Below are 143,548 nucleotides of genomic sequence, written 5' to 3'. Positions count from 1 at the left end.
CCGTCTAGCACCTGGTTGCCACTCAGCAAATGTTAGTTCTTTCCTCTCTGGGGGCTCAGTTTGCTCAACTATAAAATAGGAGCATTGATCTAGTCCAAGGGTTGGCACACAGCCTATTTTTGCAAATTTTGCAAATATAAAACATTAGGGGTTTGGGGTGCAGGGTCGAAACTCCACATGTAACTTTTGGCTCCCCAGAAAGTAACTTCTAATAGGATTGGAGGCCTTGGTGATAATATAAACAGTGATTCACACATATTTGTGTGTTCTACGCATTATACCCTGTATTCTCACAATAAAGGAAGCTAGAGAAAAGAAAATGTTACTAGGGAAATCATAAGAGAAATTAAATCTACAGTACTGTGCTGTAAAAAAAAAAAAAAAAAAAAAAAAAAATCTACGTCTAAGTGGACCCGTGCAGTTCAAATCCATGTTGTTCAAGGTCAGCTGTACGGTTTTGTTGGCCCACGACCACGCCCCTTCTTTACATACTGTCTGGCAGCTTCCCTGCTACAAAGATTGAGGTGAGCAGTCTCAACAGAGACCTTATGGCTACAAAGCCTAAAATATTTGCTATCTGACCGTTGACATAAAATGTTTACTGATCTCCTCCAGTGCATTGCAGACTTTTATTAGCTGATGGAGGGGACATTTTTAGTTGCCTCTCATTGCACATCGGGTTTTCAGAGAAGCAGGCTCTGAGATGGAGCTGAATGTGCAGGACATTCTTTAGGGCGTGCACTTGGGGAAGGTGGGGAAGGAAGAAGAAGTCGATCTGCAATGCCAGGCTTGATGACAGCCAGCTGACCCCATAGAGAAATAAGATGGCCTTTGGGGGTTGTCCCAAGTTGGGCTGAGGTGTTCAAGCCTTTAAACCCTATGGCAGTCAGTTGTTGGGTGTGGGCTGCCCCGGGAAGGGGATGCGTGGCCTTGGGCGAGGTGGCTCTCTGCAGCTGAATCAGTCCTTAAAGAGGCTGACCGCTGAGGTCAAGGCCTTTATTGAAAGAGTATATTGAAGGGGAGGCAACAGATTCCAGAGTCCTCACTACCCCATGGCCGTTCTTGACCTCTTCCTTGCTGACAGAACTCTGGTTTTGTTTGGGGCAGCAACATGACCAGCCCCTGGGATGCTTCCTGACTTTATTAAGACTCTCATGCCTCTCCTCTTCTCCTGTACCACATATTTACTTTTTTCAGCCTCCTTCACAGCCAGCAGTGGTTTACCTGAGTCTAGTTCTGGCCAATAGAGGATAAGGGGAAGTTTGCAGGGACAGGGCAGTGTGGTTCTGAGAAAGATCGTTTGTTTTCTAATTAAAAGGGACAGGCATGAGAGTAGGAAGAGTTGGCTGCTAGTCCCTCTCCACTTTCTTCCTGCCCCAAATGCAGGCATTTATGCTTTGATCTATGGCAGCCATCTTGAGGCCATGAGGCAACATACATGAGTTCATCAAAAGATGAACACACTAAGAATGGCAAAAAAAAAAAAAAAATCCTTGGTGTCATTATTGAGACATTGAATTGGGCCTGGAACACTCTACCTCCAACCCTCTTGTTAAGTGGGATAATAGTTATTGTATAAAGTACTGCAAATCTAGGCTTTGGAGTCAGGCAGAACAAGGCTGAATTCCATGTACCTCTAAGCTGTGTGACTTTGGGCAAGTCTCCCTCCTCCACCTGGGCGTTAGGTTTTTCATTCCCAGTCTGTAAGATGGGATAAGAATAACACTTCCCTTGTAGAGCTGCTGTGAATCCTCAAATATCTCGGCATATTTGAAGTGAACTATATGGGAAATAGGAAAGCTCAGAAGGATTCTATGATAACTGAGCTAAAGAGAGGAATGACAAATATAGTAAAAGGCATCATTACCAATGAGGATCACCAAATTCGTAGAAATAAGTTAGTTAGCAGCTTGAGGCAGTTAGCTCTACAAGATTTTTCTTGCCTTTTAAATATATAATATATAATACAGATATGCATATAAAGCTATATATTACTATGCACACACACTATGAGTTAGATATAGTCTAGTACTTACTGTCCAAAGCATTGCAAACTGATAGGGCAAGGAATTGTTTTGTCATATGAAACCCTACACAAAACTTCAATATGTAAAACAGAAAACTAATAGTATTCTAGTTAAAACTAAATTGGGGGTTTGTACTACCCCCTTATACTCACCTCCCTCTGGACACTTCCACAGACCTTTAGAACTCTAAGGAACCCTATTTTCAAACCCTTAGAATGGGTAGTATATCTGTTACCTACTGCTACCATAATGCTGTCTAACAACCCCAAATTTCAATGCATATAACAATCAGGGTTTGTTGCTCACTCCTCTGAGCTAGTTGGCTGGGCAGTTCTGCTGATCTTGGTTGGGCTCACTCAGATACGTGGGGATGGCTGATGGCTGGTTGATCTGGGATGGCCTACACTTGGGCAGTTGGGGTCACTAAGCTTTGCTCTCATCCTTCAGGGGTGGCAGACATGCAAGAGGGAGATCAAGTCTAGCCATGCAAGTACATTTCCCACCTCTGGTTTACATCATATTTACTAACATCTCTTTGACCAAAGCAAATTACGTGGCTAAGCCCAGAGTCAGAGTGGGAGGGTGCTTCAAAGTCACATGGTGACAGGTATAAGGAGAGATGAAAAACTATGGCTTTAAAAAAATAATATAGGGGCACCTAGGTAGCTTAGTCAGTTAAGCGTCCTGACTCTTGAATTTTGGCTCAGGTCGTGATCTCAGGTCCTGGGATCAAGCCCTGCATCACGCTCTGTGCCCAGTGTGGAGTCTGCTTGAGATTCTCCCTCTCCTGCCCCTCCCCCTGCTTGCAAGCTTGCTTGCTTGCTTGCTCTTTCTCTCTAATAAATGATATCTTTTTTTTAAAAGATTTTATTTATTAGAGAGAATGAGAGAGAGAGCACATGAGAGGGCGGAGGGTCAGAGGGAGAAGCAGACTCCTTGCCAAGCAGGGAGCCCAATGTGGGACTCGATCCAGGGACTCCAGGATTATGACCTGAGCCGAAGGCAGTCGCTTAACCAACTGAGCCACCAGGCGCCCCTCTAATAAATGAAATCTTAAATAATGTAACACATGTGGTCTCTGAGAATCCTCCTGATTTTAAACACATGACCTTGAAAGCTCCATAGAAACTCCACCTTAAGAAGATAGCTTTTTCTATTTCACAGGTTGGGCCACATAGTTTTGGGGGTTATTTCTTAGGACTTGTGCTGCAAAAAGTACAAGCTCTCAGATGCTCAGGCCAGCTAGCTGTTGGTCAGTTCCCCCATTTGTATGGCTACAAATATGACCTATCTGCCATCTATATCTCTAAGTTTAAGCATAAGACTAGAAGCATTGCACTAGGAGGATCAAAGAGCTTATGACCCCAACTGAAATTGCCTAGAGTGGAGAGGGGGTGACTCATAGTTCGGGAACATGGGAAGACTATCAAACATCCATGAAATCAGCCATATAAAATCGTGGAACTTAAGTCACAGTTCGACTTGTTCTATGATGCATAAATTTCACCAAGATGAAAAGGAAAACCCCAAGGATGCTTGTATAACTAACTGAGGCTGACACAGCAATTATGCCCTGTTGGTGTGGGGCTTGGTTTACTTTCTTGCCCCCAAGAACTTCTTTGTGTGGCACCCACACAGCTTTGTGCCCTTGAGTACATGTGTTCTCACTCTGCTTCAAATACTTGATTTCCTAGTCCTGCTCACATGTGGTTTCTTTCCTGGGAACTGCTACCACTTCAGAGTTTGTCCAAACAAAAGTCTATCTTTACCTCATCAGTCTTTTAAGGGAACTGTCTCCCTCTGTGCATTTATGCATCTTATTTTTATTCCTGCCTTTCATTCTCTCTCCTTTCACCGGGATTAAAATTCCCAGGAGGGTTGGCTTGACGTTAAGGGAGTTTCGAGAGAAACCGTGGTTCCTTAGCATAAATGATGTTTCAGAACCATGGACAGAGCACCTCCCACTCTGTAGATATGGTATGCCTACAAGGCAGCCTGTAGAGAACACTTAATTTTCCTCTATGTAGGGCACCATTTCATCAAAAGTTGGTTCAGTGGTTAACAGCTTGAGTCTGGGGTTAGAATGTCTGAGTGTAATTCTGCCATCCGTCCCATTACTAACGGCTTGACTCAGCTGTAGTTTCTCATCAGTAAAATAGAAATCACTGAAAGTGTCTAACACCTAGAGTTGTCAGGATTACATGGCATGGTATATTGAATTATTGACCCTGATTCTTCATCCCTACTGGTTTGCATGCTATGTAACTTGGCAGTTAATTCTGCAAGAGTCAAGAGTCAAAGCCTACCTCTTGACCTCGGGCTTGGCCACATGGCTTGTTCCGCCTATAGGATGTTTGCAGATGTGATGTAAACAGTGACCACAAATATGCTTGGAAATGCTCTCTTGTGCTTCTGTCATTACTATGAGCAAGCTTCCCACAGGCAGTTGCTGCCTCTCTAGCTTGGGCCCTGGAATAAGCATATGGGAACACATTTGAACTTAACTTTCAGTCTGAAGCCTGGAGTCCCATCTGTCCCTGCCAAGTTTCAGCCCACACCCAAACCCATGAGAATAAATGGTTGCTGTATTGAATCACTGAGTTTTGGGGCTATTTGCTATGCAGCATTGTTGAGGCAGTAGCCAACCAGTACAAGTAGAACAATGCATGTAAAACACTTAAAACAGTGCCTGTGCAAAGTAAGTGCACCATTCCTTTTGGCTCTCAAGGTCATTGTCAGGAGGAGATGTGAAGATCAGTGGTACATTACTAAGATCTGGCTGTCTGACCCTGGGCAAGTCATTTAACCACACTGGTCCTCACTTTGCTTGTGTACAAACTGAAGCTAGGAATACCCTTCTGAGTATGTCTGAAATCCTCAAAAGGGACATGAACCTAACACAGTATTGGAAACTATGGATTGGTCAACAATGAAGGCAATGTGATCAGGTGCTTCTAACATCTCCCACGTGTTAGCAACAACATTCAGATTCCGTCTGAAGACACACTAGTACCAATGGGGGCAACAGCCATGAAATCAACAAGCTACCAGCTTTAAACTAATTTGTCAACACTACACTTCCTACAGATTTGATGCTAATTCCCATGTACAGAGTCAGGTCTCATCAGAGACCTCACACATGTTGTATAATTTAGCATCAGGAGAAGATTGAAGTAGCTCCCACCAATTTCTTGTGATAGCTGGGGGAAAAAATGCTTCCAGGGGCATTCTTTTGGAGTAAGGAGCTTGCTTTTGCAGGTCCCCTTGAAAAGGTGTCTAAGTTACTAAGAACAGAGACACAATGATAATTACACATCTACAAAAGATTAGCAAGCTATCCGCCAACTGGGAAAGGGAATGAGATAAGTGCTGATGTATTTTGATGGTGGGCATGAGGTAGGCTGGAGGAACAAAACACAAAGCGTGAAATCAGGTCAGGGAGTAGGAATTGGAGGGGGAGGATAGAGGAAACAAACAGTGGTGTTCGTGGAAGGTGGTAGGAATTGGGTCTCAATATGCCTGGGTGCAAGCGTATGTGGAATTTACACAAAGATTTCTTCAATAGGATGCAAGAAGTACAAACTGAAACAGAAGAACCAAGAAGTTGGGCTTTGTTAAAATGAACAATTCTTCCTCTTCAGAGATAATGTTAGGAAAATGAAAAGGAAAGCCACAGACTTGCAGTAAAGCCCTTATACCTCGAATATATAAAGAATGCTTCTAATTCATTGATAAGAAGGCAGCACATTTTTAAAGGGCAGAATATTTTTATTTTAAATTCTAGTATAATTAACACATAGTGTTACATTAGTTACAGATATACAATATAGTGATTCAGCAAGTTCATACAATACTCCATGCTCATTAGGACAAATGTACTCTTAATTCACTTCACCTATATCAACCATCTCCCCTCCTTCCCTCTGGCAAAAACCAGTTCTCTATAGTTAGGGGCCTGTTTTTTGTTTTTTTGTTGTCTGTTTTTGTTAAGTTCCACATGAGTGAAATCCTATTATATTTGTCTTTCTCTGATTTATTTTACTTAGCATCATATCTTCTAGATCCATCCATGTTGTTGCAAATGGCAAGATCTTACTCTTTTTTTATCGGTAATATTTTAGTGTGTATGTATGTGTATATACACCACATCTTCTTTATCCATTCTTTTGTGAATGGTCATTTGGGTTGCTTTCCTATCTTGGCTATTGTAAATAATGCTGCAATAAACACAGGGGTGCGTATATCTTTTTGAATTAGTGTTTTCATTTTCTTTGGGTAAATACCCAGTAGTGGAATTACTAGATTATATGGTAATTCTATTTTTAATTTTTTGAGGAGCCTCCATACTCTTTTCCACAGTGCCTGCACCAGTTTGCATTCCCACCAACAGTGTTCAAGCATTCCTTTTTCTCCACGTCCTCATCAAAACTTGTTGTTTCTTGTGTTTTTTATTTTTAGCCATTCTGACACATGTGAGAATGTTTCATTGTGGTTTTGATTTCCATTTCCCTGATGATTAGTGGTGTTGAACATCTTTTTTGTGTGTCTGTTGGCCATCTGTAGGTCTTCCTTGGAGAAGTATCTGTTCATGTCTTCTGTCCATTTTTAATTGGATTGTTTTTTGGTGTTGAGTTGTAGAAGTTCTTTATATATTTTGCATAATAACCCCTTCTCAGATATATCATTTGCAAATATCTTCTATTTAGTAGGTTGTCATTTTATTTTGTTGATGGTTTTCCTTGTTGTGCAGAAGCTTTTTATTTTGATGTAGTCCCAATCGTTTATTTTGTTTCCCTTGCCTTAAGAGACCTATCTAGAAAAATGTTTCTGTGGCCAATGTCAGAGAAATTATTGCCTGTGCTCCCTTCTAGGGTTTTTATGGTTTCAGATCACACATTTAGGTCTTTAATCTGTTTTGAGTTTATTCTTGTGTATTGAGTAAGAAAGTGGTCCAGTTTCATTCTTCTGCATGTAACTGACCAATTTCCGCAACACCATTTGTTGAAGAGACTGCCCTTTACCCATTGCGTATTCTTGCCTCCTCTGTCAAAGATTAATTGACCATTTATTTAATTGTGGGTTTATTTCTGGGCTAACTATTCTGTTTCATTGATCTATGTGACTATTTTTGTGCCAGTGCCATACCGTTTTGATTACTACAGCTTTGTAGTATATCTTGAAATCTGGGATTGTGATACGTCCAGTTTTGTTCTTCTTTTTCAAGATTGCTTTGGCTATTGGACATCTTTGTGGTTCCATATAAATTTTAGGATTATTCTAGTTCTGTGAAAAATGCTGTTAGTATTTTGATAGGAATTGCATTAAATCTGTAGATTGCTTTGGGTGGTATGAACATTTTAACAATATTCTCGCAATCCATGAACATGGAATATCTTTCCATTTGTTTGTGTCATCTTCAATTTCTTTCATCAGTGTGTTATAGTTTTCAGAGTACAGGTCTTTCACCTCCTTGGTTAAGTTTGTTCCTAGGTATTTTATTCTTTTTGGTGCAATTGTAAATGGGATTGTTTTCTTAATTTCCTTTTCTGCTACTTCATTATTAGTATATAGAAATGCAACAGATTTCTGTGTATTGACTTTGTATACTGCAACTTTACTGAATTCATTTCAGTTCTAGTAGTTTTTTTGCTGGAGTTATGTGTATATAGTAACATATTGTCTGCAAATAGTGAAAGTTTTACTTCTTCCTTACCAATTTGGATGTCTTTTATTTCTTGTATGATTTCTGTGGCGAAAAGTTCCAGTACTATGTTGAGTAAAAGTGGTGAGAGTGAACCTCCTTGTCTTGTTCCTCATCTTAGGGGAAAGGTTCTCCGTTTTTCACCATTGAGTATCTGGATTTTTCATATATGGCCTTTATTATGTTGAGGTATGTTTTCTCTAAACTTGCTTTGTTGAAGGTTTTTATCATGAAATGTTGTACCTTATCAACTGCTTTTTTCTGCATCTGTTAAAACGATCCTATGATCTTTATCCTTTCTCTTGTTGATGTGATGTATCATGTTGATTGATTTGTGAATATTGAACCACACTTGCATCCTAAGAATAAATCCCACTTGATTGTGGTGAATTTTTTTTTTTAATGTATTTTTGTATTTGGTTTGCTAATATTTTTCGGGATTCTTGTATCTATGTTCATCAGAGATATTGGCCTGTAGTGTTTTTGTTTGTTTGTTTTTGTAGTATATCTGGGTTTTGGTATCAGGGTAATGCTGGCCTCCTAGAATGAATTTGGAAGCTTTCCTTCCTCTTCTATTTTGGGACTAGTTTGAGAAGAATAGGTATTAAGACTTTAAATATTTGGAATTCACCTGTGAAGCCATTTGGTCTTGGACTTTTGTTTGGGAGGGTTTTTTTTTTTCTCATCCAGTTTCATTACTAGTAATCATCTGTTCAAACTGTCTATTAATGATTCATTTTGAGGCCATATGTTTCTAGAACTTTCTTCTAGGTTGTCCAACTTGTTGGCATATAATTTTTCATAATACTATAATCCTTTGTATTTCTCTGGTGTTGGTTATTTCTCTGCTTTAATTTCTGATTTTGAGTCCTTTTTTTGGAGTCTGGCTAGAGGTTTATCAATTTTGTTGATTTTTTTTCAAAGAATAAGCTCCTGGTTTCATTGATCTGTTCTATTGGTCTTTTAGTTTCTATTTCATTTATTTCTAATTTACTCTTTATTATTTCCTTCTACTGGTTTTGGGTTTTGTTCTTTTTTTTTCTAGCTTCTTTAGAAGGTATAAGATTAGATGTTTACTTGAGATGTTTCTTGATTCTTGAGTTAGGCCTGTATTGCTCTCATCTTCCCTCTGAGAACAGCTTTTGCTGCATCCCAAAGATTTTGGTCCATGGTGTTTTCATTTTCTTTGGTCTCCATGTATTTTTTTTTTTTTTTAATTTCCTCCTCGATTTCTTGGTTGACCCATTCACTGTTTAGTAGCATGTTATTTAGCCTTCATGTATTTGTGTTCTTTCCTGATTTTTTCTTGTGGTTGATTTCTAGTTTTATAGTGTTGTGGTCAGAAAAGATGCATGGTATAATTTTCACCATTTTGAATTTGCTGAAACTTGTTTTGTGGCCTAACAGGTGATCTGTTCTGGAGAATGTTCCATGTGCATTTGAAAAGAATGTGTATTCCACTGTTTGGGGATGAGATGTTCTGAGTATACCTATTAGATTCATCAGGTCCAATATGTCATTCAAAGCCACTGTTTGCTTGTTAATTTTCTGTTTGGGTTATCCATTTATGTAAGTGGGGTGTCAAAGTCCCCTACTATTATCGTATTTCTATCAATTTTTTCCTTTATGTTTGTTAATAGCTGCATTATGTATTTGGGTGCTCCCATGTTGGGTGCATAAATATTTACAATTGTTATATCTTCTCGTTGGATTGTTCCCTTTATGAGTATGTAGTGTCCTTCTTTGTCTCTTGTTACAGTCTTTGTTTTAAAGTCTGTTTTTTCTGGGGTGCCTAGGTGGCACAGTTGGTTGAAGATCCAACTCTTGGTTTCAGCTCGGGTCATGATCGTAGGGTCATGAGATTGAGCTCCAAGTCAGGCTACACGTTTAACACAGAGTTTGCATAGGACTCCCTCTCTCTCACCCTCTGCCCCTACCCCCCTCAAATAAACAAATCTTTTTTAAAAAAATTCTATTTTGTCTGATAAAAGTATTGCTACCCCAGCTTTCTTTTCACTTCCATTTGCATAATCAATATTTTTTCATCCCCTCACTTTCAATCTGCATGTGTCTTTAGGTCTGAAATGAGTTTATTGTAGGTAGCATATAGATGGATCTTTTTTATCCATTCCGTCACCATGAGTCTTTTGATTGGAGTGTCCATTTATATTCAAAGTAATATTCATGTACTTATTGCCATCTTATTTTATGGTTGTTTTTATTGTTCTCGGTTTCTTCTCTTGCTCTCTTGTGGTTTAATGGCTTTTTTTAGTAATATGCTTAGATTCCTTTCTCTTTATTTTTTTGTATATCTATTACAGGTTTTTAATTGGTTACCATTAGGTTTATATATAATATCCTATGTATAGGAGTCTATATTAAGTTGATGGTTACTTAAGTTTGAACCCATTCTAAAAGCACTAAATTTTTACTCCTCCCCCTCCTGCCCCCACAACACACATGTTTTAGGTATATGGTGTCCTATTTTACATCCTTTTTTTGGTGAATCTCTTGACTGATTTTTATAGATATATTTAATTTTCATGATTTTTGTGCTTCCTACTTTTCTTACTCCTGCTTTTGGTCTTTCCTTTCCACTCAGAGTCCCCTTTAACATTTCTTGAAGGCCGGTTTAGTGCTGATGAATTCCTTTCACTTTTGTTTGGGGAAACTCTATCTCTCCTTCTATTCTGAATGATAGCATAGCTGGATAGAGTATTCTTGGTTGCAGGTTTTTTTCCTTTGAGCACTTTGAATATATCATGGCACTCTCTTCTGGCCTGCAAAGTTTCTGCTGAAATATCGGTTGATAGCCTTATGGGGTTTCTCTTTATATGTAACTGTTTTCTTTTCTCTTGCTGCTTTTAAAATTCTTTATCACTACTTTTTGCCATTTTAATTATTATGTCTTGGAGTGGACATCCTTGGGTTGATTTTGTTGGGGGATTTTTGAGCCTCCTTGGTCTGGATGTCTGTTTCCTTCCTTGGATTTGGGAAGTTTTCAGCTATTTTTTATTCAAATTTTCTGCCCCCTTTTCTCTTTCTTCTCCTTCTGGGATCTCTATAATGAGAATGTTATTAGACTTAATGGTGTCACTGAGTTCCCTTAACCTATTTTCATTTTTTATCCTTATTTCGTTTTCCTTTTCAGCTTGCTTGCTTTCCATTACTGTTTTCCAGCTCACTAATCTGTTCTTCTGATTCTTCTACTCTACTATTTATTCCCTCTAGTGTATTTTTAATTTCAGTTACTGAGTTAATCTGATTCTTTTGTATATTTTCTGTCTTTTTTTGTTGAGGGTCTCCCTGAGATCCTCCACTCTTAAGTCCAGTGAATATCTTTAGGACCATTACTTTATATTCTCTATCAGGCATATTGATTATCTCTGTTTGATTTAGCTCTATTGCTGTGATTTTTGTCCTGTTCTTTCATTTGGGACTTATACCTCTGTCTCCTCATTTTGTCTAACTGTTGGTGTCTGTTTCTATGTGTTAGGCAAGTCAGCTCTGTCTCCTGCTCTTGAAAATAATGGCCTTATGAGGAAGAGGTCCTGTAGCAAAAAAAGGGCACAGTATTTGAATAAACACTTCAAAGAAAATATAGAGCTAGTAAGTACATGAAAAGATGTGCAACACCATTCACCATTAGAGATGAAAATTCAAACCACAGTGAGATGCCACTCACATGTACTAGAATATCTAAAAACAAAAAGACAGGCAATACCAAGGGTTGGTGAGAATGTGAGCAATTGAACTCTCATACACTGCTGGTAGAAATACAAAATGGGCTGGCCTTTCTGGAAAACAGTTTGGCAGTTTTTTTGTTTTTGTTTTTATACAGTTAAACATATTTGTGACCCAGCAGCAGTTCCACTCTTAGGCATTTACTCAAGAAAATGAAAACTTATGTCAGCACAAAGACTTGTATGCCAACTTTACTGATAATAACCCCAAACTGGAAAGAAGCCAAACTGCTATCAGTTGGTGAATTGGTTAAAAAAAAAAAAAAAAAGATGTGGTATGTCCATACAATGGAATACTACTCAGCAATGGAAAGGAACAAACTACTGATACTGATCATGCAACAATTTGGATAAATCACAAAAGCATTGTTAGCTGAAAGAAGAGAGACTTGTACGATTCCATTTATATGAAATTCTGGAAAATTATAAGGATAGAAAGCAAACCAGTGGTTGCCAGGGGCCAAGGGGGAGAGCACAGTGGAAGGAGGGAATTAACTGCGAAGGGCATGAAAGAACTTTTTGAAGAAATGGTTATGTTCTATAGCATTATAGTAATGGTAGTCCTATGATTATATCATGAGTATTAAAATTCGTCAACTCATACCTGAAATTGGCAAATTTTGTCATATATAAAATATGTTTCAATAAAGCTGACCAAAAAGCAAAAGAAAACACTGAGCTCATGGTAAAAGAAATATTAATATTGACAACAATAATTAAATCGCTTCAATGGGTCAGATACTCAGCATATATTTGTCTCCTTTTCTAGACTAGATAGCAGATGCTCAAAGACATGAAGCAACATTCCTAATGCCACACATCAGGGAAGTAAGTGGCAGGGCTGGGACTTGAACCTGCAAAGGTAAAGGCACAGCCTATAAACTTTCAGCAGGAGTCCTCATCTGGGTTCTGAGACCAACCAGCCTGCCATCCTATGGTTTAGAAATTGGATGAATTGCTGGAGAAAGATGCAGCCCTAACACCTGAGGGGCTTCTGGTTTCTCCTCAGGAATTAGCTAACAATTACCAAACCCATGCATTTAATGAGGTGGAAAGTGGCCTATGATAATAATAATTAGCACTTGAACATTGCTCTTTAACATTAGCTTGCTTTAAAGGCATGTTTATTAAACACTTTGCACAGCCCTAGGAGGCAAGAGAAGGATGGGGTGGCTGGCTTTCCAGAAAAGCCAACTGAGGCGAGGAAGTGGGTATGGTATCTCCCAGGTCAGGCTCCTGTCAGCCTCCCGTCAGGAAACAATGACCTCAGTTCATTCAACCCATCAACATACAGAGAAAGGGCACATGGTGGGTGAAACCTCTCTGATTCATAGCTTTGACATCAGGGAAAGTAGGTGTGAAATACCTTTGCCTTTGGACAAAGCCTTTCTCCTCTTTGGGCCTTGTTCCCCCAGTGGGTTGGTGTGTGTGATTCCAAGTCCTGCATATGCCCTTAGTCTTCTCAATCCAGGGATGATTGAATCCTTGGGGGATTGCCCAGTTCAGCACACTGGTTTTGCAGTGGTCTTTCTGAAGCAAAGTTTAGTTCCATGATGAGGGAGGGCAGAATGAATGGATTTGAAATGAAGGAGGAGTCCCTGAAAATGCCACTCTGTGGTTCAGTCCTTGTAGGATAGCCTAGATCTGAGGGAGGGCTGGATATATTTGTTGAGTGTGTTGGATAAATAGAACTCACTGGTGAGTGAGTAAGGGGGTGGTGATGAGTAGATTGTGAGCCAATAATTTCGTGAATAAGCAAATGAATGAATTGATGGGTGATGGGGCATACTTTCCTGTTTCTTTGCATGCCTTGTAATTTTTTGTGGACAGCATTTTGAGTATTATAATGTGGTAACTCTGGAAATCAGATTTTCCCCCCACCCCCTTCCCCAAGGTTTGCACTTTTTGATGGTTGGGGGCTGCAACTGTCTGTTTAGGGACTTTTCCAACCATCCCGGTCTGCCCCCACCCTGCAAAGATGGTATTCCTTGTCATGTGTGGTCACTGAAGTGTCCGCTCTGTTATCTCCATGGTCAGTCAGAGATCTGAGTCCTGTCACTTCCTTAAAATGCAGAAATCCAGTCCTTAAATTGTTTTCTTCATTAAGCACGCCCTGGTTGTTGGAAGTCTTGGATTAGATTTCAAAGCTTTGACTTTGTTCAGAGTTGATTTTTTGTCAGTCTTTGCAAGTTAATGGTTGTTTCAGTGAAGAGTCTGATTCTTTGAGTGGCCTACTCCATGATTTTTTGTGATGCCAGTGGGATCTAGAATTCCCACTTCATCAGTTCCCAGCCCCCCATTGCCTCCCCCCAGCCCCCACCAATGCCAACTTGGCAGTTATGTAATACCACACTGGTGTATTTTTCTTAGAGTAGAGAATGAGTTCTCTGGACAGGTCTCTAGTAAAAGTGCAAAAATTAGGGATATGAGAGCCCTATGTTTCAAGAAAATAAAAGGGGAGAGTATATTTCTTTATGGAGAAGGGGAATATTCCTTTGTGTTCAGTATGTGGACTTACTGTATACTTAACTCATTTATGGTACTCGACTGGCTCCCCCAGGCATTCGAATTTGAGACCTTCTACCAAAGCTGGTCTCATGATTTTTTACTTGGAAGAATGGAAAAAGGAAGATTTTCGTGTGTTCTCACTGAGCCGATGTCAGCTGGAACCTGCTCCAGAAGTGAGCTGCAGATAGGGACTGGGGATGTATCAAAGGAGCTCCTCCGTGAAGGCCATTATTGTGGCATTAATCCCCAAAGAGCCTCCTAGCGACTCCCTCCTTCCCTCCCTCCCCTGCCAACCTGCCCTCCATTTCACCCTTTGTCACAGAGTCCCTCAGAGGCACCCAATTTTGCTTCCTAGGAATTCATTCTGTGGCATAAATCATGTCAGACAGGCTCCTGAAAGTGAGGCAGATTGCAGAGCGGAGAAAAACGGCTTTCGGATCAGGGCTCCTGCTCTGGCAGTAAGGGGACTGCTCCTGTTTCTTGAGCACCTACTGTATGCTTTAAAAAAAACGTAAGCTCAGCCCCTCCTCCCAGCAGCTCTGTGAGAGCGGTACCATTATTCCTACCTTACAGAAGGGAACACAGAGACTCCAAGAGTTTCATCCTCAGCGGGGGTGAGACATGAGCCCAGAAAGGGAATCGTATGTCCATGGTGCCACACCCTTGTTTGCTCACTTCGGCTTTCAGTCGTGGCTGGTGTGGACAGTTCTGTTGGGGGGGGGCCTCCCTTCACGTCCTTGTTCCCGTCTTGCCTCAAGCATGCACCACACACCTTACTTTTGGTCCTGGGCCTCTCCAGTGCCATGAACTCCTGCTGCATCTCATGTGGGCCCATACAAGGGAGTTTGAACCCCCACTGACGACCCCTGACCAGTGAAGGTGGAGAGCTGATGGGCAGATGCTCCCAGCTCCATTCAGTGCATGGTTTGGGAGGCATTCTGTTAACTCTTCAGGAGGTCCTGGTGGGATAGCCGCTTCCCTTCCCTGCCGTGGCCTCCAGCTGAGACCTTCATAAGATACCAAACATCGGCCTTTTCTTCTTGTCTCATCTTTCTTGCTCCCAGGAGTTGCCTCTTGATTAAATGGCCTGTGCACAAATCCTTGGCCCAGGCTCTGCTTTCAGGAGACACCACCCACCCCCCAAGCAAAGGCAAGCAACATGGATTTCTTAAATCAAGAATCATCCCAAAGATGGATGTTGGGGTTCTAACTGGTGAATGTAGGAAGTGTAGGTATACAATTATAAGGCAGAGTTTTCTATAAACTGCCAGACCAGACATGCCCACAAGGGGGTTGTCTGTCGTCTTCAAGGCAGTCCTTGTGACAAGTGTCCCATTTGACATTGATGAGAGACGTTCATCTACTTTGGGGCTAGTTTATAAGCTACACAGGGGGAAACAGTCCCGTGACCATGCTGTTATGGTAGGTTTTCGGTCTGACAAGACACCTCTCGGCTTCATCACGTTCATGGAGGTTGCTGTAACAGAACATCACAGACTGAGGGGCTTAAACAAGACCTTTATTTCTCATGGTCTGGAGGCTGGGAAGGACACTCTTCCTGCCTTCTTGCTGGGTCCTCACATAGTGGAGGGAGGGAGAGGGGTAGAGCGACCTCAGTCTTGTGTCTTTTCCTCCTTTTATAAGGGCATGAATACCATCGTGACTTAATCTAATCCTGATTCCATCCAAAGGCTCCACATCCTGATACCATCACACTGGAGATGAGGATGATGCATTTTGGGAGGACCCATTCAGTCCCTAGCAGTCCTTGGTCCCTCAGGCTAGCCAGGGAGAGATGCTTCTCTGAGTTATTACAAATTGAATCCCTCATTTGTGAAATCTTCCACACCACCATTAATAACATCCTGACAATAAAGAGTACAATACCCTTGTTCTTTGCTTCCCCTATACATATGGTCCTGTGCCCAGTACAGCAAGCCCCGTGGTTATAGTTCACGATAACCTCCGTTTTAGAGATGAAGATACTAAAGCTCAGAGATGTTGAGCAGCTAGCCCCAGGTCACACAGCTGAGTCCAAGTGTGAGTTAGGTTTGTCTAATGCCAGAGGAGCTCTGTACCCCCACTCCTCACCCGCTTTACTGAATGAATGAACAAACGAACGAATGAATGAACGAATGAATGAATAGCTCCCTTTTTTTGATATTACACCAGGGTTTGTCAACCTTGGCGCTACTAACCTTTTTGGGCAGATCCTTGTGTCGTGGCAGGAGCTGCTCGTGCTTTCTGGGATATTGAGTGGCATCCCCAGACTTTACCCAGTACATGCCAGTAGCACCTCTCCCTCCCCCAGTTGTGACAACCCAAAATATCTCCAGACATTGTTAAATATCCCCTGGGGTGCAAGATCGCCCCTGATGAGAACCCCGCTATTAGAGACATCAGATTTGGTTTTGATTAAAGATAGGATTCCGTTGCCCTAATTTGGAAACCACTAGATTAGATGATTTAATTTCCTACTTTAGGTCCCAAGGGATCTACACAGTCCCTGAAACTACACAAAACTCTGAGTGCGTGGGAATAGGTGCGTGCTCACATTCTTCTAGGGAGGTAATGCATGGTTTGCATGAGATTTTTATGGTGGTCTGAAAACCGCCTTCTGCAGTCCCTTCCCAGTCTGATGATTGGACCTTTGGGGTCTTAAGCCCCTCTTTCTCTTTTCTTCTGCCCCCTACTCCAATGTCCCTTCTCCACTGTCCTAATAAAAGGGCCTTGGCTCATCTTCTCCAGCACAGTTTCTCCTGGGGAAGAAGCTGTCACCTTGCCTCCGTGGGCTGGGGGGAGTGACAGTGAAGGGAGGAGGAAAGAATTTCTAGAGAATCACTGAGCTGTGGAGTAAGAGATTATTGCTTAGCAGTTGCCATGGGGATCTATAAATCAGCCTCGCTGCTTAGAACCCAGCGACGTCTGGCACACCACCTCCCTGCCTGCTTCCCCGCCCCACCCCGAGGGTCCTCAGCCCCAGAAAGGCCAACCCTTCCCATGGCTTATTTTCCTCTCTCACCTCTTGTGCTACAGCCTGTCTTCTCTCCATTGCCTTGCCTTCCTTCTCGGCTTGGGGCTCATTTCTCCTCCTAGGATGCAGGGTAATGGTTAAATTTATGGACTCTGAAGCTAGACTGCCCGAGTTCAAAGTCCAGTTCCATCATTTCCCAGCTGTGGGACTTTGGGCAAATTATTTACCTTCCCCGAGCCTCCATTCCTTGATGGTAAAATGGGGATACTGAGTCTCTGCCTCCCAGAGAGCATTGGTGATTCAGTACATTATGCATGTGAAGCTCCTACCTTAGTAGATATATAATTAGCACTCCAGCATATAATTTGTCCTCAATAAATATTAGTTACTCTCATGAGGAGTTTCTCATTTCCCTTATCGGCCATTGTCTGGGCAGGTGGATCCTTCTACCCATTCCTTGCAAAGTTTGTGGGCACTGAGGTTGGGGGATAGTGTTAAATGGGATCTTTCATTCTTTCATTGGCTCAATATTTGCTTATTACCTAGTTTGTGTTGGGGTCCATGGAAATTCAGAGGTAAAGACATGGTTTCTGCCCTAATAGAGCTCATGCCCTGGTGAGAAGAGCGAGGTAGAGATAGAGATCGATCCCAAATTACTCAAGTGATCACAACAATGGCCATGTCTAAAGCTGTGATCAAGATTAGAGGAAGAGCTGAATTTGGTCTTCGTAGTCCGGGGAGGCTGCCTGGAGGAGGAAGTGCCTGAGCCAAGTCCTAAGGAGGCGAAGATATTAACCAGATAAAGGCTTTCCCGGAAGAGGGGACAGTACGAATAAAGGACAAGCATTAACACAGTGTGTGTCTGTGTGCTGTGAGCAGTGGTGTGCTGGTAAATACTTAACAACGGGCTGTCCCCACCCCCCAGAAAGACAACTCTGCCTGATTTGTAGCAGTCGCCAATTTCCATGGTATAAATACCCTCACCACAGCCAATTTCAAGCTACCAGCGCGACATCACTGAACACGAATTTGAGAAAAGATGTGCACACTTGTTTCTCAAGAGCCAGTAGGAGTGGGCTGGGCTGAGCCATCGGCTTTGGGGATTCAAGCAGGGGGTCAGTAATTAATTCAGTATTACTGCAGATAAGATTCAGGGCAGCTAAGGGGATAACAACTCAAGTCTGCTTTGGCGGATGACTTGTGGCTTTTCTCTGAGTATCCTTTAGTATTCCTTAATTCGCTTACTCAGCCCCACACACATTTTCTTAGCACTTACTACGTGCCAGGTACTGAGCTAGTTCGAGGTGTACAGAGATCCCAATGCATGAAAAGCTCCGGGATGCGTGGATGATAGCAACGATCCTTTGTAGGCTTCGGCTGTGGTGATGCCCAGAGTGGGGCCAGTGGTCATCAGTAAGACCACCATAAGCGCACCTTTGCCTCACCCCGCCCTCCCCCCCCTCCCCCCCGGAGCTCCCATCTTTGGGAAAATCTGACTCAGAAAGTCTGACCTAAGGCCTGGTGGACATTCTGAGCTTCCAAAGCCCAGGTAACTGATTACACGTTGGGTGCTAACTCAGGTCACAGAATTTGGCCCCAAGGTTGCCTTCCCCTTCCTGGTACCCCTCCCCCCCCCATTTAGGACACACAGGAATCTGGTCCCCACTGAGATGGACCCTCTCACTTCTGGTTGACTGTTCGTTCCCCATAATTGTGGAGCAAATGACTCCAGAATACACAAAAATCCTCTCGTTACCCCGCATTCCATTCCATAAGGACTGTTCATTCCAATTAGCCGTCAGAGGCCCGAAGCAGAGATGCGAGGCCCTGCTCCGATCAATCCCCACCTTTGTTGGAAATTGGATTTAAGGCAGCCGGGGCGGGGGGAGGGGGTGGAGTGGGGGGATAAATATTTTATCATTTCTTCCTCCTCGATGTTCTGCCAGTTCTCATTTCCATGTTTCTCCCCCTGCACGCCGGCAGATTGCAGACTGTAAATTTGAGGGGAAATGGTAAACGCACAAACATGATAAATAAACATGTTGCTTTTGCGAGGACAGATATTATCATCTGGATTTATAGCTTTCCTCGCCTGCACGTTTTATTGCATTTTGGGAAAAGCCGAGCGAGGTTTCCGTGTTACATTGATCAACTTTCTGCCCTTCGCCCCTGTCACCCCCCTCCCACCCCCCACTGAGTCACTGAAATATCAACCTGGACCGGGGACACAATTTCTCTCCCAGGAAGGGAATGCATCTTGACAGGTGTTTTCTTTGGGGACTGTTATTTATAACTGCAACAGCGATCATGCTGCTGGGCACTGTGGTCTACTCCCTCCCCTTCCTCAATTCTCAAAAATGGAACATATTTTTGTTTTCCTGATGGGGAAAAAGTGGCAAATCAGTGATTTAAATCTCTTCTCTGTTCCTCTGTCTCTCTGCCTGTGTCTCTCTCTCTGCCTCTCCATAGTCTACCCTCTCCGTCTTCCACCTTCTGGTGGATGGGCTCTGGATCGTGCCCAGGTTCGAATCCAAGTGTTGCCACCAATTTCTGTGTCATGTGAGCAAATTACTGACCTTCTCTTACAGGGAGAATTGCAGGAGGTATTTCTGTGCCTGTCTCCACCTTCCCTCTCCCGGTCTCAGCCCAACTAGATGGTGAAGGCTTGGGGCCAGGGAGCTGTATCAGCTTGCCATCTTTTTCTCCCACCCTCACCTGCTCCTCAGGCCCCACGTTCTCCATCTGTCATGGGACCTCCACCCAGGAGCTGCCTGGGCACAACCTTGGTGGCCCCGCTCACCACATCCAGCCTGTCCCCCGGTCCTGTGGATTCCTCTGCATGCCTCTCTGTGCTTCCCCCACCCCTCCTATGTTGGAGTGTCCCCAGAGTGCCAGGCACTGACCACTGTCCCCTCCCAGGGTCCCGACAGCGGTGTCTTTCCGGGGACTCCTGGCCTGGCGCCCCCTTCCCCCTCTCAGTACTTACTGTAACAGCTAAGGGACGGGGCAGTGGAGCCCGTCCTGCAGTTCTGTTGCTAAGGAAACCACTTCCTTGGTTACCGGCCTGGGTAGCATTTGTCTCACTGTGTCTGCCTCCTGCAGAGTCGCCCCCACTCTCCGGGAAGATGATGAGACAGGAGAGGACAACCGGGCTGGGGGGCGAGCAAGAGACAGGGAGACAGAGATCAAGAGATGGAGAGGTGCTGGCACAGAGCAGAAATCAAGGAAGAGAGAAGGATGGGGGGGTTGAGAACAAGACAGAAGAGGCTTAATGAACAACTGGAAGAAATAAAAGCAGAAAGAGGGAAATGGAGCCCAGGAGGCATGTGGAGAAAAATGGAGAGAAACCAATGAGAGAGAGAAGGGGTCTGGGCCTCTGGGAGGAGCTGGGTCCTTGTGGGACATGCTCCCCGTATTCCCTCTGCACCCCCCCACCCCTGCATCCCCTCTGCGCCACCCCACCCCTGCATCCCCTCTACACCACCCCTGCATCCCCTCTGCGCCACCCCACCCCTGCATCCCCTCTGCGCCACCCCACCCCTGCATCCCCTCTACACCACCCCTGCATCCACTCTGCGCACCACCCCCCCCCCCCCCCCCCGCACCAGGCAACCCCTGGAATCCCCAGCTCTCTCCCCTCCACAGATGCAAGGGCGCGCGTGTGTGTGTGTGCATGGAAGCACTTTCTGGAGAAGGCCCGGTTCTGCTGTGACCTCTGTGGGGCTTGGGCCAGTTCCGGCCAGTCTCAGGCACTGGTGTGCGTTGCTCCCATGCGTTAGGGTCGTCAGTAACCCCCGGGGTTTGGCTGGGACCCACCTAGGGCCTTTGCCTTCTCGCCCCGCCATCCCATCCTCAAAAGCTTTCTGCCACTTACAGGTATCTGGTCGGTACTTGGTAAAACGTAAGCTGTGCAGGAACGGGGATTTTTGTCTGTTCTGTTCCTCTTTAAGTCTCTAGAAGCTAGAGCAGGGCCAGGCACACAGTGGATGCCCAGTAAATATCTGTGGAAGGAATGAGCCCCTGGGCCCTTCTGGGTCTGAAGTACAGATTTGTATTGAGAGGGTTGCTGAAGTTGCGGTGAAGACGGGCAGAGACTGGCTAGAGAAGAGGCTGCTAAACTGTCCATCTCGCCACCCCCCTGCCCTGCAGTGTGCTCTGTGGTGGAGAGGAGGACACGGTACAGGATCTGTGAGATCTGGGGAGGAGCGTCCAGCAAAGCGTGGGTCTGGATGATCCCTGGCTTCCCTCCCTTCTGGTCAGGGAGGGAGAGATCGTAGAAAAGGTCAAAGAAATTGGCATAGGGCTTCAGGGCTCCATTTGGGACCAGAGTCAAGGCTCGATCTGAGGTTGGATGAGGGCCCAGAGGGACCAAGGTAAAGACTCCTCCAGGGCCAGGACTGAGGCTCAGTCTCCAACCAGAATCAGAGTTGTGGCAGATTCAGGCTCAGTCCAGACACACCATCAGCACTGGTTTGGGGGCAGGTCAGGATTTAGCCCATGACCTCGTTTGGAGTGTCACCAATGACCTGGGTCGGGACTCAGTATGGGTAGGGCCAAGGTTCGATGTGGTGCTGGAATCGGGCATCAGTATGAGACAGGATCATGGATCAGTAGGTGTTCAGAACTAGGGCTCAGCTGTCCAACAAGATCAAGACTGTAGGATTGGGGCTCAGTCTGTGACCAGGTCAGCCTGGGTTGGAGCATTCAGCCTGGGGCTGGTGAGTCCTCAGAGAATTTCTGAAGCCAACACCAAGACTCAGAAGAGAAAGACCCTTCCCTTAGTCCTGGAGCAACCTCACACTCTTCTCCCCCCCCCTCCCCCCCCGCCCTTTCTGAGCTCTTCCCTCCCCCTTCCTACTTCAGAGAACCCAGGGCTGGGGCCAGGTAGGCTGCCTCCCCCACTCCTCCAGAGCTCTCCCCCCTGCTGGGGAGAAGTCTCTGCCTCCCCAGCTCTGCTTACCACCTCCCTCCCCGTTTCTGTCCACAAGGCAGTATATAAACCCTCGTTCCTCCCAGAAGGCTTTGCTTCTTCTCCCTTGTGCCTTCACTGGTTTTTCTCCGCACACACAAGTGCACAGCACCGCACACTCGCTCACACACACAGGACACCCCTCCTAGATCCCCTCTTCCATACCTACGCAGCCCTCCCCCCCCCCCCCCCCGCCCCGCACACACGCACACTTACCGAGGACAAAGGGCGGAGGCAGGAAACACCCCTCCACAACAGGCCCCTTCTCTGGCCCGGGGCTCCCACACTCTGGCCCGTTCCCCCCTCTACACGCGCTCAAGTCCACACATGGGAGCCTGCACTCACAGCTTAGAAATGGGGCGGTCACTGCGTCAACATGGGGGACAGTCTCGAGACCCAGAAGGGCAGGTGACCACAATTTTACACACACACACAACCCCCCCCTTACTTCCCAGGCACAGAAGCAACCACCAGCCCCAGAACAATTGTCTTACATCAAAAAAAGAGAAAAGCCCGTTTGTGAACTCGCCTTATACAACACTCTACCCTGTGGTAGAATAATCAACAAAACTCGCTTTTAATGATGGTGTTGACCTGAGGAATCTTCAGACAGAGGTTTGTGGCCCGAGGTGACCACCCGCAGAGTGGGCCCAGGTCTTGGACCCGGGGTCTCCCAGAGAGCACGGACATCCACGTGGGAGGGGAGGCCACGCCCTCTACTGCTTCTTGAAAGACTAGAAATTAGCTGGGGGCCAGAAACATGGTACAAAATACATTCAGGGCCCCCTGGCTGGGCCCTGGGGGGGGGGCTAAATCCCACAGATGAGGGGGTCAGGGAGAAGAACCACAGGCCCAATCCCTAAGCCCTTCTTCTCTTTGCATGGCCAGGTGCCAAGGAGCAGAATGTATTCGTTATATTCCTCTTAAAAAAATATATCTCTTTGCACTCGCCTTCTCCAGTCTCTCGGGTATTTGGGAACGAGCATTTGCCTGCACCCCAAGCCTTCAGAGGGGCTGACTGGGGGGTTGCTCCAGACAGAATAGCAAAGATCTGGGACCTATGGCTTTTGCATCTACGTGGTAGGGGAAGGCGCAGCTGTGGGCTGGAGGTGAAACCACTGGTAATCCGAGGTGGTGCAGGGGGGAAAGATGGGATCCTGAATTAGTGCTTTCTAAGACCGATGACTAGCAACCCAGGTCCTTGAGAATCCTTTGGTTTGATGTCTTACCACCAAGGGAAGAGTGTTTCTATGGAAATGGAAGAACCATCCTCTTCCTTAAAGAACCATCTCCAGGAAGCTGGCCCCATGGGACTATGACCAAGGGGAAGTCTGGGAAGGTAGTGGGGGTCTCTGTGAGTCAAGGTCCCACCTGATTTTGGGGCACTCCTGGCTCTCTAACCTGGATAGTAAAGGACCCCCTGGTAAGGGTCAGAGGGCAGTGTAGGATAAGTGGGCCCCACCGTGGAGAGATGCCCCTGGGGCCGTCAGTCTTACTCAAGGTTCTGCATGTGGTGTGTGGCCATCCTGGGGTTAACTGCTGGCGCCTGAGGAACCCTGGAAGCGGGATCAAAGATGCCAAGGTCCCCTCCTGGCTGCAGCGGGGGGGAAGAAAAGGGCAGCATTCTGGCCCTTGAGGTGGTCCGGCAACCAAATTGTTTCTCAGGAGCTGGGGCCCACGTTGGGGCACCCGTTCACCTCCTGGGAGCACCACGGCCTCCGTAGCCCACCGGGCATGTCAGAGACCCTTCTTCCAGCAGAAGGGGCCTGGGTCCATGATGTGCCCCTGCTTCGCCGGGGGTGGAGGAGAAAAGGGGAGGCCGTGAGTGCTCAGCCCAGAAGGGAAGAGCATCCAGGACCACTTTCTCCTTCAACAGTCCCTTTAGCGCTCGAATCAAGATCCTTGTCTTCTGCAATGGGGCACCCACGTCTCGGGGACACCGTGAGCCCTCCCTCCCACAGGTGGGACCCCCAAGGGGGTGGGGTCAGGCGCACAGGAGACAGGAAAGGGTCCATGTGGCTGGAGCGCCCCCAAACCGGCGGCCCCCTCCACCTCCAAGGGGGGCTGGGAGTAGGGTGGGGAGTGCCCAGATGGTCTCTTGCCTTGAGCTTCCTTTGTCATGCAGGAAACTCACTGAGGGCCACCAGCAGCCATTGGGATTGTCCCCAAACCAGAGAGGACAGGCGGGTGGGGGGTCCCCAGGGCGTCTCGAGACCCCCCGGCTGGGTGGGGACTCCCGGCTCCCCCCACCCGACGCATCATCTGGGGTAGTAGTCATCGGGGACGCCCGTGAGGTTCCTCCCCTTGAGGGCCGCGTCCACCATCTTGATGTAGGCAGAGATGACCTTGTGCATGTCGGCCGTGTAGGGGTCGTACTCGAGCTTGCGCAGCCCTGAGCGCTTGAAGTTGCCGTCCTTCTGGCCCTCCACGCACAGCAGCCGGTCCTCCCTGACGGCCACGCCCAGCAGGCTGACCATGCGGCCTAGCTGGACGAAGAGCTCCTGCTTCAGGTCCTCGAAGTGCACCACCAGCACCTTCTTGCCGAACTTGAGCCAGTCCAGCGTGTGAGTGGCCCACCACGGGGCGTAGTTCCTCACGAACTCCGGCCACTCTGGGGGAGAAGAGGCGGGGCCCAGTCAGAGAGAGGAGGGGCTCAAAGGATCAGGGTCAGACGGCGGTGGCCGTGATCAAGTTAGTTACAGCGACACCCTTCGCTCCTTCAGATCCCCAGACTGGCCTGGTCCCTCCCACCTCCATGCTGTCGCTTGCCGCCTAGAACGTTCTCAGCCTTTCCTTCTCTTTGGGGAGAACAGTAACCCCCTGCTGGGTGCTTACCGCAGGCCCGGCCCAGCCTTCTCCATAAATGCGTGTTACTCTATTTTTATATACATTTGTATTAGTATCACTAGTAACTCGTACTAGTATCACTAGTATAACTAGTAAATGCCTCACGACAACCCTGTGAGACAGGTTATCAGCCTTCGTTTAAGAGAGAAGTGAGGCACAGAGAGGTCAAGTAACTTGCTCAAGGTACACAGCTACTAATTGGCAGAGCCAGGATTTGAAACCAAACAGCCTGGTTTTGAAGTCTGGGCTTTTAACTATCAAGTTATGCTGTGTAGTCCTAGCTATCCTGTTTAGTAATGGTATCTACTCTCAGGGTGCTAATAGGACCTTTGTATAGAGAAGTGGATAAAAGCATATGAGGTTTGGATGGGGGGAATGAGGTCACTGAGTGAAGGGCATTAAGGAGGGCACTTGATGTAATGAGTACTGGGTGTTATATGCAACTGATGACTCCCTAAATTCTACCCCGAAATTAATAATACACTATGTGGTAACTAACTTGCATTTAAAAAAAAACAAAAATAAATAAAAGGGACTTGCCCAGAAACAAACAAAAAAGCATATGAGGGTTTTAGCATGGCGCCCCGCACCCAGTAGGTGCTCAGTAAATGTTGCCTATTACTCTTCCTGCCATTATTCTGTTCTGAGATGGGACATCGTCTTCCTGGACTCCCCAGGCTCAGGCGGGTGCAGTCTCTGGGCTTCACTGCCCCCTCCACACCCCCCACATGTTGTCTGTCTCTCCAATAGCCTGGGCTGGGGTATAGTTTAAGTCGGATTATCTATACTGTCATCCTTGCCTTACTGTTCTACTTTTTTTTATTACGGTTTGGGTTTTTTTGTTGTTTTTTTTCTTTTGCAGTTTATTACCTTGCTGTGGTAATCTGGCAGGGGGGACTGCCACCAGCCTGGGGAAGGTGTGTTAGGATGGTCTGACTTGAAGGCAGGCTACAACAGAATGTGGGTGATTGCTTGGGGAGCCCCAGAGAGAACCTCAAAGAGCCACCAGCCAGCCCTGGAGCTGCTGAAAGGGGCAGAACGAGAAGCCAGGTAACTGCGGGGGTGGGGGGGTGTCACGGAGGACGTCGGGAAGGGAGAAGGGGATCCTGAGCCCCACTGGACAGTCACAGGGCAGGTGCTCCGAAACCCTGAAGCCAGACCCACTGCTTCTCACAGTGGCAACACCACCCTGCACCCTCCAGAGGGATCTGCTTATTGAACGAGGGTCTTGTGAGTCTCCCAAGCGAGGCTGGGGGAGCCCAGTTCGTTCTTAGTAACTCAATCCTCCTCCTTTGCTGGGTGATGGGTACCTACGATCTCATTTAATCCTAAAGACTACCCGGAAAGGAAAGGGCTACTGTTGACTTGTATCACCAGTGAGGAAATGGGAGGCTCAGAGAGGGGAAGTGACTGGCCCAAGGGCACACAGCCAGGCAGCACCATCCAGACCAGGCCTGTCTGAGGTCAGGTCCTGATCTTTCCCAGGCACCAGCAGCCTCAGCCCCACTTCCTCCCCCTGCCTTACCCCCAGCAGGGGCTCAATAAATGGCTGTTGAACTAAATTGGAATTCCCCACCGCCCAACTATGACATGATAAAGGGCTCCTATTTCTTTGCAAAACACATCAGACCCTGTGGTGAGGCTCCTTCTCCCCCCGCACCCCTGTGGAACACCACTGCTGCTAGGGAAACACGGACACTGGGGACAAGGATATCTTTTATCTTTACGATAGTTGATTTACAAGGTATCTGGCTAATTGGGCCCACACTGTTGTAATGGGTTAAGACCAGATGTATCTGAGTGATTAGAAAAACATAGAGCATGTACATAATCTGTTGTAATTTTTTTTCTCTTTTTTTTTTTTTTTAGAATCTGCCCCCTCCTGAGTCCCCTGCCGCATCCCTGCTGGTTGAGCACTCTTATGGCAGAGGCCCAGGTGGATGAAGGCGGGACTCTATTGCCCAGGAGCACGCAGGTCGGATTTCTAGGCTTGGCCACTTTTGACCAACCATCTCAAGTATTTGCTGGAGGGGGGCTGCACAGTGGTCCTCAAGGAAGAGGGAGGACCTGTCTGCATGGTGGTTGGGGTCCTGCAGAGGGTGGCCCCAGCCTTGGGTGCAGATGGGCTGGAGATGGCACGGCCCCCTTGCCGATGGCAGATCGCCCTGGGATGGGAGCCTATGGGGCCTGAGCACCTGCTGTGTGTCTGTCACTTTACGTTTTCTGCTCCCAAGAAGCCTGGAGAGTGGGGATTACTAGCCCCATTTTATACACGGGGAGGTTGGGGGGGGGGGGAGAAAAGGAGGCTGCTCCAGGCCATACCTTGGTTGCCCGAGACAGGATTCGAACCCTGTTTATCCAGACTGAGCCTGGCTCCCGCCCTCCTACAAGCCCTTCCAGAGCTCCTGTTCGGATCAGCTCCTTCAGGTGTCATCTAAGACTCGGGGTCTGTGCACAGCCCACTTTGGAGGCAGACTGGCAGCATTCACAACCCTCTTCCTCTCTACGTTAGCTGTGACAGTGTGGGGACCTCAGTCGGTCTCCTTGCGGCTCAGTTTACCCATCCGCAAAACAACTGTGCTAAGACCTGCATCCTGCATGTACAGATGGAATGGAAGCACAGGGCCAAGGACCGCGGGCCTGGGAACCAGGAGGTCCTCCCTCAATGCCGACTGCCGTCACGAGGACTGTTGATGTGGGTGCCCTGGCGTCACCAAGATGCACCCCCTCCTGTCCCATCAGCTGGGTCAGAGCTTCCCGCCAACAACACTCGAGCGCCCCAGGCTGCTTCAGCAACAGCTGTTTGCCTACCCCCCGGATTCCTCCCTGGGGGCTCCTGAACTACTTCATCGGAAAGAAGAAAATTAAAAACAAAAGCCCTGATGAGTACAGGATCCCCTTCACCGTGGGTCACGAAGGCACGCTGAGCCCCGGGTCACGGTGCCGCCAAACTGTCACCCGGAGCACCTAGCAGGGTCCCGCCGGCCCCTCTGCGCTCCCTCCTCTTGTCTGGAGGAACCGGGGCCTGATGAATAGCCTAACTGCGCTTAATTCCCCGCAGAATCATTAAACACAGTCTGTTTCATTAAACAGATCCAGGACAATTCACCTTGTGTAATCATATCACATAAAACTTTGCTTTGGACCCACTCCAGGGAGATTGTAAAATTAACATTATGGAACCAAAAATGGGGGGGGGGCAGGAGGGTTGCCAGGGCCTTTCCCCAGCTCTACGTGGGAAGGGGGCACCGGCAGGGTGGGGTGGATGTGCTCAGCAGTTGGGGGAACTCTATTCTTGGGGGGGGGACCCTCACATACTAAAGCAGTGATGCTCAAACCTTCAAGTGCACGGGAAGCTTCTGGGGGTGGGGATAGAGATCTTGTTCAAATGCAGATTCCCATTCATGGAGCCTGAGGGCTCAGGCTTTTCTAAGACGTCTTCCGGGTGGGGTCAAGGCTCTGCTGCAGAGACCCCACTCTGAGCAGCAAAGGTTTAAAGTGGTGGTTCTTAAATTGGAGGGTGCGTCAGAAACATCTGGAGGGATTGGGAAAACACAGCTTGCCAGGCCCCCTCCCAGAGTTTCTGACTCAGCAAGTTGGGGTGGGGCCAGAGAATCTGCATTTCTAACCAGTTTCCCAGGGCTACTGCTGCGGCTGGTGCGGGTACCCTAAAGCCAGGGTCTCCGACTCCAGTGCCTACAGGGACCAGATGGGAAAGCAGAGCGCAAAGAAAGAAATGGGTTCTTTGGGGAAGGCTCCCGGAGCCCTGAAGACCTGGGTCAGCCTGGGAGGGGATGCAGGAAGAAGGCTCCCCATCCCCAACTACTGTGGGGGACCCCAGGCCCCCGCCAGCAGATGTGCGTGCTGGAACCTCCGCTCTCCCTTGCCCTGCAGCCCCGTGGTTCCACCTGTCCTGACTCCTCCCTAATCTGCGGTTTGAAAGCTCCCAGTTGCCCTGAAGATTAGAACTGCCTGAACTTGAGACCAGGTGCCAAGCCAGTCAGAAGCTGCGAACTCATCACAAAGTCACCCCCAGGTTAAGAGACGGCCTAGGAGCAGATGCCTGGGATTGAATCCCAGTTCAGTCAAGCCTGGGGTGGGGAAGGCTTAGCCATGTGATTGCTCCCTTCCTGGGATGGTTTTCTCACCTGTGCAATGGAATGCCACCTGGATGGACAGCCTTTCTTACCTCCTCTGGGCATTAGGTTTAAATGACCTAATGAATGCTAAGTGCTCAGAGCTTCCCAAATGAGGCCCCTCCCTTATCCCTGGGGGCAGCAGGATGCCTGGGAGGCAGAGAGCTGGATTCTACTCCCTCCCCTAAGGTCCTGAATGACCTTGGCAGGTCCCCGCCTCTCTCTGGGCCTCAGTTTCCCTGTTAATCAATAGAGGATCAATCAGTGGTTTTTGGTCCTACCTGCACTCTAGAAGCAGCAGGGAGCTTTAAAAAAAAAAATACAGATGCCCAGATTCCACTCCAGCAATGGTCCTGGTATGGTCGGGGCCCTGGGATTTGCCCACACTCCTCCAGGGATGTGTGGCTGCCGTGCGGCTGGGCTGACGACCCTTGGGCTTGGTCCCCCAGGTCCTTTCCAGCTGGGCAGGGAAGGTCTCTGCTCAGGCCAGGCCTCTGCCAAGTGCACCTGCAGACTTCTCAGCCTGGCCCTGAGGAGTGTTCATTTTCAACTGTTCCCAGAAGAGGTTTTTGATTTATTTGTGGAACAATAGAACAAATGTCACCACCTGTCTAAGCTTCCACCCTCGGAGATGGGGAGTGAAGCAAGGGGAGGGTCAGAGGACCCCCTTGACTGAACTGGGAACCCAGGGCACAGTTGGCCAGACAGGTGCAAGGGTTTTAAGGAATGACGTCATTAACCGCTGGATTGCCGCATTAACACCATGCTGCCAAGCGCAGGACCTCTTTGCGGGGGGGGAGCTTTAGAGCAGCTTTAGGAGGGGTGAAGTAGAAAGCACTCCTCAAGGCTGAGGCTGGAGCAGCCTGATTCCTGGAGGCTAAGGTGGAGGGAGCTCACATTTACGGAGCCCGTCCTAGACTGAGTGATCCCATTGTTCCATCGACATATTGTCCCATCCATTATCACAGTGGTTAAGGGCTTGGGCTCAGGAGCAAAACTGTCTGGGGTCAAACCCCAGGTCCACTACCTCCTGGAAAAGCCTCTTCACCTCCCTGAACTTAGCTTGTCCCGTCTCTAAAACAGGGTTAATTATGGGTTTTAAAGACTCTCCTTACAGTGATGGAGATGTGGGTGATATTGGATATGGGATTTTGAGAGCCAGAGGAGTTAAAGATACTCAAGATGCTAGAGGTTGGGTCTGACTTCAAAGCTCTCACCATTATCGTGGGCCACCGGCTCTGGAGTGAGACCTTCAGTCACACAGCCGTCATCTACTAAGTGCCAGAGGTGAATCTCAAACCCCAATCATATTAAGATTCACTGCTGGGGGGCCAACATGGTCACTTCCCAGCTGTGTGACCTGGCACAAGTCACTTAACATCTCTGAGCCGCACAACCCGGAGTTGTTAGCAGTGGTTCTAGGGGCTCCTAAGTGACCTCATGACCATGGGCTGGATTCTTGTCTCCTGACTCCCAGGAAAGGGCTCTTGAAACCATTTCCATCCATCCCGTATCAATTACATGAGGATCTTCATCTCCATAATGAGTCACGTTTACTGTTTTTAAGGGGTTAAAATTCTTAGAGCCCCACCATTGTTACCCCCATTTTATAGAAGGGACAAGCCTAAGTTCAGGGAGGTAGTGATGGAGCTAGGGTTTGAACCCAGGGAGTCTTGCTCTGGAGCCGAGGCCCTTGACGGCTGGGCTGACATCACCCGTCTCCCAGCAGGTGCTGCTCGGGGGGCGGTGGGCCATGGGGAGCCCTTCTGGGTCCCTCGCAGCAGACGGCCCTGGCTGCACCCCCCCCACCCCAGCCGTACCTTTGCCCTTCCAGTGGGCATGCGCAGCAAAGCCGATGTGACCGCCGTACTTGCGGTTGAACTCCGCCATGAGCGCCTTGTAGGGGTTGCGGATGAGCAGGATGGCGGCATCGAAGGCCTCGATCTCCTTCTGGCCGCTCTCGTGCGTCTTGATGCATATGGTCCTGCCGCTGCGCCAGTGATCCCGCTCGCCTTTGAACCCTGCCACCGTCAAGGAGGGGGGCAGGGCGGTGAGCCCAGGGACGTGAGTCCCGCCCAGTCCCCCAGGCCACCTCAGGAATCCTCCCATCTTCGCTCGTTTCCTGCCATAGTTACTGAGCACCTGCTCTGTGCCGGGCGCTGTGCTGACGTTTGGGAATAAAATCTGCAAAAATATTCATGGGTCTTGCTGTCTTTGGGAGCCAGATAATGCAGATCACGACATCCACGAACGCAGTGAGCCAGCAAGCTGCAGAGGAGGCAGCAATTTAATGCCCAGGTGCCCCAAGAAGCACCTGACAGGGACACACTGGGGGAGTCCTCTTTGGGTGGCATCTCCATCCCCGGGGAATGGCCGTATGACTCGCTCTGGCCAGTGGAAGGAGGACAGAAGTACGTGTCTATCGCAGTCCCAAGGTGCATCACATGTTTGTTCCTGTGTGCTTCTGCCATCAGTGTGAGGAGGCGCTAGAAGGCTGCTGCTCCCAGGTGGTGAGAGACTCACGGAATAGACATGGGCACAACCCGCAGGCGGGTGCTGAGCAGCCCCAACAGCCTAGCCCAGATCACTGACCTAGGGAGGCGGCATCCAGAAAGGTTTCCTGCAGGGAGAGCGGCTTAAGCTGACATGTGAAGGAGAAGGAGGAATTTACTAGCCCAAGAGAGGATGGGAAAGGTGCTGGGAACAGCACATGCGAAGGTCCTGGGGTGGGTCAGAAGAAATGTCTCACTGCATGACTTCTGAGAGCAGAAAAGAGGGGAGTGTGAAGCCGGATGGGATTGTAGTGGTTGCGATGGAGAGCTCAGTACTAAGACCACAAAGATTAGGCAGCCCTGAAAAAGGATTTAAGCAAAAGAAGGCGGGACATGATCAGATTTTCCTTTCAAAAGCTGAGGAACTGAGAAAAGTTGTGGGTTGTTGGAGAATGTTTCTCTGGCGCTAACTGTGTGCTGGACGCTGGTCTGAGCCTTTTATTAGTTAGGCAACTCCATGCTCTCAATGATCCTAGGAGAGATTTTATAGATAAGGAAACTGAGGCACAGGGAGATCAAAGAATTTGCCCAAGCTCTAGAGCGAGCAAGATGCAGAGCTGAGATTCAAACCCAAGCCATCCAGGCACCTGAGACTGAGTTCTTGGGCCTCCTGCTCTCCCAGGAGCTAAGGCAATTGGATGGCATCTTGAAAGCCAAGTAGAAATGTTCTCAGACGAGGCCTTCAAGATAACGGCTGTGTTTCCAACTCCGTGTTATTTCTTTGGGCCTCTGTTTCCTCATCTATAAAACAGAACCATGCCGCTTCTCTTTCACAGAGCTGTTTGAGAAAATCAGTGAGGCACAGAGGACGACTTCAATCAATGGCAGCTCAATGAGAACAAGTCTTGGGGGGCCATGATGGGCCGAGAAGCCACCCTACCTCCCCTTTTCTCCCCTTGCCCCACGTACAAAGGTTTCTGAGGCTTTTAAGGTGGATTCAAATGAGGCCAGCATGGTACCTACTCCTGTTCCTGGAGATCGGGTTTCAGGAAAGGTACATCCCCCACCCACCCCACCCCCACCGCCGGGGTCACAAGGAATGGAATGTCATTTCCCGAGCCAGAGTCCATCCTGGGACTTGCCAAGTGAGGCTGCAGGAAGTACACTGGCCCCTGCCCACAAGGAAATAATCACCCAAAGCCTTTGAGGCCCATGGACCAATTGTCATGGGACAATGAGGAGTGGGGTCTGGGAGCCTGAGAGCTGAGCCTGGGACACAGATGTTGACCCACAAGGTGGCACTGGAGCCGATTTCAAGGTACATAGTCATGCATGCCATCGGTAAAGAGCCTCGTGACGCAGACAAGGACCTTCCCATCTAGAATTATATTTTATCTTTGCCAAAATGTATTTCAGCACGAGCACAGCAAGAGAAAAACATGCGTGGGGATTACACAAGAACACATACAAGTTTTCAGAGAAGAAAGATAAATAGAAACCTGGCGGAGTGGTCGCACTAGTTTAAATCAGCTCTCCTGCTTTGTGAGACCTAGATCCCATTTCTCTCTTGTTACGTGATGGAGTCAACCTAGCACCATGTTTACCAAGATACAAAGACTATGTACATCGGAAAAGACCTGCTCTAGATTCCAGATGTGGTTCGCCTAAGAAGTTAGTCTGTAAGGTGCACTGGAAAAGCCGGGAGGTGGAGACAAATCCATTTAGCACAATGCCTCCCAGAGAGAGGATTTCTGTGTCTGGGAAGGAGCCTTTAAGAAGCCGCGTGGGATCCGCTTGCCTGAGAAACTAGGGTTGCTCCATGGTCCTCCAGGGAGGGCCCTCTAGGTGATTACGGAGCAAGGAGGGATGCAAGCCGGGGGCCAGAGCGGAATTGCTGAACTCCACCACCAGGAGGCCCCCTCTCCGCTCTCCCTGATGCAGGACCAGCTCCTCCATTGCCTCAGTGTGGTATATTTCAATCCCATTCCTTTGAGGGTTCCCCACAATAGCAGCTCATCTGGGGCACCCACGGGACCTCAGAGGGATTGAGGAGCCAGGCAACGGTCCAAGGCTTTGGAGAAATGAACTTGGGGGTTTAGGGCCACAGAGAGAATAAGCTATGTATTCTCCTTTCCCCCTTCCCAGCCCCCGCCCCCAATTATGACAGTTGCCTGTGCATTTTGCCGTTAAGGAAGCCATCGTGGAGAAGGGCAGGAAAGGCCCCCCACCCTGGCTCTGCACATGGGTACCCGGGAGGCTGCTGGTCCTCCAGGGATTATGGGCTCTATTTTGAGGCAGTCCTCAGGAATTCTTGTCCTGGGTCAGCCGGGCCAAGGGCCTGCCTCATGGATACCCTGCGGCATCTGTGGGCCCCCAGGAGCAGAGAAGGGCCCTGCCAACTCTGGGCAGTCATCCCAGCCCCTCCTGCCTCTGCATTCTTTCAGGCCACAGAGCTGGAGCCTGCACTCGGGGGCAGTGGGGTCCCTGAGATGGGGAGGGGGACAGAGAGGGGAGAGGAGGCCTAGAGAGAGGGAGGAGGAAGGGGAGAAGTAGACACAGAAACAAAATAAGAAAAAGATCAGAGAGACACAAGGAAGGAAAAAGGAGGAGACAGAGCAAGACCAAGAAAGAGAGATGGACAGAGGGACACAGACATCAAGAAAATCATGTTTGGCAGATGACCAGCCTCTCTGGGTAATGGGAAGAGGAGGCAGAACTCAAGTGGTACAGACACTTGGATTCCAGGAGGGGAGAATCCATCTACCCACCCACCCACCCACTCATGCTCTCCCTCCATCCCTCCTTCACTCAGCAGTCCCTAAGGGGGGCAGGCTGTTGCCAGGATGAGAGAAGAGAGGGATGCAGAGAAAGTGCCAAGCAGCCCATCAGACCTAGGAGGGCTCAGGGGCTCACCCACCCAATGCAAGCTTGTTACAGAGGATGAAATCGAGGTTTCAAGCCGGGGTGGGGGTTATTGAGCTAGTTAGTGGCAGGGACGAGGGAGGAAACTCAAAAATCCTCCAATCAGCAGGAGTCCCTGGATCATCAGCTCATTCTACAGAAACCACCCCCCTCCGGGCCCATCACCAAGGCCCCTCACTTCCAATCAATGGGCTCCTAATGTCCTTCCCACTGTCCCCTTGTCCCCCACTGCTGTCCCTGCAGCTGAACATCCTATCCAAGCTCTGTGGCCAGAGGGGTATTTCACACATGCCCATCTCAGCACACCACTCCTCGGCCTGAAATCCCTCCATACCCCACTCCCTGCCGGGCCTGTGACCCCAGGGGAGTGTGCATTCAGGGCCCTTGCCTACCCAGTCCTGGCTGTCCCTCCTGCATCACGCTCCCAGCCCTCACCTCTCCCACCGTCCAATGCCACCAAACTGGGACATTGACCGATCCCACTGTTTCCTCCTGCTGCTGCCTCCGTCTCTGCCTACCCCCATGGCTTCTGCCTGGGACTCCCTCCGCTCCTCTTGGGGGAGTCCTGTCCACTTTTGCACACCCCTGCCCAAGCCCGAATCACAAAATATATAAAGCACCCACCCCAGAGCTGGGCCCATTGCAGACATTCAATAAACACCCACGATGCTTAGTATTATTAACAGCGACATGACGTATTCATAATAATAAGGACCACGATGAAGGAGGGCGCTGGGTACAAGGAAGATAAGACAGGAGGACACGTGGGTCTGCCAGAGATACTGCAGAGGGGATGTGACCTGCGGCTTGGGGAGCAGGTTTCCAGGCAGAAGAGCTAGGACGGGGTGGGGGCGGGGACTGACGTCCCAGGGCGAGGAAAGCCGCCGGCACACGGCTAGCATGCTTTCAAACTATGAAGACCTCCTCCTACCTGGAGTCCGATGCGCTAAAGGGGCAGCAGATCGGCCAGCCAGTGGGGGCAAATCCTGCCCCCATGCTCCACCCCCCCGGGTTTGAGGGCTTCCTTAAGCTAAGTATCTCTCAGCTGCAAAGGTGATGTGGGGAGGGACTTGGGGTTAGCAGGACGGACTGATGCTATTTTAACACCGTAGCTTCACACACATTGTCTTATATTTTTTTTTCAAAACCACTGTGCATTCACTATTGACATCCCCATATTATAAATGGGGAAACTGAACCTCAGAGAAGTAAAGAAATCTTGCCCAAGGTCCCATACCTGATAAGTGACAGAGTTCAGTCTGAAGATTCAAGCCCCTGACTCCCTCTTAAGATTCAGTTTCCCTTTGTCTGAAGTTATGAGGTTGAGTTAGATCAGAGGTGCTAATACCTGGCACATAGCCCGCCATTCCCCCTTCTACTCCCTCAACAGGCATCACTACTAGATTAAGGCACTTCGTTTCTGAAAGACAAGAGAACCTCAGAATCCTTCTTAACACATCAACCTAAAACAGGGGTTCACTGGAACAGACACGTGAGATGAAACCACTTTGCATCCCTGGATTGATGATCCTGAAGGACCCATATATTTGTAACATTGTAGAGTTCCATGAATAGGGTTCCTGCCTCAGCCCCAGGAAGGTTAGGACGTGGGCCAGCCATGGGATGCTTCCTGAGTCTGCTTCTCCCTGCCACTCTCCAGGACAAGCCAGAGAGATTCCAGACCCTGCCTGGGTTCCTCCCAGCAACCCCCATAAAGGCAGCACGACGTAGTGTTTAAAAGCATAGATACTGCTGACAGCCAAGCCTGGGTTCAAATCCTGGTATAAGAGTGACAAACCCTCAGCTTGGGGCCTCGAACATAGTACGTGCTCAATAAATGACGGCTTAAGCCCAAACTAAAAATTCATCAGCATACAAAAAGTCGGGATTCTAAGGCAGACCCTACCCCTTGCTAACTCCATCCTTCAACCTGCCCCTTTCCATCCTTCTTGACCTTCCTCCCTCCTGCTTCTCACCCTCAGACGGATGCCCCCCTGGCTCTCCCTGAGCTGGGATTCAGGGATGTCAACACCAGCTGCGCCTGGCCAGTGCCTGGCCCCCAGACCGTACTAGTCCCAGCCTACATCGACAGCACACTTACTCTGGGCTAAGCGGATTACACGTAGCAACTCGTTACCTTTCACAATGACCTCACCAGGTACATACTGTGATCTCTGATTTGCGCATGATGACGCAAGATCAGAGACGTGCAGAAACTTGCTCAAAGTCACACAGCCGGGAAGGGGGTCTTCATCTGGTTTGCAGACACAAACACCCACAGCCACGGGCTGCCCCACATATAGACAAAACCTCTCACAAACAGAGCTGCTTCCCTGATATTCCCCTCTGCCAGACCTGGGAGGGGGCCTCACATCCAATGGGCATTACACGCACGGTTTTCAGTTCCCCAGTAAGAACCCCCAGGGCCTTCTTGCCTGGGTGATGGGAATTATAAGAATGCGGGCTTTGAAACTGGGATACCCTAGGGTAGAATCCCTCACCAGCCCGTTGAAAACAATCTGTGTGACTTGGAGTAAGTTACCTCTTCTCTCCAAGCCTCGGTTTTTGCATCTGGGAAATGGTACCACATCCTATGTCCCAGGGTTACTATGCAGAGCTAACTAAAACTGGAGCACCTAGCAGAGCTCTTGGCATCCAGTAGGTGGGCCAAGGAAGTCTGTCTGTGGCCATCTGAACCTACACGAAGCTCCCGGCATACAGTTGGCGCTGCATAAATGCCTGCTGGGAGACCACGCTTAGGAAGTGCGTCCGGAGCACGGCAGTGCTCGGTAAAAATCCGTGAGCAGAATGAAAATAAAGCACCCGCACGACAGATACCCCTGGCTTCCGGGTAGATAAGACACCTGATGCGTAGTAGGTGCTCAGTAAATGTCCCCCCAGATGAACCTAGTTTTGTCCCTCTGTATACAGCATAGAGTTGCTGGTCACGCAACGTCTGTGGGGAGGGACCTGCCTAGAGTAGGCGCTCAAGACAGGTTTGTGGCGCCCTAACCAGACAGAAGGTGGCACGCACATAGTAGGTGCTTGATCCACGCCCGTTACTGAACAGATGCGGCTCAGCGACGTTTGTGGGGTGTATGCGGAGGCAGGGTACCAAGCACACAGTGGGTCTCGGCAACCACGCCCGGGCGAGCTGAGCGGCACACAGTAGGTACTCGAGAAGGGTCTTCCCCTGCCCTCCCGGTGGGTCCTCTCCGCTCCCCACTGGCCTCCTCACCTTTGTTGTAGAGAGAACCGTCAAAGTAGTAGCTGCCCGTGTAGAAGCCGGTGGCCAGCTCGATGAGGTGGCGAGCCCATGTGTTGCCGGCGCCGGGGAAGCTGGCCAGAGCGATGAGCTGCTTGGACTTGGCTGGGAGGAACCTTCTGTCCATGCAGCGGTTGTCTGCAAAAGGCAGGACACAGTCAGGGGCGGGGGCGGACGGAGCCGGACCAGGAAGGACCAGGTGTGAGTCTCGCCCCCCGCCCCTTCCCAGCCAGGCGGCCCAGGGTGACTTCCTCATGGTTAAAAGGAGGAAAACGGTTCTCGTCACAGGGTTGACATGAGGGCTGGGAGCGGGGAACAGCCCTTCTCCCCCGGGAGCGGGAGGGAAGGAAGAGCGTGTGGGGGGCAGGCAGTCTGGTGGGCTCAGGGGCAGGGGAACCGTGGCAGGGGAGAGGACAGGTCTGCTGTCCCTTTGTGGTAACTAAGGATCAAGGTCGTTGGCCCAGAGTGAGGAAGCAGGGCTGGAACCCCCAATCTAGGATTCTCTCCCCTCCCTCTTCCGTTGCAGAGTCCCCTAGGCTGGGTCTTCCATCAGGTTCTCTTGCATCTTGAGGGTTCCTCACGCCTGGGTCCCCATCTCCTCCCTGACCCCCCCTTCTCTCTCACCCAGCTGGCTCCATCACATCTGCATTCACACATGAAAAAAATCACGCCATCATTACAAAAATCTCTTTCGAGGAACCACTCTCTGTCCTCACCCCATTCCCATCCCACCTCCAACTGAGCTGTCCACACTCGCCATTCTACCTTCTCCTCCTCCTTGCTCCCAGGGGCGCCACTCTGGGCTCCGCCTCGCTCACGCACAGAGCCAGTCCCGCTGGAGGCACCAGTCAGCGCTCCTTGCAGCCTCTGACAGCACCCCCCATCCTGCCCTTCGCAGAATTCCTCCCAGGGTGGTCTTTCCTGTCCTGCAGGACCCGCCGTTACCAAGATCTTACTGTGAGCCACACTCATGTCTGGTGACAGCCCATCAAGGGAAACGTCTGAGTTCCTAAATTGAAATTCCAATTCTGCCACCTATCTGCCGGGTGCCCTGGGAAAAATGATGGGTCTGAGCCTCAGTTTCCTCGCCTATAAAATGGGACTACTGGCAACAGTGGTACCCTCGGGAGGGTCGCGGGAGGGAGGGTGTGTTAACACGGGGCTCACACACTAGAAGTGCCGATCGACCACACCTCCTCATGCTATGACTTCCAGCCAGGGGGCCCCAGCTCCCCCCACCGCCCCCCAGCCCGGTTCAATCTGTTCAGAGCAGACTTTGGGAAAAATAAATCCGGTCTTTGTCTCTGTTGAAGCCAAGCAGGTATCTGGGAATGGTTTTCCTGGAAACACACTGCAGAAAAAGCCTCAGTATGTAACTTTCTTGTCTTATGTTTTCATAGGGGTACAGATTATCTAGTTGTCTTTGCATAATACCCTTAAAAGTCTGTGCATTCCACGCTATGTAAATGTTACTTAAAAAAATCATTAGCAGGGCTCCTGGGTGGCTCAGTCGGTTAAGTGTCTGCCTTCGGCTCAGGTCATGATTCCAGGGTCCTGGGATCGAGCCCCACGTCCCCCCACGCCCACCCTGCTCAGTGGGGAGCCTGCTTTTCCCTCTCCCTCTGCCTGCCGCTCACTCCCCGGCTTGTGCGTGTGCTCGCACTCTGTCAAATAAATAAAATCTTTAAGAAAAAAATCAAATAGCAAAATTCAAAAAATTTTTTAAAAAATCAAAAATAGCAAATATTGAATTATAATTAAGGATATGTACACTGACATGTAAAATGGTTGCAACTTACAGTTGACCCTCAAACAACCTGGGTTTGAACTGGGCAAGATTTTTTATAAATCTAGTACCCTACCATAAATGTGTTTTCCTTAAGATTTTCTTAATAACATTTTTCTTTTCTCCAGCTTACTTATTGGGATACAGTGTATAACATAGGTAACATACAAAATGAAGGTTAACTGACCATTTGGGGTTATCAGTATGGCTTCTGATCAACAGCAGGCTGTTAGGAGTTAAATTTCTGGGGAGTCCAAAGTTAGATGTGGGGATACCTGGCTGGCTCAGTTGGAAGAGCATGCAACTCTTGATCTCCAGCTTGTGAGTTTGAGCCTCACGCTGAGCATAGAGATTACTTAAAAATAAATAAAATTTTTTAAAAAAGTGTGGATTTTTCAACAGCGCTGGGGGGGTCATCACCCCTAACGCCCGTGTCCTTCAAGGGTCAACGGTGCTTTGAAATGCGTGAAAAAAAATAAGAAGGATCTAGGGATGGTGAAATGGAGAGATAGATGATCAAGTCAATATAACAAAATGTTGGCAAACGTAAAGTCTACGGGATGCATTATGGTCATTCACAGTGTGATTCCAGTTTTTTCCTGGAGGTTTGACATTTTTTTCCCCATCACAAAATGTTGGGAGGGAGAAAAAAAAAAACAACAAACCTGGCCCCTCAATTTCTCCAGAAAACAGCATTCTCGATTCAAATGCTGCCTGGGAGGCCAAGACCCACTCCAAGGTAAAGGCTGTTGTTTTCAGCCCTAAAAAAGAAGGTTTGTTTATTTCAGCCCTAAAAAGAAAAGCTCCGAAAATCAAAGCAGGACCGTGTGGGGCTTTGGAATCAGACAGAGCTGGGTCTTACTCCAAGGCTCTTCCCTCTCGGAGACCGTTTCCTCTTGGAAAATGGGGCTAATCACCTTACAGGAGGAAACGGAGAGTACGTGGGAAGCATTTTCAAAGTATACTGAGAAGGTGTGGTTCAGAGCACAGCCCAGGATCCAGACCCCACCTGGGTCTGAAGCCCAGCTCTGCCCCGTCCTAGCTGTGCCACTCGGGCCCAGCTACCCAACCTCTCTGTGCCAAGTTGTAAGATCATCATTTGGGAGCTTTTGTAAATGTTAGAACATTTGTGTTTAGAATTTTTGAACATTTGTAAAATAGGAATAATAGCGGCACCTAGGTCATTGTGAGGACTGAATGAATGAATTCAGTCTCAAGGGCTTAGACGGCGCCTGGCACACAGTAGGTGTTCGAGAATTCCATTCCCGGCAGGAATGTCAGGGTTTAGCACGTAGCAAATGCAGGATAAATGGCAGCCGTGATGGACCAGGCTCTTGGCAACCTAATAAACCACGGGCCTCTCGAACCTCGCCCGTGTGAGGGACTGCACGCCTGACGTGGAAAAACTGAAGAACAGTTTGGCCTGGGGACGTGGCCCAGGGAATGAGCAAAGCCATCAATTAGGGGCTCTTTATCTGCTTTTGAAAAGGCTCCAATGTCTGTTCCATCCACATCAAAGCCATTCACGGTCACGGAATAATTAATCTGTGCATGACTCTCCCTTAGGCTAGGGCAACACGGTTCTGCACAGAGTAACCAACACTTCTAAAAGCTAACAAATGTTCATCCCTCCTCGCTGGACTATAAACAAAGCCAAGAGCCGCACTTACTAGATTCCTGCTCACTGGGCTCTTAGCAGGACTTTAAGTGCCACAGAAGGAACCACGGGCGGTTACCACTGATACCCCCATCACACCAAATAGGGGACGAGCTCTTGATGGGGCTGCCAGTAGCTCTTTTGACACTTTTGTACCCATCAGAAAAAGGCACCCTCCCCTTCCTCTGGGCAGAGGCACTGCTATCCAGAGTGCGGAGCGTGGGCTGGCTTTCGGGCACCACTTTTCCTACAGGTTTTGACTGTGCAGTGCCCAACCTGCCCAACCGTACACGGAGGCCCGGTTCCTGGGAGATGAAGAGGAGGTCTAGCCCAATCGTGTTTTATTGCGTCTCCAGGCTTCAGGGGGTAGGGATGATGTTTCCCTGACTGTAGGCTTATTGTGGGCTTTACATCATTCAGTGAGCTGAGGTGGGGCACAAGACGAGCACATAGTAGGTGGTCCACATATTCAGATACTGGGGTAACCCTTCAGGGGTTTCCTTCGGATGGAGTGTCCCAGCAAAGCACCTCTCTAAGCGCCACCCACCCTTCATGATGCTTCGGTCAGAGGAAATGGCTTTCAGCTAGAAATTTTATAAGCAGTGTGACCTCAGGCAAGGCCCTTAACCGTTCCGTGTCAGTTTCCCCGCCTGTAAAGCGGCCGTGATAATTATTCCCACCTCCCAGGAGAGCTGAGGGGCTTCAGTGAGAAAGTGTGAACTAAGAACTCAACACGGACTCCGGCACCAAGAACGTCCTCGAAAGACCCTCAGCACTGCCACCACCACGGGCCGGCAGCCCCAAGAGACGGGAGAGGAGCCAAGCGGGCAGCAGAGGTCCCACCAGCAAAGGGAGGAGGACAGAAGATGGAGAAAGAGAAGATTTTTATAAATAAATGGACAGAATCCTAGAATTGAAAGGGCTCCTGGAGGTCAACAATCTACCGCTGCATTTTGCAGATGGGGAAACTGAGGCTCAGAAAGGGGAAGAGACTTGCCTGGGATCCTGCTGCAGCTCTGGGTTGGTCACCCGGCTCCCCCACTCCCAGCCCAGCTGACATCACACTCAATCTCACCACCTTCACGATGAGAGAAGAGCCACCAAGGTGGGGGCTCAGTAGGAGGGACAGAGATGAGGGTCTCCGGAACCCAACACCCCTTGCCTGGGGCCCTTGCCTCTGTTGTTGTCCCTGAGCCAGGCCAAGTTCCCCAGCCCTGCCCTTGCCCCCTGCCCTGCTCAGCCCGAGCGGGATGGGATGGGTTGGGCTGGCCGGGGCCCCTCTGGGAAGGAAGCCACTAGAGAGCCTCCGGGGGAGGGTTCCGCTGGGGGAGCCCTGGCTTACCTTGGACCTGTGTCTGGTACACGATGAAGTAACGGGGAGTCCCACAGCTCTCAAACTCCTCTGCGCTGCACTTTTGGGCACAGAGCTGCTCGTCCTCCCTCTCGTGGAGGGGGAACCGCGTGGTGGGGAACCCGCAGTGGCAGGCGGTGCCCGCGAGGGCGGCCAGTGGGTACTCCTGCAGGGGAGACGGGAAGAATGTCCCGAAATCCCTGGACTGCCCCGACTCCGCATGCAGAGGAGGGCTGGTGTTCCAAACGTCCCTTCTCCACCGCTCTCCCCAGCCTGAGGGTCCCCCAACTTCACTTTGATGGGTCTGCCCCATTTGCGCACCTCCCATGCTATCGTTTCTTTCCAGCTTAATTAAGGTATAACTGACAAATGAAACCGGCACTTCGGTACATTTCCACGCTCCAGACTCTAGACGCAAATACTACAGAAACAAAACAATGTAATTACTTTCTAAGGAGACCCTGCCAAGACGCTGAGCCCCGGTGGGCTCTGCTCTTCCTGCAAAGGGGAGATTAGTGGAGGGTTGAGAGGTGTTAAAGACACCTGAGCACGGAGACGGAGCTTTTTCCTGGAGGGCTGGAAAGGAGACTGAAAAGAAACTGCTTTTCTCACCGTCCTGCGCCCTGCCACCGGAAATCCCCGGGTCTCAGAGTGACACGAAGCCCACGCTTTGGGAAAAGCTGTCTGAGCCGGTTCTTTTATTTTATTTTATTTTTTTTTAATTTTTTTATTGTTGAGCCGGTTCTTTTAAGCCAAAGAGGATATGGATCCCCACATTAGCTACGCTCTTCGCTCTTCGTGGGCACAGCTGCTCCTATCTGCTTTATTCTGCAGAGCAGCTAAGCCGGAGCAAGGTGGGACTCAGGTTCGGAAGGCAGGGGGCTGTCCTTTGTCCGCTTCGCCTCTACTCCAGACCCGAAGCCCTGAATCCTCCCCGATAGGAATAAGCTAGTAATAAACCAAGATCACACCGCGGTGGCCAATCCAGCGAATTTTGCACAAAAGTTTGGTTTCTTCCTAACACATATTAAAAAGGAACTTTACCTCTTAGCTGAAGAGCAGAGACAGAGAAATGCTGATACGCAGGTGGGTCTGCGTGGGCCATGACTGATGGCATTTCTAACAGGTGATACATATCGAGCCTCCGCTGATAGCCTAAATCTGCTACCCTCCACCCTGTGGCCCAGGCAGCTCTATACCCCCGCCCACGTAATCCCCTCAATTTTTCTCCTATGACCCCTAAGGAGATCAGAAGAAACTGGAAGAGGGAGTTTTGCAGAGGGGCCTTCCTGTCCACCCACACACCCTCGCTTCCCTCCGGTCCTATGTACAGTATGACCCTTTGTTACGCTGCTTTGCCCGGGACTTCATTGTCTCACGTGTTTGCGTCCCACCTGCAGCTGATCTGCCGGCTCCAGGGTCATCAAGGACTGAGAAATGTCCACGGAGGGGATGCCGTGGGGGAGGGGCATTCCCGCCCGGGAGAGAAAGCTGGATCAAAAGCTGGTCAAACCTCCTCAACTTAAGAACTTCCTCCCTGACCTTCCAGGATGCCTCTTAGGAGCAGAGTAAGTGCTCAGGAAATGCTTGGTGACTTGAAGTTGCCTGGCTGCCCTTGAATGGCTCTGGCAGCCTCTCTAGGGTAGCTCCGAAATTCAGTGGGCAGGCCCAGGTGTCAGCCCTACTTGCTTGTGTTATGAGCTCGGGCAAGTGACTTCACCTGTTTGGGCATTGGTTTTGTCATCTGTGACATAGGGCGGAAAATCCTCAACTCCAAGCCTTCAGGTGAGAGGTAAACTGAGACCCGTGGTGCAGAGGACTGCATGGAGGACGTGCTCAGTAAGCAACAGCCTCTCAGCAGTCCCGCGAGGTGCTTCGTGCATCGGGAGACTCGATGAGGGTTGAGCCAAGCAGAGCAGGTGGGGCATTTGGGAGTTGGGGGGCAGGCTTGAGCATCCGGCAGGGGCCACAAGGCAGGCCCCCAGCAAGTGCCAGCATCTTTGAGGACGGACTCTACATCTGGTTGACCCTGCATCCCCAGCACTGAGCATGGGGGCCTGGCACAAAGTAGTTTCTCGGTAAATATTAGCCAAGCAAATGAATGAAATGGGCAACCACGTTTTTGTGGTGGGGAAGGGGTTGTTCTTTGGCCCCTCATGTAATGAGCTCATCTTGAAAGAAGGCTAGAGCTCCTCGGACATCACTGAGTGCCAACGATATGCCTAGCCCTGCTCTGGGTATTGGGAGGGCACCAATGTTCAAGGCACAGCCCCTACTCTTGTGGAGTTCACTGTCTGGTCAGGGAGGAAGGATCTCAGGCTGAGAAATGACCCACAGGTCATCTAGTCCAACTTCAATCCAACGCCCGAAGTTCTGGATGCCACACCTGCCCTGACTCTACTTGCATGCCTCCAGTGACGGGGAGCTCACTCTGTCCCAAAGTGGGGTTGCCCTTGCCTTTCCCTGACAATCTTCTACTCACGCTTGTGGGCCCAAGTTAGAACGTTACCCTCATTCCTGAGCATTCCTGACAATTAGAACAAACCCACCTCCTCAGAGGGAAAGAAATCGACCCCAAGTAACTTCTACCCCTTAGATCCACATGAAACCGTCGTGTCCCTCTCCCGTGTCACAGATCACAGAGATGACCCCCTCGTCCTGGCTGGGCTGCTGCCAAGCCCCCCCCCTTCCTGCAGCTGTTCCACACTGCCCCTCCCTGGAGTTCTGTGAGCAGGACCCCGGGCTCACCTTCTCGGTGCAGAGGTCCACGCACTTGTCCACGGACATGTTTGGCATAGCGGCTGTCACGGGCAAGGCCAGGGAGAGGTTGTCAGGCCTGCGGAAGCAGCCTCGGAAGACCGCGCTCCCATCTGGAGAGCCGGAGGGAAAAGCAGGAGTCAGATCTCAGCTGGAGAACCACCTTCTGAAGAAAGCACTTTTATTTGTTTTTTTAAACAATTTTATTTATTTATTTGAGAGAGAGAGAGAGAGAGAGTGCGTGTGCGCACCAGCTGGGGGGAGGGGCAGAGGCAGAGGGAGAAGCAGACTCCCCGCCGAGCAGGGACCCCGATGCAGGACTCTCCCAGGACCCTGGGATCATGACCTGAGCTGAAGGCAGACACTTAGCCACTGAGCCACCCAGGTGCCCCAGAAAGAGCTTTTAAATGAAAGCCCAGAGAAGGCAAGAGTCTTGCCCAAGGTCACACGGTGAACCAAAGTGGAGACTAATCAACTGAAAAATTCCAAGTGCTCTCCTCAGCCCTGGCATCTTTGTCGACAGCCCAGGTCACTGAGATGTTCTTGCGGGGCCACATTGTTCCCTTTTCTTTGCCAGCCTCCCTGGGCCTTGCCTCCTCATGGTCAACAATGGTTACTCCCCATTCAGGGACGTGACAGATGTCATGGAGGATTTTCACAATCGCATCAGGAGATGGCCGTTTGAGGATCGAGGGAAGCGAGGTACCCAGGGCTGTCCTGTCCCTCCTCACAGCACCAGGGTGCCCCTCCCTCCCACCCTCCTGGGCGTTAGGGGAAAAATCCTGGGCCTCAGGAGTCTCCACCCACCAGTGCTGAGCACCTACAGGCTACAAGGGACTGATCTGCGGGAAGGACTGCCTTGAAGATAACCAAATCGGGGAAACCCCCCAGGCACACACAACAGGAAATCTGTGGAGGCCACAGCAGTCACCCCAAAACCCTACTCAGAGATACTGCCTTGGGTCAGGTTTCCTAGAAGCAGCACCTGAGACGGTGTTTTATTGAGGTGCACTCTCAGGAGGGGACGGGGGGAAGCAGGACAGGGCTGGCAGGAGCTAAGCAAGCGTGTGACCTCGGCTGGGTCTCACCCCGAGCATGGGGGATGAGCTCTACCACAGTCGGTCCCGCTGTAAGGAATGGGGTCCGGGCTCGGCCCTGTGTTCCCCCCTCCCCATAGCTCGTAGGTTCTTTGCTGTCCTAGAGAGCCTGCTCCTCTTGGGCCAATGGTCATTTTCACCCAAGGGGGCAGGTGTGAACCACTGGCCACCCAGAGTCACCGCAGGTAAAGGGGGTTTGGGTGGCCCCCCTGTGGCGCCCGCCGCGGGTGCACACAATTATGAATAAGGATATACGCAGTGGCATTTAGTTAAAGCAACACGTGAAAGACGGGGCACAGCCTAGGTGTCCATCAAGGAAGTGCTGGACAGGTAAAGTACGGAACGACAAGACAACGGGCTTCTGCACCCCCATCAATAATAAATGGCATTCAGGGGTACTTTAGAGAGAAGAAGATGTGTTCAAGAGATTAAATATAAACTGAAACTATGAAACTCCACATATTATATCAATTTTATATAACAATTCTCTCTCAATATTAATCTCTAGCAGGACCTATACTAACATGTTGATAACCAGGCTCATCTCTGAAGAGCAAGCATGATGGTTGTTTTCGTTGTTGTTGTTTTTTAAAGATTTATTTGAGAGAGAGAGAGAAAGCATTGGGGAGGGGCAGAGGGAGAGGGAGAAGCAAACTCCCTGCTGAGCAGGGAGCTGGACACAGACAAAGGGCTCGATCCCAGGACCCGAAGATCATGACCTGAGCCGAAGGCAGACACTTAACTGAGCCACCCAGGCGCCCCATGATGGTTGTTTTAGGTCAACATGGCTAGGCTACAGCGCCCTGTTGTTTGATCAAACATACGTCTAGGTGTGGCTGTGAAGGTATTTTGTAGCTGCGACTAACATTTATACGCACTGGACTTTAGGGAGACTTACAGGGGATTACCCTTGAGCATGTGGGTGGACCTCATCCAATCAGTGGAAGGCCTCCAGAGCAAAACCTGAGGTTTCCCAGAGAAGAAGGAATTCTGCCTCAAGGCTGCAGCATTAACTGCTATCTGAGTTCCCAGCCTGCTGGTCTGCCCTACAAATTTTAGGCTTGCCAGCTTCCACAACTGCATGAGCCAATTCCTTAAATAAATCTCCTAACATACATACAAATATATAAAACTCCTACAGATTCTATTTCTCTGGAGAACACTGACTAATAGGCTAGCATTATAGGCAATTTTTATTTCCATCTTTTTAAAACCTTTTCTAGCTTTTTCTACAGTGAATATGTATTTTTAATGTAATGAAGACAAATTAAAAAAATTTTTAGGGGCGCCTGGGGGACTCAGTCAGTTGAGTGTCTGCCTTCGGCTCGGGTCATGATCCTGGGGTCCTGGGATCGAGCCCCGCATCGGATCCCTGCTCAGCGGGGCGCCTGCTTCTCCCTCTCCCGCTCCCCCCTGCTTATGCTCGCTCATGCTCTCTCTCTCTCTCCCCGTCAAATAAACAAATCTTTAAAAAAAATTTTTTTAGGGGCACCTGGGCAGCTAAGTCAGTTGAGCGTCAGACTCTTGATTTCAGCTCAGGTCATGATCTCAGGGTCGTGAGATCGAGCCCTGCATCGGGCTCCGTGATCAGCACGGAGTCTGCTTGGGATTCTCTCTCTCCCTCTGTACCTCCCTTTCCCGCTGCCCACATGCTCTCTTGTTCTCTCTCTCTGAAATAAATAAATAAATCTTTTAAAAAAACTTTTTTTTTTTTTAAAGATTTTATTTATTTATTTTGACAGAGAGAGACACAGTGAGAGAGGGAACACAAGCAGGGGGAGTGGGAGAGGGAGAAGCAGGCTTCCTGCCGAGCAGGGAACCCAATGCGGGGCTCGATCCCAGGACGCTGGGATCATGACCTGAGCCGAAGGCAGACGCTTAACGACTGAGCCACCCAGGCGCCCCTTAAAAAAACTTTTTAATGCCCCTGTCAAATTTATCAAAAGGCTCATGATGCCCATTTAAAATTAAGGTCAGCTGTCCTCAAATTTGAGTTGCATGAACCTTTCCAGAACATAGCTGTCACGGAAAACCAAGGACACCGTTCACACAGCGCAGATCAAAACCAGGAGCAGAGAAGTAGGTGTCATTTACCGAGTGCCTGCCACGTGTGATCTACTCTGCTGGGAACTTTACTGACATCATCTCACTGCCCCTTCTGGAAAACTCTGAGAGGTCTGGAGTAAACTCTGGTTGTGCAGCCGAGAGTAGCACGGCTCAGACAGGGAGGTTACGGGACAAACCTAAGGACCCGCTGTTGGCAAGAACTTACTGCGGATCATCACAGAAACAAGACGTCAGCCCTTGGGAAAAAGGGAAGCAAGCTGCAACAACCGTACACCTCCCTCTAGGTCTGTCTCCGGGTCTGTCCAGAGCATCAAACTTCCCTGTTGGCACACCCACGTACGTTGACGTTTGCGTGCAGGGAAAAGGACATGGAATTGCTCCCAGGGCAGAAGGATGGTGGAGGAGGGGGAGGGAGGGAGTTTGCGAGTGCTCGTTTTAAATGTCAGCTGTCACGCTAGTGATTATTTCTACCACCTGGCACCCAGTAGCCCACAGTCGCTCCTGGCAGAGGCAAATCTAGCAAACTGAGAAGACATCTGGAATTTGGGTAAATGGCTATTTCCAGAGCAGGCTGCAGGCTCGCACCATCCAGTCCTTTCTCCCCCGCGGTCCTCAGCCGTTGCTCCAGGCTGGTGAGGGAGCTGGCGGTGGCTGGGGGTGGTCAGGGTGCTGCGGACCCACCCCGAGCTCCTCCAGGCCTCAGTTTCCCCATGTATCAATGGCAGGGAGGTGGACAGACCACGCAGATTCTCTTCTGGACAGGGTGGCACTGCACCCTCCCTAAGTGAGGAACTGTCAGACGCCAAATGCCACTAGTGTCCCATCCCGTGGCCCAGGGTGCTCAGAGGGAAGCCCCGGAAACTCACATCAGTCACCTCGAGGAAGATTCGATGATGCTCAGACAATGTGCCATCCAAGGTGAGGCCAGGAAGGGGAGTCAGGCATTTGAGCTAAAGACTCACGGCTATGAGGTGGGACTCGCAAAGCAGGTGCGCAGACCCTCACTTAACCGGAAAACTCCTTTAGCTGGAAGCCCACTCCGGTCCCAGGGCAGAGAGACACTGCCTCGCTTCTAGAAAGAAGGAAGCTCGCTTTCTCTCTCCATGCTGGGTGCCTGGCCTCTCTTCACGGCAGCCACCCGGGTAGATGCTGCGGCTCTCCCCACTTACAGTCAGGGAGCCGGAGACTCAAGGAGTCTCTCTGCCTTCCGGTGTCACCAAGCAGCTCAGTGACAGAGTGGAATGAAGCCAGGTTGCTCTGTCTTCCAAGTCCCTGCTTCTTCCAATAAGAATGATGTGGTTATGATGATTAGGTGCTTATAGGAATATCGGGGTACGGCTGGTATCACCGTGGCTCCCGCGTACCGGCCACATTGCTGTCTGCTGGGAACCAGGCTGAGCTGCTCCCACGTGTGGCCTTGTTGAACACTCGCATCACCTTGGTGGTATAAGCATCCCCATTTGTACGGATGCAGAAACAAGGCTCAGAGGGCTGAAGCCACTTGACACAAATCAGCCAGCACAGAAGATGCAGAGCTGATTTTGGAATTGAAGTGAGACACCTGCTCTGCTCTGGATGGTATCGGCTGCTCTCTGGGCGCCGGCCACTGGGGAAACACCTGTCCCCTGCAAGGAAGGTCTCATTCTTCCCATTACACAGAAGGGGGAACTGAGGCTCAGAGGGGGAGAGTGACTTGCCCAAGGCCACACAGCTGACAAGGAGTGGCTTCTGGATTCCGAACCCAGGAATGTCTGAGCTCCACGGCCTCACACTCTCCAGGCTGTCCCTCTTTAAGAAGCCACCCCCAGGCCTCGTATTAGCCTTTGCAAAACACTGTGATGCTTATTCTGCCTCTCCTGCCCTTCACACTCATTCCACAAAGTCAAGGCTGTCACTCTGGGTTATCTGGACACTGGAGTCAAATTTTAAGTACCAAAAAATAAAAAAACAAAACCGCCCAGCTCTTGACCCTGAGTCTGCGAAACCATATTCAAATTGTTAACGTTCCTCTTCCCCACTGGGATTCCATTCAGGAGACCGTCTGATAGGCCCCTGGGTCATGGCTGAGGCCGGGAGGGTTGCTACGGGAAATCGTTCCAGGGTTGAGGCTCATGGAATCCCCTCCGGGACTGGGACAGGCCTGGGACACTGTAAAGCTCTGGAGCCCACCGCCTCTTCCCCTCTAGGTGCTTCCTTCCTGAATGCCCCTACTGCTCCCTTGAGACCAGGCGGGGAGAGGTCAGAGTTGTGTTAGAAGGGGTCAAGGGTGTCGGGGCCCCTATGGGGTGACAGCATCTGTCTGTGCATCAGTGAGGCAAGAGAGCCCGGCCATGAGGTTAGCTGTGGGCCTGGCTGTAGTGAAGGTGTGTCTGGGAGGTGGGACAGGTGTGCACAGAGTGTGTGACAGGGAGGCAGTGTGTGCGTGACTGCGGCCAAGTGAGTACAGAGCGACCTGTGTGGGCGTGCGGACGCTGAGCGCCGAGACCGCGAACCTGGCCATGGGGGTCTGTCTATGTGGGCATCTCTACATGACTGCGGCTGGGGGTGGGACCTCCACCACGGGGTGGAGACGTACCCTAGGGGATCTCTCTGGGTTGCCTGGCAACCGTGTAGCTGAGGGGAGGGCTCCCTGTCTCCTAGCAGAGGGCCAGGCTGAGCCTCAGCCACCCTCCCACCAGACAGGCCCAATGCCACCAGGAATCGGGCATTTCTATAAAATCCCCTGAACAGCCAGCACCTAGGTTCCAGCAGATATGTCTGTTTCCCCAGTGCACCATGCAAGAGAGAGGAACAGGAGGGGGCAGGTCCCTCTAGTGAGCCCAGCCTGGGTGGAGTCTCTCCCCAGGATGCTGAGAGCATGGGGACCCTCCCCCCTGGAGCTCACAGCCGGACAATACTGGTGTCTGTCTGGGTCCTGTGTATCACGGGACCTGACATACGGGTCTCTGGACAGCAGCATTTGTCTGCCCATGGGCATGTGAGAGCTGGCGTCCACCCACAGTGCTCTCTGGGGTCACCCCTGCTAGGAGTCACCCCTGCATCCTCTTGCAGACATGACCTTGAGTAACTGAGGTCACCAGGGCATCACTCAGGGTCCTGTGAGCCCACACATGCATCTCGACCCCCCTGGCCGAATGCTCCGCCCTTCATCACCCCCAGGCCGATGCCCATGTCTGGGGCTCCAACTGCTGACAGGGCCACATCAGCATGCATCTGCAGGGGGCCTCGAGGGGCTCGGTCCTGACCTAGGGGCTCCAGAAGAGGCTGTCCAGTCTGGCCCCACACCCGAAAGCCACAGTACTTCCCTGCAACCGACAGGCTCGGGACAAGCTGCCTGGCCAAGGAGCAGAAATCCAGCGGTCAGCAGACACGAGCTCTGCCACCCACTTTGCTTCTCTTCTCTGGACCTTGGAGTCCTGACCTGTCACACAGGCAGCTCCGCCCTTCCTCGATGTTGGGTAAGTTTCCCCTCCTTTTGGAGCCTCGATCTTCTCATCTCTAAAATGGAGGCATGGATACTGGGTGATGACACAGAGACAGAGATGCAGGAGCCTGGTGAGCCAGAAGTAGAGTGGAAGGAGCAGGTGAAGGTCTATGGACCTATCTCCTTGCCGCCCGCCCTGAGACTTAAATGGAAAAGCAGGTGGAGAAGTTGAATCTCTTCCCTGGTGGAAGGGGAAGGAAGACTCTGCCAGTCCAGCTCCACTGAGGTGGTCTCCCTTTGACATTTAAGCATCTGCTAATGAGCCCCTGACCCTCCCAGCTTACAGAGGAGGACTGAGCTGAATGCTCTGAATAGCAAATAAGGTGAGGTTTTTAGAGGACAGGAGCCAGAGTGGGATCAGGAGGCACTGCTGTGAGTCTCTCTCTGGGCAAGGTGGGTGCTAGGGGTGGGGGGAGGAGGGGACCAGGTGTGGGAAGGCGGTTCCAGGAGCAGCTGACCTGTTGGATGTGGGGTGTTCTTACAGTCCTGCCCATGTCAAACCCACATGGTCCCTGGGGGGGCTTCATGATGTCTGGCAGAAAGGCGGGGCTCCCAGGGATCTGGGAAGCATGCCTTGGAAGCCACTTCTCTCTGCAGCTTGCTCTCCATCATGGTTTGGTGATTGAACATGGAGAAAACCCATGATGGCCAAGACCTTTAACTCTCCCTCTACCCTCATTTCCTTCATCTATAAAATGGACCACCTGGTTCTCCCCATCAGTGGTGAGAGGCCCTCTTACTACTTACGTCTGCAAATGAAGGAGAAGTGGCCAGCACAGGTCCATTGACCTTCCTAACACTCTTCTGTGATAGAAAGGATTTTGCATTGCCACAGCAGTGGGGGGATGCCTTCCTGTTTGCAAAAAGCCCTGGTGCCCAGCAGAAAGGGAATTGGTTTTAATTTCAGACAGACCTGGGCCAGATATTGACTAAGCGGTGTGTCCTTGGGCAGGAGTCTTCACCTCCCGAGCCTTGGTTTCCCAAGGAGATAAATGGGGATCATATCTGCGCCACACAATGAGGGTGGAAGTCCATGTGATGGTATCTATGGTGCCTGAGACCTAACCACGCCTCCCTGCTCCTTTCTCCTTTGCTCATCCGTGATGTGTGAAGGGTGTCTGGATCCTACGTGGTAGCTCTGTCGGTGCCCCATTAATGAGCCCCTGGCACTCCCTATCCTGATACAGATAGACAATGACCAACAATAAACACCCACGGCTCAGTCTTAGGGCCAGGGAGGAACGGGCTGGACCTGCCAGGGAGTTCATCTCCGCAGGAGCCACCCTCAGCCAATGATGGGGGAGTGTGGGACAGTAAACACGGCAGCTTCCTGCCCCTCTGGTGGGACAGCTCTGAAACATGTTCACCACCGTCTCCCAGAGCCCCGCAGTGGGATTAAGCTTCAGCTGTCCTCAGTGGTGACCTGCTTTGTAAAAGACCTTGTAAGGGCTCCCTCCCTTCCTTGTCTCACCTCTTCGTCCCTCTACAGGTGCATCCTGGGCTGGCTTCCCAAGCAAACCAAGGGTCACATCCTTGCCTCTGGGGGAACCCAACTTAAAATGTCTTCGGATCTTGGAACATTTTTAATCCATAAGGGAAATCCCACATGGAGTTCAGGGCCGTTGCTCTTCCCAGCCTGCAGTCTGTGAGAATCGTGCTTCAGGAGTAGTGCGATACCCAGCCTCTCTGGACAATGGCAGTGACCCTGGGTACTGTCTCCCTCATGACCTACACTAAAGACCAACAGAACATCAGCTGTTTGCTCTGCGTCACTAGTGTTGTGGGTTACACGTACAGTATCTATGAGGTCGGCCAGACTATTAATCTGTTTTGCAGATTATTAATCTGAGACGTAACGAGAATTCAGTTGCTCTTCCAGGTCACACAGCTAGCAGGAATTGGGATATGACCCCCATCCTGCTTGACATCTCCTCTTGGTTTCCCACCCCTCTGCCATTCAACAGTAGGCCTGCCCCATTCTCACAAGGCTGGGGGCTCCAGAGACCCCACAGCAGCCCCCTGAATTTCCCAGAAACCCTCTCAAGCCCCACAGCAGGGGTCTAGGCAGCACAAAAGCTCATGCCCCACATTCTCATAATGTCAGCTCTTCATTGCCGGGCCAACTGGGATGGTGCGTGACCTCGGCAGCTTGAGGCTTTTACTAGCAAGAGGTGAGCAGAGCAACTGTTTGGCGACTCTCTTTGCTGGGGGCAGATGAAGAACAGCCCGGAACCAGCTGCAAGTGTCTCTGAAGTCCTATCATCTCTTTGTTCTGGGGCTTCACAAAAATGAGGTAAATGTCACCAGGCGTCAGCTTAAAGGCAGGTGTGGAAGAGTTCCCCTTGGTTTGAAAGAGGCCACCACCCCCTGGGTAATTAGGCCAGGCTCTACTGCATTAAAGATGCCATCGAGGAGGAAAGGCAGTGAGCTGGGAGCTGTTAACAGCTACCTATAATCAGAGAGAGATTGAATTACACAAAGACCGTAACTGTCCGAGAATTCAAACCAGCTATTTTTAGGCATCACCAAAGGCTCCTGCAGGCTGTTGCAAATTCAGAGAACGTGAATTGGGTGCTGCTTGGAGTGCATTGAGGAGTTTTCATTTCAGGAAGAAAGGGCCATATCACAATTGCTCAATAACACTGTGCTAGGTGCTTCCTTGACTTTATCTCACTCAGTGGTCACAGCCATCTTTAAAGGTTGGAATTGTCCCCATTTTACCCACGGGGCTCTTGAGGCTCAGAGAGTCAGCAGCCTGGCCAAAGGCAACACGGCAAGTAAGTGAGAAAGCTGGGATAGAAACCATGTCTGCCTGAGTTCAAGACCCACAATGTCCCTATCAGCCTTTGTGGACTTCGCTGAGGGGATACGAGCAAACCAATTCTTCCTCATCGTGACGCAGAAGAAAATTTTTCTACCTATCACCTCCTTGACCCTACACAGCAGAACTCCTGAAGACCCATATACATTATAAAATTCAGGGGTCCTGGGCACATATCAAGGGGAAGGAGAGACCTCCAGAACTGGCAAAGGAGGAGCAAGGGATTGTCCCTCCAGCCAGTGTGATTTTACACGATCATCTGCGGCTCCCCTTGGCAGAAGTGGCTGGAATGGAGTTATCAATGAGCATAACACAAGCATGACACAAAACTCCCCTTCGAACTTTCAAAGACAACAAACTGCCAAAACTCACAGTACACAAAATACACTATGTAAATTGTGAGCCCTAAGTCAAGGATCTATTTTTTTTCCGTGATCATGTAATACTTCCACCATAATAATACTTCATAATACTTCCCCCAAGATAGAAAACCAAAAAACAAGAGGAAAACGTGCTGAGTCTTGGGAGAAGCTAGTCTGTGTGCAGTCCTGGGGGTTTTAGGTAACACTAAAGGACGGTCAGCACCACGGACAGCCACCCAATGGGCACAATATGTATATAACAGGTTCAATGTAGTTCTAAGAAACCTTGCAACACAAATCTTGCAAGAATCTTCCAGGCAAATGGAAATTCTTGCAACATCCTATAAAGCTGTAATGTTCTCAAATCACTGGCAGGTCTCTGCCCCTGGGAGGAGAGCTACACTTGCTGACACATTTAGCAAACTTCTGTGAAAAATGTAATCCAACCAAGAAGGAAGTCCATTTCTCGCTTCTTTTGTAACAAGAGCAAAGAGTCCATGTGCCTGAGAGTCTGTGTCAAGGAAGAATAGCAGGGTGCCTGCAGACATTTGCTCTGCCAACCTTTTAATGCTCTTGCTACTATAGGAGCATTCCATCACCTCAGGAACATGCAGGCTGCCTCCCTATGGAAGGCGTATGCCGTACCAGAGTGGTGCTTGGAGATAATAAGCCTCCTTTAAATCTCTCCAATCATTAAGAATTCTGTGCCACTGCTCAGGGAAACACAATTAGGACACAGCGTTAATACCAACTAATGACTATACAAATGGAGTCTGGTTTCTACCATACCTGTTTCCTGGTGCGTTTGCTCATTTCCCTGCCTAGTGTTGTATGCCAGTAACTTGGAAGGCCTCCCTTTCTGATTTGTGTATAAATCAGATCCAGAAATGGGAAGTGAAAGCTGCCGCTGCATCAGAACAAAGACACTGGTGATTCTGTTTTGCTTGGAGTCAGCAAACGGGGCAGAAGGAGAGATCAGAGGTCAGGGAAAGTAGGAGGTAAGCTAGATCCAAGGAGTTCTCCCAAAAGAGAGGAAATGAGGTCCAGAATCCAATACAAGAGGTCAAGGTGTCAACAGCACCCAAACTAGGAGTCAGAGGGCTGGCTTCCAGCCCATACTCAGTCCCTAGGAAGCACTGTGGCCTTAGAAAAATCATGCTTGTTCATCATTTCCTGAAGTCACCTTTAGACTTTCGCACACTCATTCCCTCTTCCTAGATTTCTCTACCAACCCCTTCGCTACTTGAGTCTGGATATCCTCCTCTCCTACACCAGGCAAAATCCTATGTGTCTTTCAAGGCCCTAATCAAACAGCTCTCTTCTGTGAAGCCTCCCTCCATGGCTGTTCAACTCAGCCACTTATGCTCTCTGGGCTTCAGTCTCTAAAGCTGTAAAAGGGGACATCAGCAAGGAAGGTGCTTCCAACAGGGTACTCAACATAAGACCTTTGCTGACCCTGCACTTTTTGCTCATGGTTGGAATATAGGGCTCTCCCTTTTATCTGGAAATCTCCTTAGAACAAGATTCAGCTCAAATGTTGCTCCCTTGCCTCCTGCAGACAGAGCCCTTGCAATCCCCCAACACATAACCCCAGTGGTGTTGGGTCTGTTTCTCCACTGGACGGTGAGCTCCCGAGGTCAGGGACTGTGCTTTATTCTCCACTCATCCTCCCCATGCCTAATCCACGAGATTGCTTCTCAAGCATTTTGGTTCAATGAATGGTCCCCAGGCTCTCTCCAGATACCATGTTGCCAACTGGGAGCCCACCAGGAATCTCAATCTGACACATCATCAACCATCCATCCCCTTATCCAAGCCACTTCCATTCTTGTCTCAGCCTTGAGGCTAATAAGGCTTCAGTTTTCTTCTGGAGGCTCCAGCTGAAGGTGCCCAAGCTTCAAATCTTGTAGAGTGATGATTCAGGACAATGTGGTGGACTTAGAGAATCCAGGACGCCACCCTCAGTAGACATGATTAATGTTCCCCTCTTGGACATCAATGCAAAAGACTCCTTTCTCAGATGGAACAAAACACCATCGCAGGTAATTTTGCTGCTGCAGATGTGCGTAAGCTGAGGGGTGCAGCAGCATCCCTTCCAGCCTCCGGGGCTGTCTTCAGCAACCACCAGCCCTCCCACTGCTACAAGGGCAAGACCCACCCTATTATACAGAATCTAGTCTTTCTGTGCTGAGGCTTGTATATTTCAGCTGATTGAAAAATCTTCGATGGCCTATGACAGTGTTATTCATATCAGATGATCACAGTAGTTTGTGTGTATGTGAGAGAGAGAGAGAGAGAGACAGAGTCAGGGGTTGGGGGGCAGAATATGTCCAGATTATCCAGCCAATCTGAACATTAACCAATAGGAGGTCTGGCTGCTATCTGGCTAATGACCTACATGGCCTAATTTCTTGTGCTCCAGCTCATCCTCATCCACTAGGATGTAGTGGCAACAGCTTTCTCAATAAACAGCCATGACTCTAAGACCATCTCTTCGGATAGTCAAAGTCACCATCAAAAGAACATAAATATTGGCATAAAGGGATCTGTGTGAGGATGGTAAATCTGCCATCAAATTAAAATCTCATTACACTAACGGCCAAACCAGAGACTCGCTGTGTGGACATTCTCCAGCCTGGATTTCACACACCACCTGTGCCCGCTGCCAGACAGGACTTCAGCCCTGGGTGAACCGAGGCGACTCTGGGGCGGTAGATGGCGCACCCATTTGCAGCAATCAGCACCTTTGCAAATGGGCAGCATGCTCCACCCTCCTGTAGAGCAAAGCTTGAGCGGGGGCTTCAAAAGCACGGGATTTGGAAAACGGAACGCATTATCAGGCAAACCAACCAACGAATTTTTATAAACAACGGCACTCCCGTGGAAGACTGGCAAAGCCGCCCGCGATGACAGGCCAATGTTCCGGGCAGGGCGTGTCAGCTCTGCTGAGGTCTGAGGCCTTATTATTCAAAGTGTAGTCCCTGGCCCAGCAGCCTAGCATCACCTGGGAGCTCCTCAGAAATGCAAAATCTCACCCTGACCAGCCGAAACAGAATCTGCATGGTAACAACATCTCCATAGGGTTTACAGGCACATTCCAATTTGGGAAGCCCTGGCCCAAGGGTCAGAGATGCGGTTGTGGGTTCCCGTCTCTGCCTTGGGTCTGCATCAGAAAGGTAACTGGGAGAAACCCAGCCCTCTGTCTTTTGTCCAGGCCCTTCGCAGTTTTCACAGGTTTGTGGGTCACCTTTAAATAAACTGGGTGACCTTGGGCACTTAAACTCAGTGAGCCTCAGTTTCCCCACTGTAAAATGGGAATTAACACTGGTAACCGCCTGAAGAAGCTACAGGGAAGGGATACGAATTCGGTCCTGCAGTGGGCTTGGCACAGTGCCTGGCACACGGCGGATTCTTGCTAAACAGACATTAACTGTTAGGAAGCAGCCAGAGGGGGGACATGGGACGATGTCTGCAGAAGACGGGCCAGCGCCCACACTCTCCTGCTCACCTCCCTCTCTCCCTCCCTCCCTCCCTCCGTGTGGAAACTGGAGAGTTTTTCCAACAAGACTGAAGCACCGACAAGCAAGAAATTCTCTCTATGGGAGCACTGAAGACATAAGCTCCAGAGTTGGTTTAAATCCTCTGCGGCTTATGTGACATTGACCCTCGGTTTCCTGGTCTATAAAATGGGAGTCAGAGAAGAATAGTGCCAACTCGCAGGGTCACTGTGGGGATGGGCTACTCCGCATAAGACACTTAAAAAAGGACCAGGTGTCTGCTCTTGCCCTCATTATGGTCCTCATCCTCGTCCGTATCACTGTTACAGACAATATGCTTTCAGAAAATCAGGAAGGCCAACAGCTCAGGCTCTAGCTCACTTTGCCCTGGAGGAAAACAGGGTTCTCGAGAAGGAGGGCTGCCCCTGACACAGGAGGCTGCTCCGGGTGGGAGGGAGAGGACACGGACAGGTGGAAACACTTGGAGTAGATGGAGCAGAGAGCTCTGCAAAGGCTGTGGTGGAAGTTGGGGCAGGACCATGGGGGTGCTGGGGAGCCACGGAAGGCGCAGGGCAGGGAGCAGCAGGCCGCGGAGGAGCCACGGGGAGGGGCGGGGCCGACTCACGTACACCTGCGCGCAGACTCCTGGGCCAGCTGCAGCCGGTAGACGGAGAGGCGGTTGGCGCCACCACACACGCTGCCGCGCTCGCCCTTGCACCCCATGTCACACTCGGCCTCGCTCACGTTTGTCGCCTGGATCTTGTGGCCGCAGTAGCACTCAGCTCCGAACTCCAGCCCGGCATACAGGTAACCCCTGGGGAAGGCTGCGGTCAGGCCGGGGTAGCTGCCCCCATGCAAACGCCCGGGGGCCAGGAGACTCAGGGGGAATGGGAGGGCTCTGGGGCCCAGGACCCCCAGGACCACCCCCTGCCTTCCTCCCCATACACCTACCCACATGGCCACACGTGTCCTACTGACACCCACCTTATACCCTTCAAACACACACACGCCCCTCTGAGCCTGGGGTCCCTCCATCCCAGCACTCTCGTGCCCCTCCCATCTAGAGCCATGCGCTAATTATATCTCCAGAGTCCAGCCCCTTTGTTCCAGGAAACGTCCCCTAGGAATGATGCCTCCATATTCCTTCAGAAGAGCTGGAATGAAGGGAGGAGGCAGGGATCTCATATCCCCTCGGAAGATGGCAAAACCAGGGTCACATATCCAGCCAAGGAAAAAATTCCTTCCCCTAAAACAAAACAAAAAATCCAGGCACTGCAAGGTTTTCAACTTCTTTTTTTTTCCCCATAGCCATCGGACTATTTCCTAAAAAGGACTCTCAGTGGACACCCATTCTGTAAACAGACGAAAAGGCATGGCCTGCTTTGGCTGCAGGGGGTGGGGACGGAGGGAGAGGGTCTGGGCAAGCCCCGCTCAGCCCCCTCGCCTGTGAGGCATTCTCCAGAACCAGGAAGGCTTGGCCTGCAGGCCCCTGGTCATGCAAGGAGGCCCCAAGGGGAGCGGTCAGCTCACGTCTTCACCCTGGACGCCTGTGGGCAGCCGGACAGACGGACCCGGCAGACACGTGCCTCCACACACCTCCGCTACCCGGGTGGCAGGTGCCATGCTCTGCTCCACACATTCATCTGGGCAGGTGCAGCACGAGCAGCTTAAACTAAATGGGCATCTTGGTGCCTGAACCCCACTGGCATTCTGGGGCTGGGCCAGCCTGCCTTCCGTCTGTCTGTCTCACACATCCTGTCTCTCTGAAGCCCTGGTTCTGGGGTGCCCTGAGCCCCTCTCGTGTAACTGGACCCACTGACAGAAGGAACATTTTCCAAGGTGGGGGGAAACACTTCCAGTGGGTGTTACAATGCCAGGGCAAGTGGTAGCTTCCCCGTAGCCCTCTCCCTGGGATGGCTCACAGCAGGGAGGGTGGGGGACAGCTGCTGTGGGAGGACGCAGCCACCAGCTGTGAGTGCCTGTCTGAGAGGGGGATTCTCCAGCCCCATCCACGCCTTCAGACGGCTGCAGTCCCGGCCCTCTCTTGACCGCAAACTCATGGAGACACTGAGGCAGAATCACCTGGCTAACCCCACTCCCTGATCGTAGTTTCTGGCACTCAGAAACTTGGGAGATGATAAATGTTTGTTGGTTTAAGATGCTAAATTTGGGGATGATCTGTGGCCCAGCGATGGATAACTAATATAGGAAGGGAAATGGAGTTGGTCTCGCTATCCTTAGGGTCACCAGTGGTCCCTGGGAAGGCCTTAGACTGTTAATCCTGATGTCCCTGCGGTGGCCTTCGCCAGAAGGATCTTTCCAGAATTAAAACAGGTCTCCACTCCCTAACCGCCCCCCCCCCACCCCCAGGCTTCCACTGCCTGCAGATAAGCTTCCAGATGGCTTGGCTCAGTCTACAAACCCTCCTATCGGTGGTTCTTTAACATGGACAGCCATTAGGATCACCTGGGGAACATTTTTTAAATGTCACACCCGGGGGCGCCTGGGTGGCTCAGTTGGTTAGGCGACTGCCTTCGGCCCAGGTCATGATCCTGGAGTCCCAGGATCGAGTCCCACATCGGGCTCCCTGCTCAGCGGGGGGTCTGCTTCTCCCTCTGACCCTCTTCCCTCTCGTGCTCTCTGTCTCTCATTCTCTCTCTCTCAAATAAATAAATAAAATCTTTAAAAAAAAAAAAAAATGTCACACCCGGCTCCCACTTCCGGAGGGTCTAATTTAATTGGCCCTGTGATTCTAACGTGCGGCTTTGTGTGAAAATCAGAGCAGTGGTGCCCCCGCCGTGGGCCTGGGACCCGCAGAGTCCGTATGGTCTCTGTCTTGGAACTCAGGAAAAATGCAAATTCTTGCCGCCGTCTGCCCCCTCACCCCCCACCCCCGCCCAAACCTACTGAACCAGGAAGTTGGAATGGAGTCCAGCAATCTGTTTTACCAGAGTCCAGGTGATGTGGATATTCACTCCAGGCTAAGGACCCCTGTCCTAGATGATGTGCTCCCACCACCCCCATCTTCCCCCAACCTACCTCTTCATTCTCAACACCTGGTGTATGGTAAGTATTTAACAAATACTTGTTGAATGAATGTACACCAATCCTCTGATTAACACCCTCCAGCAGTTTCCCCCTTGCCCATGGCCAATCCGGATGCTTCAGATGGCATTCAAGGCTCCGCATCAGCAGGCATCAGCCAGCCTGCAGCTTCCCCTCCCTCCTGACAGCTCCCTGTTGGACTTCCTGTGCATCCCCACCCTGCCAACCTGAGGATGCTGGGTGTTGAGGATCTTGCAGGAGGTCTGGTCTTTGAATATGCTGTTCTTTCCATCCTACCGTGACTCCCTAGAAAACTCCTATTCATGCTTCAAAACTCGGCTCTAGATCTCACCTTTGTAACTCTTGCTGAGCCCTGCATTCCATCAGCCTTCGCAAGGCCCCCATGGTCTAGACAGCACACCCCGCCGAGCACCTATCATGCTTGAAGTCTCCATACTCTAGTTTCCTCATCTGCCTCAGAGGGGTCTTGCGGGAGAGGAAGGGGGGCTACGAGTTAATATTTGCAAAGTGCCGAGAACAGTGCCTGGCACGGAGCAAACACCCACCACGTGTAAACTGCTCCTTTTCTACCACTCCAGCCTGTGCCTGCCTCTGTCTTCCCAACTGGCTGGGGAGCCCCCAGAGGGCAGGGCTGCGGCTGACTCATGGCTGCATTTCCAGCATCCAGACGCACACGTGGGCAGCAATAAATATTTGCTGAACTCAAGTGGATTACGTGACTCAAGTCTGGACTCTGGTAAAATAGATTGCTGGACTCCATTCCCACTTTCTGGTTCAGTAGGTTTGGGCGGGGGTGGGGGGTGAGGGGGCAGACGGCGGCAAGAATTTGCATTTTTCCTGAGTTCCAAGACAGAGACCATACGGACTCTGTGGGTCCCAGGCCCACGGCTGGGGCAGATGAATCAAGTGGATTCATCTGACTCATCCTCTGAAACTCATCTTGGCTGTCACCCCCTCTGAGTCTTTCCTGACACCCCAGGCAGGCTGGGGGCCTCTTCTGCATTTCCACAGTCTGCAGTTCATGCCATCTGAACCCTCATCCCGCTATACGGCCCTTTTCTGTGTACGTGTCGGTCTCCCCATCAAAGCTGTGACTCCACGGGGGCCATGAACTCTGTGGAATTCACCTGTGTCTCCCCACAGTTTGATACATGAGTGAATTGATCATCCTCAAGGGCTCAGAGTCTTTCCCAAGCTGGAGAGGAACCTAGGCTCAGGGAGATGATTATAAAGGGGACAGTGCTTCCTAATCAAGGACAGAGGGAGGAGTCCCTTGGCCACCCACGTGCTCATTTTCGCGACAGCCATGCAGCTGAGGTCCTTCAGACTTTGTGACCTCAGAGCCAGGCAGCTAGAGTCTGAAGGTGGGCAAGCTAGCAGCCTCTTCACAAGCCACCCCAGGTCAAGGTGGCAATGCTGGGGCCTAGGCCCAGACTGAGGGTCCTGTCCCCACTTGCCTGTCCTATGGGGCCTCATCCACCCTTGGAAAGTCCGCTGCCTCCCCCAGTATGTGTCCTCATCAAGAACATCACTTTCTTCAACTGGAAAACACTGTGGGTACAGCCCAGTGTTTCACCCTACAAGATGTCCCATGGACGTCATACAAGCCTCCTGCTCACCGAGTCACACCCGCAGGCTTTTCCTACACACGAGCACAAGTTTGGACCCTTGCACACAGATTCACAAAGTCTCCTGCACACACAACCACTATTACTTAAAGATCATGACACATGTGCATGAAGCTTCCAAACATAAGCTGCTGACCCTGCACACTACATACAAACTCACACCGAGGCACAGTGTCACACGACTACGCGATCATTAACTCCCACAGACCAACGATCCTGCTCATTTGCATACACACACGCGCACACGCATGCACCCCGGCGTCACCCTTTCCTTGTGGCCACATGCTCATCCTCTACTGTGCCCTTCCACGGAAAAGGAAGGGACACCGCCGAAGGAAAGGAGTCTGAAATGAATGGAGCGTGGGACGTCAGGGCCCTACCGTTCTGCACAGTTGTCCTGGCAACGGAAGATGGTCATCTTTTTGTAGTCGAAAAAGGACACGCCTCGCAGGGCCCGGCTCTGGGTGTCATCCAGGTAGCAGCCGATGTACTTGGCTTTGGGGAGAGGAGAAAAGTCAGATCTGGCTGGGGACAGAGCAGAAAAGGGTTTGCAAACCAGTGGTAACCAGTGTCCTTGTGGCGACGTGGCCTTCTTGACTTTTGGTACCAGTTTCTTCCTCTGGGCAGAAACGCAGAAACGAGACTGAAAGTCACATGGGCTGGCAGACCCTGACCCATAAGGGCAGTGGAGGCCAAGAAAGGAGGAAGGGACCGTTCTGCGGCCAGGGTTAAGGCCAAGCCCCTGGGTTCTACTGGGGACAACTGAGCACCCAGGGAGCCAAGCCAGGGTCACTGTCCAAGCACCACACAGACGAGACCCATATGGAGACAGCTCTGAAGAGCTTGACACAGCTAACGGTGTGTTCTCATTTCTACAGGCTGCCTTAAGATATTTACTTTTCCGGGGCGCCTGGGTGGCTCAGTCGTTAAGCGTCTGCCTTCGGCTCAGGTCATGATCCCAGGGTCCTGGGATCGAGCCCCGCGTCGGGCTCCCTGCTCCGCGGGAAGCCTGCTTCTCCCTCTCCCATTCCCCTGCTTGTGTTCCCTCTCTCACTGTGTCTCTCTCTGTCAAATAAATAAATCTTTAAAAAAAAAAAAGATATTTACTTTTCCTCGGACATGTGGACTCGGATACCTCCGAGGATAGCCTCAAAGGCTTCCCACTTTGGTCAGTTCCAGGCACTAGCCTAGTCGGTTTGGGCCAGGGTACCTCTCTAAGGTCTAGTTCCCTTCACTGTGGGGATGAAAATACTAACCCAGTGAGGTCAAAATGGAATGATCTGCATAAATGTTTCTACCATAGCGTCTTGTGCGTAATCGGCACAAAGGAAAACGAGTGCAATACGAATCTGGCCATTCACAGTGCTGTGCAGATACTTTACAGTTTGCTTACTTACATGCAGGCCAAGGGGAGTGCTTTCATCCAAAGAAAATCTTTAAATGATGTATAAAAACCAATTGTAAACCATACACAGAGTTTTCTTAAAGTAGTAAATATGTTCTTGTACTTCACGGTAAATAGTCATTCTTGCACATGAAGACCACAATTCAGTTTATAAAACAGTCTTTCCCTGTATGTTCTTAGAATTGGGACACGCGCTTTGCTAAGTGGGTTACACAGACCGTCTCGCTGAATCCTTACGATGATCTTCCAAGTACTAATATTCCCACTCTATACAGAAGAGGAAGCTGAGGCCCAGAGGGGTGAAGTCACTTGCCCAAGGAAACACAGCTGGTATGTGTGGAGCTAGGGTGGACCCGGGTGATGTGGCCGCAGAGCCCGTTTTCTGAATCCCTGCTTACTTCTGGAATCCAGAGATCCTTGCAAGGACCCAGGTGAAGTGGGAAGTGCTGGTAAGTTCATGCTCTCTGATGACTCAGCAGAGGCCCGGGAAGGTCCAGTGTCTGGCCTAAAGCCCGAGGCTCAGTGGTGGCAGAAGGAAGATTTAAGTCCAGGTCTAGGGGACCCCCAAACCAGCACTCTTTCCACTATTCCATTTGTAGGTAATGGGAGGATGTCACCAGCCCTTGCAGAGGATGACTGAGGACAATATGACGTGCCATGGGTCACTTTCCCTGGCTGGCCTACTCTTTCAGCTGTGGGCTGGCGCCCCCCTCGTTTATGGTGGAGAACGGGCTCTAGCAGAGGGTGCAGGCTCCTTCCCGAGCAATCGTGCCCCTCAGTGCCAGCCTGCTAAGTGCAGAATTTGTCAGCCCCGCTGGAGATGGGCCTCATCCTGATCACTCTGAATTTCTTTTATAAGATGAGGTTGACTAAGAAGAGTCCAGCTTAAACAGAAAGATTGCTTCCCTGGAGCGGGCGCATCAGATGGGGACGGCTGTGGAGAAGCCCATGTCCTGTCCCTGTGCTTGCTCTATGGTGTGTGGCCTTCCTGTCACAGAGGGAGTCCTGGCCCCATAACGGGGGCATGGGTGCTGTTCCCAACTGAGCTGCGGGGCGGAGCCTCTGGTGAACTTCGGGCTCAGTAAACACAATTCAGTAAAGGACAGAGTATCCCGGGATGGATCGTAGAAGGTGGGGGTGGGGGGTGGGAGGAGGGAGAGAGGAAGCAGGGGAAAGTTATTTCGGCAGCATGAGGTCTTTGCTGTCAGATCAAAAGACTGTGTGGGGAGCCATGTATTGAGCACCTACTATATGCTGTGTACTATGGGCAATTCCTTTTAATTTTTAAAAATTTTTAAAGTTTTGGGGCACTTGGGGGGCTCAGTCAGTTAAGCATCTGCCTTCAGCTCAGGTCATGATCCCCGGGTCCTGGGATGAGTCCCGCATTGGGCTCCCTGCTCAGCGGGGAGCCTGCTTCTCCCTCTGCCCCTCCCCCCGCTTGCACGTGCGCGCACTCTCTCGCTCTCTCTCTCTAACAGGTAATTCCCGTACAGTTAACGTACAGTGTTACATTAGTTTCAGGTGCACAATACGGTGATTCAACAATTCTGTACATTACTCAGTGCTCATCATGATAAATGCACTCTTAGTCCCCATCCCCTATTTCCCCCAGCCCCCCACCCACCTCCCTTCTGGTCACCATCAGTTTGTTCTCTATAGTTAAGAGTTGCGTTTGTTTTCTTGGTTTGTCTCCCTCTCCTTTTTTTCCCCCCTTCGCTCCTCTGTTTTGTTTCTGAAATTCCACATAGGAGTGAAATCCTATGGTATGTCTTTCTCTGACTGGCTCATTTTGCTTAGCATTATTTTTTTTTTACATTCACACCCTCACAAGCTTCTTATTAACGCATTTTACAGATGAGGAAGCTGATCCTAATGACAATTACACCTGCCTGCCTTAGAAGTGAGTCTGAGTTTTGGCATATGGTGTATGTTCTGACCAGTCACCACAAATGTTACTTCTGCTTTTCCTCTTTTCTAAGTAGAATTAGAAGCTATGACATCTGCCCCAAGTTCCTACACCCTGTAAGCGTCTTGATTAAAATTTAAGCCCAGGTCTGTCCTCCAACTGTTTTACTTGTGGGGAGGGTCTGCTTCCTTCTGGTCCAGGATCACTAAGAGCCACATTGAGACCTGATGGGGAGAAATGCTAATGCCCCTGGATCCACTGGGCTTGAAGTGAGATGTGCTATGGTTTCGGCTGGTCTCACCTAAGGGTGAGGGTAGGGGCATTTGGCTCTATGTGGGATAGTGGATCCTGCTAGATGAAATTTTGATTCTCAGAGTAACAACAGTCAGAGGATACATGTGTCCACTTTGGAGTGAAGGGGGGACTGTCATGATATCATTTGCACCTTCAAAGCACCACCTCTTCTATTTTTCTCTTAACAGACCTTACCCGCCCCTGACCTTGGCAGGCCAATTATATTGCCCCTCCCACCAGCCAGTGACTGCTTGATTGTTCCAGGGAAGGGCACATGACGCACTCTTTGGATTCTTGCAGATCAAAGCTAGGAGAAAGAAATCTGTTTCCCTTGGGTTAATGACACTGGCAAGTCTCTGTAAGCCCAGAGCGACCAAGAGCCATACTCCCTAGCACCAAAGTCAGCCTGTTTGGGAGCATGAAGCCGACGCAGAGGCGAGCAGAGAGGAGAGTCACAGAGAGACAAAGGGCACAAGTCACTCCTTCGAAAACTCCAGTCCCTTCCGCAGCTGGGTGACAAGACACAATGCATTTTCCTCTTTAGCTTAAGCTGGTTCAAGATGGGTTTTTGTCCCTTGCCACCAAAGTGGTACTGATTCACATGTTAATACTCAAGCTAAGTTGCCTGAATCCACCCAGCTCTGAGGGTCTAGAGCAAATCCACGCCCAGGCCTGTCCGTTCCAAAGCTGCCCCTTCCCCCTGTAACACAGCGAGTCTCAGCTTGGGAGGAGGACTTCTCTGTCCTTGCCAGAGAGACTGCCCAGGGGAGAGGCTGCAGGGCGGGCAGGGAAGAGGGGCCCTTGGAAGAGAGCTGGGATTTGACCTTAGGTCCATCTGCCCCAAAGCTTGGGCTTTTAAATGCTGTGCCGCCTCCTCTCAGTCCTCCCACCAGGCCAGACATCAGGCTTCGAGGTCTCACACAACAGGTGCTCAAAGCGGGGTGGCGGGGGGAGATACACAGTCCCTCATGAATACCCTGGAGAAACACGGGCGTGTTACACACTTTGACCTGATGAATGGGCTGAGCTCTGTGAGTCAGGAAACAAACACTGAATCAGTTTCCTCCCTGTCCTGGGCGAGTGCTGGTGCATCCTTCCCCACGGACCCTTCCGAGCAGGCTGTGGTCATCACAACTGTCATCCCTGCCCCTGGTGCCTGCCACCTGCTGACACCATCAGTGTGGTTCCCGCCAACCCACCTCAGTGGTTTCCCCAGTGACCTGCCTTCAGATCCTGCTGGGGTGGCACGACGTCTCCAAGACGAGGGGGACGTTAGGTATGTAATACGGGGACAAAGTCACAGGCCACTTGAAGGGGGAGAAATGACCGAGTTCACACCATCTATCAGCTCATCTCTGCAGCTATCCAAATATTGCTGAAATGGCAGAGTCGCCCTGGCCGGACTATTTATCTCCAGTGCAGGAACCAGGGAGGGGGGAGCCCTGGAGAACGCAGGCATCTGGAATAGAGCCCTCCCGACTGCATTTTTTTACCCCTTTCCTTTCCTTTTCTTCAATTAATCTTCCTTTTCAAGAAATTTTGCTTTCTTTTATAAAAGTAATTTGCTAAAAGGATAACTAAACCTGAACGGATCTGTACTCCTCTTCTTTACTGTCTGTGATTAGATTCACAAACAGGAGGCATTACGTATGGAGTGCGGGAAGAAAACCAGCTCAGGAGTCAACCAGATCTGGGTTCCAGTCCAAGCTCTTGGAGGTATCATTCTCCTGCCTGGAAAGCAGGAATAACAAAGAAGGGAGATGGGTTGAATTGTGTCGTCCCCCGACCCCTCACCCCGACCAAAAAAAAAAAAAGGCTGAGATCCTGAGCTCAGAACTTAAGGATGTGACCTCATTTGGAAACAGGGTCATTGCAGATGTGATTCGTTAAGGTATGAGTGCATATCGGAGTGGGGGCAGGGCAATCAATAGGACTGACGTCCTTATAAAAAGATGGCCATCTGAGGACAGAGCCACAAGGAGAAGGCATGTGAAAAGAGGCAGAAGCTGGAGTTTTGCAGACGCAAGCCAGGGAATGTCAATGGTTGCTAGCGATGTCAGAAGCCAGGAGAAAGGCATGAACAGGTTCTCCCTTGGTGTCTTTAAGAGCGCACGCCCCGGCTGACATCTTGATTTTGAACCTCTGGCCTCCTGAACTGCAAGAGAATACATTCCTGTTGCTTTAAGCCACCTAGTTCCGCTACTTTATTATAGCAGCGCTGGAACAGGAATACAAGGGGTATTGTTAAAACGGACTGTAAGTCGGCTTAACCTATACACTGAGCCTTGAAACGAGGCTTGGCACAGGGCAGAGACTCAAGAGTTATTTTCCCTGCCATCCTGGATTTTCCATCCTTCCAGAGGACCATTCCAGTGCTGTCTGGGTTTCCTAATGCAGAGAATGAAATTTTCTGCTCATACCCGCGCTTCCGTGGGGTACAAGGGATGCATCTTTCACTTTGTTCAAAGCCTACAGATCCCACAGACTCAGCTCAACAATCTCTTCCTCCAGGAAGGCACCCCCATGGCTGAACGGGATCCCTCCCTTGGGATGCCAGATCCCCTGGCCCACCACTCCCTAATGCTGTTCTAAACAATTCTCCAGATACTGTCCGTTACTTTTTCAAACTGGAAATAATTTAGGCTCATGGCAGAAAAATTTTTACCACAAGGAAAATGTGCTAGCATGGGGGAAAGCAAGATACAATGCTATCTAAATACAGTATGTGCTTCGTAAATACGCACAGGAAGGAAAGAGGCAGGAGGGCAAGACACCCAGTGTGGACTGTGGCTGCAGGTGGATGAGGCTCGGGCCATTTTTATTTTCATCTCTCTTTCTATACATTTTAAGTTTTCTACAATGAGCAGGTGTGATTTTGATAATCAGGACCAAGTTATTTTTTGAACATATAAATTTATCATTTTACTTGCCTGTCTGCCCCCCAGGGGCTGTGCATGTTCCTCAGAGGGGGAAACTGTGCTTGAATCATTCCTGTGTCTCCACCAACTAGCACGGGGCAGGGCACATAGTAGGCGTTTGATAAATATGGGATGGATGGATGGATGGATGGATGGCGTGTGTTGGGGATTGTACAGCTCAGTGGTTAAGAATAAGAGCTTAGGCTCAGACTCGGGTTGGAGTCAGCTCTGCCTCTTGGCAGCCGTGTGACATTGAGTAAGTCACTTAACCTCTCTGAGCTTCTGTTTCTTCATCCGTGAAAGGGGCTCCACTTGCTGCCTGATGGGAAGCTGAGGGTATGCATGCACAGTCCCTGACACAGACCAGACCCTCAACAGCCTGCAAAGACTGGATCTTCAACTGGGGGAGATGGGGAATGGGTGCCCTGCTGCTTCTCCCAAAAATGCAGACTGATCCTCTCCCTGTCCTTCTTCATGCCCGGGCTTCAAATTCAAACTGGATTTGGCTTCCGCACAGGCTCTGCCCATGACTAGCTGTGTCCCCTTGGGCAAGCCCCATCACCTCTATGCTTCTCTGTTTTCTTCTGGATTACAGTATTGATAATAATAGCTGACATGTCTTAAGTGCTTACTGTTTGCCAGGCTCTGTGCTGAGCACCTCCTGTATACTGAGAAGTGAGGTGCTATGATGGTTCAGGTTCACATTGCTAGTTTACTCCCTCCTCCAGCTGGACAACCTTGGGCAAGTGCCTTAACCTCTCTGTGCCTCCCTTTCCTCCCTGTAAGATGGAGTTAACAACAGCGTGCACCTCACTGGGTTCCTTATGAAGATTATGTGATGTAATAGGTACAAAGTGTTTCAGAGAGTGCCTGGCACTTAGCACACAATCGATTCATCTTAGGTAATCATCATGAGAGCTGGCTGCTCTTATGTACTTCTTAGCCCCAAAAGGAATTGGGAGGCTCAGAGAGGTGAAGTGACCTGCCCAAAGCTGCACAGTCAGCAAGCCATGGAACGGGAAGGGGGACCCTGATTTGGTTGCTCAGAGCACAGGCTCTCCCAGGGCTGGGGGAGGTTAAAGGAGCCGGCAATGTGCGTGGCACATCCAAGGGGCCAGCTCCACCCGGGAAGTCAGACTTCCCACCCGGCCCCAGCCCAGCCCCGTGAGCGGCTCCTCCCTCCCCTCCCAGCCCATGATGGGCTCTGAATCCTTCACAGCTCCAGGCCCGCATCACTGCATCAGGCAGAGCCCTTGCCAGCTTCAGAGAAAAACCAAATGTGTTCAGCGTCAGGTCAAAGCAGCGTCTTGTTTTTATTAGCGTTAATCTAATACGTTGTCTTTCCTTGCTGAACTCTGAATAAGTTAATCAAGGACAGGCTGGATTTGTGTTTTCTTAATAACGCCGCCTGATTCCGAAGGCTGCCTGCTGTGAGCTCTAGGCTCTGGGCTTCTTTCTTAGTTTCTCTTCCTTCTCTCTTTACATTTTATAAAATATATCCAATGTCCAGGGGCAGAGGAGTTAGTATGGTATAGGAAAAGGCTCACAAGCTTTGGAATGAAATGGATCTTGTTTCAGGGCGCCTGGGTGGCTCAGTCGTTAGGCGTCTGCCTTTGGCTCAGGTCATGATCCCAGGGTCCTGGGATCGAGCCCCGCATCGGGCTCCCTGCTCTGCGGGAAGCCTGCTTCTCCCTCTCCCACTGCCTCCTGCTTGTGTTACCTCTCTCGCTGTGTCTCTGTCAAATAAATAAAATCTTTAAAAAAAAAAAAAAAGAAATGGACCTTGTTTCAAATCTTAGTTCCTTACTTTGACCCATGTGACCTGGGTTTCTGAGTTTAAAAGTTTCCCCATTTGTGACACAGAACAACAGTGGCCTCTAACTTTCTTTGTTGTGATAATTAAATAAGGCAATGAAGCACTTACAACATGGTCTAGCCCATAATGATCACTCAAGAGATGGTAGCTATTATTACTGCTATGGATAATAACACCACCAATTAAAGTGACCTACTATTATGAACCAGGAGATGTGATAAGCATCTTACATGTATCATTCCATTCAAATAATATGTGAAAAAGAGGGTGCCTGGGTGGCTCAGTCGGTTAAGTGTTTGCCTTCGGCTCGGGTTGTGACCTCGGGATCTTTGGATCCAGACCCGTGTCAGGCTCCCTGCTCAGAGGAGGAGTCTGCTTCTCCCTCTCCCTGTGCCCTTTCCCCCACTCATTCTCTCTCTCTCTCTCTCAAAAATAAAATTTAAAAAAATCTTTAATATGTGAAAAACTGGACAGTGGCTGGCATGACGTACGTGTTCAAGAAATGATAGTAATCGCTAGTAGTAATGGCAGTGAGAGTTCACTCTCACAACAACTGGGAGGTGTTGTGAGTGTTGTATCAACTGCACTACAAGGAATTCATATTCTGTCTGGAACCTTGACAAGCACAGGCGATTATCACTTAACCTAAAGACCCTGACAAGGACCAGAGAGGAAGGAGGAGCATTTGATCAAGCCTGGCCGGGCGGGGAGGGGGGTGGGGGGTGGCAGGGACAATTTCCTGGAGGTGAACGAAGATGAGAGCTGGAGGAAGAGTGGAGTTGACCCTTGGAGGCACTCCAGACAGAGGGATGGTCATTCATTCATGGGTCCATCCAGTCTTTCATTCATTCACCAAGTAGGTACTGAGCACCAGGGCTGTGCTGGGTGCTGTCCCAGGTGCTGAACAAACAGATACCCACCCCCCCCCCCTTGGGGAGGGGGAATGATGGGAACAAGACTGGCAACATCTCTGCCCTCATGGAGCTGACAGTCTAGGAGGGGAGGCAGACTACAAACGAGGAAGCAAACACATCAAGAGGATGCTTCTGGATGATGGTAAGTGCTGTCACAAAAATAAAATGGGGGAATATGGTTGTGACCAGGTACAAAGTGGGGCTATTGTACTTAGGAAGGCCTCTATGGGACGGCGAGGTTTGACTGGGGACCCAAAGGAAGGGAGGAAGGGAGCCATGGAAAGATACAGAGGAAGAGCATCCCACATAGAAGGAACTGGCCATACAAAGACCCTGCGTTAGGAATGGGCTTGGTGCATTCAGCAAAAGGGAAGAAGGACAGTGGGGCAGGGTGTGGTGGTGAGGGGGACAGCGGGAGTGTTATAAGATGAGATTGGAGAGGTGGCCACAGTAGGAGACTCTGGAATTTATCCTAGGTGGGATAACAGTATATGCTAAGGTGTGGGCTTGTGACAAACTTTGGGGCTTGCAAACTACCAGAAGGAGTTGGGAGTGGCTGGGGAGAGAGACAACCAGGTGGGTGGAGAAGGAAAGAAAAGCCACTTCCCAATTTCTCCATCAGTGCAGCACCTCACACCTCACCCGTGCCTACAAGATGGCGTCCCTTCCACAGGCAGATCCATGAGAGTTTCCTGGTCACCTTTAAGAACCTACTTTGTGCCAAGTGCTGTCTCAGTGAGCTCTCAGGAAAAGCCCAGACGAGAGGGATCGCTGTCCCTACTTCACAAACGACAAAACTGAAGCATGAGGAGGTAAAGCCATGTGCCTAGCCACATGGCTGCCTGGGACAGAACTGGAATACAAATCCAAGTGCCCCAATCTGTTCTGCCACCTCCCACCTTCTCCTTCACCTCCCTGTGAACGCTGCATTCTTGGAAGAGGCAGCTTCTAGGAAATCCCCGAGGGTGGGAAGGTGGGGTCTCCTGGCTGGCTCCTGAGCCAGGTATGGGGTGGGACTGAAGCAGGGGAACGTGCTCCCCTGGGTGAGTCCCCGCCGCTAATCCCGTCTCCCTCAGTGGTGAGAGAAGGGGTTTTCTAGGAGCTGAATCACAGCGGAAGTGTGACATGTGGCAGGAAACACAAAGGCTGGGGAGGTTTTCCTTCTGTCCTGATTGGTGGTGGATCTTCCCAAACCATCTGGCCCGGACTCCCAAAACGTGCGTTTGTGTTCATCTCCGGAGCTGCAGGGTTGTGGGCTCCGCCCCCGCACGCTGGGCAGACGCTGGGCAGACCTCAGCCCACTCTGGGAGATGGTTAGCAGGCCGAGTACTCGGGCCAGGCAGGTTTGAGTTCAACTCTACCGCTCTACGGCCTTGGGCAAGGGTCCCCCTTCACCAAGCCTCAGTTTCCAGAAGTGTAACCTGGGTGTAGGATCACGCTCCTTGCTCAAGTCCGTGGGGCCGAGCGGAAATCAGGTAAGGTACCGCACTCAAAAAGGAGAGCCCTTTTTGACTGAAAGGCTAAGAAATCACAAGGAAATATGCCCAGGGCCATGATGCCCTCCAGGAGCCATCCCCAAGACATCCAGTGAGGAGGACCGACAGGCCACATGGTAGAGCAGAAGCTCTCACAGCCCTGGGCTCGTGGTGCCTCAGTTTCCTCATCCCTAAAATGGGAACAGGAGCACCATCCACGCGGAATCGTGCCAACACTTCAATACACGTAGAGGGCTTAGAAAAGTACCTGGCACACAGTAAGTGCTCAGTCGATGCTGCTTCATTTTCATGTGTATTTATTTAACAAGCCTGAGAAGGCTGCGAGGAAGTATCAGGCTTTGAACTCTGACAGATGTAGGGTCCAAATCCATGCTTGGCTGTTTACAAGCTGTGTGACCTTGGGCAAGTTACTTTACCTCTCTGAGCTTCCCATTTCTCCTCTGAAATGGGGGTGACATCAGAGCCCCTGGCATGTCGACAGTGGTAACTGCATGGCAGGTGGTTCCCATTAAACACTGAGACCTGGTGGTTGTTACTATATTCTTCTCAGCCCCTCCCTTCTCCTTGGCCACCGTCCCTGTCTACCCCTCTTACCTCGCTCCTCCTCCTTCTCCCGGACAATCCTCCCCTTGAGGGCTCGGCTCCAGGCTCCACCGTAATCACCCAGCTTGGTCCTCTCGCTCCCGTCCTTGGCCTTGAACCAGGGTCCATACCGGCGGGCGAGGCTCGAGGCCTCACCCGCGTCCCGGAAGCCTCTGCCCAGATGCAGGTCACCCAAGAAGGGCAGCTCGGCGCCCTCGGCCGGGACCCCCGCGGCGGGGCTGGCCTGGTTCTGGGAGACAGCAGGCTGGCCCACGAAGCCAGAGTGCAGGAAGACCAGGCTCCCCGCCGTCAGGTAGAGCACCAGGAAGGTAAAGAAACGCACGGGCTTCCTGCGGAAGTACCGCTGGAATTTGAACCAGAGCTTGGCCATAGCAGGATCATTCCGGACTGGCTCGCTGGGGCTCGGCTGGTGGGGCGTTAGGGGGTGGGGGTGTTCAGGAAGAGGAGGGAGGGGGCTGCGTTTCCCAAGCTTCCCTCAGGGATGGAATCCCTGGGGGTGTGCAGCCTTCTTCCCTCCGTGAAGGTGAGGGCCGAAACCAGAGTGGTAGGCCAAGTCTGGCCCTCCTGAGGTCAAGGCGAGCTTCTCTGGCCCACAAAAGGGGCCCAACACCCGGGAGTTGGTCCCGTTTTCCTACATCTTGTTCTCTGCGTCAGAGAGTTCCCAAAGAACTTTGACCACAGCAATCGCAGGAGAATTCCACCGGCCACCAGCACTGCGGCTCACTTCTCGCCTCTTCTTGGCTCCTCAGGCCTGTCAGGGCTGGATGATTTCACTCAGGGCGGTTTTCTGGCCCCTTCCCCAGCTGGGGGCCAAGCTCAGTGTGTCCACCTCGTGGAAACAGAAGCTGGCAGGCTTCCATCGGCTCAAGCATTAAGGCTCGGGGCTGCCACCTGCAAAACAGTATGGACACAGATTTAAGAAGCCCCTTCACAGAGGCCAGAGCTCAAAGGGTTCCTGAACCTTCTCAAGGGGGATGCAGAGGCCCAGAAAAGGGAGGGGACCAATGTCCTGAAGCACCCAGCAGTGCTGGGCCTTCTGGAATCCCTGCCTTTTTTCAAACCACACTGGGAATTTGGGGGCTTGACTCCTACGGGGCCCACATTTTGGGACAAGCTTTATCTTGGACAAGCACAAGTTCTTACGCCCTGCATTTCCTATGTATTTGTCAAATATACACAGATTCATGAATTATTTTAAGTCCAAAAAGTACCTTCTAGGGTCCTTGCTGAACTGCCTGATGGACCTGGCTGATTCTGAACCAGATGAAATTCACCCCCCCCCCCCCCGGGAAATACTTAGTGAGCCCCTACTATGCAACAGGCGCTGTCCTAAGTTCTGGAGATAAGTCCCTTCCTTCACAGGGCTCACATTCTAGAGTGGGAGAGATCAAAGCCCTAGCCCCTCTCCTCTATCCAAGGAAGAAAAGGAAATCAGGATTATTTAGCCACAGAGTCATTCGCTCTGCATTTATTTAGCATCTACAGTATGCCCAGCTTTGTGCCAAGCCCTCTACATGTATTACTCATTCATTCTTCCCAGTGTTCCTAAAGGAGGTAACAATTTCCCCACTTTACAGATTAGGAAACTGAGGCCACATAGCCAACCCAGGGTTGGGATTTCAACCCAGGACAGTCCAAATGCAAAACCACAGCTCATAACCACTGCCTTTGTGACTCAGCTTTGTCCCACGTGGACTGGATATCAGCTGGGGGTTCAGAGAGAGACCCTGAGGCAGCAGCCCATCTCCACTGCCTCCCAGCGACCAGCGGCTCACTCTTTGACAGGGGGCCCCTCAGAGTGTGGTCCAAGGAGCATCCAATTCATAATCACCTGAGAGTCTGGTCAAGTAGGAAGATTCTGGATTTCTCCAACCAGAATTTCTGGTAGAAGGGGAAACCTACAGGTGTAACAAGGTGCCCTCAGGTAATGGTGATGGGCACGGAGGGCCGAGGGCACTGCTTTATGAGTAACGTTAAGGATCATTAGCCAGGAGGAAAACAGAATGTAAATTAGGAAACAGCCTTCTGGCCGATGTGATTTCATATTATCACCAGCAGGGGGCCTCGTGACAATCTTGGCCAATGCACAGGATTAACTGGCAGCCAATGGAGGATCAGAATGGTAACAGCCCCTCCTAATCCAGAGCAGCATGGGAGTTTTAACTGTGGTTCAAGGTAGATTCCGTCGGTCCTCCATATGCCATCCTACTCATTCCAGGACAAAGCACTAAGCACCTACTGGGCACCAGTTATTGTTCTAGGCACTTGGATTAGATCAATAAACAAAACAGCCCCAAATCCATGCTTTTGTGGAGTCAAACCACCTGTTCATCCATGGATTCATCTATCTGCCCATCATCCTTTAATCCATCCATCAGTCCACCTACTCATCCATCCACAGACCTATACCTCTGAAACAAATAATACATTATATGTTAAAAAAAAATAGTAGGAAGGGAAAAATGAAGGGGGGGAATCAGAGGGGAGACGAACCATGAGAGACTATGGACTCTGAGAAACAAACTGAGGGTTCTAGAGGGGAGGGGGGGAGGGGGATAGGTTAGCCTGGTGATGGGTATTAAAGAGGGCACGTACTGAATGGAGCACTGGGTGTTATACGCAAACAATGAATCATGGAACACTACATCAAAAACTAATGATGTAATATATGGTGATTAACATAACATAATAAAATTTAAAAAAAAAACATAATCTATCCATCCATCCATTGTCCATTCCTTAGCCCATCAATTCACCTACCCATCCATCCATCCACCATTCATCTCTCCATCCATCTGAACTATAGCAGCCCATTCATCCATGCAGCTCTCCATGCATCCAGCCGTCTACCCGTTCTTCCATTCATTCAAAAACATGTGTTGCTTGCCTACTGTGTGTGCTTGGGATGCAGGAATAAATCATCCAGAGTCCCACTTTCAGAGAATTCAGAGTCTACTGAGGGGGACAGCAACTTCATCAACCACCACAATAAATCACTATACTAGGTAGTGATAAATCCTGCAAGAAATGTATGTAAAAGATATAGAACAGCAATTAACATTAATAGCTAATGTTTACTGAACATCTATTATGTGCCAGACACTGCTCTCAACACATAGGTACTCTGACTTAATCCTCATACCAATTCTACGAGGGAGATCTGTAGCCATTTTACAGAGGAGAGAAATGAGGCTCAGAGAGATTAAGTAATCTATCCAGGGCCACACAGCCATGGCGAGCCTTGAAGGCCAAGCTCAGGAGTCTGGATGATGTTCTAACTGCATGCGTGGGGAACCAGTGACGTTTCATGGTCACAGCTCGAAAACCTCCAGGCAGTGGGTGGTGACCCGTGGTATTCCATGCAGATCACACACATGCCAGATGTTTCTGCAGCTGGGCCAGGATGAAGAAAAGCCAGCAGCCATCATGGGGATGGGCAGGGGGACACCAGCCCTTCTAGAAGTAGACAGGCAAGAGCATGGGCTCTGGAGGTGGACTGACCTGGGTTCAGGACCTGCCTCTTCCACCCACCTGCTGTGTGACTAGGTCAAGACACCTGTTCTCACCAACTGAAGATCCTCGCCTGTGAAGTGGGTGTAAGAATCTTGACACCTCCCAAAAGATGTACTGCTGGGAGGACTGCATTTAAAGATGTCCGCAGAGTGCCTGGCACATGGTAGGTGCTCCAGGAAAGCACCCCCCACCCCGCTTCTCTCAAGGGTGCATGTGAACAGCCTTCAAAGGCGTTTGCCTCAGCAGCACGTTTGCTGCTGTGGAGACGGCAGAGATTCTGGCTGTCGTGTTCCCTGTAGCTTTTTGTCTCTCTCAGGATATTTCTGGGTCTTGTCCTTTTTTGTTGTTCCCTTCTTGTTCTTTTCTATTTCAACACATTTTTTTCTCTAAGTGGGTGCCAAATGGGTTTTAAGAGGATAATGAGCTCATTAGAAGCTGGCAGGGAACAGAAAGAGATGGAGGCATTGGTGATGTGGGGAGTGAAGGGGGCCCACCTGGGAAGGGACTCTGAGGAGGGGGGCTCCTCCAGGGGACCGGGGGCAGTGCTGACTTGAGCCACCCACGCACCTGCCAATGCTGGGAGGGAGGGCACCCCGGAAGCTGGACTCCACAGAAGTGGGGGCATCCTGTCTGTCCTCTCTCCGAGTGAGCCCCAACATCTGGAGCACAGGCAGTCCCCAAGAGGTATAGGACATGAGTGAAAAGAGTTGGGGGACTGACCTCCCCTGGGGGCTTAAACCTAAACCCTGTCACCAGAACACAGGGGACAGCCTCAGAGAACAATGTTCAGGGCTCTGTGGAGACAGTATCTTCCATTTCTCAGCTCTGGGTGGTCCTGGGGTTCAGGGGTCCCCGCCGAGCCACAGTCCCACCTCCCCAAGGGAACCCCGAAGACTTCTCTGCCTCTCATGACCCTCTGTCATTCTCTCCCCATTCCCAAGTTGCTGTCTCTTTCCCTCTCTCTGTCTCTCTCTCCAGACAGAAATTCTAACCCCAAAGGGAATGGGGACATGAAGCGAACTGTCATTTGTTGAATGCCGGTCCCATGCCGGACACTGCATGCAAAGGCTTTGCAAACACATTCTCACCAACTCCTCCCTCCCGGCAACCCGTAAGGCAGGGGATGGTTCTCCCCAGCCCACAGACGGCGCATCTACAACCCCGAGCAGGGGGCACATGTGGGCCTTCACCTCTCGGTCTTCATTTGCCCGTTATGTGTTGGAAACCACAATCCCGTTAGCATTCTCTCCTGTTGCTTACAGGTGTGAGACTCGGGGCAGGTGCCCTCACCTCTGTGAACTGCGGTTTCCTCTCTATGAAATGGGTCAACCACAGAGTCTTCTTCTTGAGGTTTTGAGAGGGTCCGATGTGACAGCCCACACAGGGCTGGAGCTGGTGCTCACTATGAGCTCTCAGGCTCCATCCCTCTCCATTCTGCATGAGAACTCTCAGAGCCTCAGTTTCCCCATCGACCGAATGTGGTGGATGACATGATCTCTGTCTCCCTCCGAGGGCCAGTGTGAGTTTCCACAAGGGGGAGGGCAAGAGGCCCCCTTTGCAAGAATGGCAGCATTTGGTTACTGCAGCTCGTGTTTCCAGCTGGAGCCTCAGAGTGTCTAAACACAGCCTATTTTTAGCACCGAGTGAACCTCTGGTGCCAAGCTGCCAAGAAAATGACTGGTGAGGCAGAGCTGCCCCGCAGGGAGGGAAAATGGGAGCTACAGCAGCCCTGGGGCTCCCTCCCCTGGGGGGGTGGCGTAGAGCTGCCCCTCCAGATTGCGGGGGCAGGTAAGTCTGGCTGGAAGCCCATGAGCCTGGGCAGCGGGCACTCCCTCTCTCTCTCTCTCTCTCCAGCCCCCTGAACTTGACTTGAGGGCACCAGCCCAGGGACCAGCTGACCCCTCGGACACCATCCAGGTTTGTGAAGTTGTGATTTCTTCACACTCTGGGTAGGAGACGCAGCCAGGGAGGGGGGGTGGGGGGGCGGTTCTCCAAGAAACTGGGAGCCCAGACCAGAGACGAAGTTTTAGTCTTGGCCCAATGATAACAATTATCACACAGAAATCACCAGTATTTGCTGAGCATTCACTTTGTGCCAGGCACTGTGCCAAGCATCTTATCCCCATTGGGCCATTTAATCCCTTCGAGAATGCTTTGAGGTGGTTATTAACCTTTCTGTCCCTCAGTTTCTCCATCCCTAGAATGGGGGAAACAATAGTACTTTTCTCAGAGGATTTCTGTGAGGACCAAATGAGTTCGTATATGCAAGTGTCGCCTATGTGTTACCTCTTACTGTAGTAATTTGTAGGTCATGTATGTGGTTTTGCCTGCCCGGCACCCATTTTTTCTGGAAGAAGGACGCTATTTTCCCACACAGAGCTTCTCTGTCATCAATTCTTAGCTTGTACGGCCGGGGTAGAATGAATCCCCCTCACCAGCTGCTGCAGACACTCAAACCTGTCGTCTCCTGATACCGGTGCTCAGGAATGTAGGGTGTGCATAGACCCAGGAGTGGAATTCCCAGGGCCGACTGTGTGAGCATCTCAGGACAACCCGAAGAAAGGCTGACTGGCTTTCCAAAGGGCTGTACTGGCAAGGCCCCCCAGTCGGTGTACGGGTGTTCCGTTGCTCCAAATGGGCATCAACACTCTACATTGTCAGCCTTTTGCGGTTCTGCCAATCTGATAGGTCTTTAACAGATTTTGTATGTGCCCCGCCCAGAGACTTGGCTCCCGAACGCCATTTGGAAGCAATGGTGGGAGGTGGGGAGTCAACACCCCGGCTCCCTCACCCCTGGGATGGGGTAACGGTCAGGTAGAGTTTATATAGTCTCCTTCACTCTCCCCAGAGGGATTCAGCCTCGGTCTCCCTCAGTGGGAGCTGACTTGACAGCACGCCCTGTGTTGGTGTCTTCCCTTCCCTGTCTCTCTTCCCCACTCAGGGAAGGAAATGAGTCAGGATGCTCTTCGCCTCTGAAATTAACTACTTCGGAATATACTGTGATTTATTCAACCTTTTCCTTACCAATAGGTCTGTAAAATATCTCCAGGTTTCTTCCCTTATAAATAAGTAATGCTACGATTAACCTCCTGTATGGAGATCTTTGTCCAGATTCCTGGAAGGCGACATAGGACCTCTCAATAATGAGGAGATGTAGTTATGATTACACCCATTTCCTAGATGGGGAAAGCCAAGGCTCACAGAGATGAAGTGATGTGCCCAAGCACACAGCTTGCAGGATACGGAGCATGAATCCAAGTGCACAACTGTCTAAATCTCAATGTCGTGATGTGCTGACACCAGGTAGACGACCACCAGAACAGCTAGCTCCCCCTTACCCACTCCACCGTTTCAGTGGAATCCCAGCCTCAATGGAAGGATCCTTCCTGAGCTTGGAGACACAGAAAACCATCTCTCAAACACTTCTTCCCCAGGGAGTCTAATCAAAGTTCTTTTTTCTCATCTTTCCTGCGCCCGGACCAGCCATTTGGCCAATGAAAGATGTCCTGAAATACCCCCAAAATACATTATAAATTATATGCCAGTCTCGTGGTTTTCACCCATGGTCTTAGGAATCTAGAATTTTCTTAACCCAACGAACCGTGGGGGAGAACTTCACACGCCTACATGGTGTGTGGACCCCCCTCTGGGACATATCCTTCCCCTCATGGGTGTCCACAGTATAATGATGCCACTGGGTCCATGATGGACCTGCTGTGTTGGTTCTCCCCAGATTCTGGCTGCTCTGGGCAAAGGTGCAATGGGAGCTTTAATACATACAGACTTGCTTTGGGGGCCCAAAAAGTGGGATTATAGTGTCCAAGATTGTGCACATTTGTGTGTGTGCCCACAGGGAAAACCTTGCTCCAGTCTCCTAAAATCAAAACCTGTGTTGACTTCCTCGTGCTCACGCAGCTGCCAGGAAGAGTCCCAGAGCCTCCACACTTCCTTCCTTCCGTTCCTAGGACGGCACTCACCCGCCACCACCCAGCATCCACAGCTCACCATCCGTGTCCATTATCATTCATCTTTCCCCAAACTCAGAAGAATAAATGAGAAGGCAAAGTGCCATTAGCTTAATGGCCTTTAACACCCAGCCATCTGCCATGATGTAATTAAATAAAAAAATCAAAAAGAGCATATGGTGCCCATTAAAAATAAATATTAAAATTTTCTTTCCCTGGGTAATGATTCTAGTACCTCTTGCTCCACGGGCAAACTTTATGGCCTTTTTCACTTGTTGCAGAGACTCAGGCTGGGGCCACAGTGAGTGGAAACCAGCAGGGGAGAAACATGGAAAGGGGTCTGATCGAGAGGCAGACATTTCTGGTCTGAGCCTACCTCACCCATTTGGTGGCTGTGGGATCTTCGGCAAGTGGCCTGCCTCTCCAAGACTCAGTTTCCTCACGTGCAAAATATGGCCAATCTACCCTGCCTCACTGAAAATGTATGAAGATACGAGCTAATGTGTGTCAAATACAGAGTACCGTAATCATCGTATGTGCTCATGTTTATTGAGCACCTGCTATGTGTCAGGCACTTTTAACCATCCTAAAAGAAAGGTCACGTTGGTTAGCCCCATTTTACAGATGAGAAAACTGAGGTTTAGAGAGGTTATGGCATCTGTGCAAGGTCACAGGGCTAGGCAGCAGTGGAGCTGGGTTCACACCCAGGCAGCCTGGTTCTGGACCCTGCATTCCACTGAGCCTGACACAACAATTTCTCAATAGATGGTCATACTCTGCCCCAACTTTGGCCAACTCAACAGACCATCTCCTCCCCTTCTCATGACCAATACCATTTGCCCAGACTTCATCTCAGAAAAGGATGAAGATTCAGTGAGTTGTTTGGATGAGTCTTGACTGCCCAAGGTAGGTGTGGAGGACCCATTTTGCGGGGGGGGGGGGGGGCGGTCCATCTAGTGAGTGACCTCCAAGCCCCTGCTCACGGGGGCAGGCCCCAGTGGTCATGTTTGTACCACATAACAAGCCCACTGGCATTGCTGGTGACCACAGGTGGACTCACATATAGAACTGGCCAATCAATTCTTGCCCCCCTCCCCCAGAATGTGGAGTTGGGATCTGAGACATGACCATCTCTGCTTGTCGCTTGGACTACAAGCTGTCATCACATGGCCAAAGAAAGAGCTAAAGTTAGTCTGCAAAGAGAGGAAGAAGAAAACAGACGGAGACAGAGGAGCCAAGAAAGCTTTGGGTTCCTGACTCATGGCAGGCCAAGTGCCAGCCTCCCAGGCCTAGAGACAGCGTTGAATGAGAAGATGTGGTCCTTTGCTTACTATGGTTGGGTATGCAGCAGGGACTCAATAAGAGTTAGCTGGGGGTAGGTTCAAAGGGCAGCCACACAAAACTAAACATACTCTAACCATGTGATCCAGCACTCATGCTCCTTGGTATTCATCCAAAGGAGCCGAACACTTAGGTCCACACAAAAACCTGCACACAGATGCTTATAACAACTTTATTCGTAACTGGAATAACGTGGAGTCAGCCAAGATGTCCTTCAGTAGGCGAATGGATAAACAAACTAGTACATCCGGACCACAGAATATTCCTTGGTGCTAAGAAGAAATGAACTCTCAAGCCATGAAAAGACATGGTGGAACCTTAAATGCATCTTACTAAGTGAAAGAAACCAACCCGAAGAGGCTACGTTCCGTATGATTCCAACCACAGGACATTGTAGAAAAGGCCAAACTATAGAGACAATAAAAAGATCAGTGGTTGCCAAGGGTTGGGGTGGGGGGGGGAAGGAGGAAAGATTGGGGGGGAAACACAGAGGATTTTTGGGGCAGGGCAGTATTTTGCGTGATACCAGAGTAGTGGATATAGGTCATTATAGATCTGTCCAAATCCATAGAATGTCCACCAAGCCCCATGAGTGAGCCTGAACGTAAACTATGGAGTCTGGGTGACAGCGACGGGTCAGTGTAGATCTACCCATTATAACAAATACCCCACTCTGCTGCGGGATGTTGACGGTGGGGGAGGCTGTGCAGGGGGGGGCCGGAGGCATCCGGGCAGTCTCTGTACTTTCTGCTCCATTTTGCTGTGAACCTAAAACTGCTTTAAAAAGTAAAAATCTATTAAAAAGGGAGACTGCAATCATACACCTGAAAAGGTGGGACCCACCAGAGTAGATGTCCACGAGCCATTAAAACTCTGGGCTGGGGGAAGGAATGGAGGTACAGGAAGGGACAGAGTGGGGGAGGTGGGTTCAGAGGGGGAAGTGACAGCTCCCCTTGTCCAAGGGTTTGATGAAAGGGGCCCAAGGTGCAGCTCGCCCAATCCCCTGGCCTTTTCTGTCACATGGGCAGCTGGCAGCCCTTCTCAGAGCCCAGATCACTTTCCTCCCCAAGAGGGACGTCTAAAGAAAGGCCCTAAGTCCCTATCACTAAGCCATCTGGAGTCATCCTTCTCCTCCAGGGGCTGCTCTGTCGTAGGTCAATTAGGGCACATTTGCATAGAGTTCCTTAATAGGTTGCTAATTGTCTGGGGGAGATAATGGATGGCTTTCTGGTGGTTCTGGGCCGAATGTTCACCCACAGGGGCAGACCTACAGGGGTATCAGAGAATGGGGAGACAGGCAAGAAGGGAGGGGAAAGGAGGGGAGGGGAGGGAAGGAGAAGGCAAGCGGAGGGAACAGAGTGAAAGGTTACTGCCTCACGTGCAGTAAAGAAGTATTGTGAAACTTTTGCTTCGGTTGTGTGCGTGTGCGTGTGTGTGTGTGTGTGTGTGTGTGTGCACACGCTGTAAAGTGCCTTTCTCACTGTAGGTCCATTAAAATTACTGGAAAGCCCTAGTGATGGAGAAGGGCAGGGGGAGAGACACTCTGGGGAGCGCGGCTGCGGAAGGACCCACTGAGAATCAGGTGGCGTTGGAGCGGAGACCTCATCAATGAGAAAGGGGGCGACCGTGGGAAGATGTGGGGCAAGGATGTCACAGGCAGAGGGGTGACAGTGTAGAGTGGGAGGTGGGAAGGGGCCCAGCACAACCCAGAAGCGAGTGGGCAGGGTCAGAGCGGGGATGACAGGGGCTGGGTGTTGGTGCGTGGACCCTGTCGCACAGGGGCCTTTTGGAGGAACTGCGGTGTGAGCCATGCCTGTCTCCTACAGTGAACAGTGAGGAGGTGGCGGAGGACGCCTCGAAGGACCCTTCCTGTCCCCTTGGACTGTGGCCACGACTCTGTGGCTCTGAGGTGGGCCGGAGTCGAGAAATGTTTGTTGAGGGGCAGAGCTGGGAACTGGCCGAGCGATCAGTGGTGGCTCGAGAGTTTCTTTCTAGGTGGGGCTCAGGAGAAAACTCTGGCCGCAAGGGCAGGCTCAGGGCTCGACCTGGCCGTATTGGGATGCCAAGCGCTTAGATGAAGTGAGAACATTCGTCACTATCAGGGGTTGGCAAACTGTGACCTTGGGCCAAACTGGCTCTTGGCCTATTTTCATCTGCCCTAGAGCTAAGAATGGCTTTTATATCTTAAAGCGTTATGAAGAAGAAGGATAAGCAGCAGCAGACCCCATGTGACCCCCCAAAGCCTCAAATATTTACTATCAGGCCCTTTCTCGGCGACTGAAGCTGACAGTGGAGATCCCAGGGTAGAAAGAAGGCGTAGGGCCTTCCGACCCCAGAGCTCAAAGACCCTGCCCTCTCTGGTCTCTTAGCAAGTTCCTTAGAGCAGGTGACAAAGGGCTGGAAGTCTGGAAATCCTTGGCCTCAAAACAGTCTCCTTTTACAGAAGGGGAAACTGAGGCCCACAGACACTCAGACGAAAGAACCCCCATGCGTATGCAATGCCTCCCGTGGACCTGAACCCAAAAGGGTTCAGTAAGTTTTAGCTATTCCCATCATTATTACTACTGTTTTTATGCCACCATAGAGTTGTAGAGTCAAAGGGTCCTTAGAAGCCAGTTAGAGCAGGTCTGAGAGTTTACAGATGAGGAACCTGAGGTTCAGAGAGGTTCAAGGGTTGCCCAGGGTCACACAGCCAGGCCAGGGCTGCGCGGTTCCCAGACCAAGCCTGCAGCCCTACGATTTTCTTCCCCGTGCTCGTGCCTCTCTCCCTGCCAGGCACCGCCCGCCCCGCCCCCCACGAGCCCATCGACACTTGCTGGCTCCCGGGTGGCCAAGGCGGACTACACTCTAATTTAGGACCAGCGACAGCTCCTGTGAGCAACCAGGGGATTCCCCAGCAAGAACCCCGCTCCCACCCCCAAATCCCCCAGCCCAGTTTTTCTGCCCAAACTAATATGCATGTGTGTGCGCGTGTGAGGATGTGTGCGCCTGGGAATGTGTAGGTGTGTCTGTGTGTCTGTGTGTGTCTGGGCGCAGGTGTGCGTATGTCTGAGTGTGTGTATATGTGTGTGGGGGTGTGTGTGTGAGCCCCCAGCCTAGCTGCTCACATTCACGCTCTCCCCTCCCAGTGCACCCACCCCCCAGTCTCAGAGCAGGACTAAGAGGTGGGCTCTCCGCCCATCAGAGCTGGAGGGAGGACCCTTCACAATCCCCGGGCCACTCTCCTCACTGACCCAAAGGGGAAGGTGGAGTCAGCCAGCGACACTAGCCAGACCCAGGCCTCCTGGACCCCCGCCAAAAGCCTTGACGCTCTCCCTGGGGGAAAAGGACAATGTATAAACTACTATTTATTGCACACCTACTATGTGCCGGACCCTTCCATTTACACCATGTCACTGCTTCTCCCCAGAGGCTCTATTCGGCAGCTTGGCTTTATTCTCACTTAACAGCTGAGCCAATTGGGGTGGGGGTGGGGGAGGCCAGTCACCTGGGCTGAAGGCAGAACTGGTGAGTAAAGCAGAGCAAGACCTGACCCTGGGCCTGTCCGACTCCAGAACCTTAATCACAACGTCCCCGTGACATTGCCTCTGGCCGCAGCACCGACCTCCGACCTCTGCGGGGTGAGTGCGCGGATTTTGAAGACCTCCAGGCCCAAAGGCCTTTCTCCGGAGAGCCTGCTCAGCCAGATGGTACCCCTCTTGAGGCCCCTCAGCTGGGAATGAGGGAAAGGAGCCCCTTCTACAAGGCACAGGGGTCTGGGGCCTTCAGTGTGGCCTTCAGTGGCCCAGGGAGATCGGCTGGCATCCAACAGAGAGATGTCCCCTCCCAGGAGGGTAACCACCGCCGGAAACGGACCATACTACAGCCCCCTGGTTCACCATCTGGACACCATCGAGAAGGTGACGCATGCGTGCATGAACACGGACACCCCCGTGCCTGTCACCCTCCCTCACAGCAGGTGCACATATGCACCCGCCCCTGCTTCTCCATCCCCCTTCATGGCACGTGGCAGGAAGCCTTCCACTCTACTCCCAAATCACAAAGAGCAGACACTGGGTGATGCCCAGACATGTTTAGGCTGCACCTAAAGCCAGAAACCAAAGCTTCTCGTTGGGACCAAACATGGTTTCTTATCCCCTGGGACTGCCAAAAGAAGAGAGGAGTGGACCAGAACACTACTCTGGGACCCTCTGACTCCAGAGGTACAGAGTGAAGTCTCTGTTTCCAGAGCTCAGCTCTAAGATTTTACCCCACTGCTCTGCCGTCAGAATGATCGTTAAGTTTCCACGCCAGGATCCCTGACACCTAGCATTCTGTGCTGGGACACTGGGGTCCGTTTCAATGTTGGCAGGTTCTCAGATTCTGAAATTCTGTTCTGAGCCCCTAAGATCCCATTTCCTCCCGTGTCAAGGTTGAAATTCTCCCTGGGTGACAGCCATGCCTCGCTGCCTTCCAGTGACCAGGATGAAAGATGTGCGTATGAATTATGTATTTCCAGGCATCTCTAAATTGCTCAGCAATTACAGAACACCAAAGGTCAGCTGCCTGGAGCAAGAATGTCCCCTTTGGCAGAGAAAAACAGCTGGATGGAAACTCACCAATGTACATAAAGACATTACCTCTTGCAGGGTAAGTGTAGGAGTGATTTTTTTTTTTTTCATTTTGTCTGTCTTTTCTTTTTTCCCCTACTGGCTGTGGTTTAAAGAAAGAGATGGAGAGCACATGAGTTTCGAGGTCAATGAGACTTGAGTTGGGATCTTGGCTTCATCACTAGCGCTGAGAAGGTGAGGAAGCCACTTATCTCCCCAAGCTGCAGGCTCCTCATCCATAAAATGGAATGAGCATGGTGGTCCCACTGCATGGGTTGTCTTAAAGGGTTTGCTCAAGGGGTGCCTGGGTGGCTCAGCTGGTTAAGCATCCAACTTTTGATCTCAGCTCAGGTCTTGGTCTCAGGGTTGTAAGTTTGGGCCCTGTGCTGGGTTCCATGCTGGGTATGGAGTCTTACTTTAAAAAAATTAAAAAAAAAAAAAGGGTTTGCTCCAGTAACGCACGTAAAATGCTTATTAGCACAGGGCTGGGCACCCTGCTGGGTCTCAACACAACCACAACTATTGCTAACTTCATGTTTGAGTCCACGCAGATAGCCAAGGCTTGGCTGAGAATATGGGGGTTCCGGAACATACTGGCATCATTGAAACCCTACTTCAGATGTCACTCCATAAATCAAGACCTCAGCAGGGCATGGCCCCTCTCTGAGGCTCCGTTTTCCCAACTTGTAAAATGGGCACAAGCATGCCGCTTCTCGAGGTCCCCCCCGGGCATCTAGCACCAGCAACTTTGCCTTACCATCGTGATGACCATTCCAGCTGCTCAATATACAGTGTTGTATTAGCTTCAGGTGAACGATAAGGTGATTCAGCACTTCCATACATCACCCAGTGCTCATGACGACAAATGCTCTCCTTCATCCCCATCTCCTGTTATGACCCCCTGCTGCCAGAGGGCTGGGGCGGGCCTGGGGCAGAAATCAGAACCGGGGGCAACACCTGCTCCATCAACTTATTCATGATTCTTCGTAAGGACAGACCTCACCAGTCTCAACATTAATAGGCTGTTGCTGTCATGATGGCTTTAAATTTAGACAAAGAGCCCCCACATAAACACGCATCCGCCCACGCACCCCCAGGAATAAATCTTCCCCTAGGGAGGAGAGAGGGAGGTCTGTCTCCTTATATCCTGGGAGGGAGAGGGAAGCAGGGGAGCAGTCAGGCCCCTGGAGGCAGGGAAGCTCCTGTCCTCCCCGCCCAGACCTCCAGACAGCAAGTCAGGGCACTCAGATGCTCAGCCCCCGGGGTGCTCAGGGGCAGGTTAGCACAATGAAGGAGCAGACCAGATGACCACTAAGGTCCGTGGGTTCGAATCCGGGCGCCCGAGGACAGGTGGGGTGTCCTGGGTGAAATCTGCAGCCTGTCTGAGCTGGGGCTCCCTCGCCTGTAAATGAAATGGTCACAGGGCCCTCTCCCTGGGCGTGCTCCCCGCGTGGTCCCGTGAGACCCTGCACTTGGTTTATGGCTCTGCGGCCGCCATCTTGAAATTCTTCACAATTACTGAACAGGGAAGCATCCGCATTTTGCAGGAGACCCTGCAAATTACGTAGCTGGTCCTGGGTGGCTGTGAAGGTGGAATTAGGCTCAGGACTGAAGCCCCAAGCCCAGTGCAAGCGGCAGGTGAAGATTCAGATTCAACTCTGGTCTCTCACTCCCCTTCCTTCTCCTCCCCAACCTTTCAAGCTCCTTCTATGCGTATGTGTCCCAAGGCAAGTGGATTATCCTTTGGAAAACACAAAGACTACCTAAAATGTCTTCAGGTTCCTACTTACTGCCCCCCTCCCATTCAAACAACAATTCACTCATTCATTGATTCAATACTCCCTGAGCGCCAGCCACCTGACAAGCCAAGGTTTGCCCCCCAGGCCTGACCCAAACCAGGGGATCTATCTATGGTGAGAGCTTATCCTGCAGGAACTTCACAAATGCATCACCTCTGGGGAAAATTTCTCCTTCCTCACCTCAAGAGACCTCTGCTCTGAGCCACAGAAGCCCAATACGCTCCCTCAAAACCCACCATCTGGGGGTGCAACATGTTTTCATTTCTTCATCCGGCAAGCATTTATTGTGTACGTGTTGTATTGCCAGGTGCTATGGCGACCCCCCTGAAGAAGATGGGGCCTCTACCATGAGGAAGAGAACACCCTGATTTTTTAGCTTTTATACTCTTGGGGTCTGGCGTGGGGGGAGGTGTGAAATAGGTGATGGGGATTAAAGAGTACAGTTACCATGGGGAGCACAGAGTAATGTATAGAATTTTTGTTTTTGTTTTTGTTTTTTTTTAAAGATTTTATTTATTTATTTGAGAGAGAGAGAATGAGAAAGAGCGAGTACATGAGAGGGGGGAGGGTCAGAGGGAGAAGCAGACTCCCTGCTGAGCAGGGAGCCCGGTGCGGGACTCGATCCAGGGACTCCAGGATCATGACCTGAGCCGAAGGCAGTCGCTTAACCAACTGAGCCACCCAGGCGCCCTAATGTATAGAATTTTTGAATCACTGTATTGCCCACCTCAAACTAACACTGTATGTTAACGCTACTAGAATTAAAATTATTAAAAATAAAATAAAATCTTGGGGTCTATGTTGGCTTCAAGTACTAACAATGACACTTCATTAGCTTCCAGACCTTGTAATGCATAATTTCAAATGCTCATAGTTTTGTAAGGTGGGTACTATTCTCTCCATTGTACAGATGAGAAACTGAGGCTTGGGTAGGTCAAGGGACTCACTCAAGGTCACTAAGCTCACAAGAGGCAGAGCTGGGATTTCAGCCCAGGGCTCTGTGGCTCCAAAGGGCTTTTGGTGACACCACCGCCTCTTGGATAGAAGTTTATCTTCCCCCAAAGGGAACATGCACTCCTCAGGGCTGGGGACCCTGCCTCAGAGTCTTCTCATGTCCGTGGCTGACTTGTAGCTTGGGACACGGAACCTTCCAGCAAGTCCCGATTGAGTGTTTGGAGCACACCATTTCTGAAGGAATCCCAAATACAAACGCCAGCCCCATCAGCCAAAGCTTTTCTGTGCTACTCGAACAGTAAGTTGGTTCCCGAAGTCTCCGGAATCAGGGAAAGGAAGCCATTCAAGGCCAGAGAGCCACAGGCTGTAAGCCAGGTGGGACTGTAGCTTTAGGTCCCATCTGGGATCTGATGTGGCCTTTTGATCCAATTCAGTTAGGCAACTCAGTGCTTCCATGTGATCCTCAGGGTACAAAGCAGGGGTTCTCAAGCTGGAGCGAGCACGGAAATCCTCTGGAGGGCACTGGGCCCTGCCCCCAGAGCTCCTGATTCAGCAGGCCCGGGGCGCAGAGCCTGACAACATGCGTTTCTTTTTTTTTTAAGATTTTATTTTTATTATTTATTTGAGAGAGCAAGAGCAAGCATGGGGAGGGAGAAGGACAAGCGGACTCTGCACTGAGGGCTGAGCCCGACACAGGGACTTGATCCCAGGACCCTGAGATCATGACCTGAGCCGATATCAAGAGTCAGACGCTCAACCGACTAAGACACCCAGGCGTCCCGTTGCCTTTTTTTTTTTTTTAACAAGAGAATCTGCATACAGTAGGTAAAAACCACACATCTTAAGTGCACAGGAGTCCTATGGAATCATATATACACGTGTCCACATTCATGTGACCCCACCCAGATCAAGACCTAGGACATTCCCCGCACCCCAGAGAGGATCCTTCATGCCCCCTCTCTAGCAGCAGTCGCCTGGTCTATCACGATACCTCAGTTTGGCATGTTCTTGAGCCTCGTGAAGGGCTGAACAATGCGGAACAGAAGAAGACAGCCCTTCACATTTAAACCCACTTGACCCTCACAAAAATCCCTCCCCCTCCTCAAAAAAGGTACTATGATGATCTCCATGGTACAGATGAGGAGTCAGAGGCCCAGAGAGGTCCTGTAACTTGCCCAAGATCACACAGCTAGGATGTAGGAGGCAGAGCCAGGATGGGAACCCGAGTAGTCTGGCTCCACTCCCTGTATTTACTGCTTTTATAATACACAGTGAGTGTGTGCCCAGTAAATGTAATCACAGTGACTTCTACCAAGCCAGGTACACTAGATATATAATATATACGTAATATATATAATATGCGTGTGCGTGTACAATACGTACATATATATATATACAGACATATACATGCACACACACACTATGTAGCACAGCTACTTGTAAATATTAGCACCGTCCCCTTTTATGGAGGGCAAACTGAGGCTCAGAGCAGCTGAGAATGCACATCCAAGGTCACGGGCCTCTAGAGTGGCACAGCGGGGATGGAGTACGCCTGTTTGCCAACGTCATGCTTTTGACCACTGACGTCACCAGCCCCCTGCCAGCTTCGCGTAAGCGGCAGCACCAGGACTAGAACCCAACAAACTGCACTTCCGTTAAAACTGCAGTGAGATACCACAGCATGTCCACTAGAAGGGCTCCAACACGTAACCCAACAATCCAAGTGCCGGAGGGGATACAGAGCGAAGGGCATGCTCACGCATCCACGGGGCGATGCAAAAGGGGATACGGACACTCGGGCAGGCAGTTTGATGGTTTCTTAGAAAATTAAATGTCCACGTACCATATGACCCAGCAATCTCACTCCCTGGTACTGCCCCAGGAGAAAGGAGAACCCGTGCTCACACGAAAACCTGTATGCAAATGTCGATAGCAGCTTCAATGTCATTGCTGAAAATAAAAACCACCCAAATGTCCTTCCAGGGTAAAGGGACACCCTCTGAGGCATTTATACAAATGGGAGTATTACTTGGCCATTAAAAGGGATCAACTACTAGGGCGCCTGGGTGGCTCAGTTGGTTAAGCGGCTGCCTTCAGCCCAGGTCATGATCCCGGGGTCCTGGGATCGAGCCCCATGTTGGGCTCCCTGCTCCGCAGAGAGCCTGCTTCTCCCTCTCCCTCTGCCCGCCTCTCTGCTTACTTGTGCTATCTCTCTGTCAAATAAAATAAATAAAATCTTTAAAAAAAGGGGGGGATCAACTACTGATACATGCAATGGCATTGATGAATCTCAAGGCATTATGCTGGGTGGAAGGAGCCAGACTCAAAAGGCTGTATGATTCCATTTATAGGACATTCTAGAAAAAGCCAAAGGCAAAGAGATTGGTCGTTGCCAGGGGCTAGGATGGGGGGGGGCGGGTGGAATGACTACAAAGGAGCACAGAGAAATTTTGAAGGTGATGAACTCCGGAGGTGGTTACGTGGCTGAATGCATTTGTTAAAAATTGCAGAACTATAAACTACCATGGGCGAATTTTACTGTAGGTAAATTATACTCAAAAAACTGTGCTTTTTCCTGCTATGCTGGCTGAGCTCCGAAGGAAGGGAGGCTTCCAAGAGAATCAACACCTGCTCTCTTCTCGTCCTGGAGCCCCTGGGATGCTCACCTGGAGGGAAGGGAGGGCTCAGCCAGGGGCAGGGACAGCTCCCATGAGCACCTGGGTGCCCACATGATCCTCCTCTCCATCGCCCGCTCTGCTCCGAGAGAAGGAACAGTCAGGGTTATTTTTGCTCTGAGAAGTACCAGCCATAGGGTACTTTCTCCACAGGCAGCCACCACCCCCTGCTGTGTTTACATAAAAACACATTTGCCCAGGGTTTTGTTTTTACATTTGCCTTAGCAGCCTGGATTCTATTAAACATGGGGAGGTCTGATTATCTGGCTGCAGGCAGCTGATGGGAGAGGGCACAGGCTGAAGGCAGGTGGTTCAGGCTCGAGCTCCCTCCCAGTCCCATGGAGCCCTGGGGTCTCCGTGCAGAGGGGACTAAAGTGCTCACTGCGCTCCCTCGTGCACACACCAGCCATTTCTCAACCTTGGCATCTGGGGCTGGATGAGCCGTTGTTGTGGGGGGAGGAGGGGACTGCCCTAGGCATTGCAAGATGTTTATAAGCATCCCCGCTTCTGCCTACCAGCGCCCCTCTGCTAGTCACGACAATCAAACAAGTCTCTAGACATTGCCAAATGTCTCCTGGGGGGCAAAACTGACCCCCAGTTAAGAATCACCAGTGCACACACAAAGAGTCACAGACACCAGGTTGGCTCGGCATCCCTCTACTGTCCAAGACCCACCTAAGGAGACAGCTGCCCCTTTCTCTGTCACGTCTGCATCCCCGACTCCTTCCACAGTGCCTGACACATTCGTATCTTAGAGGCTCAAAGCCATTTGTGGGATGGGCTACCCACCGCAGCAGGACTGATGCCCGTGGTCACCAGCTGCCTTGGTTTGGAGGACACGGTCCAGGCCATGTATGTATCTGAACCCTGTGCCAGGCGGTTCCCACATCACTGTAACCAGCCCCGGGACGGAGGTCCATGACTGCCCCCATTGGACAGGTCAGGAAACCGAGGCAAGTGTGAGGAACCTGAGGCACTCGGCTAGTGGGTGCTAGAGTTGGATCTTGAGCCTACAAATGTCTGACACCAGCACCCAATCTCTTCATCATCAAACTCTACTTAAGGCAACTGTAGCCTTAAATATTTTTTAAGGACGAGATGGAGAATAAATAGTGACAAAAATTCTCTGCTTAGCAAAGCTCTACTCAGCCTTCCCTGAACTTGTCTTCAAGTAGGCGTCTCTACATTGTCCAATTTTAGCAAGAATCCTGTCAAGTCAGCTTAGCAGAATCCCCATCCTCCGTGGCTGATCACCTTCAATACCTCATCGGGTTCCTCATCTCTTGCCACCGCCCAGGTAATGTCTGATCACCGGGCCCATCTGTAGCACGAATCCTGTTGGGTCGGGGTAGCCAGAATCCTGCCCTATTCCTGACGTTTCCCAGTCTCCCACCGACTGACCGCCCCCCACCCCCGGTTTTGGCTCTAAGTTCCCATTTGCCCATGTGGGATTCAGAGTTGAGCTGGTTCTATCCATGTGTCTCTTTCCCCTTATTGCCACAGTCTTGGATAAAATCTGCTTTTATCCCTTCAACTACCACTCAGCTCTGGGGAGGGAATGTGATCAGAAGGCAGACACCCTCCCAAGATTACTGCAGTCAGGAAGTATGGACTTCGGAGGAAGACAGACCCGCGTCCAAACTCCGCTGGGTGACTTAACCAGCTCTGTGAACTTGGGTGAGGGACTGAGCATCGATTTTTGTCATCTATAAAATGGGGACCATAACAATAATGCAGCCCAGGATTTCTGGAATGGTTAAATGAGACAGAGCTGCAAAGGGGTTTGCTAGAGCCTGGAAAACAGCCCGTGCACCATAAATATTGGTTGGATGAGTGTGCAGATAGGCTCAGGGGAGAACGGCCCCAGCGAAGGTGGAAACCAGAGGTAGAAGTGAGTTCATCCCATCAACCAGCAAGGCAAGAGTGTTCAAATCCCAGACAGTCCCCAACACACACACACACACACACACACACACACACACACACACACACAAACCCACCCACACAGTGAGCCAGAAGCCAGCTATTCCTCAGTGGCCTCCTGCTCATCTGATTGGACCAAGTGAAGGTCCACAGGCTGTGAGGCTGGGTGAGAGGCCCACCCCGGCCCCTCTGCAGAGGCGTCAGAAGGCTGCTGACCCCTTGGAAATGGCAGAGCCTAATTCAGCATCTTTTGACCCTTTCTATACAGACAGGCCAAACCCCAGAGACTCTGACCTGGTCTCAGCTGAGACTGCTCTTCTGGGAACCACGGAAAGGCACCACTGTCCCTCCCAGGCCTGCCCACAGGCCAGGACAAAGGCAGGGGTGGGGTGGGGTGGGGGTGGGAGCTCCCGGCCATCAGTCATGGAAGGTTCCGCTTCTCCTCGTTAATTCAAGAGCATCCATGGCTCCTGCTGAGCAGCTGAAGAGCTCTCTGGAACCTCTTTTCAACTGAAAACAGTAATTTGTAAGAGCTCACAATGCAAGCAGCAGACGGGATGCCCAGTTGAGCCCCAGGCGCAGCCGGCCTTTCTCACAGCCCGGGCTCCGTGGAGCCTCTCTGAGGCTCGGCAGCTGCCACGGGCCGGCGGGAGGGTCTGGGACGGGAGGGGAGCCCACGTCAACAGCTCCCCGGGATAAGCTGGGGTGCTTACCGTGAGGGGGCAGCAAGCCTATCATGCCCGGAGTATTCGTTTCCTAGGGCTGCTCTCACAAATGACCACCCTGCGGGCCGTAAGACAACAGAAATTCATCCTCTCCCAGATCCCGAGGCCAGAAGACCAAAATCCAGGTGTCGGCAGGGCTGGTTCCTTCTAGAAGTTCTGAGGGAACATCCGTTCTGTGCCTGCTTCCTAACTTCGGCTGGCTTCTGGCAATCTCTGGCGTTCCTTGGCTTGTAGGTGCGTCAATCCAGTCTCTGTCTCCATCTCCATGTGTGTCCTCTTCGGGTGTCTGTCTGTTTCCTCTTCTTAGAAGAACACCAGTCACTGGGTTGGGGCCCACTTGATTCCAGTAGCACTTCGTCTTAACTCATTCTACCTAGTTCCACCTAATGTCCAATTCTGAGGTTCCTGATGGACACGCATGGCGGGGGGACACTATTCAATGCAGTCTACACTGTACTGAATTCCACTTCTGCCACTTGATGCTGTGTGATGGAAGACAAGTGACTTAACCTCTCTGAGCCTATGTCCTCATCTTTAAATAGGAATAATTTTAAGACTGTTGTGATGGCTAGACCATGAGGCACTACAGCAAGGGGTTACGAGCAAAGACTCTGGAGCTGGATGACCTGCCACCTACTTGCTGTGTGACTCTGGCCAGGTCGCCTAACCTCTCTGGTTATCCACTCCCCTGTCTATAAAATGAGGAGGTTAAAAGAGATCATGGTCCTCCTCCCCCTCCCATAGTCCCAAGTTCTTAAAGATCCCTAAAGGTACCACAGAGGTCGAAGGGACCTCTTAGGATTTCCAAAACCCTAGAAATTACACATCAACAATGGTACAACTCCATGTTTGGGGGCTGGAATTGGATTGACTTAGTGCTACATTCCATCCTTTCTCAAGACAGGCAGAATTCCTCATCAAGAATTATCCTTGTAGGGGGGCCTAGGTGACGCAGTGGTTCAAGCGTCTGACTCTTGGTCTCCCCTCAGGTTGTGATCTCAGGGTCATGAGATCAAGCCCCACATCGGGCTCCACACTCAGCAGGGAGTCTGCTTATGACTCTCTCCCACTCTTCCTCTGCCCCTCTCCCTGCTCTCTTTCTCGCTAAAATAAATCAATCAATCTTAAAAAATATTGATCAGCGTCTCTGATAGTTTTTTTTAATATAGTGAAAAAAAATTCTTACTTAAAATCATGCAGTTTGTTTAAGAAACAAAAATCTTTCTGGTCACAGAAGGGACAAGTAATAAGAACATTCTCAGGGCTGGAGAGGTTTGGGCTCCACGGGGTCAGCCCAGATCAGCTCATAATAAATGACAACAGCTCTGTTATGGAATGCTCACTTGATGCCAGACGCTATTTTCACTCCCGTCCACCTTGTCTCTCATTTACCCACAAGATAACCCTATGAGGTACGTATTCTTCTTACCTTTATTTTACGGTTGAACAAACTAAGGCCCAGAGAGGGACAGTGAGTCGCCCAAGGTCACACAGCTGGTTAGGAGCTAGGTGGAGATCTGAATTCAGGTCTGAAACTCTCTTAAGCAAGCTGTTCAACCATGAAACTATTAAAGCTCAGCTAACTGTAAGCTCTAGAGCAGAGAAATACAACGTCAGCCATATGCAGAACCAAAAATGTTCAAGCAGCCACATCAAAAAGGAAAAACAGCAGAAATTAGCTTTAATCATGTCCTTTAGTGGAGCCCCCAAATCGAGAATATTGCCATGCCAGCACGAAATAAATACAAACGTTATTATTAACAACGTATTTTACATTCTTTTCTCCACACGAAGACCCCCAAATCTGGTGTGTGTCTTACAACCTACAGCACAGCTCGGATCAGACTAGCCCCATCTCGACTGCTCAGTAGGCGAGCGGGGCTAGTGGCCCCACAAAGGATGGTGTAGCTCAGCAGATCCGGAGATCTGTCTGTGAGTTTGCAGAGCTGGAAAAAATATCTAGATGCAGCTGACTCCAAATCAAGAAACATCCCTGCTGCCTCGTTAGGTGGGAGGCGAGGGAAGTGGCAAACTGTCCCTAGCATCCAGACTGTCCAGGTACCAGGCATGCTGTGTGCCCCAGAGCTCCAGCCGCCCCCGTGTTACCCACTCCAACCCTGCGGGCAGCCCCAGGCCACTCGGCTGAGGGCCTGCCCGGGGCGGACTGAGCTCAGCTTGCTTGGGGGCCCATATGGGCTCGTGTGGACCCAGCCCGGGCACCCTATGGATCCGAAACCACCCTGCAGGGACGACTGAAACCGCTTCTGCAGGCCAACGGGACCGGCCGCCCATGCCTGGCTTTGGACCCCAGCTCGGCCACTCCTGCCTGGGAGAGCGTGCCCTGCTCTCTAAGACGGGGGTCATCATAATATCTCCTCCCTCACAGGGTTGGCAGGAGGGCCCCATGAGGAACTCTAAGAATCGCCTTTATCTGGGGTGCCTGGGTGGCTCAGTCGGTTAAGCATCTGGCTCTTGATCTCAGCTCAGGTTGTGATCTCGGCGTCGTGGGATTGAGCCCCGCCATCGGGCTCCACGCTCAGCAGGGAATCTGCTTGAGATTCTCTCTTTCTCCCTCTCCCTCTGCCCCTCCCCCTGCTCAAGCTCTCTCTCAAATACATAAATAAATCTTAAAAAACAAAAAAGAACCACCTTTATCTCTTCAACACTTATGTCAAACACTGAATGTGTTCCAGAGACGTGCCATTTTACGGGTAGGGAAGCCGAGGCTCTGAGAGATGAAATCACTTGCCCAGCATCACCCAGCTAGCAGAGGCCGGATCCAATGACAACAGAGCCGTGCTCACAGAGGGGCTGCGAGGATTAAACCAATTAGTACATTAAATGAAAGCACTTCGAAGTGTGCTGGGCATCTTGTGGGCTCAGTACTGGGTTTTTGCTCTGTCATCGCCACTGTCACCATCACCATTTATATCCTTGTCACCATCACAGTCATCATCGTCGCTGTCAACATTGTCACCATCATTACTGTCATCATCATCACCACCATCATCATTGTCGTCACTGTCAACATTGTCATCAGTCACCATCATCACCATCATCACTGTCATCACCATCACTGTCACCATCACCATCATCTTCATCACCATCGTCATCATCACCGTCATCGTCATCAGTCATCACTGTCAACATCATCACCACCATCACCATTGTCATCACCGCCATCATCACTATCATTGTCATTGTCATCGTCACTGTCATCAGTCACCATCACCACTGTCACTGTCAACATTGTCATCACCGTCATCATGTCATCACTGTCAACACCACCATTACCACCACCACCATTGTCATCACCACCACTGTCATCACCATCGTCATTGTCATCATCACTGTCAACATCACCATCACCATCACCATCGTCATCACCATCATCATTGTCATCATCACTGTCATCATCAGTCACCATCATCCCCACTGTCACTGTCAACATTGTCATCATCACCATCGTTATCACCATCATTACTGTCACCATCACCATCGTCATCACTGTCAACATCGTCATCATCACCACCATCATCATCACTGTCACCATCACCATTGATATTATTACTCTCATCCTCATATTCCCCACGTATTGTGAGCACAAAGCAGTGTTGGGCACAGAGGTGCAGGGCCCAAATTGACTTAAATCCAATCAATAACACACAAAAATAAAGGTAAGGCTGAAAGAGGAGTCTTATTTGGGACAGACACACACACACACACACACACACACACACACACACACACACACACACCTCTCTACACCCAGGACATTTTCTTTGGCCAAAGAACACTGGCAGCACACAGCTTTGAGCATGCCTGGGGGGAGAGAAAACTAAGTCAGCCACCACAGGTCCTGTGCAGTTTATTTTTTCCTTCCCAGCACAAGAAGGCTCAAGGAGCACAGCCTCCATCTTCGGCTTCTTGGCCACCCACGGGGGAAGCTGCCAAGTGAAATAACCTCCCTCAGGTCTTTAATGGTCTGTTCAACAGAGGGGGTCTTGTTTGGGGTGGTCTATTTATTTATTGTTAGCACTGCCAGCCCAGTTTATATAGAGTCACTGCAGGTCAAGCTCTGGGTAGAACCAAAGACACCCTCTCTGGGGCGGACCTTCCCCAGCCTCTCGGCGACTCCTTCATTCCTCCATCTGGACCCCGCAACATTTACCAGCCAGGTGTCCTACCCCCCACAACTTGCTGTTCTTCTCACTCACTCTGTAAAGTCAGTGACACCCTGGTGGCCACGGATTTAGGTCCAGATGTTTGGGTGTTAGCAGGGCCTTCCTGAAGCTCAAGGCTCTGAGTGGGTGGGGCCGGCAAGAGCAGAGACTAGAGTAAGAGAAGGGAAACAATTTTAGCACCACTCAAATCGTTACATGGAAGCCTCCCACTCCTTGTTTACACTGGCCTTTCAAGCTTGACATTTCTGGCAAGACCTGTGGACAAACCCAACTGCACAATTTTGGGTTCTCCACAGAGCTAGAGAAATTCCCTAGAACACTGGACCTGGGACATTTATTCCACAAGTTTTATTAAGCATGTACTATACACCAGAAGGGTTGCTAGGTAATGAGGTAGAGGAGAGAATGATAGATAGCCCCCGTTTCATGTATCTTACATGATAGGGGACTAGAAGCTTGATTTCATTAGCTCAATATTCCCCCTGGATATCAAAATCATCCCAATTTTTTTTAAAAGCTTTTATTTATTTATTTGAGAGAGTGTGTAAGCATGAGCAGGGGGAGGGGCAGAGGAAGAGGGAGAGAGAATTTCAAGCAGACTCCCCACTGAATGGGGAACCTGACATGGGGCTTGATACCACCACCCTAAGATCACAACCTGAGCTGAAACCAAGAGTCAGACGCTTAAGGGACTGAGCCACCCAGATGCCCCAGAATCATTACTATCTTAAAGTAGCATTTACTGAGCCCAGCTCCTGTGTTAAATGCTTAAATTACACAAGGTCATTACTGCAACAACGCCATGAGATGGGTACCACTCACATTATCCCCATTTGACAGATGAGAAAACTGAGGCACAGTAGGTTGACAGACTTACCCCACCTCATTCATTGAGAAATTGGGAGAAATGGGACTTGTACCTGGAAGCCTAAGGCTCTAGAAGCACACGGAGGGGCATCCAACCCAGTCCTGGGGTGAGAAATCCGGCAGTGACCCGAGACGTGCAGGTGTGCCTAGCAAAGGAGCTGGGGACAGAAGGAAAGGACAGTTGGAGGAGATGTGGAGAAGCCGACCCAGGGAGGGTAAGGCACTTACCTGAGGGCCTGAGTCAAAAGTGGCAGAGCCTGATCAGGCCCCAAGACTTGTGCCTCGAGTCCCATGTTTCTGTTCCCTTTTTATACCCTTGACCTCATGAGCCCTGCTCTCTAACCAGCTAAGCTAAACCAGGGCTCAGCAGGGGCCCAAAATAGCTACAGCTTCCAGGCAAAATTAGTGCCGAGTCAATCTTGCCCCATTCATCACTCCGACTCCAACCTTGTTATTTTCAGGTCACACGGCACTGGGAACGAGAGAGAGACAAAGACAGACAGACAGAGATGTTCCTTCAATCCTATTGCATTGCTAGGTCTCTAATGGAAAATCTGTCATTTCTTTGTCTTAGAAAGGTGTCGAGGGGCACCTGCGTGGCTCAGTCATTGGGCGTCTGCCTTCGGCTCGGGTCGTGATCCCAGGATCCTGGGATCGAGCCCCGCATCGGGCTCCCTGCTCGGCGGGAGGCCTGCTTCTCCCTCTCCCACTCTCCCTGCTTGTGTTCCTGCTCTCACTCTCTCTCTCTCTGTCAAATAAATAAATAAAATCTTTAAAAAAAAGAAAGGTGTCGAGACACCTGGCTGATTGCAACCCCAGCATCCTTTTTTACCCCACACTTTCTTCTTCTAGCATCAATTCCCTACAGAACCCACACGTCCTCCAGTTAGTGTGGTTTGAGTAAGGCTAATTCTAGATTCAGCTCCAAAGATGGGCCCTGACTGGCCGAAGCCAACCAGCATAGCCTGCCTCCCTCTCTCACCACTGACTGATTCAGAAACAGGCAGGTAACCTAATTAGAACCAACAAGACTGGCTGGCAGAGGCCCTGGTGCTCAATGGATTAGGGCATCTAGGAGAAGTGATCTTGGGTTCCTGGGGACATCTTGCTATTATCAGAGCACCAAGGACAAGGGAAATGTAGAGATGCAGAGAAGCTAGGATCTGATAGTCTTTGTTTGAGCCTGGATCAAGCCACACCTGAAGCATGAAAGATACTTGTGGATTTGGTGTCTATGAGCCAAAATAATTACTCTCTTCTTAGAAAGTCCGCCTGAGCTTTTTTTTTTTCCACTTTCTACATTAAAAAGTCTTACCTGAGTCAGAGCTGTTGCAGAAATCCCCCACCCAAGGTTTGTGAAAATCTGTGGTCTAGGCTGTGGGAAGCAGAAATCGAGGATAGAATTACAGTTGAGACGGAGGAGCTTCCCGACACAAAGATTTGGGATGATCAGGAGCCCAAGAGGTAGAACATGCTCTGCAGAGAATTTAAATGCAGCCCATGGCTTCCTCAAGAAAGAATAATTACAGTAGCAGTTTTTGTCTCTTAAATATCTGGCTGTTGTATTTTGTGCCTTATCTAATCTGGTCATTCTCATCTCTTGATGAGGTAGGGGTGAATATTCCCATTTACAGAAGAGCAAACTGAGACCCAGGGAGAAGTAGCACACCCAAGGCACAGAGTGACCAGACAGTGGAACCGGGCTTGGAACCCAGGTGGGTCTGACAGGGATACACTCCCCCCCCCCCCACATCACAACCTCCCTGATAGCAGGTGCACGGGGAGATGCTGTTTACCCTCCAGTGGATGGGATTTAATGTCTGTGCTTGTGAACAAATGACAAAGTGTGATTTTCACCAGGACCATATTCTCCACTTAACCTTGGCAGGATCCCAAGGGCAATCAACACTCCCCCAGAACGGCTGAAGCGGACAGATGACTTTGCTTAGGAGCAAGGGCCCTAACAGAATTGCAGTGCATGAATGTCCTGGGTGCTCATTCCCGCGGCAAGCCACAAGATTCATGAGCTGTCTTCATCCTGATACTGCCAAGATCAGGGTCATTCAACGGGAGCCCCACAAGCCTCCAAAGCAGGGGCCATGTCGATTCCTTTGTACAAATGAGGAAGTTGAGAGGTGAAGTCACGGATTCAATATTACAGAGCTGGTGCAGGATTCAAATAAAGACAACTTTCCAGGACCCCAGTGTTCCCCCAAGGTGTGGATCCAGCAGCCTTGGCATGAGAGGAGATTCCAGCGTTAAGTAACATCCGACACAAAGTGAGAAAGTTACTCCTTTTTAGTTTTCTTTCAATGTCTCCGATTACATCAGAAACAAAGGCTCACTTTGGTGCTAATAATTCTTTAATGCCTCGCCTCCGTGATGTTCACCAATCTGCCATGAAGACAAAGAGAAGCCTCAGGGGTGTGGCCCCAGGCTGGTGACAATATCTGGCTAGAATTGATCAACCCTGTTTTGCTTTTGTAGCATTTAGAGTGATTAACCTCTACTTCGGGAAAGTCCTATTGATTTCATATTTGCAGGTAAGTTAACTCCTTCAATAAGTAGTTTTCAGTTATAAAAAAAAGGTAAGTCAATTCAAAGAAAAGCATGCAAATGTGGCAAAAATCTCAAAGGTGGTGTGCTGGTAAGTTTGGGAGAAATCACTACACACTCAGCTGAACCCAAACTTCTGCCTTTACCAACTCACTACACAGGGTGGAAAGACTTCCAACGCAGAACGAGCCCCAACTGAAAAAGAGAGTGGCCCCACTTTCCTTCTCCGTCTGCCCTGGTGTCCCACCCACCCTAAACCACCAGGTCAGATGACGCTCTCTTGGGCCAGGACGGGAGGGACCCTTGTACCTCCTTGTCTCATAATCCCAATTACCAGCGCAGCACAGAGATAGAGAATGGATCTTCTGGAAGGAAAGCTGAGGTGGGCAGGGAAGGCATTCCTAAGGTTCGCTCCAGGCCAGAGAGCCAGGGTATCTACTGAATCTAAACGTCCACCTGCCCTATGATCCCACAATGCCACTCCCAGGCATACACCTAAGAGAAAGGAGGGCTTGTATCTACCGCAAGACTTGTACAAGAACATTCCTAGCAGCTCTGATCATTATGGCCCCAAGCTAGAGAAACACCCCACATGTCCTTCAGCAGGAGAGCGGGTGAACTTGAACTGCTGATACGTGTTAACAACGTGGGTAAATCTCAGACATAACGTGGAGCTAAGGAAGCATGCACAAGAGAAAAGCACCACGTGATGCTATTTATATGAAGTTCAAGGACAGGCAAACTAATCTTTGATGACAGAAATCAGAGAGGCGGTTTACCCCTGAGGGGTATCAATTAGGAAGTAACTTTCTGGGGGATGAGACTATTCTATATCTTGACCTTGGCAATGGTGACACGGTTCTATATGTTTGTAATATGTATTGACATCTTACTTTACTGTATGTAGATTGTACTTCCATAAAAAGTTCAATCCCCCTCCCCCGAAAATCGGGGGTTAAACAACACTATAAAAGATCACAATGGCAACGCCAACCACTCCCTCACTGGGACTGGGAGTAACCCCACTGGGATGTCACACAGGCTAGCCTTAATGTCACCATGTATCATTCATTCATTCAATCCCGCTGGGAAGCCACGCCTACATTCACAAGCTCTCAAGACATACTTTATGCTCTTAGTTAGTACCTATTATTTTTTTTCTCTATGCTTAGTGAATTCACTTCCTAGGGCTGCAGTAACAAACACAGCAGCTTAAAACGACACAAATTCATTCTATTAGAGTTCTAGAGATCAGAAGTCTAAAAGCAAGGTGTCCACAGGGCTGGCTCCTCTGGAGGCTCTCGTGGAGACTTTACTTCCTTGCTATCCCAGCTTCCAGAGGGCCGCCGGCATTCCTTGGCTCATGGCCCCTTCCTGCCATCCGCCTGACCTCTTGCAACATCACATCTCCTTCCCTGACTCTAACCCTCCCGCCCCCATCTTCTAAGGACCCTTGAGAGGACACTGGGCCCTTCCAGATAACCCAGGATAATGTCCCCATCTCGAGATCCTTAACCTCATCACATCTGCCAAGCCCCTGTCCCCATGTCCAGTAGCATGTTCATGGGTTCAAGGGATTAGATCACGGACATCATTGAAGGGGGGAGCTTTATTCAGCGGACCCCACTTAGAAGAGCAGAGACTTTTGAAGAGCATAGATTTTGGAATCAGGTCAGACCCATCTGGGTTCAGATGCCTGTCCTACCACTTATCAGGTTCACGTCCTTGGGGGTGTCACTCAGTTTCTCTTGAAGGCGTTTGCCTGCCTATACAATGGGGTATCACTACACTGCCTTTGGGTTGCTGCGAGGACAGGTGATGAGTGAGGCAGTTGGCGTGGAGTCTGGCTCACTGGAAGCGCTTGGTAAGGAGGCTGTGCATATTCAGTGATATTCAATGAATGAATGATTTTTTTTATTCGCAGTACTCACCACGGTGAGTGTAGTCACCATCTGTCACCTTACAACGGTATTACAATATCCCTTACTGCATTCCCCGTGCTCTAACTCGCCATCTCTGCGACTTACTGAGTTTATAATTCAAGTTTGTATCCTTTAATTCCCTTTACCTATTTCACTCCTTCCCCCGCCCACCTCCCCTCTGGAACCAGTTTGTTCTCTGTATTTATGAGTCTGTCCCTGGTTTGTTTGTTTTGTTTTTTAAATTCCACATATAAGTGAAATCATATGGTATTTGCCTTTCTCTGACTGATTTCACTTAGCATAATACCCTCTAGGTCCATCCAAATTGTTGCAAATGGCAAGATTTCATTCTTTTTTAATGGCTGAGTAATATTCCAATGTGTGCGTGTCCATGTGTGTGTGTGTGCGCGCGCACCACATCTTCTTTATCCATTTATCTACAGATGGACATTTGTTTCCATATCTTGGCATTTTAAATATGTTGCAATAAACATAGGGGTGCATATGTCTTTTCAAATTAGTGGTGTTTTTTTGTTTTGTTTTGTTTTTGTTGGGTAAATACCCCACAGTGGAATTACTGGATCATATGGTATCTCCGGCTCTAATTTTTTAAAGCAACCTCCACACTGTTCTCCACAGTGACTACACCAATTTACATTTCCACCAACAGTGCGCAAGAGTTTCTTTTTCCCTACATCCTCACCAACACTTGTTTGCTTGATACAAGCCATTCTGACTGGTGTAGGGCGATCTCATTATGGTTTTGATTTGCATCTCCCCGATGATGAGTGATGTTGAGCATCTTTTCATGTGTCTGTTGGCCCCCTGGATATCTTCTTTGGAAGAATGTCTATTCAATTCCTCTGCCCATTTTTAAATCAGATTTGCGGGCTTTCTGGTGTTGAGTTGTATACATTCTTCATATATCTTGGATATTAACCCCTTATTAGATAGGTCATTTGCAAATATATTCTCCCATTCAGTAGGCTGCCTTTTCGTTTTGTTGATGGTTTTGCTGTGCAATGAATGAACGATATTGATGAAAAAAGCCACCTACTAAGTTCTGGGCACTTTTCTACCCAATCTGCCTGACTCTAGAATTCTTCAGGAATGTTCCTGACATCCCCAAGTCTGAGCAGAGCTTATCTGGAGATGGAGAGGAGAAGGACTGGCCCCCAGCCCTTCCAGAAAATGGATGGAATGTGTTCTTCAGAATGCTGGGGGGGAGGGTCTGAGCCGAATTCCTCCCCTAGCAGGGAATACACATTTTAGCCTTTCTGGTGGCTGCCTATTATTTATCAGAGGTGGAATTTCCTTGGCACTTTGGGGAAAACAGATGCCAAGAAGCAGAACAAAATAGCTTTTTTTTTTTTTCTTTCCTCAAAAAGCAGAACTCGGTTCATACATGTGCAGGGCACGTTCATAAAGTTGGAATGAGAAAGCTTTGTGAGCCCTGGGGACCAAGGATGTCGCTCTTATCTGTGTGTGAAGTGGGTTAGAGGGGTTGAAATCCCCCCCCCCCCGAGTCCATTTGCAAGGTGCATGTAGTCAATTACTCCATATATGAATCTGAAGAGGGATCTGGGACTCCCCACACGCACATACTCCACCATCTTATCTCCCCTCAGTGAACGGGCAGGACTCTAAGAACTTGGGGAGTGATGGGGGCTGCAAGGGAGACACAGGATAAGCCCAAAAGAGGAAATGACAGGAACAGGGCCAATCCCACCTTCACGCCTGGACGGAATCTGAGACCACCCTCTTTGTCTTCTGCCCTCACCAGAGCTCCGTGGCCAATAGCCTCAGCACGGACAGTCTGTGTTTGACCCCAAGTCTGCCACTTGGCCTCAGTATGACCTTGGGCAGGTAACTTCTTCCCTCTGTGAGCCTCAGTGTCCTCATCTGTCAAATGGGGAGGACAGCAATGCTAGGGTCATGGGGAGAATCTGGGAAGAGGGGGCACAGGGGAAGCTGAAGTGAGCCCTGCACACAAGCGGTCCCATTAGTCTAATCACATAGCGTCCACTTTACAAATTAGGGAACCGAGAGGCCCAGAGAGGGAAAGTGACTTACCTAAGTCATACAGCCTCACTTGGAAGGGGATATCTGCTAGCTCTGACCAGCTCTTGACCTACCGTGAGCTACACAAGAATTGCACGGTGGAACACACTAGTAATAGTAGTTATAACAGGCACCATGCAATGGGCTCTCAGTCTGTGCTGGGCTCTGTGCTAAGCCCCTGGGTTCGTTCGCTAAGGTTGCTGACAAAGTCCCACAGACTGGGTGACTTCCACGACATAGATTTACTCCCTCACACTTCTGGAGGCTAGAAGTTAAGGTCAGGGTTGGTTCCTTCTGAGGCTGTGAGGGAACGTTTCCATGGCTCTCGCCTGGCTTCTGAGGGGTTGCTGGCCATCTTTCGTGTTCCTGGGAGTGGAGAAGCACCACCCCGATCTCTGTCTTCATGTTCACATGGTGTTCTGCCTGGCCGTGTGTCCGTGTCCAAATTTCCTCTTTTTATATGGACACCACTCATGTTGGATTAGGACCCACCCTACTCCAGTATGACCTCATCTTAATTTAAAGGATTATGCCCACAATGACCCCATTTCCAAATAAAGTCACATTCTGAGGTACTGGGGGGTTAGGGTTTCAATCTATGAATTCTAGGGGGGCGCAACACAATTCAACCCGTCCCAGCCCCTGAATGCAATATGACATTTTCCTACAACGGCTCTACGAGGTGGATTGGAAGTAATATGTCCACGTTACAGATGGGAAAACGGAGGCTGAGAGAGGTGATGGGACAAAGCTGAGGACCACAGAGCTCGTCAGGAGGCAGAGCCGGGATCTGAATCCAGGCATCTACCTCCCCAGTTTGTGTGATCACTTTGTCACTCCGTCTCTGTGAAATCTGGGTTTATCGCATGGTGTAGTATATGTAGTAGAGTACGGGATAGGTAATACGGTATAGTGTAGACAGTGTAATATATGGCATTGTAGGGATGGTTCAGTATAGATGGTAGAGGATAGTATAGTCAGTACAGCATAGAATAGATAACATGCTACACAGAGCATAGTGTAGACGGTGGAGCAGATAGTGTGGGTAGTAGAGTATGATACAGATCCGACAGTATGTAGCATAACAGTATATAGTAGGGGACAGATAGGACAGTATAGATAACAGAGTGCACGGTATGGATACTATAGTATAGTATAGGTAGGACAGTATAGATAACAGAGTGCACGGTATGGATACTATAGTATAGTATAGGTAGGACAGTATAGATAACAGAGTGCACGGTATGGATACCATAGTATAGTATAGGTAGGACAGTATAGATAACAGAGTGTACGGTATGGATACTATAGTATAGTATAGGTAGGACAGTATAGATAACAGAGTGCACGGTATGGAGAGTATAGTACAGTACAGATAGGACAGTATAGATAACAGAGTGTACGGTATGGATACCATAGTATAGTATAGGTAGGACAGTATAGATAACAGAGTGCACGGTATGGATACTATAGTATAGTATAGGTAGGACAGTATAGATAACAGAGTGTACGGTATGGATACCATAGTATAGTATAGGTAGGACAGTATAGATAACAGAGTGCACGGTATGGATACTATAGTATAGTATAGGTAGGACAGTATAGATAACAGAGTGTACGGTATGGATACTATAGTATAGTATAGGTAGGACAGTATAGATAACAGAGTGCACGGTATGGATACCATAGTATAGTATAGGTAGGACAGTATAGATAACAGAGTGCACGGTATGGATACCATAGTATAGTATAGGTAGGACAGTATAGATAACAGAGTGCACGGTATGGATACCATAGTATAGTATAGGTAGGACAGTATAGATAACAGAGTGTACGGTATGGATACCATAGTATAGTATAGGTAGGACAGTATAGATAACAGAGTGTACGGTATGGATACCATAGTATAGTATAGGTAGGACAGTATAGATAACAGAGTGTACGGTATGGATACCATAGTATAGTATAGGTAGGACAGTATAGATAACAGAGTGCACGGTATGGATACTATAGTATAGTATAGGTAGGACAGTATAGATAACAGAGTGCACGGTATGGATACCATAGTATAGTATAGGTAGGACAGTATAGATAACAGAGTGTACGGTATGGATACCATAGTATAGTATAGGTAGGACAGTATAGATAACAGAGTGTACGGTATGGATACCATAGTATAGTATAGGTAGGACAGTATAGATAACAGAGTGTACGGTATGGATACCATAGTATAGTATAGGTAGGACAGTATAGATAACAGAGTGTACGGTATGGATACTATAGTATAGTATAGGTAGGACAGTATAGATAACAGAGTGTACGGTATGGATACTATAGTATAGTATAGGTAGGACAGTATAGATAACAGAGTGTACGGTATGGATACTATAGTATAGTATAGGTAGGACAGTATAGATAACAGAGTGCACGGTATGGAGAGTATAGTACAGTACAGATAGGACAGTATAGATAATAGAGTGGATACTATAGTATGGATACTATAGTATAGTATAGGTAGGACAGTATAGATAACAGAGTATGGATACCATAGTATAGTCCACATTAATATAGTATATATAATGATGTAAACAGTTTGGTACAGTGTAATATCATATAGACGGTGTGGGACAGTATAACGTAGTGTAGACCAGGTCAGATAGTACAGAGAGGATAGAACACAGCACAGGAGTTTAGGACAAAGAGCGCAGTGTAGTCCAGACAGGACAGTACAGTACAGATAATCTGGTAACGTGCAGAATACCGTACTACACGTCGTGTCTCGGCACATCTAGCTACAGCATAACCAGGAAAGGATTTGGAGCAAGCTGTGCACACGCCAGCCCTCAGGCTCTGAAGTGAGTCCTTCCAACAGCTCTCTCCCCTGCCTGTCCTCCCGGCCGTCCTCCTGCAGGTCCCACAGCGGTTCATCTCCGCTTTGGGTCCTGAAAACAGCCTAATGCTCAGCAGCCTCCGAAGACCCAGTAGCTCTCACGCCTGGTCCAGCCAGCCCCTAAATTAACGATGAGGCTGTAACGAATCGCGGCTCTCACGTTGCCATCCCCGAGGCTAATATCCCCATTAAGGCCCCAGCAGAGCCCCAGCCAAGCAAACTCCCTGCGTCTCGATGCAAGGGGAGACCTCGGGAGTCCCCGCAGGCAGAAACCCCCCCCAACGCTATTGTATCCTTGGACTCCACTGCCTGCCAGAGGCAGTCTCTATTGGAAAACAGTCTGAGAAAAACAAATGATGGCAAGGACCTTCCTCCCACACCCACATTCCCTGGTGAGAGACGCTTCGGTGGCCGCCAGGGCCTCTCTGGGGCAGGGAGACTGGATTCCTCCCTTGGCTGAACCAACTCACGGTCCAAGTGGAATAAGAGCCCCTTAACGATCAGGCAGTTCCAGCAATTTCAAGCACGGCTTTGACCGTGATGAGCTCATTCATTGTGCAAGACGGTCACTCATCATGTGGGGAGATGTTGTTAAGCACCTCCTCTGTGCCAGCCCTTGTGTGCTGCAGAAGCACAGACAAGCAAGACAGAGACCCTGCTCCAGGGGACTCGTGATGGAGTGGCCAGAGGCAACTGTAATATTGTGGGACCCCAGCAAAGACACTTCGCTCTCTGTACCTTGGTTCTCTCATCTGTAAAATGGGCACAGTGTCAGTCAGATACAAAGAAAGCACGGTATGTGTGTTGGCTGCTATTCTCGTCGGGGCTGTGATGGGGAAACAGAGAGGGCTAAGGAGGGTTGGCTGGACAACAAGGTGTCAAGAGTGACACCTGAAAAGAAGATGACGTTGTATTAAGACCAGGAAAGCAAGTGGAGGGAAGGGCAAGGGCAAACATTCAGAGGCAGAAGGGACTCCATCAGTTTCAGGGACAGAAAGGAGGCTGAGATGGCTGGTGAGTTTCCGTTTTATCCCAGGGGCAGCAGGGGGCCCTGGATTCATCGGATCTGTGATTCAGGAGGAACTCTGGCTGCAGTGTGGAGAATGTTCCAGGAATCCAGGCAAGAGACAGAGGTGGCCTGGATCAGGGTAGCTAGAGGTGAGGATAAAGACACAGAGAAGGTCACTGATGAGACGCTGGTTTCCCAAGGCCAGGGACAGGGTCTATCTTGTTCACCACTGTGTTCCCTGGAGCCGAGGACAGTGGCTAATGCATAGTAGGTGCTCAGTAAATACTTGTGGATTGAATAAATATGGAAGGTGAGGGAGACGGAGGATTTGAGTAGGGCGACCTGGACAGGAGCAGAACGTCGGTGCTATGGGGAGGGATGCAGGGCTGGGGCAGGAGACAGAGGACCCCCTGAGGTACAACAACCCATTGACGCTCCTGTGAGACATTATTGCTACTTTCTTTTTTTCCATCCAGAGATGGATATGGAGACTCAGAGAGACAAAGCAACTTGCCTAAGATCACACAGCACAAAGGGGGCAGATACTGGACTCTACACCAAGTGCTCTTTCGACCACTCCTCAACCTGTCCTGGAGGCTCTGAGCGTAGGAACCACAGAGGGCCTTGTCGGCGGGGAAGAAGGGAGCACGCTCCCATCATGCCGTCTCTGATTTCACTGCTGAGAGATGCAGGTTTTTCTCCCAAGTACAACCCCGCAGCCAAGTTAAAGGGCTGTCTTCATTTCCGGCCATGTCTCAGTGATGCTCTGGCCTCGCATCTCCCCAAGTCTCCCCATGCACCCGCCACCTCCACTCCACCACCCACCGCTCCAGGGACAATTTAATCTCTGGGTGTCCAGTTCCCTGACACACTCCAGGAAGGAGGTCAGTAGGGTGAATTGCAGCATTAGCATAAATAATTGACCCAGCGCGGTGGCAGCCACTGAAGGACTTTGTGCGGAGCCCGATGCCGGGGTCCACAGCCTCAGACAACCAATACTTTCAGGTTGTACGGAGAACACAGGAAAAAAAAAAAATCTGCTGAGTGTGGGATGTTGGCTGATTTTGTCCCAGCCTCAGATGGCCCCGCAGCTGGGTGTTTGCATGGCTTCAGATGAGCCTCCCACAGGTTACAAGATAATTTCCAGGGGAATAAATTTGTGTTGGATTTCCCTATGTTTTTCTCCTCCCCATTTCAAGCAGATGTCCAGGCTGTTGCAAGACCTGGCCTCGGGGATGTATTTGCAGGGCAGGAAACAGAGGCAGTCCACAAATCAGAGGCTGTTCTGGTCTTCGTAGGAGGCCAGAGCAGGATGGCAAACTCCGATGCCTACAGGGGCCGACAAGGGGAGAGGGCACCACCCATACAATCCTGTGTAGGAAAGCATGGGAGGGCTCACTCCTCTCTGAGAATGCAGCAACTTGGACTCAGTTCCAGCCTGGAGTTACTGGGGATATCCCAATTCTTCACCAGATATTGGACATCTGGGTTTTTACATAAAATAGTCCACTTTTTTTTAAATCTTGGAAGCTAAATTAGTTTAAACAACACAGAAAAGGCAAAGCTATGGAGACAGTAAAAAGATCAGTGGTTTCTAGGGGTTAAGGTGAGGGAGGGAACACGGGATTTTTAGGGCATGAAGCTATTCTGTATGAGACAGTAATGGTGGAGAGAAGTCATTATGCACTTGTCAAAACTCAAAGAATGTACAACAGAGAGTGAACTCTAACTTAGGTAATAATAACGTATCAGCATTGGCTCATCAGCTGTAACAAATAAGCACACTAATATAAGACATTTATCATTGAGGAAGCCCAGGGTAGGGGTGCTGGGGGAGGAGGGTTGAAAGGGTACATGGGGGGGCAGCTGGGTGGCTCAGATGGTTAAGCGTCTGCCTTCAGCTCGGGTCATGATCCCAGGGTCCTGGGATCGAGCCCCACATCGGGCTCTGGGCTCAGCGAGGAGCCTGCTTCTCCCTCTCCCTCTGCCTCTCCCCCTGCTCATGCTTTCTCTCTCTCTGTGTCTCAAATGAGTAAATAAAATCTCAAAAAAAAAAAAAAAAAAAAAAAAGAAAGAAAGGGTATATGGGAACTCCGTACTTCCTGGTCAATTTTTCTATAAGCCTAAAAATGCCCACTGCCACATAAATTCTATTAATTAAGCAAATAAGCAAACAAACCCAGCAAGCAGAAGTGAAACATCTGGGGGGAGGGTTCTCATTCATTCTTAACAACGGTCCATCTGCAAAGTCTCGGCAGTGGTGGAGGACAGTGGGGAGACCCCGATGCCAGAAATACCAACCTAGGCACAGGATCCCCCCACCCTCCAGGGTTGGCCCAGAATTGGCGGAGTTTCCAGACTTGGAGAAAACACGCAGGATGAGTGGCATGAGTTGATGGTAGCAGGTGGACGGGGTAAGTCCCTGGGGATATCTATCCATCCGCGGTGAAGGAGCCCCAGCAATGATGAAAATTCAGTTTCTGGCAAGCCAGCAGAGACTCCACATCTAATTTGAATTCGCTTGCAGAGATTTAAGAAAGTTGGTATTTCTGGTAAACCTGAATTTGTTGGCTTAAATAGATTCCTTGACACCCACCACCCACACCTGTCCGCCTCAACCGAATGCAGCACTCTGTCAAACCAGATTCTTCAATGTGCTGGTTCCTGAAATATACAGACAGGGCTGGATTTCAACCCATTCTTGGAAAGGCACTGTTCAGATCCAACCAAAATTCATCCACCAATCCCTCTCCTACTGGGTCCAGCTTGCAGGGTAACTAACGAACAGTTAGCCGGTTGTTGAAAGACCAAGTGACTGATAGAAGAAAAGGCGTGACAGTCCCAAGAGGTCAACGCTTACTGAAAAGCCCCTCGTGGGACCGGAAGCCCCTAGAACACGCAGCGGTGAGCATGTGGGTTCTGTGAATCAGACAGACCCGGGTTCAAATCCCAGAGCCACCACTTAGGAGCTACCTACTGTGTATCAGCCGCTTCATCAGTATTGTTTTAAGCACTTCCAACAGCTACTATGGGTTGGGTTTACTAGGGACTGAGCTAGCCCAAATGGGCACCGTGGGAGGGACCCATTGCATAGAGGCGGCAACAGTTGGGAGACACCAAGTGGCTGTTCTGAGGTCACCTGCTCATAAGCAGCGGAGTGAGGTGTGTCCCCAGTATCCTGCCCCTCCTCCTCCTCCTCCTCTTTGTGAAGAACCGAATCTACTGCCTTCATTGGCTCTCCATCTATTCGCGCAACGGAGCGCCAATTAACGACGGTATTTTTTGTTCACGTGGGATTTTTAGTTTCGGCAGGCATTTAAGAACCATCTTAAATACCGCTTCAGAACGTTACATCTGAACACTGTTTGCGCTGCCACAGGAAGCAGCTGGTGCAGAATGGTGGGGGAGCCACCATACAATTCAGAGACCCCAACGTGACTCCTCATATACGGGGTCTCCACAGAAGTTCCCCACATGCCCGTGTGGGGCCCGGGAGCGGCATGGGCTCTTATAGGATCATCTACATCCCCAGACCATGTGGGTGGCAAGAATAAGAATAGCAGTTTCAGTTGTTATTTTGAGAGCACTAACGATGTGCCAGGAGCTGGGCTGGGCGCTCTGCGTATATTACCTCACGTAACTCTCAGCACACACTTACGGACCCGCTTCTGGGAGCACCCCCCACGGGACATCACAACACTGAGGCTCAGGTGAAGTAACCTGCCCGAGGTCAGGCAGCTCCTGGGTGGTGGCTCTGGGATTTGAACCCAGGTCTGTCTGATGCACGGAGCCTACATGCTCACCACTGAGTTTTCTGGGGGCTTCCAGCCCCACGAGGGGCTGAATTTTCAGTAAGAACTGACCTCGTGGGACTGTCCTGCCTTTTCTTCTATCAGTCAGTTGGTCTTTCGACAACTGGAAAATATGCTGGGTCTGGTGTGATGGCCACAAGGCTGAATAAAGCTCGGTGTCCCCACTAAGCGCCATGATGGGCGTGTGCATACGATGCGAGGTGGGGCCCAGGAAGAATGTGTCATGCTGCTCCGGGGGCGGGGGTGGACCCCTACGGAGCCTCTAAGAGTACCTCACATGCTGGCCATCCGTGTCAAAGCTGGTCTGCCCCACGCTCCAGCCTCTCATTACTAACATACCAAGGGGTGAACAGCAAAAGTTTGCGTTTCTGAGCTCAAGAGAACCTGAGGAACCGTCCCCATCACACAGATGGGGAAACCGAGACCCCCTGGAACGGAATGAGACTTGCCCAATGTTACTGAGCAGACCCAGAACCCACTCCCCGCTCTGAGTTCTTTCCACAACGTCCCTGTGAGGGTTAATTTTACATGTCAACTTGACTGGGCCATAGGGCACCCAGACGTTTGGTCAAACGTTCCCCTGGGGGTGTCTGTGGGGGTGTTTCTGGGTGAGATCAACACTTGAGTTGGTAGATGGAGGAAAGCAGATCACCCTCCTCCCCAGTGTGGGTGGACCTCCACCCATCCTTTGGGAGCATCAGTAGAACAAAAATGTGGAGTAAGGGCACATTCCCTCTCCCCCATCTCCTTCTGCCTTCAGACTCGGACTCAGACTGAGACCTACCCCATGGGTACTCCTGGGTCTCCAGCTTCCCGACCGCAAACCAGGGGACTTCTCGGCTTCCGTAATTGTGCTGTGTGAGCCAATTTCTTATAATAAATCTCTGTCTCTTGTGTCTCTCCCTATATATGTGTGTGTATACACACACACACATTCTGTTTCTCTGAGAACCCTGACTAATTCAATCACGGTGCAGCCAGCAGGCTGGGATTCAGGGTATGTTTGGCATTTAGGCAACACATTTGCTTTTAATATGGCCACCCAGAGCTCCCCACTGTGCCATGTACGCAGACTCAGAGTATTCCACGAAGCGCTTTTTGGTGGCTCACATATCAGCTTTCCTTAAAACCGTCAATAGTTATGTAATTGTTTTAATGGGAATTGTTCGGAAAATTAGAAGTGAACATCAAACCTTGCCTTGACACGTGTTGTCACTTAGGATGACGCAGAGTAAAACAGTGAGTTGATATAAGTTCCACTTAGAAATAAATACGCAGCTCTGGGAAAATTCTGGAGGGCAGATCAAGAAGTACTGGAGTTTGAGAACATCATTAGTCCAAAAAAGAGACACAAATGGAGGGCATTTGGGATTTCTGGGCATGGTAGTGGGAATATATTTTCCCTCTGAGAAGATTCTAGAACCCTTTAGTGGTGGGCAGAACAGTGGCCCCCAAAGACGTCCTAATCCCCAGAACCTGCGACTCTGTCACCTCACATGCTAAAGGGATGCTGCAAATGGATTAAGTTAAGGGTCTTGAGGTCAAGGAAGTTATCCTAGATCATCCAGTGGGCACAATGTCATCATAAAGGTCCTAGAAGGGGCGCCTGGGCGGCTCCGTCGGTTAAGCGTCTGCCTTCGGCTCAGGCCATGATCTCAGGGTCCTGGGATTGAGCCCCGCATCAGGCTCCCTGTTTGGCCGGAGGTCTGCTTCTCCCTCTCCCTCTCCCTCTGCCCCTCATCCGCCCCCCACCCCCAGCTTGTGCACGCTCTCTCTCTCTCAAATAAATAAATAAAATCTTTAAAAATAAATAAATAAAGGTCCTTAGAAGAGGGAAGCATGAAAGAGTCAGAGAAGCAGCTACGACAACAGAAACAGAGATCAGAGTGGCGTGATCCATTACTGGCTTTCAAGATGGAAGGGGATCATGAGCTAAGGAGTGTGGGCAGCTTCTAGAAGTTGGAAGAGGCGAAGAAATGACCTTCCCCTAGAGCCCCCCCAAAGGAGCTTGCCCTGCCAACACCTTGATTTGAACCCAATGAGACCCATTTTGGCCTTCTGACCTGTAAGAGAATAAACGTGTGCTATTCTAAGCCATGAAGCTGGTGGTATTTGCTACAGTCTCAATAGGAAATGAATACACCTTCCAACATGTGGGGGGCCCTCCACTCTCCCTTGCCCAGCATCTGCCTTCCCTCCTTCAATAATGATGGGAATACCTTCAACCTCTGTGTGTCGAGCATTGCACTTCACCTAGACTAAGGAAAGCCTTCCGGAATTGAGGCTGCCAGGAACATCACCTGTCTTGCCCCTTCTCTGTGGGGATCTCTGCCTGGGGAGTGGTCTGCATGGACCACATCAACAGGCTCTCTGGTTCTCTGGCTTCCCCTCGAGTAGGATCAGTAGGAGAGCAGGAAGTGAGACGGCAGGCTGCGAATGAGCAGGACACTCCTTCCCCCAAGCACCTCTCTCTCTGTGGGGCCGCCAGGGCTGGCTGAGCCCCTCTACTAAAGACTCCAGCTCCCGAAGGTGGTCCTTTCTACACAGCTACTTCCTGTCATTGCCCAGAACTAGCACTGGGAACAGCTCCCTCTGTAACTAACTCTGGGGTGCTGCCCCATCCCTTGTGATTTCCCCACATCACCCCAAACCCCATCATTAAACTCTCATCCACTGCCCAACGTGAGTGAGTGATCGCTTCCTGCCATGAGCCCGACTGATACCCCAGACAATGCAAACATGACACAGACAAATTAAGTCACTTGTCCAAGCTCCAGAACCAGGCAGGGGGAAAGCCAGCACTGGAGCCTGCATCTGTCCAAAACCCTTGGCCAGAGTTTGCCAGGGTGGCCCGCAGGCTGTCAGCTACAGACAGCCAGGGGACAAACTGTATTTACCTATTTTTTTTTTAATTTGAATTCATTACCAACAGTTAATGATCTGGAGCTCTTTTTTTTTAGGATTTTTTAATTTATTCATTTGAGAGAGAGAGTGTGTGTACAAGCAGGTGGAGAGGCAGAGGGAGAGGGAGAAGCAGACTCCCCGCCGAGCAGGGAACCTGATGCGGGACTCCATCCCAGGACCCTGGGATCATGACCGGAGCCGAAGGCAGATAGATGCTTAACCGACTGAGCCACCCAGGCGCCCTGATCTGGAGCTCTTGAATACAAACCCAGAGCTCTTGTCTTAAAAGAGAAAATTAACTGCGCTAAGTGCTTTTGTGGGTTAATGGTTTGACCCTCACAAGTGCTGGCGATAACCCAAAGTTCCATGTGGGGAAACTGAGGCACAGGATTAAACTGCCTGTCTGAGGTTATCTAGCTAGCAGGTGGGAACAACTGGCATCTGAACCTAGCTCACCGATCGGCCATGGTAAATGGAGCCATCGGATGTGGCATGGGCTCCCCACCTTGCCAGGTCTGCGACAAACCGGCCTTAACTTCACCTGCCTGGCCCCTGAGGACATTAGAGTTTGCAACCCCTTCCCTGGGCTCTTCGGTGTCTCCTGGGGGAGAAAACCCAAGCCCTCCCCTCCCGTTCCTGGGATGGAGCTGGCTGCTTCCTGGAGTCATCTTTATCCCAGAGCCGGCCTGGCCACCGAGAGGCAGAACTCCTCATCCCGAATGCAGCTCACCGAGGACACTCTGCTCATGGCTAGATCACACGGCCCGGGTGCCACCCAACCCCGCATTCCTCCAGCCACATCATGGATTTCTGACTGCGTCCAGTGCCAGGCTGGAGCCGGGGGCGCATGCTTCCCAGCCCTGTGCCCGGAAACACAGAGCCCTTGTTCTCCTGGCCCCCACGCTGCCTGGCTCGGGCTGGACCCTTGCCTCGGACTGTCTGAATGGGGCCTCTGACTTTGTCCTTCCTTGGGCGCCGTGCCCTATCAGCCCACCAGCGGGGAACACAAGCCATGCAGAGGCACTTCCTAAAAAGTCTCTGAAATCTGACCTGGCAGGGCCTCATTCTCCCAGCACATGGCCTTCGGAATGGGCAGTTGTGCTGGGTTCTGTCTCTCCTCTTTCTCCTGCCCGCTATTCCTCCGGTTTCTGCCTTTGAGTGTCCCAGGAGAGGTGAGTCTGGCTAAATGGCCTCATTGTGGGGGAAACTGAAGCCCCCAGACGCCTTGAGATGGGTCCAGGAGGGATCGATGGCTCCCTTATCACTGAGCAGCTCTCCCAGTCTGGCCCTGGTGCGGGCAGGGGGAGGGCGGGGACAAAGAGAAGGCAACCACCAGAAAGAGCTGGTCTGACCTCAGGGGAGACAAACAAAATTTCTAGAAAAAAGAGAAGTGTTATCTGGCCGAAGAGAGCAGTTAATTGGCCATTAGTCTATGGACCAGGTTTTCATCTCCCAAACTCCCAGAGACTAGACAGGGTACTGGATTGGTCCCAGGGAGTGCCTGGGTGGAGTCCCCGGTGGGTACGCGGTCACTCAGTATTAATGGGGGTGTCCTTGGGTGCAAGGCATTCTGGGAGGTGCCTGGGAGAGCCACACAGAAGGGAGCACCAGGCAGAGTGAGGCCTGGATGCAAACCCTGAATTCGATTCTAACTGGCGATGTACCAGGGCCAAGTCCCTCCCAACTGACAGGGCAGGTCCAGATGATCTCAGCTCATCCACCTCTGGACAAGAAACTCTAACGAGAGAGTTCTGCAGCGGGATGGCAGGGATGGCCGCCCAAGATAACGAATGTACGTTTGATCCCTGAGCAACACGGTTTGAACTGCACGGGTCCACGGACTTTTTTCAATAAATACGATACGGTATATGAACGTATTTTCTCTTCCTGATGATTTCCTTAATCACAATTTCTTTCCTCTAACTTACTTTATTGTAGGGTTACAGTATATAATATATGTAACATACAAAGTATGTGTTAACATGCAGTTTATGTTATGGGTAAGACTTCAGTCAATAGGGGCACCTGGGTGGCTCAGTCGGTCGAGCATCCAACTCTTGATTTTGGCTCATGATCTTGGGGTCGTGGGCTGGAGCCCTGCGTCTGGCTCCACACTCATTGCAGAGTCTGCTTCTCTCTCTCCCTCTGCTCCTCCCCCCACACTCTCTAAAATAAATTAATTTTTTAAAAAAATCTTTAAAAAAAAAAAAGACTGCCAGTCAACAGTAGGCTATTGGTAGTTACGTTTTGGGGGGAGTCAAGTTATACACAGATTTTCAACTGCAAGGGGCTCAGCACCCTGAACCTCAGATTTGTTCAAGGTTAACTGTTTTAATACCACTGAACTGTACACTTAAAAATGGCAAACTTTATGTTATGTGTACAGGTGACCCTTGAACTCAGGTTGAAGGAGGGTTTGAAAGGCGGGGACGGAGGGTCACGCTGCAAACTTCCAGTGGCTCCCCTGGGAGGCTGGTTCACGGCTCCAACAAAGGGGCTTTTCTTTCAGAGCTCAGGGAGGTCTGCCCAGAGTACGTGCCTGGCCTGGCCACCCTCAGCCGCAGTCACCACCCATGTAAAGTGCTGAGGACAGTGTCTGGCACACAGTAGGTGACTAATAAATACTTGTTCACAGACTTCCCACATAAGGAGTGTACAGCCTAATAGGAAGGCTACATAATGGAAACACTGGCTGGCTGGGGCTATACAAAGAGATACGTAACATCCTTTGGCTTCCAGAGGGCACCCATCTGTCTCTCAGGAAGGCTGGGTCTCAGCTTCCCCATCTGTAAAATGGGCTATGAACACGGCTTGGGGGCCAACTGGCTAAAGCTCAGGCAATGTTGGTGCCTATTACATGCTTCCACTCCAGGCCCCCTGGGAAAGCTTCCAAAGACAGGGAGGGAGGAGGAGATAAAATGTGGGGGAATTTAACAAAAACAAAAATAAAAACAAAACAAAACACCCCGCAAAACCATTGCTACAATCTGCTTCCTTCCCAGTACTAAATTAAGCTAACATTGGGTCCTATTGTCTCTGGCTAAAAAAAAATAAAAGACCGTCTATTTGCTCAGGGGTTTGCTGACTTGACCTCGCATGCAGGTCTGCTGTAACCCCCCAGCCCCATTCGGCCCAGTCCCCGCCCCTGCCACTGGGCTAGGGTTGAGATCAAGGTTAAGGAGCGAGAGGTTTCTCATGACTGGGGGGGCCTTGTGAATTTTACAGGGTCTCTGCAGCCTTGATAATTCACGTGTCAATGGGAGCCCTTTGATCGTTTGTCCTCAGCAGACAAAAGGCAAAGGAAAGACTCTTTGGGGTGATGCCATTATCTGGGGTGGGATGGGGGGCGGTTGTGCCTCCTTGTCTCCTGCTTAGAAGTCAGCCTCACACTCCGGAGTCAGACGGGCCCACTCCACCCTGGCTGTGTGGCTGTGGGCAATTCACTCCACCTCTCTGATCCTCAGAGTCCCCACTGGTAAAAACAGGATGATGACAGTAGCCCCATGATGTCGTCAGAGGCTTTAATAAGGTGATCCATGCACAGCACCGTGGCTGGCACTTAGCAAATGCTCCATAATGGCAGTTACTGCTCCAGGAGGGTATGTGAGGCTTGAAAAAACTCTGAATTTGGTTTCTAACCACCCAGGTTCTTGCCTGGTTCCATCACCCATTACCGTGAGATTTTTACTCACATCACTTAACCTCTCCGACCCTCCTCTGCTGTATGGTGAAAGGAGCACAAACCCTGGAGAGAATTATGAAGAGGACCGGGATCATCACTATAACGAAGAGCGAGAGGTTTCTCATGACTGGGGGGGCCAGCTCTATTTATTGATCAAGGCTACCCCTACGCTATGATCAATGGCAGCTCTATTTATTGATCAAGGCTACCCCTACGCTATTTCCCAAACCCTTCCCTTCCCTACCTGCTCAGGCCAGCACCTCCCACTCATTCATTCATCCAACAGCTGTTCAGGGAGCCCCACCGGGAGCCAGGCTTCACATTCCAGGCACTGGGGAGACAGGAGACAAGAGTGGGGTGACTCTGCAGCGCCACAGTTCTCCACTGGGGGCAATTTTGCCCCCTTCCCCTCCTGGGGACATCTGCCTACATCTGGAGATGTGCCTTCGATTAACAGTACCTGGGGAGGGATGCTCCTGCATCCATCAATGTAAGGATGGCTCCCTTCCACGAAGAACTATCCGGTCCAAAACACCAACAGCCTCGAGGTTGAGAAACGCTGTTCTCGGGCGGGGGGGGGAAGCAGCAACTTACTTATTAAACAAAATAAATAAGCCGACCACACAGTAGACCGGAAGGTGGGAAGGGCTAGGGAGAAAAAGGTGAGCTGGGCCAGGGGATGCCAGGATGGGGATGGAGGAGGTGAGAAGCAGCTGGATTTACTGAAGATCCTTTGCTGGGCAGGAGAGGAAGCAAGGAGTCAGAGATGAGACTTTGAGCCTGAGCATCTGGAAGGATTACTAAGCAGTCCTACCCAGTGGTCGCTTTATATCCATTCTTAGCTCTTCCCCCCAACCAATCTCCTCCCTTCTCCACACGGCAGGCAGGACAATCTTTTTTTTTTTTTAGAGAGAGAGAGAGAGAGAGAGAGAGCAGGGGTTGGGGGGGCAGAGGGAGAGAAGCAGAGGGACAGAGACAATCCCAAGCAGGCTACACACTCAGCGCAGAGCCGGATGCAGGGCTCAAGCTCACACCCCTGAGATCATGACCTGAGCCGAAATCAAGAGTCAGACGCTTAACCCACTGAGCCACCCAGGAGGCCCCAGGACAAACTTTAAATAGAAACTCGGTGCCTCCAGTTCGCTTCTCTATCCCCCCAACAAGGTTTCCAAATGCCCAAAAGTTCCTACCGTGACATGAGCCCTCCGGGTCCCCTTGCCTCTCCCCCAACCCTTCTCACCACCACCCTCCGGCCACAGTGCACCTGACTTACCTCCTCAACACACCAGGCTCTCGCCTCTCACCTGTCAGGAACCCTGTCTCCCTCCACCACCACCCACCTTTTACTCCTGCCCAACACTGTTCCTCCTGAAGGCCTCAGTTTAGATGTCACCTCCTCCAGGAAGCCTTCCTGGACACCCTCTGCTGGGTGAGGGGCCCCCTTGGAGTTTTCACGCCACCCCGTGCTTCCTCCACTGAAATGCCATCTTGTGGTTTGTAATTCCCTGCCTTCTCTACCAGGCTGTGAGCTCCGTGAGAGTGGGCATGAGAAGCATCTGGCTCACCATGGGCCAACCATCCAGGTTTGCCTGGGACTGAGGGGTCCCCAAGATGCTTAGACTGAGGGCTAAAATGGAAAATCCCAGACAAACCAAACCCAGTTGGTCGCTCCAACTATAATCTCATGCTTCCCAAAGCCTAGTCCAAGGTAAGCTCAATCCACGTTTGTTGAGAGAATGGTGAGTAGACATTTACCTGTGTTTCCTAAATGGATGGATGAAGTTTATCATCAAGGATTTAATAATCCAAAACCATCAGCCAGGCTCCTGGAAGCCCCTGGAAGACCCTGACCCCGTTCCATTCTGATCCGAGCTCCAAGATCCTGTAAAAATCATAGTGTTTTTGCTCTTCCAGCCAGGGCCCAGATTCAAGATCAGGATCCAGGCCCACCCTCCTGTCTGCATAGAAAGGGAGGTTAAAGCCATAGGCAAACAGCCAGGACGGCAAGACCAAAGACCTAATTCTTGTGGACCTAGAGGCCAGCCCACCCTGGGCAGCACTCAGCTGCCACCCCTGGGGGCCCCGGGTCCTCATTCTTATGCCGTCCCAGCCCTGTTATCTGACCCTCCATCCAGGACAGCTGATCTCCCGGTCTTTTGGTGGCCTGCAAAACTAGAAACGCGAAAATGCTTCGCGGGTTTTATTTTTCTCTTTCTTTCGTGTTTTCTTTTTAGTTTTTCTGAGGCAATTAACCCTCCATCCTTATCATGTTTTGAAGAAAGGGGCTAATTGTGTCCTCTGGCCAGGTGGCCTCTGTGCCCAGACCAAAGCCGTCTGGGTTGTTCTTGCACCTGTAGATTTGCAGCCCTTAGACAGGGGCATACGCCGCACCAGAAGCAATTTGTTGCACTAGAAGGAGAGGCTTAAAAGATGGCAGAGGGGGTTCTCTGTACATTCGGGCCAGTGGTAGGTTCCAGATTAGGACTATGCCCAGGGAGGACACAGGGGATCTCTTCGTGGGACCCATGACCCATATAACAGCAGAAAACAAAGATGAACAATTTGATGAACTGTTGCACAATGAACTCACACCTTCCAGGGCAAGACACAGAACGTGGCGGGCAACCCAAAAGCCCCTTCCGTGCTCCTCCCCACCCCAGGGAACTGCCACCCTGACTACAGAGGCCATTTTTCCCTGGTTTTTCTTTATGTTTTGACCTAAGAGAGTGGGCATCCTCAACACTCATGTTTCGCTTCTATTTCAAGCTTTTTATAATGAGAACTACATACGGCGTGATCTTGTATGTCTGCCTTATTTGCTTGGCATTATTTTGTGCATGATCCATCCTTCTGCGGCATGTAGCTGTAGCTTGTTCCTTTTTACCACTGTGTGCTATTCCATGGCATGATGGAGCTTCCTGGGTAGTTTTTAGTTTTCTCACTATTATATTATTACATAATTACACATGTCATTACATACATATAGTCGTATATTAGTAGTAACAGTTGAAGAAGTAGAGAATACATACAAACATCCTGATTATTGTTGAGTCTATATCTCAAAGGGGAAGAGCAGATTAGAGGCAGTCTCATGCCCCTGCAATAAACACTGCCAGGTGGTTTTCCAAAGCGGTTGTGCTAATTCACGCTCCCACCAGCTGTGTATGAGGATCCTCAGCCCTCCTTTTTACATTTCAGTTAATAACCACAACCTTTAGCTGCATGATGTGGCAGGCCTGGAGTGTGAGCACAAGAAGGGAGCTCAATAGCTTCCTGACCCCCCACCCCCACCCAGAACAGACATCCGGGTAGAGGCGACACACGGTAGTTAAATCATCACACAGTGCTGTAATCACAAACCCTGAGGAAATGATCTGGAGTTTGGAGAGCTCATGGCAGGGGAGGTCTAAGGGAGCCCCGGATGAATTCTCCAAAGTAGTGCTTCAGCCAAGATCCAAAGGAGGAGCTGCAATTCACCAGGTGAGGAAGGGTAGAGACAGAGAGGGAAAAGCATGCTGGGCAGATTGCACAGGGTGTGCAAAGGCCCAGAGGTAGAAGGGAACAAGGTGAGTTTAAGGAGCTAGAGAGGGGTGCCCGGGTGGCTCAGTCGTTTAAGTGTCTGACTCTTGATTTTGGCTCAGGTCATGATCTCAGGGTTGTGAGATCAAGACCCCTCATAGGGCCCCGTGCTGGGCGTGGAAACTGCTTAAGGTTCTCTCTCTCTGTGGTGCCTGGGTGGCCCAGTTGGTTAAGTGTCCGACTCTTGGTTTCAGCTCAAGTCATGATCTCAGAGTCCCGAGATCAAGCCCTGCATCGGGCTCTGCACTCAGCACAGAGTCTACTTGAGATTCTTTCCCTCTCCCTCTGTCCCTCCTCCCACCACTCACACATACTCGCTTTCTAAAATAAATAAAATCTTTAAAAAAATAAATAAAATTTAAAAAAAGATTCTCCCTCTCCTTCTCTTAAAAAAAAAAAAAAAAAAGAAAGGAGCTAGGGAAAACAGGCCCACAGAGCTGGGTCTAGACTCCACAGATAAGGGGTCCTGGCACAGAGTGGGTGCTCAGTACATATAAGGAACATGACCATCTCCCCAGGTTGCTAGGGCTGCATTTGTACAGGAGAAGCTAAGCTTTACTGAGTACCTACTATGTGCCTGACACCTCCTTAGGAGGCAGGAGCTCCAAGGACCCCCAAGGACCCCCATTTTGCCAATGAGAACACTGAGACTCAGAGAGATACAATGACCTGCCCTCAGTCACACAGCAGAGGGTGGGAGCCAGGATTGAATCCTCCCTCACCTGGAGGAATGGCCACTGAATTACCTTCTCAGCCTCTGCAGAGAAAGTTTTATACCAGGAAATCAGTAGTGTGAAGCAGGACATCAGAGAGAACATTAATAATCTCAGGCAGCAAAATGAACTCCTTCTAAGCGGTCGTTCTCACCGAGGTCCATCCAATCCAGAGCCTGTTACAAATGGTGCAGCTCAGAGTGAAAAGGTCCCCCCACGGCCATCCGAGGGGATGCTGAAAGCACACTGCACATGACCCAGGTTTCTAGAACAATGGACCAGTGTGTCTCCTGAGGTCATCCACAACACAAGCTCTCTACAGTATTGGCAAAAGAGGCTCTGTGTCCCCCACCCTGGCGACACCTGACCTTACAACATTGGTCCGAATGAACCCAACAGACAAGCTTGGTTGGTCAGTCTTGTGCTTTAAAATCACTGAATTGGTGGCCAACATTCACAATCGGGTGAATTTTGCATCAAACCTTGGAATCCTCTTGGAAGAAATCATCGAGAGACGGGGCCACCCAGGGCTCAGCACTCCCCAGCAACAGTGGGCAGGGACTAAAAGCAAGAGCCCCTGTAGACGAGGCACCTGGTCTCTGGTTCACTGCAGTCCCTGTGCTCTGTCTCCCTCCCATGGGACCCACCTACCCCTGGAGGGGCCCAGATATACAACCCCTCCAGCCTCCTTTGAGCCATCACAGCTTTTAGCTGGTGAAGTGACGCGTGAGGTGGGGCTTGTTAGGGGACAATGGCTTTCAGCAACCAAAGCTGGAAGGGAAGTGACAGGTCCAAGGTTCACGGCAGTCACCAGGATGCCCAGGCTGAGAGCTCTGGTCAGGGGTGTCTCCCGGTGCCCTAACTACTTGCAGAGCCCCTGCCTGGCCTCTATTATCACCATGCCGGTAATGATCATCACCGTGGCAGCGCTAAGAAGAGTTCGCACGTACCAAGCACCTTGCACGCTTGATCTCATTTCAGCCTCGCGGCACTGGCGGGGACTAGACAGTCTGCCAAGAGGTCATTTTAGTCTGAGCAGCATTCGCTTCCCCTTCTGCGGTTAACTGGGTCCTGATCTTTCTTTGAGAACCCATCCCTCTCCCACAATGAGTCTTCGTGACTCAGGAAGCAGCAAAGAGTAGTCACCTGCCACAAGGCTCCAGGGGTCGTGTGACTTAAGAGTGGGGCCATGATGATTGGTTCCAGGAGGCCCCACGGCTCACTTCCAGCACTTGCTGGGATCGCAGCTGGCACAATGGAAACATGGAGGTACTGGGGCGCCTGGATGGCTCATTCAGTTAAGTGTCTGCCCTTGGCTCACGTCATGATCCTGGAGTCCTGGGATCGAGCTCCACGTCGTCGGGCTCCCTGCTCAGCGGGGAGCCTGCTTCTCCCTCTCCCTCTGCCTGCCACTCCCCCTGCTTGTGCGCGCTCTCTCTCTCTCTGTCAAATAAATAAAATCTTTAAAAATAAATAACAAAAAAATTTTTTTTAAAAAAAGGAAACATGGAGCTACTGATGGGCATTTGTGCTCAGAAGAAGACAGCCAGAGCCAGTCTGAGTAGGAAGCCCACACAGAGAAAAGGAGAGTCAAAAAACTGTGAAGAAGGAAGAGAGAGTGAGCGAGCAGTAACACTGTTGAGCGCTTGGATCCAGCCACATCTGAAGCTAGGATGCTGGTTACATGAGGCAATATATTCCCTTTATGCCTGAGAATAAGACTATAGCGATATTTAAGTTGGGTTTCCTGTCTCTGACAACCAAAAGAATCCTGAAGAATATAAATACCATCATTAATTTCCATTTTGCATAAGTCACTGGAGGCTAAGGGGACTGAAGTAAATTACCCAAAGCCACACAGCTGTGAATTGGTAGCACATGAATTTGAGATTTGCCCTAAACCTAAAGCAGTTGGGTCAGAAATCTTAGAGGTCTCCTACTGAGCTGTCCCTGTGCCTCTAGGAGTCGAAAGTTGGGGGTTTTAGGAACAGCACATGTTCAGAGCTGCTGGTACACTGTGGTGTGCTGGGGAGGCCAGGAAGAGAGGAGGGGAGGCTGCACTGAGATGAAATATATAATTATTATTTAAATCACTTCAGATGCCATAAGGAGAAAAATCAAAGCTTTCCGTGGCATTTCCCCAGTGCCATTTTTAATTCTATCTTATCAAAACACGGCTGGGATTTGTTTTTCAAAAAGAAAAAAAAAACTCCTTTAATTAAAAAAAAATTCTCTAATAAAAGTTAAAATAGCCCGCAGGCCATCAGGTGACAACGGAAGGAAGACAGGGCATCTCAGCAACTTAAAGCAGATTAAAAAACTAATTTGTTGACTCTTTTTTCCCAAGCTCACCTCTCCCTTGGAAGGCTGTGTGTTTTGCATAATGAGGCTGAAATCCTGAAATCACTGCTGTCCGCTCAGCTCCCTCTTTGTTGGGATTTCAATGGGCTCCCACCTCATGTGGGGGTGCAGGTTTTTTCTTGTTGCTCTGACCAGGGTTTAATGGAATCATTTCACCCTCTGTGCTTAAAATCCTTACAAGGCTTTCCAGTGCCAGAAGGATAAAGAGCAGAACACATATGGGCACACAAGGCCCTGAGAATTGTCCACATCATTGTGTACTAGCTCCTCCCCTCCACTAAAAGCCCTAGTGTCCATGTCCTTGGTTCATGCCACTCTCCTTCCCACCCCAGGGCCTTTGCACATGCCGCTTCCTCTGTCTTCCCATTCTTCACCTGGTTTATCTTTCTCATCCTTCGGATATCAGCTCGTTTTTCTCTGTCTCGAGGCAGTCTTTTCAAATGCCCTAACTTGTGCCCTCCCAGGGTCAGACACTTCCCCTCCTGGCAGTTACTTTGAGTTGTAATTATATGCAGGAAAGCATCTTGGTTTTTTTCTCCACAGTCTTCACAGGGCTTGCACACAGTAAGTGCTCAATAAAAATCTGCTGAGCAAACAAATGGGTGAACCTCGATGGATGGGAGGCCATGGTTCTCTCGACACCTGGACTTCCTTTACTGCATCCAAAACCCCAACCCATACTCTCCCGGCTTGTCTCAAAATCAGCTTGCACGTCTGCCTTCTGGTGTGCATGGCACCCTAGTCATGAGACCATGCTGTGCAGAGAACAGAGTATGGGCTCTAGGTTTGGATCCATGTCCAAATCCCAGCTCTGCTACTCTAGACTGTGCCTCTCTAGATGGTCTCTCTCTTTCTCTCTTTCAGTTGGATGGCTTGTCAGTTGGAGTCACCTTCCAGGGCCAAGCACAGAACATAGAAGCTCGTATGAGGTAGGCACCCGATAAAGGAGTGTTGGATAAATGAATGGATGCCCAAGTATGTTTTTGAATGGAAGAGAAAGCTCAAGTTCAAAGAGAAAACTTTCCGGAGATCCCCACCCCCACCCCACCCCACCCCCCCAGCTGGTTTGAGGTAGATGCAGAAATTGGCAAACTCATCTCCCCACTGGTCCTGAACAGAGGCCCATGGATACTTTAATGCTAGAAGGAATCTAAGTTATGCCCATTCAAGAAAATGACTTGTCTTCTGGCTGAGATGATCATCCTTGCGACTCACTTATACACTGGGCATTAGCTCACTGGATTCCCGTTAACAGCCCATCACAGCAAGCATCACTGTGCCCGTTTAACAGATGGGGAAATGGAGGCATGGTGAGCTCAAACAACTTGCTGACGATCACTCAGCTTGTGAGTGACAGAGCTGAGATCTGAACACAAGCCTGTCTTGTCCTGTGCAGACCCAGATCTTGGTCCCCACTCCTGAACTGGACCAGAGTTAGGCAAGCTACTGGACGTGTATAAAGACGCTGCTGTACTCCTTGGAGGCTGTGGCATCTACGAGGCTGGCTCGTCACCCAAGTCCATCCCAGTGCCCTGTCCTGGTGGGCCTTCCTGCACACTAGCCACTGGACAGCCAGAGCCCCGCATCTCAGTGCTCCTGCCAGCCTGGTTTCTGCAGGTGGCTGGCTCTCCAATGAGATACACAAGGCGGAAGGCAAACATCATAAGCCAGACACCAAGCACAGAGGGGCCTTGGTTTTCAGCAGCAGCTTTAGCTCATCTGCAGGTGTCTCCATTTCACAGATGAGAACACTGAGGCCAGAGATGGGTTGTGTGGCTGTTGTGAAGTGGCTGGCCTCTGAACCCAGATTTGCCTGATTGCAAACCATGTTCATCCCTTGAGGGCCTGCCATGTGCCAGATACTCTTCTAGGGGCAGTAAAATGTCACTTACTCAACACTGTGAGAAACAATGAGTTCCACATAAGCGAATTTTCGGACACCCGAGGCATCAGACACAGAAACATGTATCTGTGTAACCATGGGGATCAAAATATTTACCCAATGAATTATTCTTGACCCTTCGCCCTGCCTACTGAATGGAGTTCACCCGTTCTTAGTTCTTCGGTGCCAACACACGAGCTAACATTGTTGCAGTTCTAGAATACTGCACACGGTTCTGTAATACTGAGATGAGCAGAAGCTAGTGGGATGAGGGAGGCATTTGACCCCTGTGCTAAATTCCCCACTGGGCTGTGATTCTTTTGTTTCCATGCTTACTTTAAAGACTTTATTTATTAAGTAATCTCTACCCCCAACGTAGGGCTCGAACCTACGACCCCGAGATCACCCACTGAGCCAGCCAGGCGCCCCTTGTGCTTCTTTTGAGAATCTCTTCCTCCGTAGCCTTGTTCTCAGGCTGTCAATTGTTGCTCCTGGCTATGGGCACTCTGCTTTCTCTACCATCCCACACAGGTCTGATTTGCTCCCCCTAAGGGCTGCAAACCTGGAGAAGTCAGGTCACTGAGCTTATCGGAATGGTGTGCAAACTAAGAGTAAATATGCTCTGAGCGAGAAATGTTGGCTCTTTTCTGATATGCACAGTGTGGCAATTAAATGGGATGAACTTCTTGTTCTGATTTATATATATATAGTTGAGTTTCCAGGACAAAGGGTCTGCAGTTATTATGGTGATAGACTTTAGAGCTTTATGGAAATGAAAGCAACTTTGATTGCTCCAGAGATTCTGGATTTTCTCCCTGTCCGTGAGGTAGGCATTCAAACTACAAAGAACCCAGGCCAGTGGCTTGTCAATGGACACTTTGTGGGGGAGACATCAGGGCCATTTTGGCGCAGCGGGGCTCACCTTGGGGACACAGTCCAAGAGAAGTAGAAACATGAGTGGTCTGCCACCTCCAGGTAATTCTACAGTTTATCATGGCAAATGTCGTGTGGCTCCAGCTTCCTGGAGGTTCAGGGACTGAATCTGCAAAGCCAGGGCCCAGTGCACACAGCCCCAGTGCCCCAGACCCATGAGCATTATCTGCAGATCAGTGTCCTAGAGGGGGACTCCCTGGCCACCTACAGTCACTCATGCCCACCCAGCATGCAGCCTCGCCCACAGACCAGTGCTAGCCATCATTGGGGGGGGGGGTGATGGGAAAGAGACTTGCTCAAGGCCACAAAGTCAATGGGTGGCAAAGTGGGGACCCAGATCCTTCAATTCCCATCCAGAGGCTCTTCTCTTCCCCCTGTACTCATGAGATCACACAGAGAATTTAAAGGAATCAGCAAACCATAACAATATCTGGGAAATGAGCTAGAAACTTGAATGCCTAGACATGAGAAGTATGCTGGGTCAGGCCCTCCTGCTGTCTGGGGCTCCAGGATCCATTTGCTGGAGTTGGGGCTGAGAGGGGGACATAGCTGTCCTCCCAGATTTCCAGGTATTAAGACCACAGTCACCTGCTTCCCACTAGCTGAATGGCCTTGGGGCGTCTCTTCCCTTCTCTGGGTCTACACCCCCTATCTAAGAATTCTCCCAGCTCACAAAGTTACAAAGTCTCTGGAGGTGCTACCCTTTTCCTGACCACTTGGATGCAAGCCTCACGCATCACCGGATCCACAGTGATTCAGCCAAGTGCACTAACTTTTCGCCTCATCACTCTTGGCCAATGCCCAGGACCGTGGCCGGGCTTTTTAGCTCAGAGGTCAGAAATTTTTTTCTGTGAAGGATCTGATAGTAAATATTGTAGGCTGTGCGGGCCATACGGACTCCGTCACAACTACTCAGCTCTGCAGTTACAACCGGAAAGCAGTCATAGACAATATACACATGAATGGCTATGCCTGTGTCCCAATAAAACTTTATTTATAAAAGCAGGCAATGGACTAGACTCGGCCTGTGGGCCACAGTTTACCAAGCCCTGTTCTAAGTCATTCCAAGTGAGGTCCAACACCTCTTCTAGGACTGAGGTAATTAACTTTTCCTGGTTTGCATGGGACTCTCCTGGTTTTAGCACGAAATCCTGCATCCTGAAAAACCTCACAGTTTCAGACAAAACAGGATGGTTATCACCCTATCTGGGATCCCGTGAGCCCTGCTTTCTCCCATCTCGGCATTGCTCTGGCTAGGACATTCAACTGTCTCCTCCATAAGGAGGAGGAGGAAGAGAAGGAAGAGGAGGAAGAAGGGGCTACTGTTTATTGTGATTTCCTGTGTGCCAGGCACCGTGTGAAGAGCTTGGTCAACATGACCTCCTATGATCCTCCAGCAGTCCAGGAGGGTTGAAGCTGCTCCCAGGAAGGGGTCAAGACTGGACTGGATCCCAGGCTAATCTGCCTCCTTCTTCCTCTCCAAACTGTAAGCTCCCGAGGACAGAATTGGGGTCTCTCCCATCGCTACCTTCAGCGCCCCACACACAATAGGACAATTAGAAGGTTCTGAGCAAATACCGATCGTCAGGAATCACTGATGTTGAATGAATCTGTCCACAAATGAATGAATGAGCGAATCGTCCCTCGGTCTAGACAGACACTTCCCAGTTCTATGACATGATTCCTTCCTGCCTATCCAAACTCCAGGCAAGGTAAGCGGAAAATGCCAAATATATGCTACGCCGTCCGTTCTGCTAAAACATGCCTAGGCCTTGGGGCAATAGGACATCATAGATAAAAACATGGTCTCTGACATCGGGTGATCTGGGTGCAACCCCAGCTAGGCCTCTTCTGGGCTGTGTGATGGGACCAGCCAGCTCACCTCTCTGAGCCTCACAGATTACAACGTTAGACAGTAACAGAAACTGCCTCCAAGGCATGAGGCACGGAGTTTGGTAAGCCCTCCAAAAACATTTACACATGATCATCATCATCACTGCTGATGCTGGGATGAGCAGAAAGCAAGGTAGGGATGGGGGATATCCCCATGCTGAGAAGTACAGGTGTTCATTAGGCAGCTCTAAATGAACACCCGGGCCAAACGGGAGGACATGTGCACTTCTGGTAACTGCCCTGGCTAGCTAGAAGTACAACAACGGTGCGTAACAACCAGAAAACCTCAGGAACATACAATAAGGAGCATTTCTCTCGCTAACCTATTTGTGGCCGGCAGGGGCTTGGCTGAGCTAGGCTCTGTATTGAGGTTTGGGCTCAGGGTGGTTGGACACGTGTTCATTCTGGGGCCAGGCTGAGGGGGCTCTTCCCCAGCCATGGCAGAAACAGGTGGGGCCCCTTAAGACTTAAGTTTGGAACCAACCCAAGGTCACTTCCATCTCACACTAAAGACCAAAATCAGTCACCGGTCAAACCCACAGTGGAGGATCAGGGGCATAAACCCTGCTGCCCCTTGAGTGAGAAAAACGGCAAAGTCCCACAGCCGAGGGCAGGGGTGCAGGGAGGAGGGAGCAATGAGGGCCAGGGAGGCCTCCACCCCAATAACCCAAACCCTAGCCGCACCTTGGAAAGGGGGCCCACACCGACCCTGCCCTCCTCACCAGGTTCCTCTTCGGCCCCTCAGCCTCATCAGCATTTGGTCAAAATCTAGAAAAGACCCCGAGTACTAACACTTGCAGTCCTCGGGGACCCTGTCCCCATCTTCCCAACATCTGGACCTGCTCCGGGGAGCCATTAATCTCGGGCAATTTCTTTCCTCACTTGATTTGTTTATTTAAGGAAAACAAGTTGCTCCTAATTAGAAGCACTGCTGTCGAGATGTTCAGCATGTCCTAGGCTGCCTATTTTCAGACCTTCTGCCTAAAATTATACCTGCGCTCTTAACATCTGTGAGCCTGTTCAGCAACTGTCCTGAGCTCAGGCTTTTGGCGAGAGAGGCTTGAGGTGCTGCGGGTGCCGAGGGAGCTGGGTGGGGGCAGGGGGTCCATGGGCTTCAGAGCAAAGGCACTTGGAAAAATGCACATGCAACATCCCGACAACCTGCCTGGAGCTGGCACAGATCACCGAATCAACTCTCGGCGAGGGCACAGCATGAACACAGTCCTGACCCGAGGAGCGGGGCGAAGAGTGGTTCTAAAGGTTCAGAGAGGTTTTCTGTTGGGAAGCTCTCAGCCTACGTCCCCCCACACGCTCTTGCACCTCTATGGACACTCAGACTCACCTGCAGAGATGCACATGCTCAGAAACACACACACACACGACATGCACAGAAGTCATACCGCCCCACAGACAGGCAAACATACTGCAGGCGTGCACACGCACACACACACACACACACACACACACAGGAGACATGCACAAAAGTTACACCGCAACCCCCACAAACACACATTCAGAGACACACGTGCATGGAGACACACGCGCATGGAGACACACTCCAATGTGCAGAGCAACCAACACACCAGATACCAATACTCAGAAACACGCACAAGGAGATACAATCAAGTGTGCAATGCTACAAGCCAGGCACGCGTGGTCAGAGACACAGGTACATACACGGAGATGCACAGAAAGTCCCCCCTGCCGTACACACAGGTATACACCCCCAAAAACACACAGCGACACAGAGACGCGCGCAGAGGTTACAAACAGGTACACGCGCACACGCAGAGACAAGCGAGCGTGCAATGCTGTGCATACACGGGCACAGACAGACACAGAGGTACACTGAAAAACAGGGAGGCTGGAAGCACATACCACAAGTTCACGCTCACGGCGTTGCACACGCATGCGGGCGCTCACACACGCCCACACAGACACGTGCAGACGGCTCGCACAGCTGCGGAAGCAGGTGCCCAGACAGGCCTGCCCAGCCTCTCGGACACGGGTTGTGGCACGCAGAGCCCCCCGGACACACGGGTGCACCTGTGCAACCACGCGCCTACCTGTCACAGACACACATCCAGCTGACGTACAGCCAACTGCCAAACACTCGCAAGCGCGTACGCATACCCACAGTTGCTCTGACTCACACAGGCACACGTTCCCTCGCAAACACGTGAGCGCACGCACGCGCACACACACACACACTCAGAAATCCACAGTGTCCCAAGTGCACACCCAGACTGACCCTATTCACATGTGTGCGCACACGTGTAAGGTTTTTAGGTAAGTCAGACTCCCATGAACACATGTGCACGGACCTGCGTGAGAATGCACTCATTTACACACGTGTCCCGGCACACACGCACATCCTACTCCACCAAGAGAGCAAACCGTTCATTTCCTCAGAGTCCTAGAAGTCCGGCCCACAGACTGAGCCAGCACCTGGCCAAACTGCTTCTGCCCCAGTCCCCGCCTGCACGCCCGGTAACTCACTCTGCGACAGCCAAGATGAGGTCTGCCTTCCCCGCCACCCCCACCCCCACCCCGCGGATTCAGCATGGACCCAGGAGAACCTGGTTTGGGGAGGGACACAGAGATCCCAAGCCTCAGAACCACTCAGAAAGAAATAAGACTGACCACAATCTACTGCCTTTCCCCACAATCTCGGCAACCCTCTGCCTTATCCCAAACACACACACACACACACACACACACACACACACAGCGCTTTCCCTAGCACAGCCGTTCCTGTATGGAAGAGCAGCTCTGCCTGCTCCAACAGCCTCAGCACCCTGGGTGCCTGACACCCAGACACGCTGAACTTCTCGGCCCTGGGTCCCTACACAGCCGCAAAGTTGGAGCCATGGAGACAGCTTACCTCCACCTTCTGTTGTCATGGCGACGCAGCAGCTGGGCGCATCCAGCCTTCCCTGACCGCCCTGAGCTCCTCTCTAGGAGCTGCGGGCCCAGCAGAGCTTTTTATGAGGAAGCAGCAAGGGGGTGGGGACGGCAGGTGTCAGCTGATTGGAGAGAACAAGGGCCCTGCCCCCCAGTCAGGATCACCTGGTGCTCAGGTGGGACGGGGAGAGCCTCCCTGGGGAAAACAGCACCCACATGCTCCCACACAAAACAGACAGCCCTGCTCCCGCATACCCATGTCCGTGGAGACCCAGTCTTCACCGGCCTCTACAGTAAGCACTTTCCAAGCACCATCTCAGTTAGTGCCCCCCCACCCCACCCCGCAACACTCTTCCTAACAGAAACTATGAACTCCCCATCTTACAGAGGCCCACTGAGCTTTGGAGGGTGAAGTGACTGGTCCAACTCAGATGCATCTGAGTCCCATGCCTCTTAAACACTAAACTATATTTCAGGATTTTGAAAATCTCCTCTGTGACGATCGCTCAGGGCTGACGAGTGTCTGAACTGGGACCTCTGAAGACACATGAAATCGCTTCATTTTGCAGAAGGAGCAACTGGAGCCCAGAGAGGTCTAGCGATTTGCCCAAAGTCACACAGCACATTGACAGTGGTCTTGAAGCTCAGTCTTCTGACCCAGAGATGAGGTTTCCCCAGGACATCAAGCACCAGCCTCTGATCTCAGGTCTCAGCAGTCTAGGGAAGCAGCTCCTAGCACGGCCCCAGGTCAGAATCCTAAGCAAGGGCAGAAGGTCCTGAGACTCCTACCTCGTACCTCAAGAACTGTCCCAGAACCCCACAGCAATGCCATTATTCCCCAGAGGCAGATGCCCAGCCCAAGCAGGACTGGCAAACTATTTCCAACCTTCAAGTCATGGTCAGAGGCATTTCCACTGCCTGCCTTACTGACCAACCAGTCCATCGAGATGACCCCAACCCTAGGCTGCATCCCCCGTGAGAAAGCACGATGCCGTCGAGGAGGCTGTGACCACAGGGGCGGCTCAGAGACCAGGGGACCTCTTTGGAGCATGCTTCTCATTAGGAGGGAGAAATAATCTGGCCAAACTCATGAGCTATTTGCTGGGCTCTGCAGAGCCTCTAGGGACCTGGCGTGTGTGGGGACTACCCACACTCCGAGCTGCAGATGAGGATGCCAAGAGCCTCTATCCAGCTGTCCATTCAGCCCCTTTCCTGCACAAAGCTGGTCCCTCCCCAGGCTCTGAATGGTCTCATTAAGTGGCCCAGGTAACTTCCCCCAAATCTTTCGCTCATTCCAGGAGCTGCAGGTATGGGAGGTGATCCCCACCTTGCCTAGTGTCTCTGCCATGGAGGTGAGTCGGCTCCAGCGATGCCACTTGGGGCTGAGGGAAGAGCTTGGATAGAGGCAGTCTGAGTGGGGCCCCCTGTCCCCAGTTCTTTCTCCCCCTCCTGGCGCGCGCGCGCGCGCACACACACACACACACACACGCACGCAATGGACATAAGCAAGCCTGCAAAGCACTCCACACAAAGCCCATCCCCTGGGCAGCCCTGGAAGCCGTCTCCAGTGTCAGGAAACCTCATGCACCCGGGTATCACCCCAACAAGCACCTCCTAAAGCCAACTTGAAAATACACGACCAGCTCCTTCTCCCCTCCCCCCCCCGCCCCCAACTCTGAACCGGCCGAATAAGGGGGAATTCATGAATTACATTAAAGGGGCCCACCGCCTTGCCCCTGGCCCAGCTCAGCCTGAGAAGCCTCGAGTGCCTGCCTTTGGGGACCCAGCGGGATGCCCGCAGGAAGGACGCCTGGCTGAGCCGGAACGTCCCACCCTCCTCCAGAGGAGAGAAAGTTTGTCATTTACCGGCGCTGGGCTGTCGCCACTCCGGGTTCCTTCCTCACCTGGCCCCGGGCGCTGAGCCCCCAGCCTGCGCGGAAGCGGCTGGACCTGGAAGCCCAGATCGGGGACAGGAATCCTTTGGCGGCAGCTCGCCCCCCCCCCCCGCTCCCCTCCCCGGAGCCCTTCTCCCCGGCCCCGGGCGCCTCGGCCCTTACCTGAGGGGGTCTCGGCCACTTGCAAACTCTGCCAGCGGAGCCCCGCGGGCGCCGGGGTCCCCCTCGGCGACTCGCGCGTCCCGCTCGGCGCGCCCGCTCTGTGGGCGCCTTCCCGGCTGCCCGCTGCTGCAGTGGCATCCAGCAAAGCGGAGTCCGGATTTCCTTCCTCGCCACCAAGCCTGCTCCGGCCGGGCCCGGGGGCGCGGGGCGGGGGCGGCTAGCTCCCCGGGGCTGGTGCCAGGGGGCACCCTGCGCGCCGCCAGCGGGAAAGTGCAAGAGTGTGGCGTCCTGGATTGCAGCAGCGGCGACAGCGGCGGCCGGGGACGAGGAGGCGGTGGCGACGCCAGCCGGCGAGCCGGGGAGGCGGGCGGCGGCGCGAAGTGGAAGCCGGGCTCCCGCGAGCCTGGCGCCCGGGCGGGCGGCACTGCGTGGGGGGGGGGGGGGCGGCCGCGCCGCGCGACGAGGCCCCTTGCGGCCACCCGGCCCGGGGAATGGCGAGGGCCGGGGCGCGCCGGGCGCGGGCGGATGCTGGGCGCGGGGCTCCGGCCGCCTCGCCTGGCGCTCGCCGCCTCCCGCGCTGCCTCGCTCGCTGCCCGGACTTCCAGTCTCCGGCCCCGAGCTCCGGGCGCAGCCGCCGCCGCCGCCGCCGCCCGCCGCCGCCGCCAGCAGCGCGCCTCAACCGGGCGCGCTCCTCGCGCGGAGCCACAGCACTGCCTGCGCTTAACTCCTTGCGCGCCACCTGTCCCTCCCGCAGCCGCCCGCCGAGCCCGGCCGCCCCGCGCCAGGCCTCCCGGCCTCGCTGTGCTCGTCTCTAGAATGGGCTCGCGGACCCGCGTCCGGGGGTGGTTTAGAGAATTAACCGAGCCGATTGACATGCGAAGTGCCATGCGGCTGGCATAGAGGAAGCACTCGATAAATGGCAGAGGATTTGCTGCTGCCGCCGAGCTGTGTTAGAGTAGATACCCCCGAAAGGGCAGCTTGGTTTGTTGGTGTTTAGTGTGTTCCTTTTAACAGGAAGGAGGTTTAAGCTGTGTGACCCTGGGCTGGTCACTTACCCTCTCTGAGCCTGTTGCAGAAGATTCCCTCTGAGCTCTGTGACCTTGGGTCTCAGCACCCCTCTGAACCTCTTGTAGCCTCATCTGTAAAGTGGGGATGATAGATGTTGCCCACCTTCAAAGGATGTCCTGCAAATCTCTGGGAAGGGAGCTGCTCTCACGAGAACCACCACTGAGCCAGTCTCCTAAATGCCAGGCACCTGGCCAATGTAGTTTCAAATACATCATCTCATTAAGTCATAGAAACAACCCTAGGAGGTGGCTAGTTCCAACTCCATTTTTCAGATGAGAGATTTGGGGCCCCGGGAGTTAAGTTCACCCAAGTTAGCAGAGCTAGAAAGTATGGGAGCTGGACCCTGGACCTTCTGACTCCCAAACCAGTATCTGTTAAGCTCGGGACTGAAGGAGCAGCTCTAATGTGGCCTAATCTTTGCTGGGACTAGCAATGAGAATTCGCATCTGCATTTCTTTAATTAGAACATGCTGTTTTTCCAATTATAAAATTAATTCTTGTCTAATGTAGGTATTTCAGAAAATACTAAAACATTCATGAAGGAAAGCAAACCAACCCTATTCCCACCACCCAGAGGCAAGGATTATTAAGATCTTGATGTAGTTCCCCCAATCTTTTTTCTATACCTACATGTAAAGGCGGTTGGCAGAAAGCGAATCATCCCATGGACTCCATTCTGTGTCAGGAGATAGGGAGGGTCTGGCAAATGCAACTCATGAATCCCTCGCTGAGGCTGGACCCCCAGCTGTCCCCACCCCCAACAATCCCAGATGTAGTTACCCTACTGGTCCAGTAGAAAGCGTACGGGGTTGGGGATTTGTGCATCTCACCCAGTTACCATTGGACGAGCCCTGCTCTGATGCTTTCCCTTCTCCCACTGTTTCTGTGTCTCCCTAGAAGACCAGATCATTCCTTTTCCTGGGGTACAGAGACTGCTGATGTCACACTTCCAGCCTGCCCAACCCCATCGGGAACAAAGCATTCCCAGAGTGTCTGCTCCTGGGGGGCAGAGGCAGTACCGGGGCTTAAAGGTGCAGGCAATCTAGGTTCACACCTGGGCTCTGTCTCAAGAAGCTGTCACCGCCCTGAGCCTCTGTTTCACGTCTACAACATGGGGCGTAAAGAACACCAGCCCTCTGGAGTCGTGAGGATTACATGAGGTAAAGACCAGTAAATACTCAATTCATGGCAGCTGCTGCTTTTTATTAGTGAGGAGAAGTGATCTGAATAATACGAATATTGATTGCCAACAACTGTTGAGTTCTTACTAAGTGCCAGGCACAATTCCCATTAATGCTTAACAACAACTTCAGGTGATCGGTATTAGGACTTAGTCCATTTAGAGATGGGAAAACTGAGACCCAGAGAGATGAAATCCTCCGTCCAAGGGTACACAGCAAGCTCACGGTAGAGGCTAGGCTCTTCTGGCCCCTGCCGCCTAGTCACCAGCACAATTCCAAATGGCAGACTCGGTACCTTTCCCGTGTCCTCCTCATCCCTCCCCATCTCAGAACCCTCTTGCGCTGCCTGGGGGACAAAGCTCCTCCTGGAGGAGATCTAGGGACTGATACCTGGCCAACGAGCCCACCGCAAGGTGGTGGGGGTCTGAGGACAGTGCTATTGATCTCCAACTGCCCCCAGTCCACCTGCACCACAACCCACTCTTCCCTGCCCCCTCCCTAACCCCAGCTCAGGAATAGGCATTGGGCTCATGGAGAAATGGAAAGAGCCCCAGGCTTGGAATCAAGCAGGTGAAGTTCAAGTGCTAGGCAAGTGTCCTGGGTTGGTTACTCACTCTTTTGAGTCTGCTTCATCATCCACAAAAGGACTAATAATGTCTTCCCTGCCTACTTCCTAGGGTTCTTGGGAAAATTATGGATTGGAAAACACCTTGAGGATGGAACGATCTGTAAATACACAGCTGTGATGTTAGAATCATACAAACATATAAGAACAGAACATCGTGGCATATCATAACAGTGAAAACTGGGGGCTCTGGAGACAGGGTTGTTTTCCCCCATATGACGTCCAGTTGACCCACCTTTCCCCCACCGCTTTCTGGGGCCACCTTGGTCAGAGAGCATATGACACCAAGTGGGTGGGAGGGGGGCTGGTTCTGCTTTTTCCTCCCTTGCCTAATTCTTGGGGTTGCCAGGGCGCCCTCCAAACATTGTATAGCCCCATTGTTGGCCTTTGAAACCAAGAGACTGGGATTCGCTATAAAAAGTAAGTCGTAAAGGTGTAGGATTTTTGTCTAAACCACCCACACAGGTTTTGCAGAAAGAGACATAGTCCACTTCCTCTAGACCCAACCATTGGGCAAACTCTAAGTTTTGCTAAGGACCTGCTCTGCGCACTCCTTAGCCTGGCCATCATTTGTGTATAAGGTTTCTGAGAAGAGCCTCCTCCTCTCTCCGCACCCTCTATTTCAGCTCAAATCTTACCGTTTCTTGGCCCAAATCTGTTGCAGGACTCATGGAGGAGAACGAAGAAACAAAGCAACCTTTGAAATAAATTATAAAGACCAAAACAGTGATGTAAGAGAGTTTCTGTTACTTAAGATTAGGTAACACCTCCAAGCTACGTTCGTAGAACAAGTCACTAACCAATACATCACTGTCTTTGAACCACAGCGTCTAAAAATAGGATTTGCTCTAATTTCCTGAGTAGCTGGTGTAAACAGAGAGAATGTTAGAGTAGTGAGCGAGCTGTGTCAGGTGGTAACTAACTCCCCTTTGCTGGTAGTTTTCTTTTCCTTTTCTTCTTTCTTTTTTTTTTAAGATGTTGTTTATTTTTTTATTTGACAGAGAGCACGAGCACAAGCAGGGGGAGCATCAGAAGGAGAGGGAGAAGCAGGCTCCCCAAAGCTGAGCAGGGAGCCCAACCCTGGGACTCAATCCCAGGACCCTGGGATCATGACCTGAACCAAAGGCAGACACTTAATCAACTGAGCCACCCAGGTGCCCTTGATGGTATTTTTTGAAAGTGGAAAGGAGGGGACTTGCCTCCAGCAATGTCAGGCAAATGCTCGCAGAGCTCAGAGGGTTAAAATGAAGGATGCTGGAGTCAGCCAGAGCTGGGATGGAGGCTCTGCCACCTCCTTGCTGGGTGGCCTTGGGTAAGTTAATTAACCTCTCTGCGCCTCATCTTCGAAGAGCTGGAGAATAGTAGTTCCAACCTCATGAGGATTTTGTATGTATTAAATGCTAGGCACATCTAGACTGGGTACCACAGTGCCACCTGTACATGTATTACGCACCTGAGCCATGACCTGTTATTATAATGATTCCAGATGGAGAGACAAATCCAAGGCCAAGTATGGATGCCACTCATTCAGGGCTCCGGACAGAATTCCGGAATTCAAGCCCGTGTGGGTTTCCCAGAATCCGATTTTTTTTCAGGCTCTGAACAACTGACTCACGCATTGCTGTTAATGTGTGGAAGAGAGAAAAAGGTTGAGAAAAGGGGACCGCAAAGGTCACTGTGACTTTGTGCTAGGTGCAGATACACAGTGGAGGACGTCCTTTCATTGCAAGGAGTTTGGGCATGATGCCCAGGATGGGCTGGCCACTCCCTCCGCAACCCTGCATTTCTGTTTTCTGCATGGAATCTCTCTCTGCTCCCTGGCCCCTCCATTCAGAGCCCTCCTGTGGGTTCCCCGCATCCCCCTGTCCCGTCTGATAGGGGTTGGTCTGCCGTGCAGACTCCCAGAGTCCAAGAGCTGTGTCTTTCAGCCATTTCTCTTTTCCTGGCACTCAACACAGTGCTCGGCACATAGTACGCTGTCTTAGTCCATTTGGGCTTCTGGAACAGAAATACTAAAGACTGGGTGGCTTATAAACAATGGAAATTTATTTCTCACAGTTCTGGGGGCCAGGCAGTCCAAGACCAAGGTGCCAACAGATTCAGTGTCTGGTGAGAGCCCACTTCCTGGTTCACAGACAGCCATTTTCTTGCTGTGTCGTCATAGGGTGGAAGGGGCTGAGGGATTTCTCTGCGGGTCTCTTTTGTAAGGGCAACAATCCCATTCATAAGGCCTCCACCCACGTAACCTACTCACCTTCCAAAGGCCTCACCTCCTCCTACTATCACATTAGGGATTCTGGAGGGACACGTTCAGTCTATAGCGTTGGTACTCTGAAAAAAATTAATGAATTAATAAAACTGTCCAGTATTACCACAGATATATACAGATGAAAAGAAAATCTGGTATGATCAGGATAGTTCACCCATTAAAAATTCAGGAAAAGAGGCAAAGGTACATAAAAATAGAAGAAT

The 143,548-nt window shown here is 50.6% G+C and overlaps 1 protein-coding gene across 6 annotated transcripts; it reads right to left on the bottom strand.

Moving 5' to 3' along the window:
- Positions 1-22,475: 22,475 nt before the first annotated feature.
- WSCD2 (WSC domain containing 2) lies at positions 22,476-139,374 on the bottom strand. Of its 6 annotated transcripts, none has more exons than XM_078060850.1 (9): positions 139,258-139,374; positions 74,501-75,400; positions 63,538-63,652; positions 59,093-59,277; positions 45,127-45,248; positions 42,370-42,544; positions 37,558-37,722; positions 30,726-30,926; positions 22,476-24,533 (listed from the first exon to the last, which is right to left on the bottom strand). In XM_078060850.1, the coding sequence occupies exons 2-9, from the start codon at positions 74,877-74,879 to the stop codon at positions 24,181-24,183; spliced, it is 1,695 nt and encodes a 564-aa protein (XP_077916976.1). In that variant the 5' UTR covers positions 74,880-75,400; positions 139,258-139,374; the 3' UTR covers positions 22,476-24,180. The 6 variants fall into 6 exon arrangements, with proteins under 6 accessions (XP_077916976.1, XP_035972594.1, XP_035972595.1 ...); XM_036116701.2 differs by lacking the exon at positions 139,258-139,374 and adding an exon at positions 138,203-138,830; XM_036116702.2 differs by lacking the exon at positions 139,258-139,374 and adding an exon at positions 136,126-136,212.
- Between the last annotated feature and the right edge of the window lie 4,174 nt (positions 139,375-143,548).

Source organism: Halichoerus grypus, chromosome 13, assembly GCF_964656455.1.
Source record: "Halichoerus grypus chromosome 13, mHalGry1.hap1.1, whole genome shotgun sequence".
Lineage (NCBI taxonomy): Eukaryota > Metazoa > Chordata > Mammalia > Carnivora > Phocidae > Halichoerus > Halichoerus grypus.
Note: the sequence above shows the minus strand (reverse complement) of the source record. Positions and strands in the feature narration are given on the sequence as shown.

What these genes read in the sequence shown, in the direction of transcription:
- WSCD2 (XM_078060850.1), bottom strand. Translation starts at nt 74,879, where the DNA reads ATGGCCAAGCTCTGGTTCAAATTCCAGCGGTACTTCCGCAGGAAGCCC. An exon ending in CGGTTCTCTCTACAACAAAG is followed by an intron (nt 30,927 to 37,557) that starts GTGAGGAGGCCA and finishes TGACGGTGGCAG; the next exon opens with GGTTCAAAGGCGAGCGGGAT. An exon ending in TGCCCACTGGAAGGGCAAAG is followed by an intron (nt 24,534 to 30,725) that starts GTACGGCTGGGG and finishes CTTCTCCCCCAG; the next exon opens with AGTGGCCGGAGTTCGTGAGG.